At 40.1% G+C, this 123,670-nt stretch overlaps 48 non-coding genes across 48 annotated transcripts; 5 read left to right on the forward strand and 43 right to left on the reverse strand.

Annotated features, from left to right (window-relative positions):
- Positions 1–49,127: 49,127 nt before the first annotated feature.
- On the reverse strand, positions 49,128–49,200 carry trnav-uac (transfer RNA valine (anticodon UAC)). The gene has a single exon. It is a non-coding gene; the product is annotated as a tRNA-Val (tRNA).
- Positions 49,201–49,337: 137 nt separating this feature from the next.
- Positions 49,338–49,410, reverse strand: trnav-aac (transfer RNA valine (anticodon AAC)). Its single transcript has one exon. It is a non-coding gene; the product is annotated as a tRNA-Val (tRNA).
- Positions 49,411–49,500: 90 nt separating this feature from the next.
- On the reverse strand, positions 49,501–49,573 carry trnav-uac (transfer RNA valine (anticodon UAC)). The gene has a single exon. It is a non-coding gene; the product is annotated as a tRNA-Val (tRNA).
- A 137-nt stretch (positions 49,574–49,710) lies between these two features.
- On the reverse strand, positions 49,711–49,783 carry trnaa-ugc (transfer RNA alanine (anticodon UGC)). Its single transcript has one exon. It is a non-coding gene; the product is annotated as a tRNA-Ala (tRNA).
- A 950-nt stretch (positions 49,784–50,733) lies between these two features.
- On the reverse strand, positions 50,734–50,806 carry trnav-cac (transfer RNA valine (anticodon CAC)). The gene has a single exon. It is a non-coding gene; the product is annotated as a tRNA-Val (tRNA).
- Positions 50,807–51,270: 464 nt separating this feature from the next.
- On the reverse strand, positions 51,271–51,343 carry trnav-aac (transfer RNA valine (anticodon AAC)). The gene has a single exon. It is a non-coding gene; the product is annotated as a tRNA-Val (tRNA).
- A 300-nt stretch (positions 51,344–51,643) lies between these two features.
- trnav-cac (transfer RNA valine (anticodon CAC)) lies at positions 51,644–51,716 on the reverse strand. Its single transcript has one exon. It is a non-coding gene; the product is annotated as a tRNA-Val (tRNA).
- A 416-nt stretch (positions 51,717–52,132) lies between these two features.
- Positions 52,133–52,205, reverse strand: trnav-uac (transfer RNA valine (anticodon UAC)). The gene has a single exon. It is a non-coding gene; the product is annotated as a tRNA-Val (tRNA).
- A 625-nt stretch (positions 52,206–52,830) lies between these two features.
- Positions 52,831–52,903, reverse strand: trnav-uac (transfer RNA valine (anticodon UAC)). The gene has a single exon. It is a non-coding gene; the product is annotated as a tRNA-Val (tRNA).
- An 832-nt stretch (positions 52,904–53,735) lies between these two features.
- On the reverse strand, positions 53,736–53,808 carry trnav-uac (transfer RNA valine (anticodon UAC)). Its single transcript has one exon. It is a non-coding gene; the product is annotated as a tRNA-Val (tRNA).
- Positions 53,809–55,014: 1,206 nt separating this feature from the next.
- Positions 55,015–55,087, reverse strand: trnav-cac (transfer RNA valine (anticodon CAC)). The gene has a single exon. It is a non-coding gene; the product is annotated as a tRNA-Val (tRNA).
- Positions 55,088–55,714: 627 nt separating this feature from the next.
- Positions 55,715–55,787, reverse strand: trnav-uac (transfer RNA valine (anticodon UAC)). The gene has a single exon. It is a non-coding gene; the product is annotated as a tRNA-Val (tRNA).
- Positions 55,788–56,829: 1,042 nt separating this feature from the next.
- On the reverse strand, positions 56,830–56,902 carry trnav-aac (transfer RNA valine (anticodon AAC)). Its single transcript has one exon. It is a non-coding gene; the product is annotated as a tRNA-Val (tRNA).
- Positions 56,903–57,854: 952 nt separating this feature from the next.
- trnav-uac (transfer RNA valine (anticodon UAC)) lies at positions 57,855–57,927 on the reverse strand. Its single transcript has one exon. It is a non-coding gene; the product is annotated as a tRNA-Val (tRNA).
- Positions 57,928–58,971: 1,044 nt separating this feature from the next.
- trnav-aac (transfer RNA valine (anticodon AAC)) lies at positions 58,972–59,044 on the reverse strand. Its single transcript has one exon. It is a non-coding gene; the product is annotated as a tRNA-Val (tRNA).
- Positions 59,045–59,344: 300 nt separating this feature from the next.
- On the reverse strand, positions 59,345–59,417 carry trnav-cac (transfer RNA valine (anticodon CAC)). Its single transcript has one exon. It is a non-coding gene; the product is annotated as a tRNA-Val (tRNA).
- Positions 59,418–59,833: 416 nt separating this feature from the next.
- Positions 59,834–59,906, reverse strand: trnav-uac (transfer RNA valine (anticodon UAC)). Its single transcript has one exon. It is a non-coding gene; the product is annotated as a tRNA-Val (tRNA).
- Positions 59,907–60,531: 625 nt separating this feature from the next.
- trnav-uac (transfer RNA valine (anticodon UAC)) lies at positions 60,532–60,604 on the reverse strand. The gene has a single exon. It is a non-coding gene; the product is annotated as a tRNA-Val (tRNA).
- A 300-nt stretch (positions 60,605–60,904) lies between these two features.
- On the reverse strand, positions 60,905–60,977 carry trnav-uac (transfer RNA valine (anticodon UAC)). The gene has a single exon. It is a non-coding gene; the product is annotated as a tRNA-Val (tRNA).
- Positions 60,978–62,021: 1,044 nt separating this feature from the next.
- trnav-aac (transfer RNA valine (anticodon AAC)) lies at positions 62,022–62,094 on the reverse strand. The gene has a single exon. It is a non-coding gene; the product is annotated as a tRNA-Val (tRNA).
- A 300-nt stretch (positions 62,095–62,394) lies between these two features.
- On the reverse strand, positions 62,395–62,467 carry trnav-cac (transfer RNA valine (anticodon CAC)). Its single transcript has one exon. It is a non-coding gene; the product is annotated as a tRNA-Val (tRNA).
- A 253-nt stretch (positions 62,468–62,720) lies between these two features.
- Positions 62,721–62,793, reverse strand: trnav-uac (transfer RNA valine (anticodon UAC)). Its single transcript has one exon. It is a non-coding gene; the product is annotated as a tRNA-Val (tRNA).
- A 953-nt stretch (positions 62,794–63,746) lies between these two features.
- trnav-uac (transfer RNA valine (anticodon UAC)) lies at positions 63,747–63,819 on the reverse strand. The gene has a single exon. It is a non-coding gene; the product is annotated as a tRNA-Val (tRNA).
- Positions 63,820–64,863: 1,044 nt separating this feature from the next.
- On the reverse strand, positions 64,864–64,936 carry trnav-aac (transfer RNA valine (anticodon AAC)). Its single transcript has one exon. It is a non-coding gene; the product is annotated as a tRNA-Val (tRNA).
- A 626-nt stretch (positions 64,937–65,562) lies between these two features.
- Positions 65,563–65,635, reverse strand: trnav-uac (transfer RNA valine (anticodon UAC)). Its single transcript has one exon. It is a non-coding gene; the product is annotated as a tRNA-Val (tRNA).
- Positions 65,636–66,587: 952 nt separating this feature from the next.
- Positions 66,588–66,660, reverse strand: trnav-uac (transfer RNA valine (anticodon UAC)). Its single transcript has one exon. It is a non-coding gene; the product is annotated as a tRNA-Val (tRNA).
- Positions 66,661–67,704: 1,044 nt separating this feature from the next.
- On the reverse strand, positions 67,705–67,777 carry trnav-aac (transfer RNA valine (anticodon AAC)). Its single transcript has one exon. It is a non-coding gene; the product is annotated as a tRNA-Val (tRNA).
- Positions 67,778–68,403: 626 nt separating this feature from the next.
- On the reverse strand, positions 68,404–68,476 carry trnav-uac (transfer RNA valine (anticodon UAC)). Its single transcript has one exon. It is a non-coding gene; the product is annotated as a tRNA-Val (tRNA).
- A 952-nt stretch (positions 68,477–69,428) lies between these two features.
- trnav-uac (transfer RNA valine (anticodon UAC)) lies at positions 69,429–69,501 on the reverse strand. Its single transcript has one exon. It is a non-coding gene; the product is annotated as a tRNA-Val (tRNA).
- A 1,045-nt stretch (positions 69,502–70,546) lies between these two features.
- On the reverse strand, positions 70,547–70,619 carry trnav-aac (transfer RNA valine (anticodon AAC)). The gene has a single exon. It is a non-coding gene; the product is annotated as a tRNA-Val (tRNA).
- Positions 70,620–71,245: 626 nt separating this feature from the next.
- trnav-cac (transfer RNA valine (anticodon CAC)) lies at positions 71,246–71,318 on the reverse strand. The gene has a single exon. It is a non-coding gene; the product is annotated as a tRNA-Val (tRNA).
- A 252-nt stretch (positions 71,319–71,570) lies between these two features.
- trnav-uac (transfer RNA valine (anticodon UAC)) lies at positions 71,571–71,643 on the reverse strand. The gene has a single exon. It is a non-coding gene; the product is annotated as a tRNA-Val (tRNA).
- Positions 71,644–72,687: 1,044 nt separating this feature from the next.
- Positions 72,688–72,760, reverse strand: trnav-aac (transfer RNA valine (anticodon AAC)). Its single transcript has one exon. It is a non-coding gene; the product is annotated as a tRNA-Val (tRNA).
- Positions 72,761–73,386: 626 nt separating this feature from the next.
- On the reverse strand, positions 73,387–73,459 carry trnav-cac (transfer RNA valine (anticodon CAC)). Its single transcript has one exon. It is a non-coding gene; the product is annotated as a tRNA-Val (tRNA).
- A 252-nt stretch (positions 73,460–73,711) lies between these two features.
- Positions 73,712–73,784, reverse strand: trnav-uac (transfer RNA valine (anticodon UAC)). The gene has a single exon. It is a non-coding gene; the product is annotated as a tRNA-Val (tRNA).
- A 1,743-nt stretch (positions 73,785–75,527) lies between these two features.
- On the reverse strand, positions 75,528–75,600 carry trnav-uac (transfer RNA valine (anticodon UAC)). Its single transcript has one exon. It is a non-coding gene; the product is annotated as a tRNA-Val (tRNA).
- Positions 75,601–77,030: 1,430 nt separating this feature from the next.
- On the reverse strand, positions 77,031–77,103 carry trnav-aac (transfer RNA valine (anticodon AAC)). Its single transcript has one exon. It is a non-coding gene; the product is annotated as a tRNA-Val (tRNA).
- An 817-nt stretch (positions 77,104–77,920) lies between these two features.
- Positions 77,921–77,993, reverse strand: trnav-aac (transfer RNA valine (anticodon AAC)). Its single transcript has one exon. It is a non-coding gene; the product is annotated as a tRNA-Val (tRNA).
- Positions 77,994–78,619: 626 nt separating this feature from the next.
- trnav-cac (transfer RNA valine (anticodon CAC)) lies at positions 78,620–78,692 on the reverse strand. Its single transcript has one exon. It is a non-coding gene; the product is annotated as a tRNA-Val (tRNA).
- A 90-nt stretch (positions 78,693–78,782) lies between these two features.
- On the reverse strand, positions 78,783–78,855 carry trnav-uac (transfer RNA valine (anticodon UAC)). Its single transcript has one exon. It is a non-coding gene; the product is annotated as a tRNA-Val (tRNA).
- A 271-nt stretch (positions 78,856–79,126) lies between these two features.
- On the reverse strand, positions 79,127–79,199 carry trnav-uac (transfer RNA valine (anticodon UAC)). The gene has a single exon. It is a non-coding gene; the product is annotated as a tRNA-Val (tRNA).
- A 625-nt stretch (positions 79,200–79,824) lies between these two features.
- trnav-uac (transfer RNA valine (anticodon UAC)) lies at positions 79,825–79,897 on the reverse strand. The gene has a single exon. It is a non-coding gene; the product is annotated as a tRNA-Val (tRNA).
- A 137-nt stretch (positions 79,898–80,034) lies between these two features.
- trnav-aac (transfer RNA valine (anticodon AAC)) lies at positions 80,035–80,107 on the reverse strand. Its single transcript has one exon. It is a non-coding gene; the product is annotated as a tRNA-Val (tRNA).
- A 7,827-nt stretch (positions 80,108–87,934) lies between these two features.
- On the forward strand, positions 87,935–88,007 carry trnav-aac (transfer RNA valine (anticodon AAC)). The gene has a single exon. It is a non-coding gene; the product is annotated as a tRNA-Val (tRNA).
- A 672-nt stretch (positions 88,008–88,679) lies between these two features.
- Positions 88,680–88,752, forward strand: trnav-uac (transfer RNA valine (anticodon UAC)). Its single transcript has one exon. It is a non-coding gene; the product is annotated as a tRNA-Val (tRNA).
- Positions 88,753–88,842: 90 nt separating this feature from the next.
- On the forward strand, positions 88,843–88,915 carry trnav-aac (transfer RNA valine (anticodon AAC)). Its single transcript has one exon. It is a non-coding gene; the product is annotated as a tRNA-Val (tRNA).
- Positions 88,916–89,052: 137 nt separating this feature from the next.
- On the forward strand, positions 89,053–89,125 carry trnav-uac (transfer RNA valine (anticodon UAC)). The gene has a single exon. It is a non-coding gene; the product is annotated as a tRNA-Val (tRNA).
- A 998-nt stretch (positions 89,126–90,123) lies between these two features.
- On the forward strand, positions 90,124–90,196 carry trnav-aac (transfer RNA valine (anticodon AAC)). The gene has a single exon. It is a non-coding gene; the product is annotated as a tRNA-Val (tRNA).
- Positions 90,197–123,670: the final 33,474 nt, after the last annotated feature.

The raw sequence follows: 123,670 nt of genomic DNA on the forward strand, positions 1-123,670 counted from the left end.
ATATACAAAACATCACACCAATAAAAAACATGACCCAATAAATCCTTGATAGGCCCCTGTAATCACTGTCAAGAGAATGCTTCACTACACAGCAATTGTATGATAACACATGTATAACATATACTTGATCTTTTCATAAATTAAGGCAAAACAAAATAATATTTTAGATCAAGAAATGTATGCAGATGTTACAATTGTCACAGAAGCAGGCACACAAATAATCTTGATCGTGATGGTATATATTTATTATCAATCTAAGGAAAGGAAGCAGTGTGGGCAAGTCGGTGAACGTGCTGTGGGGGCCGAGAGCCGTGAGGTCCGTAGAAGAGTCCGTGGGACAGGTACAGAAGGTGTAGTTCAGGGAGGTTGGTGAAGATGGCGTGAAGGTCAATAGCTGTGAGGTCTTTGGAGTGATCCAAAGTGAAGGTGTAAGGTAAGTATGCGTAGTCGTGGTCCTAGGACAAAAACAAGAAATCGGAGATCAGGCACGATGAACAAGGCGTGAGATGGTACTTGACAGTGAACTGACTAAGACGATCCAACGATGTGGTCAAGCTCTGAGTGACTTAAATAGGTTTGTGATGGTTGATGAGCCACACCTGGCATTGCTTGACCCATTGGTGCTCTGGTGATAGGCGCATCCCCCAACTGTCCCTGGGCCTGACAGTGGAAAATAATGTAGCAAGTTAAATTCTTAGGATATGGGTAGGGAACCTATTGCTTGGGAGCCATATGTGTCTCTTTTGATAGGTGTATATGGCTCTCCGCTAACATGTGTCGTAAAATATGGAAACCGCTGGTGAGAGACCTAAGTCCCGACTGGACCAATGGGAGCATCACACCAGCATTGTGGCGCCAACACCTTTTTAATGTTAATTCTTCTTCATTAGACACTTCTGGATGCATGGTATCATCGATACTCATTGATTAGGCACAGTGAAAAGAAAACATCACAAAACAATTCAGACATTTTTTTTACTTTCAATGTGGTGAAATTATTAATAAATGCACACATTTTCATGTGTTTTTACTTTTAAATTCTGAGTATGCTCTCAAGGAATGTTGTTTGAAAATATGAATGGTTTATGGCTCTCTTTGTCAAAAAGGTTCCTGACACCTGTCTTAGTAGATCAACGTTTCTGCCTCATAATCCGGGCAAATACTGTTATAAATTTAGCTTCTACTTTTGATATTCATTCATTTATTTAACATTCTGCTTATCCAAAAAAAGTGTATTTGGCGTGCTAGAGCCTGTTTGCCAGCTTTGGGCAGTAGGCAGAGGACACTGATTTGGTTGCCAGTCAATTGCAGGGCAGAATGTGTGAAACAACCATTCACACTCACTTCTAGGACTAATTCAGTGTTCAATCAGCCTACCATCATGTTTTTAGGATGTGGGAGGGAACCAGAGTACTCATTGATAACCCACGCAGTTAGGGGAGAACATGTAAACTCCACACAGGAAAGTCACCAGGGATCAAACCCTCAATCTCAGAACTATGAGGTGAATGTGCTAACCACTCATCCATCGTGCCACCTTTTAATAGCTCCTCGCTTTAAATTTGTTGCCCACAAGTCAGTTTCGTTTGGGTTAATAGAGCAGCGGTTAGGTTGTCGAATGCTCAAAAGACCATTTTGGGAACATTTCTAAAAGTGCAATTTTTCAACAGTCCAAGAAATTGACAATATGTGCAAATAATGTTCAATTATTGGACAAAACAGTCTGGATGTAGTAGCACAGAATAACACAAATATATTTGGAAGTAAAACAGGGCTCCAGTATGCTGCACTTATGCTCAAAAGCTTTTCTTCTTCATCGTAAAACTCAACATCTTATATGTAGCCACATTTTTGTGTGAATTTTCTGGTAACATATTTACTCGCAAATAAGCCGCTTTTTTCAGACAAAAAAATGATGACTGGATCGAGGGTGCGGCCTCTATGCGCATAAAACACGAAATGCAAAAAAAAAAACTGCAAGTTGACCGCGCATGGCATGATGACGTCACAACAAAATGGCGCTCTTGCGTGCGCCATGACGTCATGACACAAGCAAATCCTGATTTGGTCATTTATTCGACCGGGGTTCGTTGATAGCGAGGATTCTCTAAGTGTCTGTGCCGTGTAAGTGTCTGCGCCCCATCTGCGTCGCAAAATTCATCCTTGGCTGGTTGATGTCACTAGATGACTAATGGCGCGATATTGTTGGCAACCACAGCTGAGTCACTACGGTAGAAAATAAAAAACCTGATTGACCGCCTCCGGTCAATCATGCTTACTATGTTACCTTTATTTCAAAATATAGAAAAGATAAACTGATAAAATGCTAAACAAAATTAATTTTGATAAATTAATTTTCTATGAATACATTTCAAGGCACATCCATCTTACCTAGGTTTAGAGCAGCCATTTTACCTAGGGCACTGACGTTCAACTAGTTAACTGACTGGCCAGATGTTAGTAGCCTTGATTTTGAAATAAAACAAAATTCCACTTTGATTTTTTTCGATGTATTTCTTGTTCATATGTGACCACTATTTGAGTAATATGAACCATCAAAAGAATTTAGATATTTTCTAATCAGAAGCAATATGGCTGCCACTTCTTAAACTTCTGGTAAGAAAATTGTAATTTCTGTAAATAGAATGAATCAGGCTCTCATCAAGATAGACTTATTTATTTTTTCAAATTGAATAATTAGATATTTTGCCCTTACAAAGAGAAACATATTGACTTCCTAATGATATTGACCCTGATAATGTGTTTTAGAGTCTTTCAGTATCTCATAAATACCTCTTGTGATGATTTTTCTAAAGATTTTCTCTTCAAATTAACAGTTAGGTTTAGGGTTATTATAAATTTGCTTGAAATGTAATCATTATATATATGTGCTTGCAATGAAGAACGCTTTGCTTATTTTGGATATTTAAAATAGCATATATGAACGCTTTGCTTATTAGGAATGTTAGATTCATTATTATTATAAATGTGTCATTGATACAAGGCATTTTAATACATCTCTTGCAAAAGAAGTGCTCGCTCCAAAGTTAACCAAAACACCTTTTGAGGTCACTTCTCCTTCACACCTGGACATCACGAGACTATGGTTAAACAACAAGATCTTGGGAACAGTGGATTTGTTTTGGGAAACGTGGCTTCTCAAGATGGTCCGCATCAACTGTCTTTCGGGAAGATTCGACAGACCTAGAATAGTTTTGAGAACAAATCTGAGACAAATTGTTATGAGACACTAAATAATATCTAGACTTCTGTTATGCATGTTGCTTAAATCTGATGAATATATTAGCAAAGGAGACACCGGGGTCTTGATCTGACCGGAGGCGCGTGTGGATGCATTCTCTTCTTGCAAGAATAAAAGGATATGATTTCAGATGCCTCCATTATTGAAAGTTGAACTTGGAAACACTTATTGGTGAATCTATCAGTAACATATTTATACTGCCTATTAAACCCATGAATTTGGAGTATACATGAGAAATTGTAAAATTCAAAAATGTTCAAGGTGCACGCAGGCGGCTTATATGCGAGTAAATACGGTATGTTTCCGGTTCCTCGAGGCCTAAGCTAAGTTGTGATGGGCTGGAGGCAAGTAAGAAAGTGTGCTGCACTCTGACAAATCCTTTGAACAATCTAAGTTAGGAACTAACTACATTCTCCATTTTATTTTGCCCCACATCCTAACAGTGGAAATGACATGCTTAGCTGATGTTAAAAAGAAATCTGGGTGGGTTTCCATAAGATACTGTACTTTGAGCATATAGCTCCTATTATCTATTATGTTTTACAAAATGTTCACAACTTCATGGACATTTTGAAGGTGTGCAATTGTTGCATTTGAAATACAAACATCTATCTTTGAATTAGGTGGGATGTGCGGAAACATTAATTATTGCACAATTCTAGCCAACATCTGTATTCTGGCTTGAAAAAAAAGGGGATTCTTCTCGCTGCACTGGGCAAAAATAGTCATTAGGTTGCCTCTAATTGGAATGGAGATTCACATGGCTGCTATGTTTGACCAACACTAGCTTTTTAAACAACAGTTCTAATTATTCAGCAGTTGTTTAGAGTAAAGTAATTTGCAGGTACTGATACGCATAAAACCTTTCACACAGCCAGCGATAAGTGTCTTGCTTTAATTAAACTCTTCTAAAAATTCCCTCGGGAATCTCCTGTACATGCAACCATAACAATGGTAAGGATCCATGGTCGACTGAGCATGCCAACACTGCAATAGCCTTGAATTGTAATTTTTGTTTATAAATTTAGTGGGTATATATTTATTAGAAATAATTCAAGTAGGTGAATGTGGTGTATCACCTCAGTGAGAATGGTGTCCACTTAATGAAATTCATTTAGTATACAGTACGAACATATAAAACAGGGGCCGTGAACCTTTTTGACAGAGAGAGCCATAAACAATTCATATTTTCTAATGTTATCTCTTGGGAGCCATTCTCAGATTTGAATGGTAAAAATACTTGAAAATGTGTGATTTTTTTGTGATTTCACCACTTTTAAAGTACAAAAAGTCTCTGAATTCTTTTGACAACAATTTCATGCTGTTACTAATAAATCAGTATCAGAGATATGATTGAAGAGGTGGTAGAAGTAGTGTCACAGTTTTCATATTTTACCTCACAGGTTAGTGGAGAGCCATATGCACCCATGGAAAGAGCCACATGTGGCTCCCGAGCCATAGGTTCCCTACCCCTGATATAAAAGAACCACTGTGTTGCTATTTCATTCAGACATAATGTTGGGTTTATTCTGTATTACTATTATACATATATGTGTAGTAATTCATTTCTTTGTTAAATCATTAAAAGTCTTTCTATTGTTCGACTCGAGGTCATAAACTGCCGCCTAGTCCACTCTCACATGGACTTCTCCAAGGATTGTTGACGCTACATCTCACCCAGTATCGGGCTGTGAGGGTTGTTGATCGGGCAAGGACTCGATATCTGCCATTTCCAGCAACGGAGCCCATAACAAAGATATTGTTTCTGCCACGTCCATAACACTCGTGACGCACTTCGGGCTTCTTTATGTAATTGTTATATGATTGTTAGGTCAATTGAAGGCGTGATTGTTTTTGTTTTAATGCCTTAAAGCTGTACGCAAAATACTGTTCGGGAGGGATACTTTGGAAGATCGCCTCCCTTAAGGTTACTTATCCGTGATCCAATCTATTTAATTAAATGTCAATAATTGAATAAGATGTCTGCCTGCAGTTATTACATAGGGTAATTATTAATGAACCTATCACATACTAAGTATATTAACCATAGTTCAGCCACTTTAACCATAGTTTGAGTGGAAAAGTGAAATAATTACATTCATTTTCTGAACTGCTTATCCTCAAAAGAGCCGCGGAAGGTGTTCAGGACTACAGGGTGGAGGACATTCCTGAGTTGGTGCCCAGCCAATCACAAGGCACAAGGAGATGGACAACCATTCACGGTCACACTCATTCTGTCAGGTTTGCCTTTAGACATTTCCTAATTCACGCACAGATAAAGAGGAAACAACATCTTTCTGGATTTTTACTTACAAGGAGAACGGCTGTTGAGACAGCTTCCCAAGTCCATTCCGACCTTACACACCTTTTTCGTTTATTAAATTTGAGGGCCCAGATTACAATGTACGTCTCAACTCTAAGGGGAGGGGTGGAAACACAAATTAAACGACTGAGTGTGCAGGTATGTTGAAATGTGTAGTCAAAATAGATGAAAACCAGGTGCCTGTGGTGGATGCAGTTGCAGTTCCAAGACCAGATTCCCAGCACTGCAATGCATTCTGGCTCCTCTTTGTTCTGTCCATTTCCAGCAGTCCAAGGAGTTTCGGCTTATCTTTGTTTAAGCAAAACAAGGTTTTTGGGAGCAGAGCTTTTACTTCGTTGCAAGCAACTGTATGATAATTCCATGTTCTGAATTACTTTATCTTCACTAAGTTCACAGGGGGTGCTGGAGCGTATCCCAGGTGACTTGGGGCCAGAGGCGGGGGACACACTGAATTGGTGGCCAGCCAATCGCATACAAACAGTCAGCCTAGCATGCATGTCTTTGTAATGTGCGAGGAAACCGAAGTACTCGGAGAAAACCCACACAGGCCAGGGGTGAACATGCAAACTCCACACATGTGGACCGACCTGGATGTGAACCCAGGTCCCCCAATGTAAGGCCGATGTGCTAACCCCGGGCCGACTTTGTATAATAATATTAAATAAAATCCATAGATACCTAGGAGCAATGTAGTCTTCAACCGACCTATCTTGCATGTTTTTGGGTAGTGGGAGGAAAATGCAGTATCCAGAGAAAACCTACGTAAAACTAGGAACGCTCTTTCAACTCGTTCATCGGGCTGCCCTGAAATAACTTTACTGTGCACAAATTAATTACTTTATAGAATGTTTCCGTGAAATGTTTTTAAGACTATTTTAATGGCCAAGAACCAACATTGAGTAAATCATTTTAGTTCCAAATTTCCATAAGTCCTAGTAAGTAAACATAAAACATATGCACTTACGCACACAAACACAGAGTTTAACAACTTATTATTTTGTTACACACATTGAGAAAAATTCAAGAAACTACTTGACGAAGTAGGGTCAAACATAATCGAATAAGGATTGCATCATAGAAGAACGGATGGACGGACGGATGGACGGACGGACGGATGGATAGTTATATGAAAGCGGGGAAGGACCTGAGAATCCCCACTGTGTGAGGCTTGTATGCTCTTCCTTGTAGCTAGAATATGCTACAACATGGATGATTGTTCCCATTGATTGTAAATACTGACCAAATTTGTATATAAAGAATCTTTATTTGATAGAATCCATAAGAAATTATGGGTTGAACTTGAAGGACAAAGCCTATCATCATTCTGAATATTTTTAAAAACAGAATAGGCTATGGGTTTCAGATTGACGTGGTTACAAAGATTTTAGGCCTCCCATATATACATAATCGGGGGATGATGTCCTTTTCTACTTAATTGGATCAGCAGTTGTGACTTTCACATTGACAGAAATAGCACGTGACAGCACAGAGCTTGGACTAACCTTCTTCGGTGCCCTCTGTGCATCCAGCGTTAAACATGGCGGATGAAAGAAAAGCTGACAAATGTCGCTCTTGTAATTGAGATTCATGGAGATCCATTCAGCCTTGACCTGAACAACAAAGAAATCCTCTGAAGTGCGGAGACACTTTTGTTACGTCCCCTCTCAGAAAGTTAACAGGAAATGTGGCACCACATATTTTTTCTTATTTTGCACATCCAAGATTTTCTGTCGACCCATTTTGTATATTAGTACATTCATAGAAGGGTTTGTAGAAAAGGTGAAATTAAGTGACATTTATTCAAGACTAATTGAAAACTGTTTATTTTTACTACCTGCCTCTCAATGAAGACAGATTATTACCAGATAAGGATTTCCATTACATTTTGTTAGAGCTCTTGAAATTGCTAGCCCATAAGTTCTTATATTTACGAATTGGACCGATATTTCTCCATAAATGCAATTCTCAAATCACAAGCAACATTTGAATTTAAATTTAAACCATGCACAAACTCAATTCTCACATATAAATCACTTACTTCTTCTCTTGTCTGTTTTTTTTAAATAATTTACAGTATACTTTCAAAATTATGAGAGATGAGTGCACCCACAACAAAAGAAATGCGACTTGTATTTTCATTGGTAAAGAAGGTTTCAGAGTCATCCCAGTGACAGTATGATTCATTATCTGCATACGGAGACGCTGTCTTTGATGTGTTGTCAGGACTGGTGCCTGGTGGGTTCAGTGGTAAAGAAACTTTCCCTGGGTTTCTTTGGGATTAAGATACTGTTACAACAGGGGGTGGGCATACAGCAGGACTGGAATGCCCAAGACTGGACAAGAGGGAGTTTTCGGATCAAGGTTTTATTGACCTGGCGGGAATTTCAGGAGAAACACAAAGTTCACTTTTTTTCTCCAAACTAGACAGGACAGAAAACTTTAATGAAGGTTTGTCATGGCTCAGTTTGTTTGGCAAGGTGACACACTGGCAAAGAACACTGATATAGGAAGTTACATACTGTATTTTCTCGCATATAAGGCGCTCTCGTATAAGCCACACCCTTAAAATTCCCTTTAAGGTTGGGCACTGTATGGACATTGCGAGGAAGACTGCAGCCAGTCCACACAGGCTGTGATAAGTGACTTTAGCATTTTAGATGAGGAGGATGCAAGCAGAGCAGAGGAGAGGACATAAGGGGTGGAGCCTGAAGAATGTAAAGAGTGGTTTTGCTTTCAGGAGGTGACCAGGCTTCGGGTAGACAAGAATGCTCCATCAAGATTGGAATAAGTACAACAACTAAGATGGTGGAGGTGGACATGACAGAATGACACAGGACAGGATAGGATAGTGTGTGGGTTCATAGCGTTCCTGTGCCCAAATATGGGGAGAGATCATCTCCGTAACATCCAGGAATGAGTGAGTGAACCCCTCGGGATCAGCATTATATTCTACTTATGGTGTTTTATGGCCCAAGAGCCTAAGCTTAAGAGAGTTATTCCCCCTGCCGACTTTCTTTGCCTGCATCTGAGAATGGCAGTAGTAGATTCTGTCAATACACTGTTTGTAAATAAATGTGTAACGTTGGACTTATATTTGTCGGTGTTCACTTGAGGTCTCAAACCAATTCTCAAAAGGGCAGCAGTGGGTACAGGTTTTACTTGAAATCGTACACCTTTTGAAAGTATAATCAGTTGATTGCAGTGAGGTGATACTTACTTTAGAAGACACCTCATTGGGTAAACTGTGAACACTGGATTGGTTTGAATAAAAACCAGGACTCACTGTGGCCCTTTGCAGAATTGGTTTGAGACCCCTGGTGAATAGTGGCTCTGGTTCTCCTTCCCCCATGTTTGTGTTTGCATGCTGGAATATCACACACACTGATTGTTTATAAATCAAAGCATGATGAAAAAAAAAACAAATTTGGAATCTTTAAAAAAAACTACATAAAAATTTAAGTTATAACAGTAGCAATTAGGCGAGTGAATATGGTCGTTAATAAAGTAAACATTTTAACTGTTGTGGCTGCGGGAGTACCAGTAGTTGACTAAGGACTAAGAAGGAATTAAGTAGCACAGTTTGTGAAAACAATTTAATAAGACAAATGCATTCATTAAAGGATGCAATAACTACTGGACCAGCGCCCTTTCAAGATACGCTGAAACTGAAGATCATGTTAAAGCTGTGATAAAAGCCTGCATGAAAAATGACCTTTTTTTTATCTTGTCCTTCAACAAAGGTGGACACTTTTGCAGCTGATTCCCTTATTTCTATCCCTTTTTATGTGTCTGTCCTCTTATGATCTAAGCTTCAAAGGGGAGCCTAGCTCCTACAGTAGAACTCCCCAGCCAACACATTTCTATAGTAGGCACTAGGCACTCTGGGTGCACCACTTATCTGCCTATCTTCTCCCAGATATATCGGTCCACTCAAGATTCAAAATGTGATTAATCCATTCAGACAAAAACTACCCATAACCATGAAGATCCTCCCATGAATACTCTTGGATAGGATTTTATCATTTAATTAGTGTTTAAAAATTGCTGATAGTGAGACTTGCTCAGAAATGTTTAATCAGATCTTTATGGGTTAGTAAGTGGATAAGTAATTAATCTATTTGAAATTCACATTAGCTTGAAAGGCTTCATAAAATACAAAAAAACCAAAGTTTTTGTTGATAGTGTCTCATTCTTCTTAGTTAATGTATAGATGTTGGCCTGTGAGGAAGGAAAGCATTGAGATGTGGTTGTCTTAAAATCATCTGACACATGGTCGTTTTATCATGGTATGCTAACTTGCATATACAGTATGATTACTCTTGATAAATCACCCTGCTTTATCTTTTCTATTCAAAAACTGCCAAATATGAGTTGCCAACCTCACATTATTGTTCATGTAGCAATAAGTCTTCATCAGATAGTCAACGACAAAAGTCATTTGTCTTCAAACAAATGATGATTATCGCTTTGGAAACAAACAACTTATCCTTTACAAAACAGAACAATCACAAAGGGGAAAATATATATTCATGGGTGTGCACTTAGGCTGTAACAATAGGCCTCTAAAAAAGTGAATTTGAATTAATATCACTTTCAGATTTTCACATGCTGATCCCACTTTAGCTCTCTTCCACATGTGCAGTCTACCGTGTAGTGAAAACTATCCCTCGCTCACTCACTGAGCGGAAGGGCTAATAGCAGTATTTGAAAATATGAAATAAACTGTATGAAGCTATATACAATGAAAATATTATTATGGTTGGCGTTGTGTTCAACTGGTACAATGCATCTTTTTAGGATGTGGGAGGAAACCGGAGTACTAGGAGAAAACCCACGCAGTCCCAGGGAGAATATGCAAACTCAACATAGGTGGACCATCCTGGATTTGATCCCGGGACCCCAGAGCTGTGAGGCCAACATGCAAACCACTCATCCGCCGGGACGCCATTTCATCGATATTAAACATTACATATTTTTATTACTAAATAATTTATGTGTAGTAGACATGCACCTGCTTATGGCAGGTGTGATACTGGTGTGTGCCCATAATGTACAATGATGATGTTGCTCACACTTGTACTCAGTGTGCTCAGAGAGGTTGTCTTTCTGCCCAGACTGTCAGGCCTCAGACCAGACTGGTGGCTGGTTGTGCCTGTCACCCAATCACAGGCCCAGCCCCTAACGAGTGGAGTAATGCCAGGTGCAAGCCATCAGCCATGAAGCAGTATTTAAGGCCACCAGGAACCTGACCATGCTGCTGGATCGTCTTATCAGTTCACTGTTAACCCTCTCACATTGCTTGCTTGTTGATCAACGACCCCTGTTTGCTCTCAGGATTTCAAACACGCCAAGCCCCCACAGACCAAAGAACGGAACAAGGATCAACGGAACAATATTTAATGGTTCAAGGACAACCTGAACAAGGACAACGGAACAATGACAACAGAACAAGGACAACGGAAGGGGGACAACGGAAGGGGGACAACGGAAGGGGGACAATGAAAGGGGGACAACGGAAGGGGGACAACGGAAGGGGGACAACGGAAGGGGGGCAACGGAAGGGGGGCAACGGAAGGGGGACAACGGAAGGGGGACAACGGAAGGGGGACAACGGAAGGGGGACAACGGAAGGGGGACAACGGAAGGGGGACAACGGAAGGGGGACAACGGAAGGGGGACAACGGAAGGGGGACAACGGAAGGGGGACAACGGAAGGGGGACAACGGAAGGGGGACAACGGAAGGGGGACAACGGAAGGCGGACAACGGAACGGGGGACAACAGAACGGGGGATCAACGGAACGGGGGATCAACGGAACGGGGGATCAACGGAACGGGGGATCAACGGAACGGGGGATCAACGGAACGGGGGATCAACGGAACGGGGGATCAACGGAACGGGGGATCAACGGAACGGGGGATCAACTGAACGGGGGATCAACTGAACGGGGGATCAACGGAACGGGGGATCAACGGAACGGGGGATCAACGGAACGGGGGATCAACGGAACGGGGGATCAACGGAACGGGGGATCAACGGAACGGGGGATCAACGGAACGGGGGATCAACGGAACGGGGGATCAACGGAACGGGGGATCAACGGAACGGGGGATCAACGGAACGGGGGATCAACGGAACGGGGGATCAACGGAACGGGGGATCAACGGAACGGGGGATCAACGGAACGGGGGATCAACGGAACGGGGATCAACGGAACGGGGATCAACGGAACGGGGGATCAACGGAACGGGGGATCAACGGAACGGGGGATCAACGGAACGGGGGATCAACGGAACGGGGGATCAACGGAACGGGGGATCAACGGAACGGGGGATCAACGGAACGGGGGATCAACGGAACGGGGGATCAACGGAACGGGGGATCAACGGAACGGGGGATCAACGGAACGGGGGATCAACGGAACGGGGGATCAACGGAACGGGGGATCAACGGAACGGGGGATCAACGGAACGGGGGATCAACGGAACGGGGGATCAACGGAACGGGGGATCAACGGAACGGGGGATCAACGGAACGGGGGATCAACGGAACGGGGGATCAACGGAACGGGGGATCAACGGAACGGGGATCAACGGAACGGGGGATCAACGGAACGGGGGATCAACGGAACGGGGGATCAACGGAGCGGGGGATCAACGGAGAGGGGGATCAACGGAACGGGGGATCAACGGAACGGGGGATCAACGGAGCGGGGGATCAACGGAGAGGGGGATCAACGGAACGGGGGATCAACGGAACGGGGGATCAACGGAACGGGGGATCAACGGAACGGGGGATCAACGGAACGGGGGATCAACGGAACGGGGGATCAACGGAACGGGGGATCAACGGAACGGGGGATCAACGGAACGGGGGATCAACGGAACGGGGGATCAACGGAACGGGGGATCAACGGAACGGGGGATCAACGGAACGGGGGATCAACGGAACGGGGGATCAACGGAACGGGGGATCAACGGAACGGGGGATCAACGGAACGGGGATCAACGGAACGGGGGATCAACGGAACGGGGGATCAACGGAACGGGGGATCAACGGAACGGGGGATCAACGGAACGGGGGATCAACGGAACGGGGGATCAACGGAACGGGGGATCAACGGAACGGGGGATCAACGGAACGGGGGATCAACGGAACGGGGGATCAACGGAACGGGGGATCAACGGAACGGGGGATCAACGGAACGGGGGATCAACGGAACGGGGGATCAACGGAACGGGGGATCAACGGAACGGGGGATCAACGGAACGGGGGATCAACGGAACGGGGGATCAACGGAACGGGGGATCAACGGAACGGGGGATCAACGGAACGGGGGATCAACGGAACGGGGGATCAACGGAACGGGGGATCAACGGAACGGGGGATCAACGGAACGGGGATCAACGGAACGGGGGATCAACGGAACGGGGGATCAACGGAACGGGGGATCAACGGAGCGGGGGATCAACGGAGAGGGGGATCAACGGAACGGGGGATCAACGGAACGGGGGATCAACGGAACGGGGGATCAACGGAACGGGGGATCAACGGAACGGGGGATCAACGGAACGGGGGATCAACGGAACGGGGGATCAACGGAACGGGGATCAACGGAACGGGGATCAACGGAACGGGGATCAACGGAACGGGGATCAACGGAACGGGGATCAACGGACCGGGGATCAACGGAACGGGGATCAACGGAACGAGGATCAACGGAACGAGGATCAACGGAACGAGGATCAACGGAACGAGGATCAACGGAACGAGTATCAACGGAACGAGGACCACGGACCACGGATCAACGGAACAAGGATCAACGGAACAAGGATCAACGGAACAAGGATCAACGGAACAAGGACAACGGACCACAGATCAACGGACAACGACCACACTTCCTACCCGGTACCCGCCACACCGACGCCACGGGAAAGACAACTTTCCTACACAGCCAACGACCACACTTCCTACCCGGTACCCGCCACACTGACGCCACGGGAAAGACAACCTTCCTACACAGCCAACTACCCACCACTGCTATCCCCACATGTGCTCGCCAGCCTCGTGGACAAGCCGAATAGAGATTTGGAAAAGAACTAAGCTTTGGGGTCCGCACCCTCCATCACAACACAGACAAACAAAAATTTGAGGGAATAATGTTGCTGACAGTGGCTGGTGAGAATAAAACGAGGAAACGGGCGGCCGGTAAACATAATCAGAGTCGGAGTCCAGGAGACCAGTTCATTTTTTAAACCCCAGATGATTGGCAATCCCAAACATGCATTTTTTGGCTAGCTTCTTAAAACCGTCCAAGCAAATCCATGCTTGTATACTCTGTATTGCTCACCTACAGTGGACCAAGTAAATATTTAGTCAACCCCCAATTGTGCAAGTTCTCTTACTAGAAAAGATTAGAGAGGCCTGTACTTTTCAACATGGGTAAACCTCAACCATGAGCGACATAATGTGGAAAAAAAACGAGAAGATAACATTGTTTGATTTTGAAAGAGTGCATTCAGCCAAAAGCAACTTCTCTGTCCGTGCCGCTCATACTTGGAACTCAATACCAATCAACATACGTGAACTCCCGTCTCTGAACATCTTTGCCAATAATCTTAAAGCCTGTTTGTTAGACAGACAAAATTGCGATCACAACACTTTCTAAAACTATGCTATGAGTGTGCATGTTTGTCTAGTATTTGTCATTGTCTTTCTTCAACCTACACAAGGGAATAAAGATGGGAATTGGGTCTCAGCTAAAAGCTTACTCACATATTTACCTTTATATCTTACATAAAATGAATATAAATATGTTCATTAATATGTGCTGTCACTCATTAAATAAATTAAACCCGCCTAGTGCCCGAAGTCAGCAGGGATAGGCTGCAACTCCCCCCGTGACCCTAGTGAGAATAATGCGGCATAGAAAATTAATGATTGAATAAGGAAGTTCCTGTGATGTGGTGCATATGTTATATAAAGGAGAGGTTATTGTTTCCAGATTTCTGTTGACCTCAATTCAATGTTAGAAAATAATTTAAAATTATATATATTTAAAAGAATGGCATTGCACATCAACTGTGAAGGAGCTGGATCAGTTGTTACTGGGAATGAGGAGTTCACTTATTGTGGGGAACAGAATTTATGTATTTGATGACCCAGAATTTTTGTAGTTTGAGAAATGGATTGAATAAACTGCATTAAGAGCATTCTTGTATTAATTAAGGAGGCCAAAGTATACTTGGTGATGACCCATCAGACCAATTAACTTGCAATTTGGAACCTGTGCAACATTTTATCTGGTGGACTTCAGTGCTAAACCAGGGATTACAGTTTTTTAGTATTGACTTTTTTATTGTTCATTTTAAAGGGGGTAAGCAGATTGAGACAGTAAAGTTATATACAATGGGGCAAATAATTATTTAGTCAACCACAATTTTTTGCAAGTTCTCCTACTTGAAAAGATTAGAGAAGCCTGTAATTGTCAGCATGGGTAATCCTCAACCATGAGAGAGAGAATGTAGAGAAAAAAAAAACTGAAAATCACGTTTTTAAAGAATTCATGTCCAAATTAGAGTGCAAAATAAGTATTTGGTCACCGAAAAACAAGCAAGATATCTGGTTGTGAAAAAAGTTTAACTTCTTCTAACGAGGTCTTATGACGTCACCAACCCGTTACCTGCATTATTAGCATCTTTTTTTAACTCATTATCGGTATAAAAGACAGTTGTCCACAATGTCAGTCTCTCACACTCCAAACTCCACTATAGCCAAGACCAAAGAGCTGTCAATGGATACCAGAGAGAAAATTCTAGTCACCAGGCTGGGGAGACTGAATCTGAAGAGTGAACAATTATTAGAATATGGAAGACATACGATAGCACTGATAATCTCTGTTCATCTGGGGCTCCATGCAAGATTTCACCCCGTAGCGCCAAAATGAAATAAAAAATGGTGAGCATAAATCCCTGAACCACTGAGCCAGTACACATCCACTCCCGTCTGGGGTTTGCTAGAGAGCATTTCGATGATCGAGAAGAGGACTGGGAGAATGTCTTATGATTAGATGAATCCAAAATATAACTTTTTGTTAGAAACACAGGGGCTTGTGTTTGGAGGAGAAAGAATACTGAATTCCATCCAAGAAACACCATACCCTCTGTGAACCATGGGGGTGTAAACATCATGCTTTCGGTCGTTTTTTCTACAGAGGGACCAGGACGACTGATATGTGTAAAGGAAAGAAGGAATGGGGCCATGCATTGAGAGATTTACAGTGAAAATCTCCTTCCATCAGCATGGACATTGAAGATGAGACGTGGATGGGTCTTTTAGCATGACAATGATCCCAAACGCAGCCAGGGCAACAAAGGTGGGCCTGCATAAGAGGCATTTCAAGGTCCCAGAGTGGCTTAGCCAGTCTCCAGATCTCAACGCCATAGAACAGGGGTGGCCAACCAGTCAGAGACCAAGAGCCACATTTTTTACTGTGTTACGGCAAAGAGCCACATCACACACATACCTTTGCTCAGCCAGGTTTATTGTAAATGTCACACACCAGCATAGTAATGGCATAAATTGACTCCTACAGTAATAACAGCACAGGCCAGTCATTATCAACAATGAACATTGTGTGCACTGTCTCACACAGACAAACTCTCAGTTCAACCAAGTCCACAAACAAAAATATAATAATTTACAATAGCGTTTTTCTTTTACTATGCATGTTACTTAGTGGGACTTCTGTCATAAAATCAGAGCCTATTTTTGCACAACATTCGCTCCTTGTGAGCTGTCATTTATTATGAATGGCTTTTAACTAGCGCGCCCACCACGTGGGTGTACACCTTGCTCTCCTATTGGCTGCTCCCGCCTGAGCACTCTCGCCTTGGTCTGCCCCGCAGGGGGTGTGGCTTTTTTCAGCCGACGCTCGATCTTTGGGATACTTTTTGTGTGCGCGACGCCGTTCATTGTCGCTTCTGGTTCACGGGAGCTCTCCCACTCTGTTAAAAACGTTTACTCAAATGACCTTGCTCCTACTGGGAAACTTTGAGGTACTTTCATCCCAAGCACATGCGCATTGGACGAAAATACCGTATTGAACTCAAGCGAAGCGCACACGCAAATAAAACACAAATACAAACTTTGATATGGACGTAAGAGCCGCATGAAACCGGGCAAAGAGCCGCATGCGGCTCGCGAGCCGCGGGTTGGCCACCCCTGCCATAGAAAATCTGTAGAGGGAGTTGAAAGTCCGTATTGCCCAACGACAGCCCCAAAACATCACTGCTCTAGAGGAGATCTGCATGGAGGAATGGGCCAAAATACCAGCAACAGTGTGTGAAATGCTTGTGAAGAGATATAGAAAACGTTTGGCTTCCATTATTGCCAACAAAAGGTACAAAACAAAGTATTGAGATGAACTTTTGGTATTGACCAAATACTTATCTTACACCATAATTTGCAAATAAATTCTTTAAAAATCAAACAATTTAATTTTCTCTTTTTTTTCCACATTCTCTCTCTCATGGTTGAGGTTTACCTATGTTGACAATTACAGGCCTTTTCAAATAAAATAACTTGCACCATTGGTGGTTGACTAAATACTAATTTGCCCTACTGTACACACAACAGGCAAAGCTACTATGTTGCTGTGATTAAATAAAATTTCAAATTAATGAGTGAAGAAAAACCAATTTGTCCTCTTTGATCCGAGTAGATAAGCTTTGTATAGCTCCACATAATGAAAACACTAACCACCATTTGTCAGGAAAGATATTGAATTTTGATTAAATGCTTTCTGTGTGCCTTAAAATTCAACGAATGCTAGCTGACATTGAAAGGAGTTGGCCTACCAAGCATTCAATGGGTTTACAAAAGCGGGATGCCAATAAAATAATTGGTTTGTTAGCATGAAAGGCGAACGAATGGGAAGAGAAGAAAGACGTTGTTGCTTTTGTTCATCGACCATGCTGAGCATGAGCTTTACATACCAATGTGCTAGTCAACGGCAATCTATTTACATTTCAGCTATGCTGGAGACACGATTGCAGCAAATTTCGAAAAAAAATGAAATAAAGACAGATGAAAATTAAAGAAAAAACAATAAAAAGAAAAAAAACAATTTTGTTTGACAGTGCATAGAATATTAATACACTGTGAACTTTAAAGGGCATCATGTAAACAGTATGGATCTTTGTAGACAGAAAGAAAAATTTACTTGCCAGACAGGAGTGCAGATATTCCTCATATTTTTACGAAATGCCATCTACTAATAAAGGTGACCATGTGGTGAAGCAATACGAATGTATTGTATTATACCGTCCATAATGTACAGCGACCGGTCAAAATCTTTAATCACATTTTCATAGTTAACAAACGATTAATAGCAAATCTTCTTCCGTACTTACTATACTACATATATTTTGAATTACATGTGGAAACTTGATAAAAAATCTGAAGCTTTTCACCTTACTGAGTTTTGAAGTTTGCTAATTTAATAAAGAGTGTTTAAATGACTTGATTGTTAATCGCTTTTTATTCCCATACTTCATTTAACACTATAATGCCCAAAATCCACAAAATCTTTTGATAACATATTATAATTATATTTAAACTCTGAGCTTTTGTACCTAAAAATAACACTAATCATATCATGTGATAGATAAGTCTATGTTTGTTCATTCATTCATTCATCTTCCATACCTCCCACGATCAAAGGGTTGCAGACGTTGCTGGAGCTTAACACAACTGTCTTCGGGGGAAAGGCAGACTATACCCAAGACTGGTCACCAGTCAGTCGTAGGGCACAGCGGGTCAGACAACTACTCACACTGCCACCGATTGGGAATCAAACCCAGACTACCCACACCAAAGTCCGGCGGAGGAACCACTGCACCATTGGGTGGCCTCAGTTTATATCAGGGAGAAAATATCATACTGTTATGAATGTCTCATCTCATCTCTCATCTAATTTTCTGAATTGCTCATCAGGGTCACGGGGGTGTTGGAGCCAACCAGCTGTCTCTGGGCCACAGGCTAAAATTCACAAAAATCTTCACCTGTCACTTTTCTTTGCAAAAAATAATTATTAAATCTGTTCAAACTCGCAAAATAAAATCAAATGGTTAAGGCATCTTTATTTGATAGGTTGCACTATGGCTACCACCGTACAGTACTTGTGTGAAATTTTGAAATCCAACAACTTTTGGTGTCATTTCGAACAATCAGATTTTGCAGCAGGGGCTTAGCCCCGCCCTGTGGAAAATTCTCAATGCATTTTGTGGACTACATAAGAGATATATGTAAGATTTAAAATAAATGTTCAGATCAAATTGGTTAATGTGTTTGGCGCAATACATCTGTATGGAATAAGTTTTTCTCAAACCTTGTCTGTTCATGTAATAAAATATTTCACATTTGTTCATTGTCATTCCCCTGATACAGATAAACTTTGGGATTTTTTGGGCCATGTACATGCACACCAGTAATGAACCTTTTGCTATTTTATACACGTGCAAAGCTTGACATTTCACTGTGTCACCTACGACCACAACAGAAAAATTAAATCCCAAATGTGCATAGTTTTGAACTCTCGTCAAGTCTGTGAAATCATGCGGAAGGACTATCTGGTCTAAATATCCAACAGCTTCTTTAAATGGCAAATCATTATAAAGAAAGTGCTAGATGGAGTAGGTGGTACTATGAAACTGTGGTGGGGAATTGTACCTTCCCATTTCATTGCACATAACTATAGCCTTTTTTTACATAATGCTTTTTTGCACCTAAATTAATGTCATCACTTATATTGGCCTTAGACTGGGTCCAGATATTCATGACCTGTGTGTTGAGAACAGAATGATCCATTGTCTTGATTTATGTTGACCCCAGAGACATTCTTTAAGACATATTTTTGACAATTTGGATGGATATTAACTTGCTTGGACTGAAGGAAGGGAAAGACTGGTGGTGATTTTTACACTTCACTATCCATGCTTTCATTCTTGTGTAATGCCTGTTAATGTCTCCAGAGAATCAATAAACCTCTTTCATTTTCGGAGACATCACTGAATATGAGTTCTGGTTTTGAAAATCAAAAATCAATAATTCTTTGAAGATCACGTTTATGTGAAATTTAACAACAATTAAAATGAAAAAGTTGAATATTTCTTCAAATCTCTGTATATGTGTGGAAAACATAGATAGACCCTGGGTCAAGTTAAAATAGAACAGCTTCTATTCATTAATTTGTTTTCTGTACCTATTATACAGCCTAACCTGCAAGCTTCTGGGATGTCGGAGGAAACCAAAGTACCTGGAGAAAACCCAGCACCCTAAAATACAATGGTGCCTTTAGTTACAAAATAATTGGTTCCAGATGTGATGTTGTAACTTGGACTTTTCTTAAATAAAGGCACATATTACATTGAATTGGCATGATAAATTCCGTGAACTAATTGGCATGATTAATTCCGTGAACTGTAATACTACCCCTAAACCTTTTTTTTAATTACAATTTTGCACCATATATGTAATTTGAATTGAATGAGATTTAAAACGTTCACCAAGAAGCGCACAAACAACAACAGAGTAGTCCAGGTGAGATCAGCTGAGCGGAGTGGACTTGTGCCCTCTGAAGTCCAGAATGAGTTCCATGGTTTTGGAGACATTCAGAGCCAATTTGTTGAGAGCGCACCACTTGTTGAGTCCAAGGACTCAACAACAAACAAACCAACACATAGATAATCAATGTAGTGATGATAACTAAATAATCAACACATAAGTAATAGATAAATAAGTACTTTTATGAATGATCTGTAAGAAAAATTAACTTATAATAATTTAGTTTGAGCCATATTCAAATTCGCTCACTATGAGTCAACCATGATCAAATGATCGCACTTGCCCTTATTTTGCGATGATAAACCTTATAAACGCATAATGGCACCTATTTACCCAATGCAAGACAGACAATGTATAATAAAAACAAAGATAACGGTGAAATAAGGTATTTTATTGACCAAATAAACAACAATTATTTCCCACTTGCACTAAATGTATTGTTGCTCATTATAAGTAACAGTGCAGGATTTCGCAGACATAATCTGGTCTACAGATGGTTTGACTCTGTAACAGAAACTGTAACAAGTTAGTTTAATTTGCAACAAAGATGTCACACTATCAGCTACCATTGTCTTCCTAATTTATTCTCGCGAATAAATACTATCATTGTTAGCATTAGATTGGGGAAGGCAAGGAAGAACTTTGTAAAACTCTTTGATCAATGAAAAGAGTTAGAGAAATGGTCATCAGCCAAACCCTAACCCTAACCCATTCAAATATATTTTTTAAAAAATCCAACGGATGCCTGCCGCACGACCTAGGAACGTTTCAGTCAGCCAAGATTCAAACCAAATGTGAGAGGATGCTGATTGTCTAACACCCACCAGGAGTTCTCCGATGCCGATTGGCTTTTTCCTCTTGGCATTTCTGCAGCCTTTGTCATGGCGCCTAAATGCTCTATCCCTTCGTGCATCAAATGAACTGAACAAAAAGCAAAAAATGCTAACAATTTATAAAAAAAGTAGCCCTTGTTGGACATGTTGAAAGCAGGAAATAGTTTCACGACCGTAGCTTGAAAATATGGACTTAATGAATCTACCATTCGCTACATCAAAAAGGAAGAGTATCATCTGTAAAACGGCCTCAATATCATTCTCAAAGGATGCCAGAAGGGTCATAAACACACAAAATAAGACCATCGTCAGAATAGAAAATGCACTTACTTTCTGGATCCAAGATTGCAGGCAAAAGAATATTAGCCTGGATGCAAATGTAATATGAGGTAACGCTATATCTTTTCACGATGTTATGGTGCCTGAAGGTGGTAATGGGGACAAAGAAGGCGACGAACACGTTCCCCAGCCTGGTACCTCAAGCCAGACTAACCCTGGACTACCTCATACAATTTTTGTTGCCAAATGGAGTTGGTTCGAGGAATTCAAGCAGGGATTCGGCCTTCATAGCGTGTCGGTATATGGCAAGGTGGCCTCTGCAAATGAAGGAGCAGTGAGGGGTTACGTTGAGGATGTGTTCTCTGAAATCATTGAGGAAAATGGCTATCTCCCGGAACAAATCTTCAACATGGATGAAATTGGCCTCTTTTGAAGAGAATGCCATCCCAAACATTTCTTTTCAAGGACTAAAGAAGCCAGGGTTCAAGTCACACAAAGATCGATTGACTCTCCTCATGTGTGGGAAGGCCGCAGGATTCATGCTCAAGCCTGGCCTTATTTACAAGTCACAGAATCCTCGAGCATTTAAAAAATGGACAAAAGCTTGCTGCCAGTGTACAGTGTCATTCATCATCATATTCATCTCATCGTACTGCACAGGTATTTTCATCACCATATTAAAATCAATAACATAACATAAAATGTTGAAAGATGAAAGTCACATGAATGTCTCACGCATATGTGGGCTTCTCAATAAAATGAAAATAAAACCACCAGAAGCCACTCTTGCTAGTAGTAGTTGCTACTAGGACTCAGCACTGAAGGAAATAATAATATATATTATTTTTTTAAAGTTCATTATAATGAGAGAATCCACGCTGAAACTCATAACCAGAGGCCAGTCTCGCTACGAGGACTCAGCACTGAAGTTAAAAAAAAATGTTTTTTGTATTTTTATTTATGTAGGTTCACTTTTCGCCGGGGTGTCCCGCCCCCCATTACCCGAGATAATCGAGGTATTACTGCAGTGTGTGTATGCGGAAACGAGGCACATGTGCATATCATGCTTGAAGCAACCAGTGACTACGACATATCTTTTAGAAAATACAAATTTCCCGCAAAGACTTATACGACATACACAATTTGAAACACTCAAAAACGTATAAAATACGGGGGAACCGTATAAATTGACAGATATGCTATTAGATCATCGGTTTGTGTAGGCTTGTCACAGTATAACCAGGGTATATGGCCATGGTGTTTGCATTATAAACAATTGTTCCTGTGTTTTGGTAGTCGTAAAAACTGTTCAAAGAGAAACAAACATAGTAAAACCTTTCCTGACCTGTGTCCAAACATCCTGCTTCACATCTGCTTATACTTCAGAGAGAAATGTTATATTTTGAGATATCTGCCCTAACAGACGTTTACGTTAAAACCCACTGGTGTCTATTTTATTTACAAACCGTTTCTGAATCTGGCAGTTGTCTGGGAGCCGCGGTATCATAAAAGTCTCCCCCAAGGTTGACCGAATTGATCAAACTAGCTAACGACATTGGATGTTCCTTTGGAACTGAAACCCACCCACTCATATTTAAATTCATGCCGACTTCTGCTTACTGGAAAACGAGCTTACAAAAGGGAGTTAGATGAGGAGAGGTGGTCTTTTCAAGGACTTCTCTGTCCTATTGTTGTCTGTCTATAATTTCACACAACCCTTCCAAACAAAATTAAGAACACTAAAAGTAGTCAACATTAAAATTAGAAGCATAAGTAATAGTCAACATTGATAAGTGGTACAACAGGGATAAGTGGTACAAAGTGACAAACATTTCTATGAATTTGAAAGTCTCCACTCCCACCACACATTTGGCGTTGACATACAGGCGGGGCAAAGCGGCCTTCTTCCTTAGGAAGTCCAGAAGCAGAGTAGTGGACTCAGCACACAGCCTTGGGGCGGATGAGGGGTTGCGACCCAGCTTCATGTGCTGGGGTCAGTTGAAAAGCCCCTGGTTTGCCAACTTGGGGATAAGAATGTCCAGTCATATGGTGTTTAAAGGCTGGGCTGTAATCAATGAAGGGCAATCTGACGTAGCTCCCCTTTTTCTCTAGGTGGGTCAATGCAGCGTGGAGTGCGGTGTTTATTGCAACTTCAGTGGATCTATTCAGCCGATTTGCAAACTGATGCGGGTCACAGATGAGGGGAAGACATGCTTTATGTGTTTCAGTACAAATTTTTCAAAGCACTGGGATTTTATGTATCTATACAGAAAAGGAGAAAACAAGTAAATTATTCATTAAGACAGCACAATGAATAAGAAATGCAAAGATATTTTCCAATTGCAGGAATTGCAAGTGGCAGTGAAATAAGGATACACATTCATGTCAACCGACAATGTAACAACTTAAAAATTAGCCAGTCGCCGTGGGCTAGGTATTGTCTGCCTACAGCACGCCAACTAGTTCCGGCATCGTGGAGTTGCAGCTTCTTTTTAGCTAAGGAGAGGCCAGTGAGGTTTCGGGAGATGGCAAATTGGGAAGTGCAACGACAATATAGTATGATCCATCACCACTTCGCCGCTTCAACATTCATGGCTTGTATACAGCACAGATTTTATATAAAGTATAAAAAAAGGTATAAAAATATCCAAAAAATCACATTGAAATCGTAACCAAAAGATGGGAGATTAAAAATGGCTGAAATCAGGGCCCGCTGCTTCTTTGACACCGAATTGGGTGACATTTGGCCAAAAAACAGGAATTTCCCCGCCCAAGCAGAATGAATCATTGTTTTGTCGAATAATCATGACCAGAGCCAACGCCACTTGCCGTTGTGGAACAGGGACTTATGCTGAAAAGCCGAGCCACATCCTTGTGGCGCAGGCTCGCCTGAGATACAGCAGCGTTGCACCACCTGTAAAGAGTGAATGTTTTTTGGAAGAGGATTCCTTCCGGGACATTCTTTTTAAAAGATGAACTTAAACTGCCAGGGTTCACACGGATTGCGTGTGTGGGGATGCTGCTCGCTTGTTCATGGTAAAGCCAACCTCAATCAACAAGTTTGAGCATCCTCATGCTTTAAATGAACAAGAAAGAAGTCTTGCTGCCTGTCTACTGGATGAGCAACTAGAAATCCAGTGGCGGGCCATGCCTTTCAAAACTAGGCCTTCAGTAGTGCTGTGTGAATCAATCCAACCCCCAATAAGTATGTTATGGCTATAAAACCTTTAATGCAGCAACAGCTGCGAAATATATAGAAAGGAATCAATAATAATCTAAAAAAATGAAATATTAATCAGGAAAATAGACATATTTTACTTCACCGTCATAACACTGTGACAACGTTACCCAGACATTAATTTTCCAACAAAAATTGAATGATAAGACCTGCAATGTCATCAGCTCACTTCCCCCTGGTAACATATTCAAATCTGACGAACCCCTCCTTGAAACTTTTGCTCATGACATATCGCTGAACCAGTGCAAGTTATCCTGCATTACACACGTCTGTCGTCTCATCCACCACTACAGAGACAAACAGTACTTTTTAAAATTTCCCTTCTGATCTCTTCCTCCATCACTTCAGCAATAGCAGTGATCAGGTCATTTTGTATTTTGCCCGATGTGCCACTGAACACATTATTAGTGGACAAGTGGTAATGTAAATCCGTGTTTCTATCAACAATGAGAGAAAGAAATTCCACATATATTCGTTCGTTTGGGGATGCCCCGCTTTCATCGTGTCCCTGAAATTAAAGTTCCTGCTTGCCCCCAAAAAATGACATAGTCTATCAAACTTTTTAAGATTTCACAATTTTTTTACCTTTTCGTTGTGGCGCTCTGTTTCCCTGTGCACTTGGTCGCTGAACTGTCAAACAAGTCAAATTTGCAAAACCAGTGTTGCTCCAAACAGCATGTCGATCGGTGGCAAATAACAACGAAACAGTTTGTGGAGGCGTTTGTGGAGGCGTTTGAGGAGGCGTTCGTGATCCAGGATTTCTGAGAAATCCTGGATCACGAACGCCTCCTCAAACAGTTTCATCGTGAATACGAAGATATACCTCGCTGAAAGGAAGCTCCCCTTCAAGGAGTCGGACCAAAACTCCCATTAACCTGTTTTTGGGAGATTTATATCAAGCAGAGAGGATGGATTTATTTTCACTGTGGGTACAATATTTAAAGCATTCTCAATTTTTCGAAATACCTATTTGAACAGCACCTCTATTTGAACGGCACCACTATTTGAACGCCACATCCAATTGAACGGCACCTCTAATTGAACTGCACCCTCTAATTGAACGGCACTTCTAATTGAACTGCACCCTCTAATTCAGGGGTGTCCAAACTTTTTGCAAAGAGGGCCAGATTTGGTAAGGTGAAAATGTTTGCGGGCCGACTTTTAGCCTGACATTCTTTGAACCATTAACATTAAATGCAAACTAACTTTTTGGGATTTGTTTTAATTACAAATGGCATACTTTTACTTTTACATTTTTTTTTTACATTTAGGTTTTACCGAAATCACAAACCACAAAAAATTAAGAAAACTATCAAGGATATCTAAGTTCATGTGAAACATCACATATTATTCACTATTATATGCTCACTGTAGGAACAGTGCTGAAAACAAAACAATGCTCACTGCATATTCAAACTGTGATTTTGACCATCACAAAAAAAATAATGAACTGAGATTTAAGAATTTATTCAACTCAGAGGACTTAACAAATATCTTGCCTGCACTAATGTGAAGGGTGATACTGGGATCTTGACTGCAGTATGTATGTAGTCCAGGTCTTCATCGCACGCTAACGAGAAAAAGTCAAACTCAGTTCCTTTTGCCTCTAACTGTCTCTTAATATCTAATGAAACGTCTTCAATTCTCCGTGCCACAGTATTACGAGCCAGGCAAATATTGGCAAACTCTTGCTTCTTCGCGGGACAAATTTTCTCAACCATTTTCATTACACAGTCTTTAATAAATTCACCGTCACTGAAAGGTTTGCAGTGCTTTGCAATTAGCGTTGCCACTTCGTAGCTTGCCTTTGTGGCATTTTCATTTGACTCACGGGCTCTTGTGAAAAAGCTTTGCTGTGCCGTTAGAACAGCTTCCAGTTGCTTCACTTTTTCACCGCGTTCGTTACCAGTTAGCTTGTCGTAGCTAGCATGTTTCGTCTGGTAGTGCCTCTTAATGTTGAATTCCTTGAAAACAGCCACAGTCTCTTGGCAAATTAGGCAGACACAGTTGTTTCGTATTTCAGTGAAAAAATACTCAAATTTCCACTTCTCCTGGATGCGGCGGCCCTCCCGGTCAACTTTCCTTTTTTTGTTTACATGTTAGAAATGGGCTGGGCTGAAACAATGACGCAAGGGTCACGGCGGCCAGAGTGCGGCCACAGGGCTACTGCCATCTTCTGGTGAAGTGAAAAATAGTTTTTTGTACACATTTATTTTATACTGTGGTCAACAGTGCTGGCGGGCCGTGTATTATTGATTTCATGATAGAGGCCGTGGGCCGGTCAAAATTTGTCCTCGGGCCTTATTTGGCCCGCGGGCCGGACTTTGGACATGCCTGCTCTAATTGAACGGCACCTCTAATTGAACGCCACTTCGGGAAAAATATGAAAAATACAGCGGCATGCCGGTGATATAGAGGTTTTTCTCAACCTGAGAAGGTGGTCAGATGGCAAGTGCCTTCTTGCCTGGGATTTATACTGTTGTCACAGTAGCGATGCCACCAAGAAACAATTGAAGAAGCTCCATATTGATGTGGCCGCGGTTCCAGGAGGGTACACCAAATTTACACTGAGGTCTATTAGAACGCCCAATTCAAAGCCATAGTCCGACAGTTCTACTAGAACTGGATGTTACATGGCGGGAAGAACTACACCAAATTCGGAAACATGCGAGCACCAACTGCACTCGCCTGCTCAAAGGATTGCCAGACCCTTTGTTTCACGTCAGACGGTCCAATTCAGACTGATTTGCACCCTCTAATTGAACTGTACCTCTATTTGAAAGTTAGTAAGCTAGAATGGCATGCTGTTCAAATAGAGGTTTTACGGTATATACATTATATTCATACATTAGTCTTTTCATATGTTTTTACCTAATATTTAATAAATACAATCATGATAATTGTACTTGTGTACTTGTATTTTTGTATAGGCGTGAAAACATGTACAGTCGTCCCTCGAGATACGAGCTTTATGCATTCCGGGACTGAGCTCATATGTCGATTTTTTCGTAACTCAAACAAACGTTTCCCATAGAAATAAACTAAAAACAAATCAGTAGAGACTTTTTGCACGGCAACAGACTTGTAACATAACATAAACCAATTTAAATCAACTTGGATTACGATGCAGACACCCTCAAAAATAAGTTTAATCTTACCTTGCACTAAACCTAAACCTAATTCTAATATTGTTTTACATTTTTATACCTTGGCTCTATTTGCACACCTCCACCCTGACTTTCAGATGCAAACTATGGAGGGCTGTTTGCTTTTGTCTTCCAATTAAAATATTCCGAAAGTGATGCACACAAATGTCTTCATAATAGGATTACGCACGACCACTCTCCAATAAAGGGATAAAAAAACACTGAGAAAATCCATTGCCCAGTGCCCGTAGAGACATTACACGGAGGAATTGCGAACAGAGAGACATTGAATCAGGGAGTTGCGACCAGAAAGACTGTGCCCATGATGTTCTTATGAGCAGCCTCTCGCGTCCATTGTATGCTCATATATCAAAATTTGTCTCGTATCACAAGATAAAAATTTGCTCAAAATTTTACTAGTGTCTCAAATAGCTCATATGAAATTGTTCCAATGTCGGGGCACTCGTATGTTGAGGTATTACTGCAGTATGGTTGTAATAATTGGGGTGCTCCTGCATCATGTTTTTTTGATTATCGCGGTCATGTTTGGATTACATTATGCATGAAAAACAAGGGGTTTATTGTCCATTGGATAGATCAAGTCTATTTCTATTACATGGCATGTTTGATGGTCAGTAACTTGGACTGTTTTTCGGTGCTTGGGTCAAGATGGTCCCCTTCGAGGCATTCGTAAACTGAATATTTTGTATGTCGAAGCAGAGGTATCACAGAACATTGTGATATTTTTGTAGCAAATAATATCTTTTTTATACTGATGGAGGATAATCGAGGCTCTACTCAGGTCACTGGACGGGCCCTCATAATACCTACGATAATACTACTAGTCCTGTTGTTGAATAGCAGCTTTTAATTCAAAGTCATGAGCAGAGCAAAATGCCATTGTTCCATCCTTGCATGAATGCTGATTGACAAGGCTTTTATACTACTACCAATTGACTTTGCTAAAAGACAAGGTTTCACCAAAATTTGAATGCATCTACAAAATATTCATTTCTCCACTTATTATCATTCAGCAGCTGCTTTTAAGCCCTCCCAACACTCCGTGGATTTAAACTCAATCATATCCCCACTTTCACAGGCCCGCAGACATTGCGATGCATTTGTATGAGTTAGCATTTAGAGCGCTGATAATGATGCAGTGTGAAATTAAAGCATGTCTTCAGTCCACTGAAGAGCGTATGGTTTTCTGTCACTATCAATGCAAAGCCATACCTCTTCATACTAGAGTAAGAATTCATGGAGTATAAATAAATTCAAATAATGTTTTTTATTTTAAACTACTCCCGGTATTTTTATTTTTAAAATGAAAGATTGTTGATGTTTGAGCAATAAGATACTACATTAAGATGTTTAAATAATATAATTACTATATTTGTCTGTTTCGTCTATCATGTGCTGGCAAGTGAATTTCCCTTATAGGGAATGTAAAGTGAATTATTCAATTCTATAATTCAACCATTGTTTTAAATTACAGTAATAAAAAAGGAAAAAAGTAGCAAAAATATTATTTAATAGTTTCTTAACATTATTACATAGTATGTAAGTTTGCCAATTCTGTAATTCAACTATTGCGTAAAATTAAAGGATGCAAAATATTTTAGAAAACACAGAAAAAAAGTTTCTTAACATTAATTTATATGTATAACTTTGTCATCACAAAGTAGTGACAAAAATGTTAGTGTGCTAAATATTTTTAGATCATTCAAATGAAATATAAGAGTCACATTTTACTTACTGACCATTATAGTTTGTCACTGAACAAGTAAAAATTTCACAATACCTTTTTAATTTTTTTGTGGGATCTATTCTATACAAAATATTGTCTGGATGATCAATATGCTCTCTACTGTATTTGAAAACAAAATACTGCAACATCTTATATACAGCCATATTTAGTCAGGCCAAATTTGCACTTCGCAATCATACCTTGAGAGAATACGATCATTAAGCACATTTATGGAAATGAGGGTTTTGCAAAAGAAAAAAAGTGCATTATGGGATGTGCGACAGCATAATGAGGCATGTAAGGTCACCAGAAATGATGGAACAGCACTTCTGTTTCTTCCCCCCTCCATGGGACAATAGTGCACCACCTGGTTCATAATCACTGCTCATAGTGCTGAAAGACTGAGACCTGACAATATACAAAATGTATATAAAATGCAAAGTAAATACCGCAAAGTTCTCAGGAGACAGAGCCATAGTGGCGTTCTTCCCCTTTTTATATGCGGTACACACTGCCGTGCTCATTTGTTGTAATTGACTGTAATGGTTTAGTTTCCAAGGAGACCAACATTCTCATCCATAGATAACTTTATAAATAAATAAAATCCATATTTTTTTCAGTGAGGTCTCCATTATATATATATATATATATATATATATATATACATATATATATATATATATATATATATATATATATATATATATATATATATATATATATATATATATATATATATGTATATATATATATATATGTATATATATATATATATATATATATATATATATATATATATATATATATATATATATATATATATATATATATATATATATATATATATATATATATATATATATATATATATATATATATATATATATATATATATATATATATATATATATATATATATATATATATATATATATATATATATATATAGTTATACAATTGTTTTCGTATCTCAAGATAATTATTTCCTCAAATTTTTACTCGTATCTTAAATGGCTCGGGGCACTCATGTGTCGAGGTACCACTGTACTTTGCATTCTTCTTCTGTCTTCTGGTTGGTGCAGAAAAGGAAGCAGCACCCCTCCTCCATTGTTCGCTGCCATTTTCACCACCATTTTCACCAAAATTTTCATTGCCATTTTCACCGCAATTTTCACCACCATTTTCACCGCCATTTTCACTACCCTTTTCACCGCCATTGTTCGCTGCCATTTTCACCGCCATTTTCACCGCCATTTTCACCGCCATTTTCATCTGTCTTCTGGTTGCGAACTTTTTAAAGAAATGGCAAAGAAGTGAATTTGCGATAAGTGAATTCACGATAATCGACGGAAGACTGGACCCAGTTGGAAAAAAGAGAAAAGGTGTGATTGCAGTATTTTGGGAGAAATTAAATTAGCGCAAAAATAGGTTTTTAGAAGTGGATTGCATCTCCCAACTCCACCACCACTCTTCACAGATGGCAAAGGGTCACTTTATGTATGTTGCATTGTGTTGTTGTTTTGTCAAATCGTCAAAATAAAAATTACATAAACTTGGATTTTTTTATGATTATTTCTAGTCGGCCCAGCGGTGTGAATGGTTACCACAGTTCTGGTGTCCTGGGTTCAAATCCAGGTTGGTCCACCTATGTGAAGTTTGTATCTTCTACCTGAGCCTGTGTGGGATTTCTCTGGGTACCGCGGTTTTCACACACATTCCATCAAAATGCATGGTTGGCTGATTGGACACTCTAAATTTTCCCGAGGTATGAGTTTCTGCGTGAATGGTTGTCTGTGTCCTCGTACCCTGCGATCGTCTGGCCAACAATTCAGGGTGTCCCTGCCTCTGGCCCGAAGTCACCTAGGATAGGCTCCAACACCGCTCATGACCTTAATGAGGATAGAGCGGTTCAGAATGAATGAATGAATAAATGAATGAGATTCCTTTGATTTCATCAAAGCAATAAAACACAATTCATTAATATAATAATGAAATTAAACTTGAAGCGGCATAATTCAACAGAGCAGTCACGTGGTGTGTCGTTCTCTACAAAATGGACTGCAGAGAAAATGAACATTTAATCATGAATATCATGCTTTGTGTGTAGCCAAATTAGTCATTTTGATAGTAGGCTAATGTAAACACATAGACCATGTGTTGCCTTCCTTACAGGTGTTTGCGACTCCAGACATTTTTTGTCCAATATGGCTCCTTTAACATTTTGGGTTTCCAATCAACACAACAATATATTTGCTTTTGCAGCTCGCTCCAACTACAGCTTGGTAGCTCTCATAGTTAGCGCAGTGAAAGTGGCGGACACACCTTTTTCCGGCCGCAGTGGGTGTAGACTTTCATTCCAACCCATAAAGAGGACACATTTTCACCAATCGGGTGTCCTACAAGTACAATAGATGGATTGCACTCTCATCGGTCAACGTATCTGTGCTGGATCGATTGGAACAAAAACATTCACCAACAGCGGCCCTCGAGGACCGGTTTTCCCATCCCTGCCCTCAGAGGAGTGAACTTCTACACCACCACGGGTCTCTTTTCTGGTATTCATCATAACAGTATTTTCTTTTGATATTTTCTTCTTTTTGAAAAGCATTTCAACGCTGATCTCCTTAACAACCTTACTACAATTTAAATCAGCAAGTGTTACATGTGTTATGTAATCGCACACTGTGCTTGTTAGAAAGACAATCTGGTGTTTTGTGATCCAATCAGGGATTCTCTTAGAGTAGAGCATTTTCAATTGCTGTATGTATGGACCAGATTAAACAGCATCCCCTGTTTTGCTTGTTAAACACATCAGTCATATGTACACAAAAATGTTCAAAACATTCATAATATATTTGTTTTGTTTGACTGATTACAGTACAATCTGCTCTTCCCTTGAATTTCAATCTCAACCTCATTTAATTCATTAACTCACCTTAAGAGTTCACTGTCATCACGAGCCAAAACATTGGGCACATTGTAGGAGGAAAAGAGTACCCAAACATTCCCAAGCAGTGCTCTATACTCTTTCTGTACCTCGTGTATGATTGTAGTAGGTGTTGCAAACCTCAAATGCACTTATTTGCATCAATTTGCAGTTTCATAACAGTTTCTACAGCTTTCTTTCATTCATTTGTTTTCTTAACCCTTTTATCCTCACAGGTCGCTGGGGTTGCTGGAGCCTATCCGAGGTGACTTTCGCCCATGAGGACACCCTGAATCCGTGGCCAGCCAATCGCAGGCCACGAGGGGACAGACAACCATTGACTCTCACACTCATATCTAGGGGTAATTTAAAGTGTGGAATGTGTGAGTACCAGAGGAAACACACACGCCCCGAGAAAACATATTCCGCACAGATGGACCGACCTGGATGAACTGTGAGGCGGACGCATTAACCACTCAATCACAGGGCCGCTACAAATGTTTTAATATCTTCGAATACCCAAGTACAATAAACCAATATGGTCAACATGGTCCCATCCAAAGAATTTTAATTTACTATATCAATAGTTGGACTGCATCATTCCACTCCTGGTAAAACACAGGATGATTTCCCATCATTTCCTAATTCCACTGTAAACTATGTTGTAAACTTGCTTATGAGTCACAACCTGCATTTTTAGTGGAAAAATATTGTGCCAGTGGATTATTATAAAGTGACAAATGGATATAATTTTGTTTCAGAAATACATCTCCCCAGCATGGGATGGGTCTTTTCACATTCCTGACAACTCTCCTGTCCTGTTCCAAAACTTCTGTAGAGTCTGCTTCGAACACCTTGCCCACTTCCTGTCTTCAGACAGCCACTTATACATGCCTCAGCCTGATCAAATTTGTTTGCTAATGTTTATTGCCACAACAAAGCTGCCAAATGGAAAAAAATCATATTTTCCTAGAGAATTTTCCTATTTTGTGACCCTTTTTCCTGGTCTGATTTACCAGCGATGTGACCAAAAATAAAACTTAATATTATCTAGTTTTTTAATGCTTTGCAATTTTTTTTTAAAAACTTTGAAAGGCGTATCTTTGTTTTTAAGCGGAATGCACTAAGTTGTCGTACGTTTAAACTGCATTAATTAGCTGATGAGAATAAACATGTTTAATTTAAAAGGAAATGAGCACGCTACTTAACTTTCAAAATAATTGAACATTTTGAAAACATGCAAATGCAAAACTTATTAAGAAAATGCGTATTTAGTAGGTTGGTGTATTAAATTATGGAAGATTTATGATATTTGGCAACTCTGCCACAAGCCTCTAGCTTAGTGCAATTTATGATTACTTCAATCCCTTCAAAATTCAGGTTACTATTAATATTAGTTTTATTTAGCCATTTCTTAATGTACTTCGCTGACCCTAGAAAAATTTGCTTTCATTAACACTCAGTCTCTGTTTTCAAATTACTTTTTTGTCAATTTGTTTCCAATTTTATGTGAAGAAATAAAAACCAACAAAGATGATGAGGTAAAAAAACGGATGCACAAAGAACTCACTGCACACCCAGCCAAAAAGGAACCATGCCAAGTAATATTAAAAAAAAACCCAACTAACACAATAATCAGCTTCATCAACACCAAAATGTCCACATCGTAAACATTAGTGTTACAGATATTACAATCAGAGATGTCGGAGAGAAAAATGTGTCCTGCAAAAGTTTGGTCGATTCTGCACATGGTTTACCTAATCTAGGTGCACAGCACGCATGTACTGTACAGTCAAACTACCATATAATTGACAATGTGGATATAGGCATTGTAAAGTCTTATTTCAATTAGCTAGCAAGTTCTCTGTTATGTATTAATGGCTAATCAATGGCTCTCCAGTGCCGTGTGCAAAAGATTAGGTTCCATTCTCACAGGACAAAATGGATCAAATCTATCAGAAGACTTTTAGCATTGTAGAAAGATTAATTCATGCTTGTTACATTTAGCGCTCAATAACTTGTTAAAATACATCTTGTTTCAGGTTTCTATCAACTGAATGGATGATAGCCTGACGCCTTAAACATATGAGAGCAAAGATTCAATCCAAGGGAATATTTTGATTTAGAGAGGACAGTGCTTAAATCAGCAATCCAGAAAGTTTTTCTACTGCACGCCTATGGTCAAATGTCTTGAGATTTTTCACAATTCAGTAGAATAAGAAAGAGTCTCATAACCTTTGACCAAGTCTGTCTGTCTATCTATTAACTTCAGGTAATGTATACCTGTGAAAGTAAAATTGAATTATTTGACTATGTAGACTAGTTAGCACATTGGCCTCACAAGTCTGAGATTGAGGTTTCAATCCCAGATTCGGGTATTCCAATGTGGCATTTGCCTTGTTCTTCCTGGGCGTGTGTGGGTTTTCTCCAGGATTCCTCGGTTTTCGTCCAACATTCCAAAAACATGTAAGCTGGTTGAACACTCTACATTTTGTCCAGGTATGAGTGTGACCATTAACGATTGTCCATCTCCTAGTGCCCTGCGATTGACTGGCCACCAATGCGTCCCCCGCGACCCTTGTGAGGATAAGAGGTTTTGAAAATGAATACATTTAATATACCAGAACACTACTATAATATTTTCATAATTGAATCCCCAATCACCAATCCAGGACAACACAATGTGGATCGCTATCAAATGCTCAAGATGTTTGATATCAGCTAAATGTAAATGTAAACAAATTAAAAATTCTAGGGCTGAGTTACCCTTTTTGTGGAATTTGTGTATTCAGCAATTCTCAAACATTCCTCATACATGCAGCAGTTTTTCCGCAGTACGTATAATATGAAAAAAAGCATTAGCGATTTTAATGATATATAAATATCTAAAAATGTATGCCATTAACCCCCTTTTACTAGTAAAATAGGAGTGTTTCAGACAAATCTTGCTATTCCTTTTTTAAATTTTATTTCACGACTAGTCTGGTGTTGTTGATGTTGAGGTAGTGTGACTGAGCGATGAGTTGTTTTAGTTCACCTAAATTAAAAATCTTCCCAATGATTTACACTACTCTGTTATAGTGGCACACTCTTGTCTAAATTCATCAGAAAATAAGAGTTCCTATAATTTTTTTCATAATTTTATATAGATATATTATATGTTAGGGCCTCTGCCCCTACCAACTGATAACTGCCTTATGTGTAACAGGTGAAGGGAGTCTCTAATTACGGAGCCTATTATGGGTGAAGTGGCCACAGCTGAATGCAATCTTCATCAGCCAGCTTTAAAAGCAGAGTGGACGCACCATCGTTCGCCCAATAAACTCATTTTTTACTCATGTCAGTTGTATCTCGTCCTCTATGTTCCTGATCCCACGGCTCATTAAGTTTTGCTTCCTTTTTCCACGACCTGATTTGCATGCTCCCTGTGAAGCAACTCTTATATATTATGTCATCGGCTTCCCCACAAGCCAGACGATTCAATCAACCTTTCAAACCCTCTTTGTTCCTCATGGGAACTCTCACTTTTCCCTTCCATTCTGCATTGGGATCTCCTCCCTCTGAAATTCCTAACATCATATATTAGATGTATTTCAACATATTGATGAGGCAATTGTTAATGATATTGTGTGACATTGTACAAACAAGTACACAATTCCTATCATTCGATTGATTTCTTATTATTCTAACCAATCAGTTTTTGCGTGTTCTAAATTCTCATTTGTGTGCAAAAACGTGTTAGTGCTCAGCCATTTTCAGCTTTGCCTCAGTTACAACGAGACGGGTAGGAACTATATGGTTCTACCTGGTGAGTCACACCTATGCAGGTTCCTGGTTACTCTAAGTCATGAACTATACTATCCTGACTCATTACACAAAACAAAACCTAGTCCCCTTTTCTGTGGATCAGGAATCATGGTACCCTGACTTATGCAAAACAAAACCAGGTCCCTTCTTTCACTGGGTCATCAACAATAACATTCTCAGAGGTGTTAATTTTAGTGTGATTGTTTTCACAGGTCTAGTGACACTTGTGAGGATCAGCGGTACAGAAAAATAAATGAATGTATATGGACTGGTACTGTGTGCCAACCAGTCCAAAAGGTACCTTGCACCTTCAGCTGGTATGGTCTCCATCTCACCAGTAGTACCCTCAATTAGAATATCTTCTTTAGAAAATTAATAAACGGTACTTTCTGAAATATTCAGACATCTGTTTAGATGGTCGGAAAGAGAGCAAAAGAGGGTATTTTTTCATTTCCTCCCCTATATTGTTAGTCTGGAGTTAGGCAGTGTTTTGTGTAATAACAAAGCCCCAGGATGTCTTTACTTAAATAGACCCTCCAGGGCTCATGTGTAGAACAGTAGTGCTGTAGCCCGGAGGGTGGTTTTAAAAGCATCTCTTTTTCGCAAATTGGCATCATCCATATTGGCCACGCCAAAGTGTTTCTACTGCTGTTGCCATCACCGTGATAACACTTATTGAACCTGATATGCTCTTTCTTGTCCTTGGTACAAAAAATCCAATGGTTAATCTCATTTTATCCCAAATCATTTTCTGAACCGCTTTATCCTCATTACGGGCGTGAGGCGGGGAACACCCAGAATTGGTGGCCAGCCGATCACAGGGCACAAGGCATGACTGGACGTTTGGTCGCTGGTCTTTTGGTCGCTGGTTTTTTGGTCGCCGGTATTTTGGTCTCCGTTGGTCGCCGCTCTTTTGGTCGCTGTAAGGGTTGGAGTTAGGGTTAAGGTGTAATATCTAAGTACATTTGACAACCCTAACCCTAACGGCGACCAACGGGGACCAAAAGAGCGGCGACCAAAAGACCATCGACAAAACGTCCGAGCACCGGCACAAGGAGACAGACAACCATGCACGCTCACACCCATACCTAGGAACAACTTGGGGTGTCCAATCAGCGTACCATGTATGTTTTTGTAATGTATGAGGAAACCGGAGTACCCGGAGGGAACCCATGCAGAACATGCTAACTCCACAAAGATGTATGTGACCTGGATTTGAATCTGGGACACACTAACCACTCGCCCCACCGAGCCGCCCCTGACAGTGGGTAGAAGAACTCAATTAAAAGTTCAAAACGTTGACTGCCACATATGTTATTTGACTTCATGAGAATAACATGCACATAATCTCAGATTGAAAAACTAAAAAAAACATCTTGACAAAGTATGAATTCATAAAGGATGCTAACAAAAAGAGAAAAAACGTTGTTGTCATTCTGCACATAAAGCTTATCTCCAATGTTTTGGAGCAGAGTGTGGCGGCTATTGATAAAAACCTTTGTCCACTGCCAGAATTAAACAAAATGAATGAATGCACACTGGCGGGCATTAATGTATATTTCAACATATTGATCAAGGAATTGTTATTGATGATGTACAGAAATTCTGCCTATTTAAAGGTGCTTTCAATTCAATAAATCATTGAAAAATTGTGAGCAAGCCCGGCCACTGAGTGGTTAGCATGTTGGCCTCACAATGGGGTTCCTGGGTTCAAATCCTGGTCGGTCCATCCGTGTGGAGTTTGCAGGTTCTCCCCCTCTTCTCTGGGTACTGTGGTTTCCCCCCACAATCCAAAGTAAAAAATGTGTGACCCGGGACAGAGCTGCCCGGGTCGCTCATTTTTTGGGGGGAATATTAAATTGTAAATTTAAATTTGTATTTTTCTAATGGCTGAAGACATCCATTCATTCTCCAAGGAATTAAAATGTAACTGTTGTTCATCCAGCCCACACATTACTGGCAAGCATTGTAGAAAGTTCCTGAATGAATGATCTTTGGACTAATATTGGGTTATCACGCTATAATATATTTATTTTTGTTTGTTAGTTGGTTTTTATGGCAAACAAACCAGGGAATTGAATGAAGTGTATGTATCACACAGAAATCTTTTTTTTCCTGCGAAGTCTACAAACAAATAACAAATAAAGACAGATCTTTGCTCCTTGATTGTTTTAATGGACTTCATCCCTGCATCATCATCAAAGTTCCTTCAAACTTGTCGTTGTTGTGCAGGTGTTCCTATTTTGTAGTTTGTCAGAGCGCTGTGAATCATTATTCTTTTAAGGTGGAGTAAACAAAGCAAAGTGGCGGTGAGAACTCTGCGGATCCGCTTGGTGTGGGCAAGGATGTCCTTTTGAATCAGGTTAGCTGTCAGGGATTTTGCATAGTTGCTAATTGAAATCCTCACATATTTGCTTTAAATGACAGGTCACACTTATTTTGCCTTTACTGTAAAAGTGTCATATATTGAAGGACCCTTCTGGTGCCGTGCTAATTCTGACAATCGGCAACATCATACGGACATGTTATCTCGTGTGCATCACATGGTGTTAGAGAAACATGTTTAAACTTTAGGTTTGCGACATTTTTGTGAGACAATTTAGAGCACCATTTATCGTTTCTGTACATAATGACCTCACAGAAAAGTGACACGTGATAAAACATTGAAGAAGCAACAGCAGTTCACCGTGCTCAAGATGGTGTGGCCTGTGCAAGCAGCGGCCAGAGGCTCTCTCTACTTGTGTAATCTTTTCATGTGTTTTGTGTATCTTGTCCCAAGTGTATTGTCAAAATCGGACTTTAAATTCAGCTTCAACGATTTTGATTTATTAAACCTCAGTGGAATAAGGTTTCTAGCGACTTTAAACTGGGAACATAACACACCGGTGGAGATCGCAACACTACAAGCGCCCAGTCACAGGACCTCAACCTCTAGTATATCCCGCACCAAGTTCGGGAAGAAGCTCCACCCCAATCATTGTGGATATAGTAGATGTGAGATGTGTGCTCCGTGCAGTCAACCCCAGGAAGGCCACAAGACTAGATGGAATACCAGGCAAAGTACTTAAGGCCTGTGCTGACCAACTAACCAGTCTTCACAGACATTTTCAACCTTGCACTAGAATAAGTCTCTGTATGAAATCAGCTACCATCATATCAGTACCCGAGAAGTCACAATTTGGGCGACTACCGCCCAGTAACTCTTACCGAAATCATAACTAACTGCTTTGAAAAATTGGTACTGGAACACATCAGAGCCTGTCTTCCCCTCATTCACAACCCGCATCAGTATATATATATATATATATATATATATATATATATATATATATATATATATATATATATATATATATATATATATATATATATATATATATATATATATATATATATATATATATATATATATATATATATATATATAAACTTACTTATTACCTATCTATTTATGTCTAGAATGCCTTTCCTATTTTCTGCATCCTCACCCTCTTGCTACTGTGACAACAAAATTTCCCAAATACGGGATGACTAAAGTTATCCAATCCAATCTAGAAACAATTTCGATAAACAGCTAGTTCATGATTCATTCATGTTCTGAACCGCTTTAGTACACTTGGGTCACAGGTGGTCTGAAGCCTATCCCAGTCCAGAGGCGGGGAACACAGCCGATCACCGGTTAGGAGAAAGACAACCATTCACACACAAGTGTCCAATCAGCCAGCCTACCAAGGATGATTTTGGAATGTGGGAGGAAACCAGAGTATCCAGAGAAAACCCAGTAGCGGAGCACGTTCACTCCACACAGGTGGACCAACCTGGATTTGGACCCAGGACTTCAGAGCTGTAAGGCTGACGTGCTACCCCCTCAGGCCGCCGGGCCGCTCTCTAGTTCATCACATCTCATAATTACTTTTTCTTTTTAAAATATGTTATTATTTATAAACTTTATCATAATACAGAATCCACAGACTCAGAGCAAATCTAATTTCTTGAACATTAATCAACTGGGATGTGTCATAAATTCAAGTCCTTGTAGGTTCTGACCTTCCTGTGGGAGTTTACATTTTCTCCATGGGTTTGTGATGGTTTTCTCCAGATTCCTTTGTTGAACAGTGTTTTTGTCAGCGAGTATGTGGCAGCTTTCCCAGCTTCATTACATTATGGCCTTTTATCTTGAAAAAAGTTCCTAAAAATGTCAAAATTCATGCTGAAACTCGCAAGCGGAAGACAGAAGATGGAAAATGGCGGATATCAGAGCACTGCTGCTTGTTGGGTGCTCAATTGGGCTGCAATCAGCGAGATGCACAATGTCTCGCCATTCCCTGTTTTGTTGTGAGTGAATTTTGCATCGCACACTTCACCTCTGGAGTAAGACCATATTTTTGAGTCGCCATTGAAAATGCCTCTTAAATATTGATGTTCCTTTATATGCTCAAGGCGTAGCACGGCGTTGCGACATAAATGAATCTACACAGTGACATTCGTTTGTACATAATTCAGCTGGTCGGAACCATGTTAATATTAATGGGTTCCGCCATGCGACCAAGAGCGAGACACTGGAAGTGAACACTGTTCCCCTCTGGAAAAGCATGCATGTTGTGGCGAAAATATATTCTAGTGATGTCCACCATCATTGTGAAGAGGTCCAAGATATCAACACAGTGCATTGGGCTACTCAGAAGGAGACTAGTGACAAGTTGGTCCGAGCCATTGAATTAGGCAATTGTCTTGACAGTGTCAAGACAAAATCAACAGCAACATTTGTACAAAAAGAGGGCTTGGACTAAAGCACCAATAACCTGTTTTTTAAGGTTTAATAACAGAGTAAGAAATAACCAATGGTTATGATGTTTAATAGTACTAAAATTAGACGGATTTCACAAAGGAGCGAAAGAGGGGTACAGAAAAAAAGATTTTTTGCACGGCAATGCGCTCGTAACATAACGTAAACAAATTTAAATGAACTTGGATTACGACACAGACACTCAAAAATAAATTTAATCTAACCTTACACTAAATTTAATCCAAATTTCAGAAAGTTTAAGATGTTGTGGCAGCCATACTGCTTCTAAAGTAAAATTATCTCAATTCTTTCGATGGTTCGTATTACTCCAATGGCTGTCACTTTCGAACAAGAAATAAAATGAAAAAAAATCAAAGTGGAATTTTATTTTATTTCAAAATCAAGGTTACTCATCTGGCCAATCAGAGTATGTTTAACTAGGTTTAGGTGAGCACCCCAGGTAAGATGGCCGGGGCCCGACCTATATGCAAGATGGCCACGCCCCGAGTGAACAGTGATGGGACCGTGAGTTCTTTCACGTTTCATGCAAGATTGGTATTTTTTTTCTTTAATTTCATTCGTAGATTTCGAAATAAATTTTGTTTAGCATTTTATCTGTTTATCTTTTCTCTATTTTGAAATAATCGACCATATTGGCTGCATTGTCTTGACGTCATCGTGTCATGGCGTCGTCATCTTGCAGTTTCGTGCAGGTCGAGTTTTTTATGTCATCAGTCATCATTTTTCGTCCGACAAAAGTGGCGGGTATTATATGCGAGTAAATCCGTGAATCCTCCTCAGCACGTTAGTGGAAAAAGGGGGCGGTTGTGCCAAAATTAGCGGACTTTCTTATTCTAAGACTGGTATAAATAACGCATCATGAGTTGAAAAAGGTAACAAGATGCATTAATGGTTTGCAAGTCATGTCTTGGGCGTCGAGGTGATAACAATTTTAGTATTGGTCCATATAAAGGGCGCACTAGATTATAAGGTGCCTATTTTGGAGAAAATTTAAGACTTTTAAATGTGCCTTATAGTCGTGAAAATACGGTACAGGTATCTCTCTTCGGCTATTTTCTTTGTGGGAAATGGAAGACAGGGAAGTTTTAGTGTGAATAATGATATTTTTCTGAACTTTTTTTTATACTAAATATAAAAAAAATGTGATCTACTGAAGCCGCGATTGTTGAAGCCGCAAAGTGGTGAAGGATGGCAGTATTACATTTTCATTTTTTGTTCTGGTCACCATTTTTTAGGACCTGTAAGACAGCTGCAGATAAATTGTCTCCGTATTAACATCAAACAAGGATCAGGTCTTCTGACTTTATATCTCCATTTTGCGAATAACATTATGAGGTTTGAAGATTGGGAAAGGAAAAGTTTTCTGAGTATTCCTATAATTTATCAATACCTACCACTTACTTGGTCTTCTATATGCACAAGTTCAGTTATGTGTTGAAACAAATCTACCACATATTGGCTAAGGGTCTAATGATGGATCGATGTGGATACACCGGTTAACTGAGCAACAAAGCAGTCATATTGATCGGAAAAAAAACACCATCATTTTCCCCACGCCTTTTGTTTAGAAAAAATGTGTTTAGTTTAACATTCTGCAATGTTTCAGAGGAAAAAATTAAGAAAAAATATTTCGTATTCTTATTTCTTTGATTGAAATTGGACATTGTTAAATATGCACGTTGTATCAAATAATCAAGGGCCCTGAATCGAATCAGGTAAATTGGTAAACAGAGTATTTATGTCCAAAGAATTATTATTGATATTAAGTCTTCATGGAGTTTCTGAATCATTATTTTGACCGCTTTTTTAGTGGAAATGGTTCATCTAAAACGAACATTACATTGACTTTATGAATGAGCAATTTAATGATAGAAAAAACCTTTAGTAGATGGGAGTGGGAGTTTCTATTTCACTTACTCTCCCAAGGATTATCCCAGCCAACTTTGATCAGTAGGCAGATGACATTCTGAATTGTTTGGCATCCAATTCACCAGAACAATGAAACGAGAGAGAATGAAAACTCCCCACCAGAAGGGTGGAAGGCACCAGGAATTCAAACCTCAATCCTAGAACTGTCATGTGCATGTGACACCCAAGATTGTTAGTGTATCCTCTCCTTCCTCCTGAGACCTGCCTCATCTCAGGCAGGTGTGGGGAGTTTTGCCTTACCGCGGTCAAACGGGTTGAGCGGCCGGCTGAAAACTATGGTTGTTCATCAGACACCTGCATAAGCTTAAAGGACACACCACCTCATCTTCCGATTAACTTAGCTTCATACCCTGACCTTGCTTCAACCTTGACCTTTTGTGCCTCTGCCTCGGTGTCTAGGGGCTGCACTTCCACACCTGTTTTCATCGAATCTTTTGCCCCGTATGTTGGTACCTTTGTCTGAACTTCTTCCATGGAATTCCTGGCTGCCGACCTCTTCGTCTCTTTGCAACAACCTACCCACTTTGCCAAATCCTAGCACAGTTCATCTCCTCTATCTGAATAAAAAACTTGTGGTCCTGTCACTGATGTCGGATCCACTGTCTGTATTGGAAACCCCCTAACTCCACGATCCTATAAAGAATAATACTGTTGGAATTATGATATTTATGGATTGAGTGACGGTGTTGTTTTATTGTTATTCTCTGCCTTCTCTATAAACACAGCATTGCCCTCAATATGGGTCAGTCAGGCTACAGTCAGTACGGCCTTACATGCACTTTGCATCATTCTGGCAATTTACAAATCAGATAATATTCTACTCACAGTCACCACAGAACCAGGTGACAACCAGACAAATGTTCCCTCGAAAAGTGTCACCTATGTGAATCATTAAGATTTCCACCCCATTAACATCAAGCTAATTTGCAATGTAAACTGCCTGGTTACACGTGAATCCCAATTTCCCAGGATTGGCTCTTGATTCTGGCCAATTCTGTCCTTCAGTCTTTACAACGTACTTGTCCTAGAATGGGGAGCCACTTAGCAACAGCGGCTACAAAATATAAACTGAGATTTATAACACCCTACTTTACAGGCACAACAAGAAGGTAGCATGCTTTGAATCATATTTTGACAAGGTCCGTCATTAAAATGATATTATGTCAATTGTTCATGCGGGTGTGAGTAAATGGATGATTATTTCCATTTAAAGCATTTAATGATTACACTCGTTGAATGTGTTGTAAAAATAGTTGGCTTGGTCTGTCCAAAATACACACTTGACCAATCGGGATATTTTACAAAGCAGCTTGTATTGTAAGTCAGGTTTGCTGTGTTCTGCAAAGGCTAGAGACCATAAATGTCACTGTAAACTCGGAGAGGAGATTTTAAGATGGATAGGCTCAACCATGTGTTGTTCACTGTGGATAGCAGCAGAGTGAATAGAAGAGGCAGAAAACATATACACTAACCCCTCGTTTTTATGCGGATAAAGAAGACCAGACATGGCCCCGATAATCAAAAAACACAAACTATTATTACTACATACCATACTACATGTTTTTTGGCTTATACGAAAATACAGGTACACAATTACAAATATCAAGAAGTGTATTTATTAAATATCACAGTTACAGGCATATGAAAAGAATATAATGTATTAATATCAAAATAATCTATATATGTATATATATGTATATTTATATATGTATATATGTATATATATATATATATATATATATATATATATATATATATATATATATATATATCTATATATATATATATATCTATATATATATATATATATATATATATATATATATATATATATATATATATATATATATATATATATATATATATATATATATATATATATATATATATATATGAATACTTATTAAATAATTCCAAATTGTCTGTTAGCCTTCCTTTCATTGCTTTTCCCCCTGTTTGCACTGCCTCCAGATGTGTGTTTTCACATTCCACCAATCACATTTCAGCCATTACTTGTTGCCAGGGTCAGAAATCTGCCTCAAGGCCTTCACAATCAGTTCTGCAGGCTCTGCTGTATTAAACAAGCATCGATAATGTTACGATCCCGTCGCGTAGTGCGACGCGATTGGGGGGGAAGGTGAACCCAGGTGCGGAGTCGCCGAAGCAAATGGAAAAGGGGAGGCAGATATGTTGCTCTTGTGGCTTGGTTTCATAAATGGGAAAAACATAACATAAACAACTTAGCTTGATCACTTACTACTACAGAAAAGAAACATGCAGCGTGGCGTGGCGTGGCGTCAAGTGAACGGCATGACAACGTGGAAACACAGGGAATGAAACCAGACCATCCGACAAACATTCAACAAAAACCATAATGCTTAAATAGCCAAAAAAACCTAATCACCAAATTAGCCACGGCTGATAACAATCATGGCATCATGCCAGGAGGGGCAATCAAGCCACTCCTGACAGATAAGACTGTTGCTTTAACCAATCAGAATTCTATTTGTTGACACCACAATGCCTTCTTGCAGGCATAGGGATACATCATTGCCATTTCGCAGGCGGAGGGACATGGCATCGCTTTCACCAACTATGAATGGCTAGAAGGCGGACCAAAGCTAAAGTGAGCCAGCCAGAGCTCGCAAACTCCACCCACAATGGCAGACAGATGAAAACAAATGAATCTGGTTGCTCACAAAGCTATTTTCCAGACAGGACTTTTCCAGAAAAGATAAACATCATTAAGAATGGGCGGTCAACTCCAAAGCTAGCAAGCCTGTCACAGCCGGGAAAAGGGTGTGTCCGCCACTTTCAGTGCACTAACTTTTAGAGCTACCAAGCTGTATGTGGAGCAATCTGCACGAGCAAATATTAGTGTGTTGATTTAAAGCCATTTTCAAGGCGGACTATGCCAGAAATATGACAGTATAGGCTCGACCTTCATCATTAACTTCGATGGCGATAGAAAAGTAGGAAGGAAGGAGGATGGATATTGTGTACAGTTAAAAAGGATTATTGGTGAGTAAAACATGGCTATATTCCTAAATAATATTTCAATTGTGGGCCCGGTTCGGGTATCTAAAAGCTTCAGTGTTTGTATTTAATCACTAAATACGGCTAGGAAGTGGATTTTACCACATTATAGTGCAATTTTTGAGTTTCTCCATTGACGTCCATCACAGTCTTTTCCCGGGGAAATCACCCCTCCTGGTATGGTTGTAATGTCTGAAAAGCTCCAGTATTTGTATTTAATCAATAAATGATTCAACGAAGTGGATTTTACCCCATTTTTTTGTGCATTGATTATTTTTTGTGTCGCAGCTGTAGCTGCAGTTGAGGTTTTATAGCGATAAAAGTTTTTGAGGGATGGATTGATTCGTTGTAGGCCCTGCGAGAAAATGCATGGACCGCCACTGGATTTTACCCATTTTTGTGCATTGATTTATTGATTATTTTTCATGTCGCAGATGTGGCTGCAGTAGAGGTTTTATAGCCATAAAATAGTTTTTGCTAAAGGCGTCACTAGGAAATGCGCAGACTGCCTCTGCAACAGCTGTGTTGCACTGGCGAAGAATAGGTGGTAGAACATTTAAACATAGAGCGAAAATATTTGTTTATTTGTGATAATGTTTCAATGTGTTCCTTTCTGTCTCCACGTGGTTTCATGAAACATTTCTCTAATAAATATAAATAAGGGTTAATATATAGTTTTCTTGAAAACCTATGACTTCACAGTAAACTAAATTTCAATACTAAACCAAAAAAATGTGTATCCACTGCCAAGAGGACACTATTTAGATTGGTTGAGTTCTTTGTAGGCAAAGGATGTTTTGTCATTATGATTTCAAATTCATCTCATCTCTTCTCATTTTCCGAACCGCTTATTTCTCATTAGGGTCGCAGAGCGTGCTGTGGTATATCCTCGCTGACTTCGGGCCAGTGGCTGGGGACACCCTGAATCGGTGGCCAGCTGATCGCAGGGCACAAGAAGATGGACAACCATTCACTCACAAACTCATTCCTTGGGACATTTAGAATGTCCAATCAGCCTACCATGCATGTCTTTAGAATGTGGGGGGAAACCAGAGTACCCGAAGAACACCAACAAAGCCCGGGGGGATTTCGCAAATTCCAAACAGGTGGCTGAATTTGAATCCAGGACCCCCCACTGTGAGGATGGGACACTAACTAACTGATTAGGACCTGGTGGTGAGTAGGCTACAATGGCGGGAGAGAATGCTTGCAATTGCGTTAATTAACTTTGGTGACAGACCCATTCTTTTCCCAACCCAGTGTACAACTTGAACCACAAATCAAATTACAAACGGAATCATGTTTCCACCCAGTTTCAAACAGGGAACCTTGCGCATGAGAGGCGAATGCGATAACCACTACACTATGGAAACTGCATGTTCAATCAAGATTTGGTAGCAAGGCCAACCACGTCCCTGCACAGTGTACTGCTTGAGGAACAATTGAACTGTCCAAGCAAAATCGGTTTCAACCCGGTTCCGGACTGGGGACCTTTCGCATGTAAGCCGAATGTGATAACCACTACACTATGGAAACAGCTTGTTAAATTTGGTAGCAGGCCCAAAGGAATCTTTAAACAATTGTGTCAATTAATTTTGGTGACAGCCCCATTCATTCCCCAACCCAGTGTACAGCTTGAACTACAAATAAAAGAACAAATGGTATCATGTTCCCACTAGTTTCGAACAGGGGACCTTTCACGTGTTAGGGGAATGTGATAACCACTACATGGAAACTTAATGTTTACTCAGAAATTGGTAGCAGGACCAAACAAATCCCTACACAATGTAGTGCTTGAGGAAAATTCAACCATCCAAGCAAAATCTGTTTCCACACTGTTTTGAACTGGCGACCTTTCGCATGTGAGGTGAACGTGATAACCTGAAAACTGCTTGTTCAATTAATATTTGGTAGCAGGCCCTAGAGAATCTTGTAACATTTGTGTCAATTAACTTTGGTAACAGACCCATCCAATTCCCAACCCAGTGTACTGCTTGAAATACAAATCAAATGACAAAAGGTATCATGTTCCCACCCAATTTCGAAACAGGGGACCTTTCACGTGTTAGGGGAATGTGATAACCACTACACCATGGAAACTTAATGTTTAGTCAGAAATTGGTAGCAGGACCAAACAAATCCCTACACAATGTAGTGCTTGAGGAAAATTCAACCATCCAAGCAAAATCTGTTTCCACACAGTTTTGAACTGACGACCTTTCGCATGTGAGGTGAACGTGATAACCTGAAAACTGCTTGTTCAATTAATATTTGGTAGCAGGCCCTAGAGAATCTTGTAACATTTGTGTCAATTAACTTTGGTAACAGACCCATCCAATTCCCAACCCAGTGTACTGCTTGAAATACAAATCAAATAACAAAAGGTATCATGTTCCCACCCAATTTCGAAACAGGAGACCTTTCGAGTGTTAGGCGAATGTGATTACCACTACACATTGGAAACTGCTTGTTCAATCAAAAATTGGTAGCAGGACCAACCAAATCCATACACAGTATGCAGCTTGAAGAACAATTGAACTATCCAAGTAAGATCTGTTTCCACCCAGTTTCAAACTGGGGACCTTTGGAAACTGCGTGTCTAATCAAAAATTGGTAGCAGGACCAACCATACCTCTACACAGTATGCTGCTTGAGGAACAATTGAACTATCCAAGCAAGATCTGTTTTCACCCAGTTTCAAACTGGGGACCTTTCGTGTGTAACGCAAATGTGATAGCCAACACACCATGAAAACTGCTTGGCCATCATAATTTCGGAGCAGGACCAACCAAATCCCGACACAGTGTACTCTTTGAGGAACAATTCAGCCATCCAAGCAAACTTTGTTTCCACACAGTTTAGAACTGAGGACTTTTCGCGTGTGAGGCGAACGTGATAACGACTACACTATGGAAACTGCTTGACAATTCTGTATATGGTAGCAGCACCAACCAAATCCCTACACAGTCTACTCTTTGAGGAACAATTCAACCATCCAAGCAAAATCTGTTTCCACCCAGTTTCGAAAAGGGGACCAGTCGTACGCCAGGCGACTGTGACAACCATTACACCATGGAAACTGCTTGGCTGTCGTAATTAGGGAGCAGGACCGACAAAATTCCTACAAAAAGTACTGCTTGAGGAACAATTCAACCATCCAAGCAAAATCAGTTCCCACCCAATCTCGAACTGGGGACCGTTCACGTGTAAGGCGAATGTGATAACCACTACACTATGGAAACTGCTTGTTCAATCAAAATGTGGTAGCAGGCCCTAGAGAATCTTGTAACAATTGCGTCAATGAAGTTTGGATACAGACCCATTCATTTCCCATCCCAGTGTACAGCTTGAACTACAAATCAAATTACAAAACATATCATGTTTCCACCCAGTTTCGAACAGGGGACCTTTCGCGTGTTAGGCGAATGTGATAACCAATACACCATGGAAACTGCTTCTTCAATCAAGGATTGGTAGCAGGACCAACCAAATCCCTACACAGTGTACTGCTTGAGGAACAATTCAACCGTCCAAGCAAAATCTGTTTCCACCCAGTCTCGAACTGGGGACCTTTCGCGTGTAAGGCGAATGTGATAACCACTACACTATGGAAACTGCTTGTTCAATCAAAATGTGGTAGCAGGCCCTAGAGAATCTTGTAACAATTGCGTCAATTAAGTTTGAAAACAGACCCATTCATTTCCCATACCAGTGTACAGCTTGAACTACAAATCAAATTACAAAAGGTATCATGCTTCCACCCAGTCTTGAACTGGGGACCTTTCGCGTGCAAGGCGAATGTGATAACCACTACACTATAGAAACTGCTTGTTCAATCATTAATTGGTCGCAGGCCCTAGAGAAGCTTGTAACATTTGTGTCAATTAACTTTGGTAACAGACCCATTCAATTCCCAACCCAGTGTACAGCTTGAAATACAAATCAAATAACAAAAGGTATCACGTTTCCACCCAATTTCGAAACAGGGGACCTTTCGAGTGTTAGGCGAATGTGATTACCACTACACATTGGAAACTGCTTGTTCAATCAAAAATTGGTAGCAGGACCAACCAAATCCCTACAAAGTATGCTGCTTGAGGAACAATTGAACTATCCAAGCAAGATCTGTTTCCACCCAGTTTCAAACTGGGGACCTTTCGTGTGTAACGCAAATGTGATAGCCAATACACAATGGAAACTGCTTGGCCATCATAATTTGGGAGCAGGACCAAACAAAATTTGTTTCCACACAGTTTCGAACTGAGGACCTTTCACGTGTGAGGCGAACGTGATAACCAATAGACTATGGAAACTGCTTGTCGATTCTCTTTATGGTAGCAGCACCAACCAAATCCCTACACAGTCTACTCTTTGAGGAACAATTCAACCATCCAAGCAAAATCTGTTTCCACCCAGTTTCGAAAAGGGGACCAGTCGTACGCCAGGCGACTGTGACAACCACTACACCATGGAAACTGCTTAGCCGTTATCATTTGGGAGCAGGCCCTAGAGAATCTTGTAACAATTGCGTCAATTAATTTTGGATACAGACCCATTCATTTCCCATCCCAGTGTACAGCTTGAACTACAAATCAAATTACAGAAGGTATCATGTTTCCACCCAGTTTCGAACAGGAGACCTTTCGCGTTAAAGGCGAATGTGATAACCACTACACCATGGAAACTGCTTCTTCAATCAAGGATTGGTAGCAGGACCAACCAAATCCCTACACAGTGTACTGCTTGGGGAACAATTAAACCGTCCAAGCAAAATTTGTTTCCACCCAGTCTCGAACTGGGGACCTTTCGCGTGTGACGCGAATGTGATAACCACTACACTATGGAAACTGCTCGTTCAACCAAAAATTTGGTAGCAGGCCCTAGAGAATCTTGTAACATTTGTGTCAATTAACTTTGGTAACAGACCCATTCAATTCCCAACCCAGTGTACAGCTTGAAATACAAATCAAATAACAAAAGGTATCATGTTTCCACCCAATTTCGAAACAGGGGACCTTTCGAGTGTTAGGCGAATGTGATTACCACTACACATTGGAAACTGCTTGTTCAATCAAAAATTGGTAGCAGGACCAACCAAATCCCTACACAGTAAGCTGCTTGAGGAACAATTGAACTATCCAAGCAAGATCTGTTTCCACCCAGTTTCAAACTGGGGACCTTTCGTGTTTAACGCAAATGTGATAGCCAATACACAATGGAAACTGCTTGGCCATCATAATTTGGGAGCAGGACCAACCAAATCCCGACACAGTGTACTCTTTGAGGAACAATTCAGCCATCCAAGCAAAATTTGTTTCCACCCAGTTTCGAACTGGGGACCTTTCGCGTGTTAGGCGAATGTGATAACCACTACACTATAGAAACTGCTTGTTCAATCAGCAATTGGTAGCAGGCCCTAGAGAATCTTGTAACATTTGTGTCTATCAACTTTGGTAACAGACCCATTCAATTCCCAACCCAGTGTACAGCATGAACTGCAAATCAAATAACAAAAGGTATCATGTTTCCACCCAATTTCGAACAGGGGACCTTTCGTGTGTTAGCCGAATGTGATAACCACTACACCATGGAAACTGCTTGTTCAATCAAAAATTGGTAGCAGGACCAACCATACCTCTACACAGTGTAGTGCTTGAGTAACAATTCAACCATCCAAGCAAAGTTTGTTTCCACACAGTTTCGAACTGAGGACCTTTCACGTGTGAGGCGAACGTGATAACCACTACACTATGGAAACTGCTGGCCGATTCTTTTTATGGTAGCAGCACCAACCTAATCCCTACACAGTCTACTCTTTGAGGAACAATTCAACCATCCAAGCAAAATATGTTTCCACCCAGTTTCGAAAAGGGGACCAGTCGTGCGCCAGGCAACTGTGATAACCACTACACTATGGAACCTGCTGGCCAATTCTTTTTATGGTAGCAGCACCAACCTAATCCCTACACAGTCTACTCTTTGAGGAAAAATTCAACCATCCAAGCAAAATCTGTTTCCACCCAGTTTCGAAAAAACGACCTGTCGTGCGCCAGGCGACTGTGATAACCACTACACCATGGAAACTGCTTCTTCAATCAAGGATTGGTAGCAGGACCAACCAAGTCCCTACACAGTGTACTGCTTGAGGAACAATTCAACCTTCCAAGCAAAATTTGTTTCCACCCAGTCTCGAACTGGGGACCTTTCGCGTGTAAGGCGAATGTGATAACCACTACACTATGGAAACTGCTTGTTCAAACAAAATTTGGTAGCAGGCCCTAGAGAATCTTGTAACAATTGCGTCAATTAAGTTTGGATACAGACCCATTCATTTCCCATCCCAGTTTACATCTTGAACTACAAATCAAATTACAAAAGGTATCATATTCCCACCCAATTTCGAACAGGGGACCTTTCGCATGTTAGGCGAATGTGATAACAACTACACCATGGAAACTGCTTGTTCAATCAAAAATTGGTAGCAGGACCAACCATACCTCTACACAGTGTAGTGCTTGAGTAACAATTCAACCATCAAAGCAAAACCTGTTTCCACACAGTTTCGAACTGAGGACCTTTCACGTGTGAGGCGACCGTGATAACCACTACACTTTGGAAACTGCTTGTTGATAATCTATATGGTAGCAGCACCAACTAAATCCCTACACAGTCTACTCTTTGAGGAACAATTCAACCATCCAAGCAAAATCTGTTTCCACCCAGTTTCGAAAAGGGGACCAGTCGAACGCCAGGCGACTGTGACAACCACTACACCATGGAAACTGCTTGGCCGTCATATTTTGGGACTAGGACCAACAAAATTCCTACAAAGTGTACTGCTTGAAGAACAATTCAACCATCCAAGCAAAATTTGTTTCAACCCAGTCGCGAACTGGGGACCTTTCGCGTGTAAGGCGAATGTGATAACCACTACACTATGGAAACAGCTTGTTCAACCAAAATTTGGTAGCAGGCCCTAGAGAATCTTGTAACAATTGCGCAATTAAGTTTGGATACAGACCCATTCATTTCCCATCCCAGTTTACATCTTGAACTACAAATCAAATTACAAAAGGTGTCATATTCCCACCCAATTTCAAACAAGGGACCTGTCGCATGTTAGGCGAATGTGATAACCACTACACCATGGAAACTGCTTCTTCAATCAAGGATTGGTAGCAGGACCAACCAAATCCCTACACAGTGTACTGCTTGAGGAACAATTCAACCGTCCAAGCACAATTTGTTTCCACCCAGTCTCGAACTGCGGACCTTTCACGTGTAAGGCGAATGTGATAACCACTACACTATGGTAACTGTTTGTTCAATCAAAATTTGGTAGCAGGCCCTAGAGAATCTTGTAACAATTGCTTCAATTAAGTTTGGATGCAGACCCATTCAATTCCCATACCAGTGTACAGCTTGAACTACAAATCAAATTCCAAATGTATCATGTTTCCACCCAGTTTCGAACAGTGGGCTTTTGTGTGTTAGGGGAATGTGATAACCACTACACTTTGGAAACTGCTTGTTGATACTCTATATGGTAGCAGCACCAACTAAATCCCTACACAGTCTACTCTTTGAGGAACAATTCAACCATCCAAGCAAAATCTGTTTCCACCCAGTTTCGAAAAGGGGACCAGTCGTACGCCAGGCGACTGTGACAACCACTACACCATGGAAACTGCTTGGCCGTCATATTTTGGGACTAGGACCAACAAAATTCCTACAAAGTGTACTGCTTGAAGAACAATTCAACCATCCAAGCAAAATTTGTTTCAACCCAGTCGCGAACTGGGGACCTTTCGCGTGTAAGGCGAATGTGATAACCACTACACTATGGAAACTGCTTGTTCAACCAAAATTTGGTAGCAGGCCCTAGAGAATCTTGTAACAATTGCGCAATTAAGTTTGGATACAGACCCATTCATTTCCCATCCCAGTTTACATCTTGAACTACAAATCAAATTACAAAAGGTGTCATATTCCCACCCAATTTCAAACAAGGGACCTGTCGCATGTTAGGCGAATGTGATAACCACTACACCATGGAAACTGCTTCTTCAATCAAGGATTGGTAGCAGGACCAACCAAATCCCTACACAGTGTACTGCTTGAGGAACAATTCAACCGTCCGAGCACAATTTGTTTCCACCCAGTCTCGAACTGCGGACCTTTCACGTGTAAGGCGAATGTGATAACCACTACACTATGGTAACTGTTTGTTCAATCAGAATTTGGTAGCAGGCCCTAGAGAATCTTGTAACAATTGCTTCAATTAAGTTTGGATGCAGACCCATTCAATTCCCATACCAGTGTACAGCTTGAACTACAAATCAAATTCCAAATGTATCATGTTTCCACCCAGTTTCGAACAGTGGGCTTTTGTGTGTTAGGCGAATGTGATAACCACTACACTAAAGAAACTGCTTGTTCAATCAGTATTTGGTAGCAGGCCCTAGAGAATCTTGTAACATTTGTGTCTATCAACTTTGGTAACAGACCCATTCAATTCCCAACCCAGTGTACAGCATGAACTGCAAATCAAATAACAAAAGGTATCATGTTTCCACCCAATTTCGAACAGGGGACCTTTCGTGTGTTAGCCGAATGTGATAACCACTACACCATGGAAACTGCTTGTTCAATCAAAAATTGGTAGTTGGACCAACCATACCTCTACACAGTGTAGTGCTTGAGTAACAATTCAACCATCCAAGCAAAATTTGTTTCCATACAGTTTCGAACTGAGGACCTTTAACGTGTGAGGCGAACGTGATAACCACTACACTATGGAAACTGCTGGCCCATTCCATTTATGGTAGCAGCACCAACCTAATCCCTACACAGTCTACTCTTTGAGGAACAATTCAACCATCCAAGCAAAATCTGTTTCCACCCAGTTTCGAAAAGGGGACCAGTCGTGCGCCAGGCGACTGTGATAACCACTACACCATGGAAACTGCTTCTTCAGTCAAGGATTGGTAGCAGGACCAACCAAGTCCCTACACAGTGTACTGCTTGAGGAACAATTCAACCTTCCAAGCAAAATTTGTTTCCACCCAGTCTCGAACTGGGGACCTTTCGCATGTGAGGCGAATGTGATAACCACTACACTATGGAAACTGGTTGTTCAATCAAAACTTGGTAGCAGGCCCTAGAGAATCTTGTAACAATTGCGTCAATTAAGTTTGGATACAGACCCATTCATTTCCCATCCCAGTTTACATCTTGAACTACAAATCAAATTACAAAAGGTATCATATTCCCACCCAATTTCAAACAGGGGACCTTTCGCATGTTAGGCGAATGTGATAACAACTACACCATGGAAACTGCTTGTTCAATCAAAAATTGGTAGCAGGACCAACCATACCTCTACACAGTGTAGTGCTTGAGTAACAATTCAACCATCAAAGCAAAACCTGTTTCCACACAGTTTCGAACTGAGGACCTTTCACGTGTGAGGCGACCGTGATAACCACTACACTATGGAAACTGCTTGTTGATACTCTCTATATGGTAGCAGCACCAACTAAATCCCTACACAGTCTACTCTTTGAGGAACAATTCAACCATCCAAGCAAAATCTGTTTCCACCCAGTTTCGAAAAGGGGACCAGTCGTAAGCCAGGCGACTGTGACAACCACTACACCATGGAAACTGCTTGGCCGTCATATTTTTGGACTAGGACCAACAAAATTCCTACAAAGTGTACTGCTTGAAGAACAATTCAACCATCCAAGCAAAATTTGTTTCCACCCAGTCTCGAACTGGGGACCTTTCGCGTGTAAGGCGAATGTGATAACCACTACACTATGTAAACTGCTTGTTCAACCAAAATTTGGTAGCAGGCCCTAGAGAATCTTGTAACAATTGCGTCAATTAAGTTTGGATACAGACCCATTCATTTCCCATCCCAGTTTACATCTTGAACTACAAATCAAATTACAAAAGGTATCATATTCCCACCCAATTTCAAACAGGGGACCTTTCGCATGTTAGGCGAATGTGATAACCACTGCACCATGGAAGCCGCTTCTTCAATCAAGGATTGGTAGCAGGACCAACCAAATCTCACACAGTGTACTTCTCGAGGAACAATTCAACCGTCCGAGCACAATTTGTTTCCACCCAGTCTTGAACTGCGGACCTTTCACGTGTAAGGCCAATGTGATAACCACTACACTATGGTAACGGCTTGTTCAATCAAAGTTGGTAGCAGGCCCTAGAGAATCTTGTAACAATTGCGTCAATTAAGTTTGGATGCAGACCCATTCAATTCCCATACCAGTGTACAGCTTTAACTACAAATCAAATTCCAAATGTATCATGTTTCCACCCAGTTTCGAACAGTGGGCTTTTGTGTGTTAGGCGAATGTGATAACCCCTACACTATGAAAACTGCTTGTTCAATATATATTTGGTAGCAGGCCCTAGAGAAGCTTGTAACATTTGTGTCAATTAACTTTGGTAACAGACCCATTCAATTCCCAACCCAATGTACAGCTTGAAATACAAATCAAATAACAAAAGGTATCATGTTTCCACCCAATTTCGAAACAGGGGACCTTTCGAGTGTTAGGCGAATGTGATTACCACTACTCATTGGAAACTGCTTGTTCAATCAAAAATTGGTAGCAGGACCAACCAAATCCCTACACAGTAAGCTGCTTGAGGAACAATTGAACTATCCAAGCAAGATCTGTTTCCACCCAGTTTCAAACTGGGGACCTTTCGTGTGTAACGCAAATGTGATAGCCAATACACAATGGAAACTGCTTGGCCATCATAATTTGGGAGCAGGACCAACCAAATCCCGACACAGTGTACTCTTTGAGGAACAATTCAGCCATCCAAGCAAAATTTGTTTCCACCCAGTTTAGAACTGGGGACCTTTCGCGTGTTAGGCGAATGTGATAACCACTACACTATAGAAACTGCTTGTTCAATCAGTATTTGGTAGCAGGCCCTAGAGAATCTTGTAACATTTGTGTCTATCAACTTTGGTAACAGACCCATTCAATTCCCAACCCAGTGTACAGCATGAACTGCAAATCAAATAACAAAAGGTATCATGTTTCCACCCAATTTCGAACAGGGGACCTTTCGTGTGTTAGCCGAATGTGATAACCACTACACCATGGAAACTGCTTGTTCAATCAAAAATTGGTAGTAGGACCAACCATACCTCTACACAGTGTAGTGCTTGAGTAACAATTCAACCATCCAAGCAAAATTTGTTTCCATACAGTTTCGAACTGGGGACCTTTAACGTGTGAGGCGAACGTGATAACCACTACACTATTTTAAACTGCTGGCCGATCGCATTTATGGTAGCAGCACCAACCTAATCCCTACACAGTCTACTCTTTGAGGAACAATTCAACCATCCAAGCAAAATCTGTTTCCACCCAGTTTCGAAAAGGGGACCAGTCGTGCGCCAGGCGACTGTGATAACCACTACACCATGGAAACTGCTTCTTCAATCAAGGATTGGTAGCAGGACCAACCAAGTCCCTACACAGTGTACTGCTTGAGGAACAATTCAACCTTCCAAGCAAAACTTGTTTCCTCACAGTTTCAAACTGAGGACCTTTCACGTGTGAGGCGAACGTGATAACCACTACACTATGGAAACTGCTTGCCGATACTCAATATGGTAGTAGCACCAACCAAATTCCTACACAGTCTACTCTTTGAGGAACAATTCAACCATCCAAGCAAAATCTGTTTCCACCCAGTTTCGAAAAGGGGACCAGTCATACGCCAGGCGACTGTGACAACCACTACACCATGGAAACTACTTGGCCGTCATATTTTGGGACTAGGACCAACAAAATTCCTACAAAGTGTACTGCTTGAAGAACAATTCAACCATCCAAGCAAAATTTGTTTCCACCCAGTCTCGAACTGGGGACCTTTCGCGTGTAAGGCGAATGTGATAACCACCACACTATGGAAACTGCCTGTTCAACCAAAATTTGGTAGCAGGCCCTAGAGAATCTTGTAACAATTGCGTCAATTAAGTTTGGATACAGACCCATTCATTTCCCATCCCAGTTTACATCTTGAACTACAAATCAAATTACAAAAGGTATCATATTCCCACCCAATTTCAAACAGGGGACCTTTCGCATGTTAGGCGAATGTGATAACCACTTCACCATGGAAGCTGCTTCTTCAATCTAGGGTTGATAGCAGGACCAACCAAATCCCTACACAGTGTACTGCTTGAGGAACAATTCAACCGTCCGAGCACAATTTGTTTCCACCCAGTCTCGAACTGCGGACCTTTCACGTGTAAGGCGAATGTGATAACCACTACACTACGGTAACTGCTTGTTCAATCAAAATTTGGTAGCAGGCCCTAGAGAATCTTGTAACAATTGCGTCAATTAAGTTTGGATGCAGACCCATTCAATTCCCATACCAGTGTACAGCTTGAACTACAAATCAAATTCCAAATGTATCATGTTTCCACCCAGTTTCGAACAGTGGGCTTTTGTGTGTTAGGCGAATGTGATAACCCCTACACTATGAAAACTGCTTGTTCAATATATATTTGGTAGCAGGCCCTAGAGAAGCTTGTAACATTTGTGTCAATTAACTTTGGTAACAGACCCATTCAATTCCCAACCCAATGTACAGCTTGAAATACAAATCAAATAACAAAAGGTATCATGTTTCCACCCAATTTCAAAACAGGGGACCTTTCGAGTGTTAGGCGAATGTGATTACCACTACACGTTGGAAACTGCTTGTTCAATCAAAAATTGGTAGCAGGACCAACCAAATCCCTACACAGTAAGCTGCTTGAGGAACAATTGAACTATCCAAGCAAGATCTGTTTCCACCCAGTTTCAAACTGGGGACCTTTCGTGTGTAACGCAAATGTGATAGCCAATACACAATGGAAACTGCTTGGCCATCATAATTTGGGAGCAGGACCAACCAAATCCCGACACAGTGTACTCTTTGAGGAACAATTCAGCCATCCAAGCAAAACTTGTTTCCACCCAGTTTCAAACTGGGGACCTTTCGCGTGTTAGGCAAATGTGATAACCACTACACTATAGAAACTGCTTGTTCAATCAGTATTTGGTAGCAGGCCCTAGAGAATCTTGTAACATTTGTGTCTATCAACTTTGGTAACAGACCCATTCAATTCCCAACCCAGTGTACAGCATGAACTGCAAATCAAATAACAAAAGGTATCATGTTTCCACCCAATTTCGAACAGGGGACCTTTCGTGTGTTAGCCGAATGTGATAACCACTACACCATGGAAACTGCTTGTTCAATCAAAAATTGGTAGCAGGACCAACCATACCTCTACACAGTGTAGTGCTTGAGTAACAATTCAACCATCCAAGCAAAGTTTGTTTCCACACAGTTTCGAACTGAGGACCTTTCACGTGTGAGGCGAACGTGATAACCACTACACTATGGAAACTGCTGGCTGATTCTTTTTATGGTAGCAGCACCAACCTAATCCCTACACAGTCTACTCTTTGAGGAACAATTCAACCATCCAAGCAAAATCTGTTTCCACCCAGTTTCGAAAAGGGGACCAGTCGTGCGCCAGGCAACTGTGATAACCACTACACTATGGAAACTGCTGGCCAATTCTTTTTATGGTAGCAGCACCAACCTAATCCCTACACAGTCTACTCTTTGAGGAAAAATTCAACCATCCAAGCAAAATCTGTTTCCACCCAGTTTCGAAAAGTGGACCTGTCGTGCGCCAGGCGACTGTGATAACCACTACACCATGGAAACTGCTTCTGCAATCAAGGATTGGTAGCAGGACCAACCAAGTCCCTACACAGTGTACTGCTTGAGGAACAATTCAACCTTCCAAGCAAAATTTGTTTCCACCCAGTCTCGAACTGGGGACCTTTTGCGTGTAAGGCGAATGTGATAACCACTACACTATGGAAACTGCTTGTTCAAACGAAATTTGGTAGCAGGCCCTAGAGAATCTTGTAACAATTGCGTCAATTAAGTTTGGATACAGACCCATTCATTTCCCATCCCAGTTTACATCTTGAACTACAAATCAAATTACAAAAGGTATCATATTCCCACCCAATTTCGAACAGGGGACCTTTCGCATGTTAGGCGAATGTGATAACAACTACACCATGGAAACTGCTTGTTCAATCAAAAATTGGTAGCAGGACCAACCATACCTCTACACAGTGTAGTGCTTGAGTAACAATTCAACCATCAAAGCAAAACCTGTTTCCACACAGATTCGAACTGAGGACCTTTCACGTGTGAGGCGACCGTGATAACCACTACACTTTGGAAACTGCTTGTTGATACTCTATATGGTAGCAGCACCAACTAAATCCCTACACAGTCTACTCTTTGAGGAACAATTCAACCATCCAAGCAAAATCTGTTTCCACCCAGTTTCGAAAAGGGGACCAGTCGTACGCCAGGCGACTGTGACAACCACTACACCGTGGAAACTGCTTGGCCGTCATATTTTGGGACTAGGACCAACAAAATTCCTACAAAGTGTACTGCTTGAAGAACAATTCAACCATCCAAGCAAAATTTGTTTCCACCCAGTCTCGAACTGGGGACCTTTCGCGTGTAAGGCGAATGTGATAACCACTACACTATGGAAACTGCTTATTCAACCAAAATTTGGTAGCAGGCCCTAGAGAATCTTGTAACAATTGCGTCAATTAAGTTTGGATACAGACCCATTCATTTCCCATCCCAGTTTACATCTTGAACTACAAATCAAATTACAAAAGGTATCATATTCCCACCCAATTTCAAACAGGGGACCTTTCGCATGTTAGGCGAATGTGATAACCACTTCACCATGGAAACTGCTTCTTCAATCAAGGATTGGTAGCAGGACCAACCAAATCCCTACACAGTGTACTGCTTGAAGAACAATTCAACCATCCAAGCAAAATTTGTTTCCACCCAGTCTCGAACTGGGGACCTTTCGCGTGTAAGGCGAATGTGATAACCACCACACTATGGAAACTGCCTGTTCAACCAAAATTTGGTAGCAGGCCCTAGAGAATCTTGTAACAATTGCGTCAATTAAGTTTGGATACAGACCCATTCATTTCCCATCCCAGTTTACATCTTGAACTACAAATCAAATTACAAAAGGTATCATATTCCCACCCAATTTCAAACAGGGGACCTTTCGCATGTTAGGCAAATGTGATAACCACTACACCATGGAAGCTGCTTCTTCAATCAAGGATTGATAGCAGGACCAACCAATTCCCTACACAGTGTACTGCTTGAGGAACAATTCAACCGTCCGAGCACAATTTGTTTCCACCCAGTCTCGAACTGCGGACCTTTCACGTGTAAGGCGAATGTGATAACCACTACACTATGGTAACTGCTTGTTCAATCAAAATTTGGTAGCAGGCCCTAGAGAATCTTGTAACAATTGCGTCAATTAAGTTTGGATGCAGACCCATACAATTCCCATACCAGTGTACAGCTTGAACTACAAATCAAATTCCAAATGTATCATGTTTCCACCCAGTTTCGAACAGTGGGCTTTTGTGTGTTAGGCGAATGTGATAACCCCTACACTATGAAAACTGCTTGTTCAATATATATTTGGTAGCAGGCCCTAGAGAAGCTTGTAACATTTGTGTCAATTAACTTTGGTAACAGACCCATTCAATTCCCAACCCAATGTACAGCTTGAAATACAAATCAAATAACAAAAGGTATCATGTTTCCACCCAATTTCGAAACAGGGGACCTTTCGAGTGTTAGGCGAATGTGATTACCACTACACATTGGAAACTGCTTGTTCAATCAAAAATTGGTAGCAGGACCAACCAAATCCCTACACAGTAAGCTGCTTGAGGAACAATTGAACTATCCAAGCAAGATCTGTTTCCACCCAGTTTCAAACTGGGGACCTTTCGTGTGTAACGCAAATGTGATAGCCAATACACAATGGAAACTGCTTGGCCATCATAATTTGGGAGCAGGACCAACCAAATCCCGACACAGTGTACTCTTTGAGGAACAATTCAGCCATCCAAGCAAAATTTGTTTCCACCCAGTTTCGAACTGGGGACCTTTCGCGTGTTAGGCAAATGTGATAACCACTACACTATAGAAACTGCTTGTTCAATCAGTATTTGGTAGCAGGCCCTAGAGAATCTTGTAACATTTGTGTCTATCAACTTTGGTAACAGACCCATTCAATTCCCAACCCAGTGTACAGCATGAACTGCAAATCAAATAACAAAAGGTATCATGTTTCCACCCAATTTCGAAAAGGGGACCTTTCGTGTGTTAGCCGAATGTGATAACCACTACACCATGGAAACTGCTTGTTCAATCAAAAATTGGTAGCAGGACCAACCATACCTCTACACAGTGTAGTGCTTGAGTAACAATTCAACCATCCAAGCAAAATTTGTTTCCACACAGTTTCGAACTGAGGACCTTTCACGCGTGAGGCGAGCGTGATAACCACTACACTATGGAAACTGCTGGCCAATTCTTTTTATGGTAGCAGCACCAACCTAATCCCTACACAGTCTACTCTTTGAGGAACAATTCAACCATCCAAGCAAAATCTGTTTCCACCCAGTTTCGAAAAGGGGACCAGTCGTGCGCCAGGCAACTGTGATAACCACTACACCATGGAAACTGCTTCTTCAACCAAGGATTGGTAGCAGGACCAACCAAGTCCCTACACAGTGTACTGCTTGAGGAACAATTCAACCTTCCAAGCAAAATTTGTTTCCACCCAGTCTCGAACTGGGGACCTTTCGCGTGTAAGGCGAACGTGATAACCACTACACTATGGAAACTGCTTGTTCAACGAAAACTTGGTAGCAGGCCCTAGAGAATCTTGTAACAATTGCGTCAATTAAGTTTGGATACAGACCCATTCATTTCCCGTCCCAGTTTACATCTTGAACTACAAATCAAATTACAAAAGGTATCATATTCCCACCCAATTTCGAACAGGGGACCTTTCGCATGTTAGGCGAATGTGATAACAACTACACCATGGAAACTGCTTGTTCAATCAAAAATTGGTAGCAGGACCAACCATACCTCTACGCAGTGTAGTGCTTGAGTAACAATTCAACCATCAAAGCAAAACCTGTTTCCACACAGTTTCGAACTGAGGACCTTTCACGTGTGAGGCGACCGTGATAACCACTACACTATGGAAACTGCTTGTTGATACTCTCTATATGGTAGCAGCACCAACTAAATCCCTACACAGTCTACTCTTTGAGGAACAATTCAACCATCCAAGCAAAATCTGTTTCCACCCAGTTTCGAAAAGGGGACCAGTCGTGCGCCAGGCGACTGTGATAACCACTACACCATGGAAACTGCTTCTTCAATCAAGGATTGGTAGCAGGACCAACCAAGTCCCTACACAGTGTACTGCTTGAGGAACAATTCAACCTTCCAAGCAAAACTTGTTTCCTCACAGTTTCAAACTGAGGACCTTTCACGTGTGAGGCGAACGTGATAACCACTACACTATGGAAACTGCTTGCCGATACTCAATATGGTAGTAGCACCAACCAAATCCCTACACAGTCTACTCTTTGAGGAACAATTCAACCATCCAAGCAAAATCTGTTTCCACCCAGTTTCGAAAAGGGGACCAGTCATACGCCAGGCGACTCTGACAACCACTACACCATGGAAACTACTTGGCCGTCATATTTTGGGACTAGGACCAACAAAATTCCTACAAAGTGTACTGCTTGAAGAACAATTCAACCATCCAAGCAAAATTTGTTTCCACCCAGTCTCGAACTGGGGACCTTTCGCGTGTAAGGCGAATGTGATAACCACCACACTATGGAAACTGCCTGTTCAACCAAAAGTTGGTAGCAGGCCCTAGAGAATCTTGTAACAATTGCGTCAATTAAGTTTGGATACAGACCCATTCATTTCCCATCCCAGTTTACATCTTGAACTACAAATCAAATTACAAAAGGTATCATATTCCCACCCAATTTCAAACAGGGGACCTTTCGCATGTTAGGCGAATGTGATAACCACTACACCATGGAAGCTGCTTCTTCAATCAAGGATTGATAGCAGGACCAACCAAATCCCTACACAGTGTACTGCCTGAGGAACAATTCAACCGTCCGAGCACAATTTGTTTCCACCCAGTCTCGAACTGCGGACCTTTCACGTGTAAGGCGAATGTGATAACCACTACACTACGGTAACTGCTTGTTCAATCAAAATTTGGTAGCAGGCCCTAGAGAATCTTGTAACACTTGCGTCAATTAAGTTTGGATGCAGACCCATTCAATTCCCATACCAGTGTACAGCTTGAACTACAAATCAAATTCCAAATGTATCATGTTTCCACCCAGTTTCGAGCAGTGGGCTTTTGTGTGTTAGGCGAATGTGATAACCCCTACACTATGAAAACTGCTTGTTCAATATATATTTGGTAGCAGGCCCTAGAGAAGCTTGTAACATTTGTGTCAATTAACTTTGGTAACAGACCCATTCAATTCCCAACCCAATGTACAGCTTGAAATACAAATCAAATAACAAAAGGTATCATGTTTCCACCCAATTTCGAAACAGGGGACCTTTCGAGTGTTAGGCGAATGTGATTACCACTACACATTGGAAACTGCTTGTTCAATCAAAAATTGGTAGCAGGACCAACCAAATCCCTACACAGTAAGCTGCTTGAGGAACAATTGAACTATCCAAGCAAGATCTGTTTCCACCCAGGTTCAAACTGGGGACCTTTCGTGTGTAACGCAAATGTGATAGCCAATACACAATGGAAACTGCTTGGCCATCATAATTTGGGAGCAGGACCAACCAAATCCCGACACAGTGTACTCTTTGAGGAACAATTCAGCCATCCAAGCAAAATTTGTTTCCACCCAGTTTCGAACTGGGGACCTTTCGCGTGTTAGGCGAATGTGATAACCACTACACTATAGAAACTGCTTGTTCAATCAGTATTTGGTAGCAGGCCCTAGAGAATCTTGTAACATTTGTGTCTATCAACTTTGGTAACAGACCCATTCAATTCCCAACCCGGTGTACAGCATGAACTGCAAATCAAATAACAAAAGGTATCATGTTTCCACCCAATTTCGAACAGGGGACCTTTCGTGTGTTAGCCGAATGTGATAACAACTACACCATGGAAACTGCTTGTTCAATCAAAAATTGGTAGCAGGACCAACCATACCTCTACACAGTGTAGTGCTTGAGTAACAATTCAACCATCCAAGCAAAATTTGTTTCCACAGAGTTTCAAACTGAGGACCTTTCACGTGTGAGGCAAACGTGATAACCACTACACTATGGAAACTGCTGGCCAATTCTTTTTATGGTAGCAGCACCAACCTAATCCCTACACAGTCTACTCTTTGAGGAAAAATTCAACCATCCAAGCAAAATCTGTTTCCACCCAGTTTCGAAAAGTGGACCTGTCGTGCGCCAGGCGACTGTGATAACCACTACACCATGGAAACTGCTTCTTCAATCAAGGATTGGTAGCAGGACCAACCAAGTCCCTACACAGTGTACTGCTTGAGGAACAATTCAACCTTCCAAGCAAAATTTGTTTCCACCCAGTCTCGAACTGGGGACCTTTCTCGTGTAAGGCGAATGTGATAACCACTACACTATGGAAACTGCTTGTTCAATCAAAATTTGGTAGCAGGCCCTAGAGAATCTTGTAACAATTGCGTCAATTAAGTTTGGATACAGACCCATTCATTTCCCATCCCAGTTTACATCTTGAACTACAAATCAAATTACAAAAGGTATCATATTCCCACCCAATTTCGAACAGGGGACCTTTCGCATGTTAGGCGAATGTGATAACCACTACACCATGGAAACTGCTTGTTCAATCAAAAATTGGTAGTAGGACCAACCATACCTCTACACAGTGTAGTGCTTGAGTAACAATTCAACCATCCAAGCAAAATTTGTTTCCATACAGTTTCAAACTGAGGACCTTTAACGTGTGAGGCGAACGTGATAACCACTACACTATTTTAAACTGCTGGCCGATCCCATTTATGGTAGCAGCACCAACCTAATCCCTACACAGTCTACTCTTTGAGGAACAATTCAACCATCCAAGCAAAATCTGTTTCCACCCAGTTTCGAAAAGGGGACCAGTCGTGCGCCAGGCGACTGTGATAACCACTACACCATGGAAACTGCTTCTTCAATCAAGGATTGGTAGCAGGACCAACCAAGTCCCTACACAGTGTACTGCTTGAGGAACAATTCAACCTTCCAAGCAAAACTTGTTTCCTCACAGTTTCAAACTGAGGACCTTTCACGTGTGAGGCGAACGTGATAACCACTACACTATGGAAACTGCTTGCCGATACTCAATATGGTAGTAGCACCAACCAAATCCCTACACAGTCTACTCTTTGAGGAACAATTCAACCATCCAAGCAAAATCTGTTTCCACCCAGTTTCGAAAAGGGGACCAGTCATACGCCAGGCGACTGTGACAACCACTACACCATGGAAACTACTTGGCCGTCATATTTTGGGACTAGGACCAACAAAATTCCTACAAAGTGTACTGCTTGAAGAACAATTCAACCATCCAAGCAAAATTTGTTTCCACCCAGTCTCGAACTGGGGACCTTTCGCGTGTAAGGCGAATGTGATAACCACCACACTATGGAAACTGCCTGTTCAACCAAAATTTGGTAGCAGGCCCTAGAGAATCTTGTAACAATTGCGTCAATTAAGTTTGGATACAGACCCATTCATTTCCCATCCCAGTTTACATCTTGAACTACAAATCAAATTACAAAAGGTATCATATTCCCACCCAATTTCAAACAGGGGACCTTTCGCATGTTAGGCGAATGTGATAACCACTACACCATGGAAGCTGCTTCTTCAATCAAGGATTGATAGCAGGACCTACCAAATCCCTACACAGTGTACTGCCTGAGGAACAATTCAACCGTCCGAGCACAATTTGTTTCCACCCAGTCTCGAACTGCGGACCTTTCACGTGTAAGGCGAATGTGATAACCACTACACTACGGTAACTGCTTGTTCAATCAAAATTTGGTAGCAGGCCCTAGAGAATCTTGTAACACTTGCGTCAATTAAGTTTGGATGCAGACCCATTCAATTCCCATACCAGTGTACAGCTTGAACTACAAATCAAATTCCAAATGTATCATGTTTCCACCCAGTTTCGAGCAGTGGGCTTTTGTGTGTTAGGCGAATGTGATAACCCCTACACTATGAAAACTGCTTGTTCAATATATATTTGGTAGCAGGCCCTAGAGAAGCTTGTAACATTTGTGTCAATTAACTTTGGTAACAGACCCATTCAATTCCCAACCCAATGTACAGCTTGAAATACAAATCAAATAACAAAAGGTATCATGTTTCCACCCAATTTCGAAACAGGGGACCTTTCGAGTGTTAGGCGAATGTGATTACCACTACACATTGGAAACTGCTTGTTCAATCAAAAATTGGTAGCAGGACCAACCAAATCCCTACACAGTAAGCTGCTTGAGGAACAATTGAACTATCCAAGCAAGATCTGTTTCCACCCAGGTTCAAACTGGGGACCTTTCGTGTGTAACGCAAATGTGATAGCCAATACACAATGGAAACTGCTTGGCCATCATAATTTGGGAGCAGGACCAACCAAATCCCGACACAGTGTACTCTTTGAGGAACAATTCAGCCATCCAAGCAAAATTTGTTTCCACCCAGTTTCAAACTGGGGACCTTTCGCGTGTTAGGCGAATGTGATAACCACTACACTATAGAAACTGCTTGTTCAATCAGTATTTGGTAGCAGGCCCTAGAGAATCTTGTAACATTTGTGTCTATCAACTTTGGTAACAGACCCATTCAATTCCCAACCCGGTGTACAGCATGAACTGCAAATCAAATAACAAAAGGTATCATGTTTCCACCCAATTTCGAACAGGGGACCTTTCGTGTGTTAGCCGAATGTGATAACAACTACACCATGGAAACTGCTTGTTCAATCAAAAATTGGTAGCAGGACCAACCATACCTCTACACAGTGTAGTGCTTGAGTAACAATTCAACCATCCAAGCAAAATTTGTTTCCACAGAGTTTCAAACTGAGGACCTTTCACGTGTGAGGCAAACGTGATAACCACTACACTATGGAAACTGCTGGCCAATTCTTTTTATGGTAGCAGCACCAACCTAATCCCTACACAGTCTACTCTTTGAGGAAAAATTCAACCATCCAAGCAAAATCTGTTTCCACCCAGTTTCGAAAAGTGGACCTGTCGTGCGCCAGGCGACTGTGATAACCACTACACCATGGAAACTGCTTCTTCAATCAAGGATTGGTAGCAGGACCAACCAAGTCCCTACACAGTGTACTGCTTGAGGAACAATTCAACCTTCCAAGCAAAATTTGTTTCCACCCAGTCTCGAACTGGGGACCTTTCTCGTGTAAGGCGAATGTGATAACCACTACACTATGGAAACTGCTTGTTCAATCAAAATTTGGTAGCAGGCCCTAGAGAATCTTGTAACAATTGCGTCAATTAAGTTTGGATACAGACCCATTCATTTCCCATCCCAGTTTACATCTTGAACTACAAATCAAATTACAAAAGGTATCATATTCCCACCCAATTTCGAACAGGGGACCTTTCGCATGTTAGGCGAATGTGATAACCACTACACCATGGAAACTGCTTGTTCAATCAAAAATTGGTAGTAGGACCAACCATACCTCTACACAGTGTAGTGCTTGAGTAACAATTCAACCATCCAAGCAAAATTTGTTTCCATACAGTTTCAAACTGAGGACCTTTAACGTGTGAGGCGAACGTGATAACCACTACACTATTTTAAACTGCTGGCCGATCCCATTTATGGTAGCAGCACCAACCTAATCCCTACACAGTCTACTCTTTGAGGAACAATTCAACCATCCAAGCAAAATCTGTTTCCACCCAGTTTCGAAAAGGGGACCAGTCGTGCGCCAGGCGACTGTGATAACCACTACACCATGGAAACTGCTTCTTCAATCAAGGATTGGTAGCAGGACCAACCAAGTCCCTACACAGTGTACTGCTTGAGGAACAATTCAACCTTCCAAGCAAAACTTGTTTCCTCACAGTTTCAAACTGAGGACCTTTCACGTGTGAGGCGAACGTGATAACCACTACACTATGGAAACTGCTTGCCGATACTCAATATGGTAGTAGCACCAACCAAATCCCTACACAGTCTACTCTTTGAGGAACAATTCAACCATCCAAGCAAAATCTGTTTCCACCCAGTTTCGAAAAGGGGACCAGTCATACGCCAGGCGACTGTGACAACCACTACACCATGGAAACTACTTGGCCGTCATATTTTGGGACTAGGACCAACAAAATTCCTACAAAGTGTACTGCTTGAAGAACAATTCAACCATCCAAGCAAAATTTGTTTCCACCCAGTCTCGAACTGGGGACCTTTCGCGTGTAAGGCGAATGTGATAACCACCACACTATGGAAACTGCCTGTTCAACCAAAATTTGGTAGCAGGCCCTAGAGAATCTTGTAACAATTGCGTCAATTAAGTTTGGATACAGACCCATTCATTTCCCATCCCAGTTTACATCTTGAACTACAAATCAAATTACAAAAGGTATCATATTCCCACCCAATTTCAAACAGGGGACCTTTCGCATGTTAGGCGAATGTGATAACCACTACACCATGGAAGCTGCTTCTTCAATCAAGGATTGATAGCAGGACCTACCAAATCCCTACACAGTGTACTGCTTGAGGAACAATTCAACCATCCGAGCATAATTTGTTTCCACCCAGTCTCGAACTGCGGACCTTTCACGTGTAAGGCGAATGTGATAACCACTACACTACGGTAACTGCTTGTTCAATCAAAATTTGGTAGCAGGCCCTAGAGAATCTTGTAACAATTGCGTCAATTAAGTTTGGATGCAGACCCATTCAATTCCCATACCAGTGTACAGCTTGAACTACAAATCAAATTCCAAATGTATCAATTTTTCCACCCAGTTTCGAACAGTGGGCTTTTGTGTGTTAGGCGAATGTGATAACCCCTACACTATGAAAACTGCTTGTTCAATATATATTTGGTAGCAGGCCCTAGAGAAGCTTGTAACATTTGTGTCAATTAACTTTGGTAACAGACCCATTCAATTCCCAACCCAATGTACAGCTTGAAATACAAATCAAATAACAAAAGGTATCATGTTTCCACCCAATTTCGAAACAGGGGACCTTTCGAGTGTTAGGCGAATGTGATTACCACTACTCATTGGAAACTGCTTGTTCAATCAAAAATTGGTAGCAGGACCAACCAAATCCCTACACAGTAAGCTGCTTGAGGAACAATTGAACTATCCAAGCAAGATCTGTTTCCACCCAGTTTCAAACTGGGGACCTTTCGTGTGTAACGCAAATGTGATAGCCAATACACAATGGAAACTGCTTGGCCATCATAATTTGGGAGCAGGACCAACCAAATCCCGACACAGTGTACTCTTTGAGGAACAATTCAGCCATCCAAGCAAAATTTGTTTCCACCCAGTTTCGAACTGGGGACCTTTCGCGTGTTAGGCGAATGTGATAACCACTACACTATAGAAACTGCTTGTTCGATCTGTATTTGGTAGCAGGCCCTAGAGAATCTTGTAACATTTGTGTCTATCAACTTTGGTAACAGACCCATTCAATTCCCAACCCAGTGTACAGCATGAACTGCAAATCAAATAACAAAAGGTATCATGTTTCCACCCAATTTCGAACAGGGGACCTTTCGTGTGTTAGCCGAATGTGATAACCACTACACCATGGAAACTGCTTGTTCAATCAAAAATTGGTAGTAGGACCAACCATACCTCTACACAGTGTAGTGCTTGAGTAACAATTCAACCATCCAAGCAAAATTTGTTTCCATACAGTTTCGAACTGAGGACCTTTAACATGTGAGGCGAACGTGATAACCACTACATTATGGAAACTGCTGGCCGATCCCATTTATGGTAGCAGCACCAACCTAATCCCTACACAGTCTACTCTTTGAGGAACAATTCAACCATCCAAGCAAAATCTGTTTCCACCCAGTTTCGAAAAGGGGACCAGTCGTGCGCCAGGCGACTGTGATAACCACTATGCCATGGAAACTGCTTCTTCAATCAAGGATTGGTAGCAGGACCAACCAAGTCCCTACACAGTGTACTGCTTGAGGAACAATTCAACCTTCCAAGCAAAACTTGTTTCCTCACAGTTTCGAACTGAGGACCTTTCACGTGTGAGGCGAACGTGATAACCACTACACTATGGAAACTGCTTGCCGATACTCAATATGGTAGTAGCACCAACCAAATCCCTACACAGTCTACTCTTTGAGGAACAATTCAACCATCCAAGCAAAATCTGTTTCCACCCAGTTTCGAAAAGGGGACCAGTCATACGCCAGGCGACTGTGACAACCACTACACCATGGAAACTACTTGGCCGTCATATTTTGGGACTAGGACCAACAAAATTCCTACAAAGTGTACTGCTTGAAGAACAATTCAACCATCCAAGCAAAATTTGTTTCCACCCAGTCTCGAACTGGGGACCTTTCGCGTGTAAGGCGAATGTGATAACCACCACACTATGGAAACTGCCTGTTCAACCAAAATTTGGTAGCAGGCCCTAGAGAATCTTGTAACAATTGCGTCAATTAAGTTTGGATACAGACCCATTCATTTCCCATCCCAGTTTACATCTTGAACTACAAATCAAATTACAAAAGGTATCATATTCCCACCCAATTTCAAACAGGGGACCTTTCGCATGTTAGGCGAATGTGATAACCACTACACCATGGAAGCTGCTTCTTTAATCAAGGATTGATAGCAGGACCAACCAAATCCCTACACAGTGTACTGCTTGAGGAACAATTCAACCGTCCGAGCACAATTTGTTTCCACCCAGTCTCGAACTGCGGACCTTTCACGTGTAAGGCGAATGTGATAACCACTACACTATGGCAACTGCTTGTTCAATCAAAATTTGGTAGCAGGCCCTAGAGAATCTTGTAACAATTGCGTCAATTAAGTTTGGATGCAGACCCATTCAATTCCCATACCAGTGTACAGCTTGAACTACAAATCAAATTCCAAATGTATCATGTTTCCACCCAGTTTCGAACAGTGGGCTTTTGTGTGTTAGGCGAATGTGATAACCCCTACACTATGAAAACTGCTTGTTCAATATATATTTGGTAGCAGGCCCTAGAGAAGCTTGTAACATTTGTGTCAATTAACTTTGGTAACAGACCCATTCAATTCCCAACCCAATGTACAGCTTGAAATACAAATCAAATAACAAAAGGTATCATGTTTCCACCCAATTTCGAAACAGGGGACCTTTCGAGTGTTAGGCGAATGTGATTACCACTACACATTGGAAACTGCTTGTTCAATCAAAAATTGGTAGCAGGACCAACCAAATCCCTACACAGTAAGCTGCTTGAGGAACAATTGGACTATCCAAGCAAGATCTGTTTCCACCCAGTTTCAAACTGGGGACCTTTCGTGTGTAACGCAAATGTGATAGCCAATACACAATGGAAACTGCTTGGCCATCATAATTTGGGAGCAGGACCAACCAAATCCCGACACAGTGTACTCTTTGAGGAACAATTCAGCCATCCAAGCAAAATTTGTTTCCACCCAGTTTCGAACTGGGGACCTTTCGCGTGTTAGGCGAATGTGATAACCACTACACTATAGAAACTGCTTGTTCAATCAGTATTTGGTAGCAGGCCCTAGAGAATCTTGTAACATTTGTGTCTATCAACTTTGGTAACAGACCCATTCAATTCCCAACCCAGTGTACAGCATGAACTGCAAATCAAATAACAAAAGGTATCATGTTTCCACCCAATTTTGAACACGGGACCTTTCGTGTGTTAGCCGAATGTGATAACCACTACACCATGGAAACTGCTTGTTCAATCAAAAATTGGTAGTAGGACCAACCATACCTCTACACAGTGTAGTGCTTGAGTAACAATTCAACCATCCAAGCAAAATTTGTTTCCATACAGTTTCGAACTGAGGACCTTTAACATGTGAGGCGAACGTGATAACCACTACATTATGGAAACTGCTGGCCGATCCCACTTATGGTAGCAGCACCAACCTAATCCCTACACAGTCTACTCTTTGAGGAACAATTCAACCATCCAAGCAAAATCTGTTTCCACCCAGTTTCGAAAAGGGGACCAGTCGTGCGCCAGGCGACTGTGATAACCACTATGCCATGGAAACTGCTTCTTCAATCAAGGATTGGTAGCAGGACCAACCAAGTCCCTACACAGTGTACTGCTTGAGGAACAATTCAACCTTCCAAGCAAAACTTGTTTCCTCACAGTTTCGAACTGAGGACCTTTCACGTGTGAGGCGAACGTGATAACCACTACACTATGGAAACTGCTTGCCGATACTCAATATGGTAGTAGCACCAACCAAATCCCTACACAGTCTACTCTTTGAGGAACAATTCAACCATCCAAGCAAAATCTGTTTCCACCCAGTTTCGAAAAGGGGACCAGTCATACGCCAGGCGACTGTGACAACCACTACACCATGGAAACTACTTGGCCGTCATATTTTGGGACTAGGACCAACAAAATTCCTACAAAGTGTACTGCTTGAAGAACAATTCAACCATCCAAGCAAAATTTGTTTCCACCCAGTCTCGAACTGGGGACCTTTCGCGTGTAAGGCGAATGTGATAACCACCACACTATGGAAACTGCCTGTTCAACCAAAATTTGGTAGCAGGCCCTAGAGAATCTTGTAACAATTGCGTCAATTAAGTTTGGATACAGACCCGTTCATTTCCCATCCCAGTTTACATCTTGAACTACAAATCAAATTACAAAAGGTATCATATTCCCACCCAATTTCAAACAGGGGACCTTTCGCATGTTAGGCGAATGTGATAACCACTACACCATGGAAGCTGCTTCTTTAATCAAGGATTGATAGCAGGACCAACCAAATCCCTACACAGTGTACTGCTTGAGGAACAATTCAACCGTCCGAGCACAATTTGTTTCCACCCAGTCTCGAACTGCGGACCTTTCACGTGTAAGGCGAATGTGATAACCACTACACTATGGCAACTGCTTGTTCAATCAAAATTTGGTAGCAGGCCCTAGAGAATCTTGTAACAATTGCGTCAATTAAGTTTGGATGCAGACCCATTCAATTCCCATACCAGTGTACAGCTTGAACTACAAATCAAATTCCAAATGTATCATGTTTCCACCCAGTTTCGAACAGTGGGCTTTTGTGTGTTAGGCGAATGTGATAACCCCTACACTATGAAAACTGCTTGTTCAATATATATTTGGTAGCAGGCCCTAGAGAAGCTTGTAACATTTGTGTCAAGTAACTTTGGTAACAGACCCATTCAATTCCCAACCCAATGTACAGCTTGAAATACAAATCAAATAACAAAAGGTATCATGTTTCCACCCAATTTCGAAACAGGGGACCTTTCGAGTGTTAGGCGAATGTGATTACCACTACACATTGGAAACTGCTTGTTCAATCAAAAATTGGTAGCAGGACCAACCAAATCCCTACACAGTAAGCTGCTTGAGGAACAATTGGACTATCCAAGCAAGATCTGTTTCCACCCAGTTTCAAACTGGGGACCTTTCGTGTGTAACGCAAATGTGATAGCCAATACACAATGGAAACTGCTTGGCCATCATAATTTGGGAGCAGGACCAACCAAATCCCGACACAGTGTACTCTTTGAGGAACAATTCAGCCATCCAAGCAAAATTTGTTTCCACCCAGTTCCGAACTGGGGACCTTTCACGTGTTAGGCAAATGTGATAAGCACTACACTATAGAAACTGCTTGTTCAATCAGTATTTGGTAGCAGGCCCTAGAGAATCTTGTAACATTTGTGTCTATCAACTTTGGTAACAGACCCATTCAATTCCCAACCCAGTGTACAGCATGAACTGCAAATCAAATAACAAAAGGTATCATGTTTCCACCCAATTTCGAACAGGGGACCTTTCGTGTGTTAGCCGAATGTGATAACCACTACACCATGGAAACTGCTTGTTCAATCAAAAATTGGTAGCAGGACCAACCATACCTCTACACAGTGTAGTGCTTGAGTAACAATTCAACCATCCAAGCAAAATTTGTTTCCACACAATTTCGAACTGAGGACCTTTCACGTGTGAGGCGAATGTGATAACCACTACACTATGGAAACTGCTGGCCGATTCTTTTTATGGTAGCAGCACCAACCTAATCCCTACACAGTCTACTCTTTGAGGAACAATTCAACCATCCAAGCAAAATCTGTTTCCACCCAGTTTCGAAAAGGGGACCAGTCGTGCCCCAGGCAACTGTGATAACCACTACACCATGGAAACTGCTTCTTCAATCAAGGATTGGTAGCAGGACCAACCAAGTCCCTACACAGTGTACTGCTTGAGGAACAATTCAACCTTCCAAGCAAAATTTGTTTCCACCCAGTCTCGAACTGGGGACCTTTCGCGTGTAAGGCGAATGTGATAACCACTACACGATGGAAACTGCTTGTTCAATCAAAACTTGGTAGCAGGCCCTAGAGCAGGGGTGGCCAACCAGTCAGAGACCAAGAGCCACATTTTTTAACGTGTTACCGCAAAGAGCCACATTTTTTACTGTGTTACCGCAAAGAGCCACATCACACAGATTTATTGTAAATGTCACACACCAGCATAGTAATGACATAAATTGACTCCTACAGTACTAACAGCACAGGCCAGTCATTATCAACAATGAACATTGTGTGCACTGTCTCACACAGACAAACTCTCAGTTCAACCAAGTCCACAAACAAAAATATAATAATTTACAATAGCGTTTTTCTTTTTCTATGCATGTTACTTAGTGGGACTTCTGTCATAAAATCAGAGCCTATTTTTGCGCAATGTTCGCTCCTTGTGAGCTGTCATTTATTATGAATGGCTTTTAACTAGCGCGCCCACCACGTGGGTGTACCTCGCTCTCCTATTGGCTGCTCCCGGCTGAGCACTCTCGCCTTGGTCTGCCTCGCAGGGGGTGTGGCTTTTTCAGCCGACGCTCGATCTTTGGGATACTTTTTGTGTGCGCGACGCTGTTCATTGTCGCTTCTGGTTCACGGGAGCTCTCCCACTCTGTTAAAAAACGTTTACTCAAATGACCTTGCTCCTACTGGGAAACTTTGAGGTATTTTCCTCCCAAGCACATGCGCATTGGACGAAAATACCGTATTGAACTCAAGCGAAGCGTACACGCAAATAAAAATAAAACACAAATACAAACTTTGATATGGACGTAAGAGCCACATGAAACCGGGCAAAGAGCCGCATGCGGCTCGCGAGCCGCGGGTTGGCCACCCCTGCCCTAGAGAATCTTGTAACAATTGCGTCAATTAAGTTTGGATACAGACCCATTCATTTCCCTTCCCAGTTTACATCTTGAACTACAAATCAAATTACAAAAGGTATCATATTCCCACCCAATTTCGAACAGGGGACCTTTCGCATGTTAGGCGAATGTGATAACAACTACACCATGGAAACTGCTTGTTCAATCAAAAATTGGTAGCAGGACCAACCATACCTCTACACAGTGTAGTGCTTGAGTAACAATTCAACCATCAAAGCAAAACCTGTTTCCACACAGTTTCGAACTGAGGACCTTTCACGAGTGAGGCGACCGTGATAACCACTACACTTTGGAAACTGCTTGTTGATACTCTCTATATGGTAGCAGCACCAACTAAATCCCTACACAGTCTACTCTTTGAGGAACTATTCAACCATCCAAGCAAAATCTGTTTCCACCCAGTTTCGAAAAGGGGACCAGTCGTAAGCCAGGCGACTGTGACAACCACTACACCATGGAAACTGCTTGGCCGTCATATTTTGGGACTAGGACCAACAAAATTCCTACAAAGTGTACTGCTTGAAGAACAATTCAACCATCCAAGCAAAATTTGTTTCCACCCAGTCTCGAACTGGGGACCTTTCACATGTTAGGCGAATGTGATAACCACTGCACCATGGAAGCCGCTTCTTCAATCAAGGATTGATAGCAGGACCAACCAAATCCCTACACAGTGTACTGCTTGAGGAACAATTCAACTGTCCGAGCACAATTTGTTTCCACCCAGTCTCGAACTGCGGACCTTTCACGTGTAAGGCGAATGTGATAACCACTACACTATGGTAACTGCTTGTTCAATCAAAATTTGGTAGCAGGCCCTAGAGAATCTTGTAACAATTGCGTCAATTAAGTTTGGATGCAGACCCATTCAATTCCCATACCAGTGTACAGCTTGAACTACAAATCAAATTCCAAATGTATCATGTTTCCACCCAGTTTCGAACAGTGGGCTTTTGTGTGTTAGGCGAATGTGATAACCCCTACACTATGAAAACTGCTTGTTCAATATATATTTGGTAGCAGGCCCTAGAGAAGCTTGTAACATTTGAACAGACCCATTCAATTCCCAACCCAATGTACAGCTTGAAATACAAATCAAATAACAAAAGGTATCATGTTTCCACCCAATTTCGAAACAGGGGACCTTTCGAGTGTTAGGCGAATGTGATTACCACTACACATTGGAAACTGCTTGTTCAATCAAAAATTGGTAGCAGGACCAACCAAATCCCTACACAGTAAGCTGCTTGAGGAACAATTGAACTATCCAAGCAAGATCTGTTTCCACCCAGTTTCAAACTGGGGACCTTTCGTGTGTAACGCAAATGTGATAGCCAATACACAATGGAAACTGCTTGGCCATCATAATTTGGGAGCAGGACCAACCAAATCCCGACACAGTGTACTCTTTGAGGAACAATTCAGCCATCCAAGCAAAATTTGTTTCCATCCAGTTTCGAACTGGGGACCTTTCGCGTGTTAGGCGAATGTGATAACCACTACACTATAGAAACTGCTTGTTCAATCAGTATTTGGTAGCAGGCCCTAGAGAATCTTGTAACATTTGTGTCTATCAACTTTGGTAACAGACCCATTCAATTCCCAACCCAGTGTACAGCATGAACTGCAAATCAAATAACAAAAGGTATCATGTTTCCACCCAATTTCGAACAGGAGACCTTTCGTGTGTTAGCCGAATGTGATAACCACTACACCATGGAAACTGCTTGTTCAATCAAAAATTGGTAGTAGGACCAACCATACCTCTACACAGTGTAGTGCTTGAGTAACAATTCAACCATCCAAGCAAAATTTGTTTCCATACAGTATCGAACTGAGGACCTTTAACGTGTGAGGCGAACGTGATAACCACTACACTATGGAAACTGCTGGCCGATCCCATTTATGGTAGCAGCACCAACCTAATCCCTACACAGTCTACTCTTTGAGGAACAATTCAACCATCCAAGCAAAATCTGTTTCCACCCAGTTTCGAAAAGGGGACCAGTCGTGCGCCAGGCGACTGTGATAACCACTACACCATGGAAACTGCTTCTTCAATCAAGGATTGGTAGCAGGACCAACCAAGTCCCTACACAGTGTACTGCTTGAGGAACAATTCAACCTTCCAAGCAAAACTTGTTTCCTCACAGTTTCGAACTGAGGACCTTTCACGTGTGAGGCGAACGTGATAACCACTACACTATGGAAACTGCTTGCCGATACTCTATATGGTAGTAGCACCAACCAAATCCCTACACAGTCTACTCTTTGAGGAACAATTCAACCATCCAAGCAAAATTTGTTTCCACCCAGTCTGGAACTGGGGACCTTTCGCGTGTAAGGCGAATGTGATAACCACCACACTATGGAAACTGCCTGTTCAACCAAAATTTGGTAGCAGGCCCTAGAGAATCTTGTAATTCCAACTAAATCCCTACACAGTCTACTCTTTGAGGAACAATTCAACCATCCAAGCAAAATCTGTTTCCACCCAGTTTCGAAAAGGGGACCAGTCGTACGCCAGGCGATTGTGAAAACCACTACACCATGGAAACTGCTTGGCCGTCACATTTTGGGAGCAGGACCAACAAAATTCCTACAAAGTGTACTGCTTGAAGAACAATTCAACCATCCAAGCAAAATTTGTTTCCACCCAGTCTCGTACTGGGGACCTTTCACGTGTAAGGTGAATGTGATAACCACTACACTATGGAAACTGCTAGTTCAATCCAGATTTGGTAGCAGGCCCTAGAGAATCTTGTAACAATTGCGTCAATTAAGTTTGGATACAGACCCATTCATTTCCCATCCCAGTTTACATCTTGAACTACAAATCAAATTACAAAAGGTATCATACTCCCACCCAATTTCGAACAGGGGACCTTTCGCATGTTAGGCGAATGTGATAACAACTACACCATGGAAACTGCTTGTTCAATCAAAAATTGGTAGCAGGACCAACCATACCTCTACACAGTGTAGTGCTTGAGTAACAATTCAACCATCAAAGCAAAACCTGTTTCCACACAGTTTCGAACTAAGGACCTTTCACGCGTGAGGCGACCATGATAACCACTACACTATGGAAACTGCTTGTTGATACTCTATATGGTAGCAGCACCAACTAAATCCCTACACAGTCTACTCTTTGAGGAACAATTCAACCATCCAAGCAAAATCTGTTTCCACCCAGTTTCGAAAAGGGGACCAGTCGTACGCCAGGCGATTGTGAAAACCACTACACCATGGAAACTGCTTGGCCGTCACATTTTGGGAGCAGGACCAACAAAATTCCTACAAAGTGTACTGCTTGAAGAACAATTCAACCATCCAAGCAAAATTTGTTTCCACCCAGTCTCGAACTGGGGACCTTTCACGTGTAAGGTGAATGTGATAACCACTACACTATGGAAACTGCTAGTTCAATCCAGATTTGGTAGCAGGCCCTAGAGAATCTTGTAACAATTGCGTCAATTAAGTTTGGTAACAGACCCATTCAATTCCCAACCCGGTGTACAGCATGAACTGCAAATCAAATAACAAAAGGTATCATGTTTCCACCCAATTTCGAACAGGGGACCTTTCGCGTGTTAGGCGAATGTGATAACCACTACACCATGGAAACTGCTTGTTCTATAAAAAAATGGTAGCAAAACCAGCCAAATCCCAACACAATGTCGTGCTTGAGGAACAATTCAACCATCCAAGCAAAATTTGTTTCCACACAGTTTCAAACTGGGGACCTTTCGCGTGTGAGACAAATGTGATAACCACTACACTATGGAAAAAACACCACTACAGCCCCATGCTCTCTGAACTTCGTAACCCAACTAACAATTGTTGATTTTGGTGGAAAGTTGCGACAATGGAAACATTTTCGAAACTCAATCTGTACACTCTGGTATGATTTTGTCGCAAAATAGATCTCCAGGGAGAATATCTTCTGCTGATTTGTCCAAGACATTTTGGGGGCAACTATAGCTGAAAACGATCATCCATAGGTTCACCTTTTCACGTCCTGCAACAGAAAAGACATTCGTTAAAAAAGGGATTTTTTAACGAATAAAATATGGGTACGCATATTTTTGGTCACCCTGTACATACAGCAACATCTACAGAATCTTGAACTGCATCCATGCTGATTGGGCACCACGTCCACAATCTTAGACTTTTAAGTGCGCCTTATGTGAGTAAATATGTGCCTTGTTGCATTTGTATGATTTTATTGCTTATTAGGGAGAATTGCAATCATTAATTAGGGGAGCAATTCGCCCAGGTTGACAGGTATGGGAGATCGACTGGCAGATAGATGCACCGGTCCTTTGTGTTGAGGAATGAGCTGATTTGAAAAGGGAAGCTCCATATTTACCAGTCGATCTATGTTCCTACTAGTGTAGTCTTTGAAAACTTTAGGCATACGGCATTTCGGCCTGGTGGCGCGAGTGGTTAGTGTGCCAGTCTCACAGCTCTGGGGTCTAGAGTTCAAATTTGTGTCACCTCTACATGTTCTCTTGGGACCTGTGGATCCCTCCCACATTCCAAAACCATGCATGACAAGCTGATTGGACACTCTGAATTGCCCCCAAGTATTAGTGTGAGTGTGAAAGATTGTCCGTCTCCTTGTGCCCCGCGACCGTCTTGCACCGATTCAGGGTGTATCCCGCCTCTGGGCCGGAGTCACCTGGGATAGGCTCCAGCACCCCCCTCCAGCGCAGCAAAGATAAAGCGGTTCAGAAAATCAGATGAGATGTCATTTTTGTGTTTCAGGAAGGTCCCGCTCTTCCTCAATGTTGTGTGTAAAATCTTCAAGTATGACAAAGAGTATTTTCCTCCATGTTTGACAGGGTCACCCAATGGTGGGGTAGCAGCCGCCTTTATAGCCGTCTGCTCATGCATGCATCACTATTATGACAAATGTCCCTCACAATGAGAGCATGCAGGTCATATATTACCAGACTGGATCACTGTGACATGCCTCCCTACCTTTGCTGTTCATGGCAGAATTCCACTAGAGGTTATTTTTTTTCAAATGCAGCAAAACAAAGCCCAAGGAAAAAATAATTTTAGTATCAGTGTATGCCAAGTGGCTTTCAGTAATTAGATTACACACATGCACATTTCGCAAATATGACTAAAACCAAACTACATTACATCCTAAAATTTGAATTCTTACCTTTGTGGTGTGGCCCCAGTGGACATGAGCTTAGACTGATTGGACACTCTAAATTGCCCGTTGTTATGAGTATAAGTGTGAATGGTTATGTGTCTCCTCGTGCTCTGCTGTTGGCTGGCCACCATTTCAGGGTGTCCCATGCCTTGTGCCCTGGTGGGATCGGCTCCGGCCCTCTCCGTGATCCATGTAAGGATTAGTGGTTCGGGAAATGAATGCATCAATGAACTTCTGTGGTATGAATAGCATCAAAAGGAAACACCAAAATACATTTCCTGGAAAGTTGTATATTTCTTTGTTTTAATCATTTAGTCTCCATCTCGTTCAGAACAAGAATTGTGAAGCTGTCAATTTTCTTTTTACGGACAGACAGATAAATTAGCAAACACACAGACATCAACAACATTAAGTGTTTTTTTAATTATTATTTTTGCTTTAACACATAATTTTATAACATATTGGAAAGCATTTATATAGGTAGAGAATGCAATTTTAGGAAAAGATTGTTGGACATTGTTATTCCTGGTGGGTGTGTTTATTGTAGTGAAATACAATCAGGTTGTATTTTTACCACCAAAAAAAACAACTAGTAATCTTGCTACCACTTTGAGCATTTTATGACTTCTGGCAGAAAAGAAATGTGAAGAAAAAGTGCCATGTGTGTGTGCAAGTGTCAATATACATTTGGAAATGTTGGATGGAAAAAAAAACAAGCAGTCAATTATCAGCATCAAGATGCCAGATTGACCGCTGCAATAACACAACGCTACAGTGCTCTGTCAAAGCCAGACACCTTTAAAAGTGACTTTCCCAAGGATGCTTGAGGGATAAAGTGCAAATAAATAGGTTACCCTTTCTAGAGTAGGTACACACAACCTGTCATGTCTTATCGATTATGCTAAAGGACCAATCTTCAGGGCATTTTTTACGTAAACTATTGCAAAACATCTGTGTACTAATATATTGCTAGCTGAATGCAATGATTTTACTCGTTAATATATATATATATATTAAGGGGTGATTATGAGGTGCCGTTGGGGACATGATTCAGGATTACCGTTCACAAAGTTATTTTTGCTTTTATATACAAGTATTTATATATATATATATATATATATATATATATATATATATATATATATATATATATATATATATATATATATATATATATATATATATATATATATATATATATATATATATATATATATATATATATATATATATATATATATATATATATATATATATATATATATATATATATATATATATATATATATATATATATATATATATATATATATATATATATATATATATATATATATATATATATATATATATATATATATATATATATATATATATATATATATATATATATATATATATATATATATATATATATATATATATATATATATATAAATATATATATAAATATATATATATATATATATATATATATATATATATATATATATATATATATATATATATATATATATATATATATATATATATATATATATATATATATATATATATATATATATATATATATATATATATATATATATATATATATATATATATATATATATATATATATATAAATATATATGATCTTGAAGTCTAGCACTGTCGTGAATTAAAAGCAACGAGAGGATTTGACAATACTGTTCAGAGGTTTTCAGTATACTGTGCGGGAGTGTTTGATTACAATGTGCAAGTACATTTGACATACTGTGCAAGAGCGTTTCACTCGTATGTATATAAGCAAAATGCATTTCACTATTCTGTGTGAGAACTTTTTAATATATTGTGTGGCATTTGAATATACTTTGCGGGAGTGTTGACTATTAGTACAAGCGAAACACACTTCATTATAATGTGTGTTCGAGTATGCCTGTGAGCATTTGACTAGTGACTGGACATTTCGTCGAACGGACGCTTCGTCGCCGGAGGACAGTTCGTCGACGGACAATTTGTCGCCGGACTCAAACGATTGCTTTTAAAATAAAAGGCAATAATTAAAATTATTTAATTAAAAAAATATTTCAAAAAAGACAAAGGAAATTCACATTCTTCGTCCTCTTCCTTATTTTTTGGTTTGGTATTCCCATAGATATTGTGTATACAGACTAGATTTCCGATGCGTGTTGTGAGGCATCATCGGACTCGCGAACGATTAAAAAAAGATAAAAGGCAATAAATGAATTTATTTTATTAAAAATGTTATTAAATGGAAGACTTCTTGTTTTTTTGCGAACCATCAGTTCGACAAACCGTCAGTTCGACGAACCGTCAGTTCGACGAACCGTCGGTTCGACGAACCGTCGGTTCGACGAACCGTCGGTTCGTCGAACCGACGGTTCGTCGAACCGACGGTTCGACGAACCGTCGGTTCGACGAACCGTCGGTTCGACGAACCGTCGGTTCGACGAACCGTCAGTTCGACGAACCGTCCGTTTGACGAACCGTCTGTTCGATGAACCATCCGGGGACGAAGCGTCGGGCGACAAGTTGTACGTTGACGAAATGTTCAGGTACCAGTGTATATATACGTATATATTTATATAAAAGCAATTAGTATTTTACTAAACTGTTTGAATGGTAATCCTTAATTATTTCCCCAACGGCACCTCATAAACACTCCTTAATTTATATGTGAATTATGTGAATGGAGATAGAGCGTTTACCATTAAAGCTACCTTATATTTGATTCTCTAACGGCCTCCCCTTTAGATAAAATTATTTTTCAACATGCTGAAAAAGTGGAGTGGGAAAGGTTCTTGGCTGAAGTGAACATGTATATATGTAAACATACATCTTGAAGTTTGTTTTCAACAACATGAATTGGGTGAGTTAATGTACCTAATGCCACTTCCAGCAAATGTCAACATGGTGGTACGAAGTCACATTCACCATTATGGACCACAACATATTGAGAGTAATTTTACAGTCTTCTTGAGTAACCGCATCCTCCCTTCATATTTTCAGCAGGTGCAAAGAAATTCAGCACCTGAATTAAAAGAAAAACATTAATAGGAAAAGCCTGAAAGGCTGGAAGCATTTTTTAATTCCCACCTTTATAGAATATATCGCATTTTCACATGGAGGGGCAGTCACCTGTCCATCTCCCTCTCTAGGCCAGATGAAAACATTATGAGATTTTTGTTAAAAAGACTGTTTTTCTTTATTTTTTTACCATTTGAATAGGAACTTAATTTTTAGCTTTATAAAGGGAGTTGTGATCGGGAAACAGGCTCCCATTAGACCAATTGAAGATGATTCTAAATGATGTTCTGACTCTGCAACTGCGAGCCTTTTTTCTTTACAATTCCCTTCCCTTTTCATGTTGCAGAGGAAAGTACAAGCTTCCTATTCTTCTTTTTTTCTTGAGGGGTGAGGTGTGGCAGATCACCATAATCTCTTGACGCCTCTCTGATTGCAGCTTCATCTGGGTCGTCTGAATAGCGCCCGGCAATGGTGACTCATCATCGCGTGCAGCCAATGCAGAGAATTTAATTAGTAGAAGCACTGGAGCAATTGTGAAAGTTTCCTGCATATACCGATAAAAGGATTGGAATTAGTTTTTCAAAAGAAAACTCAGCTATGTTTAGGGTATCGCTTGCTCTGATTTGATGTAAGCCTGAAAGGAGACATTTTAGGACCCAGGTTACACCAAGTATTATTGCTAAATGTGTTGACGCTACTTGTGTATTGCTGTTTTACCCAAAATTGTAGAGCTGCAGTATTATTTTTGCATGTTATAATTAGAAGCCGCCTCATGGAGTAGACTGAAAAGGTTCACTCGCCTGACTTTGGTGCGGGCAGGCGCAGGCTGATTCCCGCTGGTGGCGAAATTATTGTGAGTACGGATAGTCATTTGTCTCTCTGCATGCATTATGGCTGGCTGGCAACCAGTCCAGGGTGTCGTCTGTTTTTTCGCCCGAAGTGAGATGGGTTAGGCTCCAACAATCCCCACAACCATATCGAGGATGTGAAAATCTTATATGAAAATTGCAAGCGGAAGCTACTCCCCTGTCTTCTAATTGCCGCCAGGAAAATGGTTGAAGATAGAGGACTTGGCACTGAAGAATAAAATCCAAAAATAGAGCTGTCTGAGTGGCCAAGACTTGTTTGAGGGTGGATTATTATCAGAAATACAAGCCTTGTGTAACCTTACCCCATGGCACATATATAAAAAATAACCCTTGGTCAGTGAATTGGACGGCAGAGAGCATTACCGTTTGCGTTAAGCAGAAGGTAGTTACCTAATTTTTCTGTAAATTTGGTGCTAATACGTCAAATTGCTTGGGAGATTTCGAAGATATTAGCTGCTAATAACAGTAATAAATTAATAATTGATAAATGGAGAGGGTTGTTGACTAAGAAGTACCCGTTAAACAGAAGGTGCTAATAACAAAAATAAATAAATCTATAATCAATAAAATGTGAGTTAGGATTAGGGTTGTGTGTGTGTGTGTGTGTAAATTAAGATTATTTCGCTATGATTGTCCAAATTGTGCAACGTAGAGAGTTGAAATTTTTTCTGGTGACCAGGAACGGCTGTCGGATCGAATTTCTTCACCTAATCCATGTGTGTAAACTCAATCTTTTATTTGTTAAACAACCATTTTTCATAAGATATTTTTTAATAGCTCAACAATTGTCTTTTGGTTCTAAACAAGCAGGTGGGTCGGACAGATCACTCCGCTCGGCTCGGAAAGCTGCCGTAATCCAATACAATCGGAGATACAAAATCAAACACCAAAATGCAAATCCATTAGTTTGTTTTGAAATTACCACGGTAGAGTTGTGTTCAGCCTGTCAACCTACCTATACTCTGCTGGCCTCTCATTTCGACGGCAGTTTGTCGTCAGATTTTTGGGGATTTGTTCTTCGAGTGAAGTCATATCAAATTTGTTCTTTGTTTAAAATAATTGGTGCAGAAATGAGGAGGAAGTGGCCCCTGTTATCCATTGAAAAAAATACTGAAAATGTTAAATATTTTTGGGAAGTGGCACGTGACTGACTGATTTTGCATGGAAATAAGGCTGTTATCCATTTACCATCGATACAATATTGAAACAGAGAATTAAAAGCATGGACATGGAGGGACTGTTTCTCCTTTGGATAGAGGAGGAAAACATTGGAGCAGATAGATTAATTCATTCATTCATCTTCCATACCGCGTATCTTGTAAAGGTTGCTGGAACCTGTCCCAGATGACTTTGGGTGAAAGGCTGACACCTTAGACTGGTCACTAGTCAGCCGTTAGGGGACACAGAGGTACAGATAACCATTTGCACTCACAATTGTACCCTCACTAGCGGAAATCGAGCCTGGCCGCAACAAAGTCAAGCAAGTGGACCTCTACACCATGAGGTGGCACATTGCAAATACAGTGATGTGTATTCATCATATTATGCTGTTTTTTTCAATTTGTGTGACTTCTCGTTGTGAGTACATATTGATTTCACCTGTTGTTATCCGCCCCTGGTGTCTCGCCTTATCTGTTGCGTCTCATGTCTCCCACCTTATTTTGATTGTCTCGTCAACAACTGTCTATACATTTAAACCTTTGATCATTGTCTGCCCTTTCTCAGATTTTCTGTTTATATTTCCCCAGTTCCAGTCAAAGTCTTTCTTCATGCGATTAATCTCTTCCTCTGATTATGGGTTAGGGTTAAAAACATTTCTTTTTAGTGAATAATTTCAATGAGTCAATCATTTTCTGAACCGCTTATACATATATAATATACACGAATAAATATATAAATAGATTAGCATGTTGCTGATATATATATATATATATATATATATATATATATATATATATATATATATATATATATATATATATATATATATATATATGGTCTAGAAAAAACGGCACGGTAAAGAAACAAAAATTAAATAAATTTGAACCCTTGAAGAAGATTCTCAAACATAATTATTAACCTCATAATACAAACTACATCTTACAATCACGCATACTTCTTTTTGACCACGATCATACTCATACTTGACATATACTGGACTGTGTAAAAAGACAACTAAGTGCAATTTTAGTGGTTATCACATTCGGCTAACACACGAAAGGTCCCCTGTTCGAAATTGGGTGGAAACATGATACCTTTTGTTATTTGATTTGTAGTTCAATCTGTACACTGGGTTGGGAATTGAATGGGTCCGTTACCAAAGTTCATAGACACATATGTTACAAGATTCTCTAGGGCCTGCTACCAAATAATGATTGAACAAGCAGTTTCTATAGTGTAGTGGTTATCACGTTCGCCTAACACGCGAAAGGTCCCCAGTTCGAAACTGGGTGGAAACAAGTTTTGCTTGGATGGCTGAATTGTTCCTCAAAGAGTACACTGTGTCTGGATTTGGTTGGTCCTGCTCCCAAATTATGATGGCCAAGCAGTTTCCATTGTGTATTGGCTATCACATTTGCGTTACACACGAAAGGTCCCCAGTTTGAAACTGGGTGGAAACAGATCTTGCTTGGATAGTTCAATTGTTCCTCAAGCAGCATACTGTGTAGGGATTTGGTTGGTCCTGCTACCAATTTTTGATTGAACAAGCAGTGTCTAATGTGTAGTGGTAATCACATTCGCCTAACACTCGAAAGGTCCCCTGTTTCGAAATTGGGTGGAAACATGATACCTTTTGTTATTTGATTTGTATTTCAAGCTGTACACTGGGTTGGGAATTGAATGGGTCTGTTATTAAAGTTAATTGACACAAATGTTACAAGCTTCTCTAGGGCCTGCTACCAAATATTTATTGAACAAGCAGTTTTCATAGTGTAGGGGTTGTCACATTCGCCTCACACACAAAAGCCCACTGTTCGAAACTGGGTGGAAACATGATACCTTTTGTAATTTGATTTGTAGTTCAAGCTGTACACTGGGATGGGAAATGAATGGGTCTGTATCCAAACTTAATTGACGCAATTGTTACAAGATTCTCTAGGGCCTGCTACCACGTCTTGATTGAACAAGCAGTTTCCATAGTGTAGTGGTTATCACATTCGCCTTACATGCGAAAGGTCCCCAGTTCGAGACTGGGTGGAATCAGATTTTGCTTGGACGGTTGAATTGTTCCTCAAGCAGTACACTGTGTAGGGATTTGGTTGGTCCTGCTACCAATCCTTGATTGAAGAAGCAGTTTCCATGGTGTAGTGGTTATCACATTCGCCTAACACGCGAAAGGTCCCCTGTTCGAAACTGGGTGGAAACATGATATGTTTTGTAATTTGATTTGTAGTTCAAGCTGTACACTGGGATGGGAAATGAATGGGTCTGTATCCAAACTTAATTGACGCAATTGTTACAAGATTCTCTAGGGCCAGCTACCACATTTTGATTGAACAAGCAGTTTCCATAGTGTAGTGGTTATCACATTCGCCTTACACGCGAAAGGTCCCCAGTTCGAGACTGGGTGGAAACAGATTTTGCTTGGACGGTTGAATTGTTCCTCAAGCAGTACACTGTGTAGGGATTTGGTTGGTCCTGCTACCAATCCTTGATTGAAGAAGCAGTTTCCATGGTGTAGTGGTTATCACGTTCGCCCAACACGCGAAAGGTCCCCTTTACGAAACTGGGTGGAGACATGATACCTTTTGTAATTTGATTTGTAGTTCAAGCTTTACACTGGGATGGGAAATGAATGGGTCTGTATCCAAACTTAATTGACGCAATTGTTACAAGATTCTCTAGAGCCTGCTACCAAATTTTGAATGAACAAGCAGTTTCCATAGTGTAGTGGTTATCACATTCGCCTTACACGTGAAAGGTCCCCAGTTTGAGATTGGGTGGGAACTGATTTTGCTTGGATGGTTGAATTATTCCTCAAGCAGTACACTTTGTAGGAATTTTGTTGGTCCTGCTCCCTAATTACGACAGCCAAGCAGTTTCCATGGTGTAATGGTTGTCACAGTCGCCTGGCGTACGACTGGTCCCCTTTTCGAAACTGGGTGGAAACAGATTTTGCTTGGATGGTTGAATTGTTCCTCAAAGAGTAGACTGTGTAGGGATTTGGTTGGTGCTGCTACCATATACAGAATTGTCAAGCAGTTTCCATAGTGTAGTGTTTATCACGTTCGCCTCACATGCGAAAAGTCCTCAGTTCTAAACTGTGTGGAAACAAATTTTGCTTGGATGGTTGAATTGTTACTCAAGCACTACACTGTGTAGGGGTATGGTTGGTCCTGCTACCAATTTTTGATTAAACAAGCAGGTTCCATGGTGTAGTGGTTATCACATTCGGCTAACACACGAAAGGTCCCCTGTTCGAAATTGGGTGGAAACATGATACCTTTTGTTATTTTATTTGTAGTTCAAGCTGTACACTGGGTTGAGAATTGAATGGGTCTGTTACCAAAGTTAAAAGACACAAATGTTACAAGATTCTCTAGGGCCTGCTACCAAATACTGATTGAACAAGCAGTTTCTATAGTGTAGTGGCTTTCACATTCGCCTAACACGCGGAAGGTCCCCAGTTCGATACTGGGTGGAAACAAATTTTGCTTGGATGGCTGAATTGTTCCTCAAAGAGTACACTGTGTCGGGATTTGGTTGGTCCTGCTCCCAAATTATGATGGCCAAGCAGTTTTCATGGTGTGTTGGCTATCACATTTGCGTTACACACGAAAGGTCCCCAGTTTGAAACTGGGTGAAAACAGATCTTGCTTGGATAGTTCAATTGTTCCTCAAGCAGCATACTGTGTAGAGGTATGGTTGGTCCTGCTACCAATTTTTGATTAGACACGCAGTTTCCATGGTGTAGTGTTTATCACATTCGGCTAACACACGAAAGGTCCCCTGTTCGAAATTGGGTGGAAACATGATACCTTTTGTTATTTGATTTGTAGTTCAAGCTGTACACTGGGTTGGGAATTGAATGGGTCTGTTACCAAAGTTAAAACACACAAATGTTACAAGATTCTCTAGGGCCTGCTACCAAATAATGATTGAACATGCAGTTTCTATAGTGTAGTGGTTATCACAATCGCCTAACACACGAAAGGTCCCCATTTTGAAACTGGGTGGAAACAGATCTTACTTGGATAGTTCAATTGTTCCTCAAGCTGCATACTGTGTATGGATTTGGTTGGTCCTGCTACCAATTTTTGATTGAACAAGCAGTTTCCAATGTGTAGTGGTAATCACATTCGCCTAACACTCGAAAGGTCCCCTGTTTCGAAATTGGGTGGGAACATGATACCTTTTGTCATTTGATTTGTATTTCAAGCAGTACACTGGGTTGGGAATTGGATGGGTCTGTTACCAAAGTTAATTGACACAAATGTTACAAGATTCTCTAGGGCCTGCTACCAAATATTAATTGAACAAGCAGTTTTCAGGTTATCACGTTCACCTCACATGCGAAAGGTCGCCAGTTCAAAACAGTGTGGAAACAGATTTTGCTTGGATGGTTGAATTTTCCTCAAGCACTACATTGTGTAGGGATTTGTTTGGTCCTGCTACCAATTTCTGAGTAAACATTAAGTTTCCATGTAGTGGTTATCACATTCCCCTAACACGTGAAAGGTCCCCTGTTCGAAACTAGTGGGAACATGATACCATTTGTTCTTTTATTTGTAGTTCAAGCTGTACACTGGGTTGGGGAATGAATGGGGCTGTCACCAAAATTAATTGACACAATTGTTTAAAGATTCCTTTGGGCCTGCTACCAAATTTAACAAGCTGTTTCCATAGTGTAGTGGTTATCACATTCGGCTTACATGCGAAAGGTCCCCAGTCCGGAACCGGGTTGAAACCGATTTTGCTTGGACAGTTCAATTGTTCCTCAAGCAGTACACTGTGCAGGGACGTGGTTGGCCTTGCTACCAAATCTTGATTGAACATGCAGTTTCCATAGTGTAGTGGTTATCGCATTCGCCTCTCATGCGCAAGGTTCCCTGTTTGAAACTGGGTGGAAACATGATTCCGTTTGTAATTTGATTTGTGGTTCAAGTTGTACACTGGGTTGGGAAAAGAATGGGTCTGTCACCAAAGTTAATTAACGCAATTGCAAGCATTCTCTCCCGCCATTGTAGCCTACTCACCACCAGGTCCTAATCAGTTAGTTAGTGTCCCATCCTCACAGTGGGGGGTCCTGGATTCAAATTCAGCCACCTGTTTGGAATTTGCGAAATCCCCCCGGGCTTTGTTGGTGTTCTTCGGGTACTCTGGTTTCCCCCCACATTCTAAAGACATGCATGGTAGGCTGATTGGACATTCTAAATGTCCCAAGGAATGAGTTTGTGAGTGAATGGTTGTCCATCTTCTTGTGCCCTGCGATCAGCTGGCCACCGATTCAGGGTGTCCCCAGCCACTGGCCCGAAGTCAGCGAGGATATACCACAGCACGCTCTGCGACCCTAATGAGAAATAAGCGGTTCGGAAAATGAGAAGAGATGACATGAATTTGAAATCATAATGACAAAACATCCTTTGCCTACAAAGAACTCAACCAATCTAAATAGTGTCCTCTTGGCAGTGGATACACATTTTTTTGGTTTAGTATTGAAATTTAGTTTACTGTGAAGTCATAGGTTTTCAAGAAAACTATATATTAACCCTTATTTATATTTATTAGAGAAATGTTTCATGAAACCACGTGGAGACAGAAAGGAACACATTGAAACATTATCACAAATAAACAAATATTTTCGCTCTATGTTTAAATGTTCTACCACCTATTCTTCGCCAGTGCAACACAGCTGTTGCAGAGGCAGTCTGCGCATTTCCTAGTGACGCCTTTAGCAAAAACTATTTTATGGCTATAAAACCTCTACTGCAGCCACATCTGCGACATGAAAAATAATCAATAAATCAATGCACAAAAATGGGTAAAATCCAGTGGCGGTCCATGCATTTTCTCGCAGGGCCTACAACGAATCAATCCATCCCTCAAAAACTTTTATCGCTATAAAACCTCAACTGCAGCTACAGCTGCGACACAAAAAATAATCAATGCACAAAAAAATGGGGTAAAATCCACTTCGTTGAATCATTTATTGATTAAATACAAATACTGGAGCTTTTCAGACATTACAACCATACCAGGAGGGGTGATTTCCCCGGGAAAAGACTGTGATGGACGTCAATGGAGGGAGAAACTCAAAAATTGCACTAAAATGTGGTAAAATCCACTTCCTAGCCGTATTTAGTGATTAAATACAAACACTGAAGCTTTTAGATACCCGAACCGGGCCCACAATTGAAATATTATTTAGGAATATAGCCATGTTTTACTCACCAATAATCCTTTTTAACTGTACACAATATCCATCCTCCTTCCTTCCTACTTTTCTATCGCCATCGAAGTTAATGATGAAGGTCGAGCCTATACTGTCATATTTCTGGCATAGTCCGCCTTGAAAATGGCTTTAAATCAACACACTAATATATTTGCTCGTGCAGATTGCTCCACATACAGCTTGGTAGCTCTAAAAGTTAGTGCACTGAAAGTGGCGGACACACCCTTTTCCCGGCTGTGACAGGCTTGCTAGCTTTGGAGTTGACCGCCCATTCTTAATGATGTTTATCTTTTCTGGAAAAGTCCTGTCTGGAAAATAGCTTTGTGAGCAACCAGATTCATTTGTTTTCATCTGTCTGCCATTGTGGGTGGAGTTTGCGAGCTCTGGCTGGCTCACTTTAGCTTTGGTCCGCTCTAGCCATTCATAGTTGGTGAAAGCGATGCCATGTCCCTCCGCCTGCGAAATGGCAATGACGTATCCCTATGCCTGCAAGAAGGCATTGTGGTGTCAACAAATAGAATTCTGATTGGTTAAAGCAAGTCTTATCTGTCAGGAGTGGCTTGATTGCCCCTCCTGGCATGATGCCATGATTGTTATCAGCCGTGGCTAATTTGGTGATTAGGTTTTTTTGGCTATTTACGCATTATGGTTTTTGTTGAATGTTTGTCGGATGGTCTGGTTTCATTCCCTGTGTTTCCACGTTGTCATGCCGTTCTCTTGACGCCACGCCACGCTGCATGTTTCTTTTCTGTAGTAGTAAGTGATCAAGCTAAGTTGTTTATGTTATGTTTTTCCCATTTATTAAACCAAGCCACAAGAGCAACATATCTGCCTCCCCTTTTCCATTTGCTTCGGCGACTCCGCACCTGGGTTCACCTTCCCCCCCAATCGCGTCGCACTACGCGACGGGATCGTAACATTATCGATGCTTGTTTAATACAGCAGAGCCTGCAGAACTGATTGTGAAGGCCTTGAGGCAGATTTCTGACCCAGGCAACAAGTAATGGCTGAAATGTGATTGGTGGAATGTGAAAACACACATCTGGAGGCAGTGCAAACAGGGGGAAAAGCAATGAAAGGAAGGCTAACAGACAATTTGGAATTATTTAATAAGTATTCATATATATATATATATATATATATATATATATATATATATATATATATATATATATATATATATATATATATATATATATATATATATATATATATATATATATATATATATATATATATATATATATATATATATATATATATATATATATATATATATATATATATATATATATATATATATATATATATATATATATATATATATATATATATATATATATATATATATATATATATATATATATATATATATATATGTATATATATATATATATATATATATATATATATATATATATATATATATATATATATATATATATATATATATATATATATATATATATATATATATATATATATATATATATATATATATATATATATATATATATATATATATATATATATATGGTCTAGAAAAAACGGCACGGTAAAGAAACAAAAATTAAATAAATTTGAACCTTTGAACAAGATTCTCAAACTTAATTATTAACCTCATAATACAAACTACATCTTACAATCACGCATACTTCTTTTTGACCACGATCATACTCATACTTGACACATACTGGACTGTGTAAAAAGACAACTAAGTGCAATTTTCTCTGGTCATTGATAAGACATAGTTTATCCAGGATAATAGATATATTTTCTAGACAATATTTCAATGTAAAATGTTTATGCTTGAACCAGTATTTGTTTAAATTGGGAACCAGTCTCTTGATCATTTATTTTACTTGGATTCTGAAAAAGAACCCAGTCCATCTAATAAATCAAGCCCATCCTAGCAGTCTTCTTTTTCCTCTTTCCCAGTCTTTTAAGAACAGCTTTTAGCTGAAATGGAATTGCTATAGTAAATTAATAATAAAACATTATTAATCTTCGTGTATCTTCAATTATTCATTTGTTTATTTCTTATTCCAGGGATGACTATGGGGAGTTGAAGTAAATATACATCTCGAAAGTGACTTAGAGTCCGCATAATGACGTCACTGCCAGAGAAACATTCATAGCAGAACTTCAGTTGCACATATTTATTTATTTATTTTTCATTTCACTGCAATGCATTCAATCTCCATTAGTGTTTGAAATCTCTGACAGATGGACTGTTATTTAGTGCACTTCCCATGATAAATAAAACAAGAGTCTTGTAAATCTCTGTAAACTAAAAAGAGGTCACAAATATCTTTTGAAATGCACTTATTGTAGTTTCTTCTGTAAAAAAAACAATACACGTGAGAAGAAAACTGTTCCCGTAATTAATTGAAGGACTACAGCATTTTTTAAGGCCAAAGTCCAACAGTTCTACGAGAACTGGATGTTACACAGCAAGAGGAAGGACATACACTGAATTTTGGAACACATGCACCAACAATGGAAGTTTATTTAAAATGGATTGTCGATGCTTGAGATCATCTGACGAAGGATCTAATGATCAAGTCATTCAAGGGATGCGGACTGACAAACACTCTCGACGGCTCGAAGGATTGCGAGATCCATTGTTTCAGGTAAGAGGGCCGGATTGAAACTGGTTTGCAACTTCTCCAGCATGCAGGAGAAAATGCTGGCAACGATGAATGTAAACTCACTCAGACACTCGACGCTAAAGCGGAAGGTGACGTGAATGACGAGGACAGCTACTACAGCGAGTGACTTGATTTTCCCCAATGAATATGTAATTAATTACCAGAAATAGCCTTGTATTTGTGCCTTTTGTTAAATAAATATGTATGTTTTCTGGTTTCTCTTTTCATCCATAAAATGTACCGCATCTTCTCAAAATTCTGACCAGCTAGCACCCTCTAATTAAATGGCACCTCTAATTGAAAAACACTACGGGGGAAATGTTGAAAGATGGAACACGGCAGGATGACTAAAGTTACCACTGCGCAAAAACTACACCATATCCTAAAAGTTCTTTTTTTTTAAATCACTCGTTAAGTTTTTTTACTCATCTTCATCAGATGGTGGGAAATGATTAATTTTTATTTACTAGTTATTTTGTATGTGAAAAATTTATTTGAGATGCGAGTAAATTGACTCACGAGCTCGGTCACGGAACGCATTAAGCTCGTATCTCAAGGTATTGCTGTATATGTCATTTGGATGCCAACTCAGAACTAAATTCAAGGCAACCCCTCTCCTCCCCTTCATCATATTGTGGCCAGTTTGTGATGTAAGGAATATTGTGACATTCCTAATATATAAAATTATTTGTATACAGTCCTTCTGTCAGCACTTGTTCAATTTAGCAAAAACAATCTTAGGTTATTATGTTACCTTCGACTCATGTTTGCATGAGCAACCAAGGTCATGCCTATTTTGGGAAACAATAAATGAGGCTCAGTGTGATTTTTTTAAATGTGCACCGACTAATTTGATCAGGTGGGGATGAAACCTGGGAATGCCGGTGAATATTTTGCTGTAGCTAAAAATTCAAACATACAGAAATGGTTGAGCCAGCACCTGCTGTTTTCCTTCTTTTTTTTTTTTTTACCCGTTCATAATGGTAATCGATTACCTCATGGACCTAATGAGGGTAACTGATCTCAATGAGCAAAAACACAGGATGATTAATTTAGCACAATTAAAAATGAATGGATGTAATGTAACGAGTAAGAGGGCTCAGCATGTCAAAAGAAATATGACTAAATAATTCAAATGGAAAGGAAAAATGTGTGGCTGATAATGAGGTGACTCTGATTGGAGGACACGACTGCAGACCAAGCGGTACCACTAAAGGGGGGTGGGTTTGTTGATTGCTTTGTGTGTGTCGCACATTAGATCCAAAAGCATCCCAAAGTATGTGTACTGTACAGCACATTTTTACCATTTTTGAAATTGCATGCAATGTATTTACTTCAGATATTGAAACATCCTGCAAACTGCTGGTGTGAGCGTTTTTTTTTTTCACGAGGCATTAAAAAGATGCTCACGTATGGCAAAAGTATGAAAAAAGTGTTTTGTTTTTTTCTTCAGAGGTCTGTGGAACTAACTTTGCTGAGCATTTCTTTAGCGGCTGTCGTTTTAACAAAGCAAAGCGTCGTCCCTCCAGAGAATTCTGTTGTTAAACTTTAATTCATAACTAATAAATAATTTAACGTGAACCTGTTCCTTCACAGCAATTGTCGCCCGCCCCCATTTAGTCTTCATCTGCTTATTCAACTTCCCATAATGTGGTTTCTTTTCTTGTGAAAGCTGCAATTGCAATAATACAGAATAGTTGAATGAATAGTAAAATTAATACTCAAATATATTTCATACAAAGATCAGAGAGAAGCATAAATGGATATTGCAGAATTAAACAAAGAGCTAAGTTTGATGAACAAAACCTTGTGGTGTAGAGGTTAAATCGCATGAGATAGGTTTTATATATATATATATATATATATATATATATATATATATATATATATATATATATATATATATATATATATATATATATATATATATATATATATATATATATATATATATATATATATATATATATATATATATATATATATATATATATATATATATATATATATATATATATATATATATATATATATATATATATATATATATATATATATATATATATATATATATATATATATATATATATATATATATATATATATATATATATATATATACACAAACACCTCTACGTCATACCTCTACTTACGAATGCCTCTGGGTACAAAATTTTAAGGTTCCGAAAGCTTTACATATGCAAATGAGCCCCTTGAGATACCTTACAAAAACCACCCAAATAGTAGATGTATTTCCTTATCAGTTATTTGATGATTTGATGCATTAGTTTTCACTTTAGAACCTTGCTATCCTCTCCTGAGCTCTCATTGGCTGTCTCACAACAACGACTATCCATGTTTCAAGATTCTCTCTTACATAACTGTCAACCTCTATGAATTGTTCCCCTTTTAAATTATTGGAATTCCCCTTATTAAGCGATTAATTAACGTAAACATGCAACATGACACAATGTAATTAGCTTACTTTTTCAGAGAAGGAACAATAATGATAACTCTTTCCTTTTCAAAAGTAACTTGAACAACTCTGGCTGTGATGCATTCACATTGTAGTTGCACACTTCTTGCATGGGAATGCTATTAATAGGGATTGGAAGCCAACACAGGTTTTGTGCCCTGTGAATGACTTGGGCAATCGACTCTCCCTTTTGTCTAAAGTTAGATGGAATATGCTTTAGCTTCCTGGTATTCTAAGCAGGTGGGAGCGAGAAAAAAGGAAGAGAAGGATGCTTTTCATAGGACGCATCTCTCTAAAAAATAAAATCCTGGGTATTTTCTAATTATTTTGTGACTTTTTTGTCCTCCCAAAATAGACCCCATCGCCGAAAAAAGCTTTAAAAACATCAACCTCTGTCCTAGTGAATAACACCGGAGCGCACAGGCTTGTCGTCACGCAAAGGCACAGAAAGCCAATTATGGCAAATCCTGCTATCTGCATGCAGAGCAGGGTGAGTGTGTTCAATAGTTGTTGATGAAGATCTCCGTGGGTGGTGACAATGCTTGATGACATTTGAATGAACGTTGCAGTTGAAACAAAACTAGAAATAAAAATGGGTTGAGTTTATGAAGTCTTCGGAGAACACAGGAGGATAAGGTAGATCTGACAAACTTCCACCATTCATATGATATCTATCCAGGGTGTCAATATATAGTGGTTAATAAGTGGCCATTTCAAGAACAGTTTTTTTCTTTCCCTCTACCTTGATCAATAATTCCTGACTCAACAAGAGAAGCTTAATGTGTTTAAGTGTTAATGGAATTACGTGTGTGCAGACAACAACAAGAAACGACTTCATTGGCACCAGTTTTGTAATGCACCGTGGCCTGAAAATATTTGGTGTAAACCCAGGGTGCCCAATCTATTCATGCAAATGTTCGACCGGAGGTCGTTGATAGGCAGGATTCTGTAAGTGTCTGCGCCCTGTCTGCACATCATAAATTCATGATTGGCTGGTCACTAGATGACGTCACTAGATGACGAATGTCGCAAGATTGTCAGCACCCCCTGCTGCGTCACTACAGTATCACATCGACGATCAACAGACCTCTTACTTTGCTAGGACTCTGTAAGTGTCTGCGCCCCGTCTGCGTCGTAAAATTCATGAATGGTTCTTTCAATTGGTTTATTTTTAGTGGTTTATTGTTCTTTTTAGGAATTTGGAATTTAGAATCTTACTCAATCACAGGTCTACAAAAATATATTTTTAGTATTGCAGATTTACAGAAAAATAGTTATAAAAATATTTGTCTACGTAATTCTGCGCGATGTTCTCATTAAAAAAGCATACAATGAAAGTAGTCATACAAAAAAAAAAACCTGATCGACCGCCTCCGGTCAATTGTGCTTACTATGTCACCTTTATATGATTTAATTGTGGACCAACAGGATTATGCCAATGAAGTTTGACTGACCAAGGGCAAGTCATATAATACAAATATTAATATACTACATATCAGTTTCCTGCGACTTTTATCAGGAATCACCTCAGTGAAGAGCAGCTTATGTATCTTAGATTGTGCAATATTTTAGAATTTACATGACTTTTTATATTTTGATATTACTTATTAAAGTTTTTACTGGGAAAACACACTTTGTGGAGTAGCACCACTAATTTGGTTATACGCAGCTGGGTATAATGACAATAAAGGCTTTTGATTTTATTTGAAGTATAAGAAATATTGTTCCATTGAAAGAGCCCCCAGAAAATTTGGTAATGTGAGGGGTTGAATTGGATGGAAAAACATTTTTCACACCGTCATTCAAATCCAAATTAATTTTATATTTGTAATAGCTTTAACACGTTTGTGGTGTTGGGGTTTAATAAAATCAATTAACATTAACAAAAACAACAATGACAAGGTGTCATCACACTTGCCGAGGGATTTATCAACACCAAAAACACTTTATGGCATTCATTAGCAAGTGTCCTTCTCAATCTACATAGCCTTTTAAATGAATTTATTTCATAAATCCTCCACTTCAATAGTCAACATCATAGCTACCTAGAAAAAGGTAAAAAAAGTGTTAATATCACAATAGATGTAGGGTTTATTGCGTCGGCCTCACAGTTCTGAGATGTTTGCATGTTTTCCCCAGGCTTATGTGGGTTTTCTCCGGGTACTCCAGTTTCTTCCTACATCCCAAAAGCATGCACGGTGGGTAGGTATGGGTGTGAGCGTGAATGGTTGTCCATCTCCTTGTCCCCTACGATTGGCTGGCCCCTCTAGCTGGTACCCAAAGCTAACTCGGATAGGCTGTAGCACCTGCCGCGACCCATGTGAAGATAAGCGGTTCACAAAATTAATGAATGAACAAGACCTAAAAGCAGCTTATCTTTAAGCGAAAACGTGTTGAATAAAAAACATAAAATTCACCTCAACCCAAGAGCATGCCTTCAGGGTAAGATATCACACTTTAATCTCCAAATGATTCCTCTGGTGGTTTCCCAGGCATACATCATTTAAATATCAATGTAATACCTCTCTAATTGGTATGATAAAAATCCTGAAAAATTCTAAGGGTTGCAAATCTTATCCTTGAGGATGTTGACTTGATGGAGGTATTGCTTTGACCATTGACTCTGGTGACCTTTGGGAAACTTAGATCAGACATTTGAATATTTAGGGGACTTAGTATGAAATAAAAAAACGTATCGGTCTTGTAAGGTCAAATTGAAATCAATAAATTGTTTGGTTCGGCAGAAGTAATTATTACAACCCTCACAAATTTGAATACATAAAGTAAAATGTGCTACGCCTCTGTAGGCGGCAAACGGAGCAAACTAACTCTTCTAATAGGTTGTGAGTGGCGTCCATTTGTGTGACTCTTAATAGTCTTTTTTTATCTCGTAATTTTTCAGTGGTTCAAATTACATCACATGTTGTCTAGTGCAATGGGGGTTCCAGGAAATGTTCATATCAAAGGCATTATGGTATTATTGGTCCTTGTAAAAATGGAAAACTGACTGAATATACAATGTATACAATGGTAGGGCCGGACCAGAAGGACGGCACTGGTCCTTGGCTTTTAAACCCGCTTAAGAGAAAAACTAAGAAATAAAACTCAGACCAAAAACGATAATTTATACATTCAAAGCTAATTTGTTTTCATCTTGAGCCTATTTTTTCAGAACTTACTTTCAAAAAGATTTTACATGACTAAAAGAAAAATCATTAAAATTACCTTACAGCATGTTTAGTGAAGAATTGTTGGAAACCTATTGAGCAAAAACATTTTCATTAGTTTCAAAGTTGTGAGGGAAGAATATACAACTATATTGCAATACACTATACCATTAAAATACAATAAGGCTCCATCCTGTACATTTTCTTCTATTCAGATTTTATACATGTATTCCACAAAGCGTGTTTTTAGTGAACATTCTGCTCCACCACAGTACTCAATCCTAATGTTGGTCATGATGGTGATACTAAGATGATACTTCTTGAAGTGGTACTTGGAGTGAAATGTTCAAGCACCACTGGTGCGAAATATTTCCCTGGTGGCTTTTCCCAACACAAAAACCAGGAGTGAAAATAAATGGGATGGATACATGGGATGGGAAAAATAATAGGGGAGAAATTAATATATTCTTACCTTGGTTATGTCAGTTTTAAGTCATTTTTGATGGATTACACAGCTCCACCTAAATAATATTCAATTAGGAAATCACCCACCAGCCGAATGCATCTAAAGCACAGCTTCTGATTTTTATTTTTGTGTTAAGCCCCCACCTAAAGAAGAATTAATTGTTTTACTTTCTTTGGAAAACCCCATGTGTTGATGAGTGCAATATCTTTTTGTGACAACATATTTCATGCATATTCATGCTGTCTGCTGCCAACCTTTTTTTCATCACAATAAATCTTATCGCCGCGTTTGCGTTGTCAAAAGGGCTGCAGCTATTAATCACATAATAGAGAAAACATTGGGCAAATGTAAAGACTGTTGTTAACAACACTGATAAATTTGGATGGATAAAAATTAAATAAATTACAAGTTGGTGTAATAAGGCTACAACAGGGAGAAAAATGGCTTGTCGTGTCAGTGCCAGGATTTTATTGGCGTGTCAATGCAAATTGTCAATTATTCTTCTAGCATTTGCTTGCGTTGAAAGAATTTCAGTTTGCATTTTTCCTCTGTCAACACATGTCATGCATAATTGAACTATTGGAATCAGAATACACTTTTAAAAGGGAGTTTTGATTTATTTAATAAAGGGACAGTACATATTTATGAACATATACATATTCAGCTCGGTTCGCCTGTGTGGAGTTTGCATGTTCTCACCGGGTACTCCGGTTTCCTCTCACATTCCAAAAACATGCATGGTAGGCTGATAGGAGATTCTAAATTGTCCCTAGATATGAGTGTGAGCGTGAATGGTTGTTTGTCTACTTGTGCTCTTGGCTAGCCACCAGTTCAGGTGTCCCCCACCTCTGAACCGAAGTCAGCTGGGAAAGGCTCCAGCACCCCTATGACCATAGTGAGGAGAAGGTGTTTGTGAAAATAAGATGAGATATATGTAAATATTTAAGATTCTAGCCGAAGACTAATTTCCATCTTTAGTCCCAAATTGAAGAATTAAAGATAAAATCAATAAAGCATAGAAACGATGAGACATTCATACACACACACACGCACAATGGTAGCACAGTTCTAGCAAAGTTGTGATCACCATTTTATCTAATAGCCAGGCTTTAAGATGATTGGCGTAGAGGTTGAGAGACGGGCGTCTGTATGGTAATTGGTATTGAGTTCCAGCTTTTTGAGGCAAAAAAAGGTGCTTTGGCTAAATTCACTCTTTCTGAAGGGAATTAAACAGTCACCTCTAGAGCCAGCTCCTTTTGATCTGTTGGATTTTTTTTTACATTTTTTACAATTGTTATAGTGGGGTTGGAGCTTAGTGATGAAAGTTATTGTAAACTAAGGTGGCATCAGCATATTTAACAATATTGTCCCAGTCAGGCCTTTGTGTGTGTGTTTTTTTTAAATATTTGACACTGAAATTTTATTTTAGAGAAAAGATAAATGGATGAAACGCTTAACAAATTTTCTTATGAAATTCAATTGGGTGACAATTTTGGGGATTTCCGGAGTTTAGGGAGGTTGTCCGAAGTCCTGGAGTTTGCGTTGAATTTCTGGGTAAGACCCTGAAATTCCGCAGCAGTTGACAGACTTGTATGACAATACAGTCAGTTGGATTCGCTTTAAAGGAATCTGGTGCCATCAAGGGTTGTGAATGGGTACAATGTCAAGACCCAGATTTTAAGACGATCGACACTTTTCCAGTCTTCTTTAAATGCAAAAAACATCATCTTCTAATCGGGCCAATATGGTATTTGTATTCATGTTAGTGAACATATATAGTATGTAAATATGTAAGATTGCAGTTGAGGGCTAATTTCCATCTTTTTTCCCTGGTATAGGTTGACGATAAACAATGAAACACACTAGACACATAAACACAGTTTTAGACAACGCTGTGGTCGCAATTTTGTTTGTCTAACAACCAGGCTTAAAGATGATTGAGGAAGATGTTCAAAGACGGAGGTTGTCAATTGATATTGAGTTCCGGGTATGTGCAGCATGGATATTGGTGCTTTGGCTGAATGCTGGAGCATAACCCAGCTGTCTTCGGTAGAAAGCCCGACTACATCCTAAACTGGTCGCCAGCCAGCTGTAAAGCACACAGATAGACAGACAACCACTCACACTTCCACCGAGGGGGGAATCGAATCCAGACTGCCCGCACCAAAGTCAGGCGGAATAACCACTGCAGCATCGGTGGCTGTTTTAGTCTTATGTTACACTGAATTTAAACCTTCTTGTGCAACTACCGATGCAAAGATATTAATGTAATCCACCACAACTTTTGAGGTGGGACATCCTGCTTCTCCATGCCTCAGAACCAAGTGTTCGTTTTTTTTTAAATTATCAAACTTGCTATAACTCACTTTGAAGGGTTCAGCTGGTGTTTAAGAGTGCCCCTTTTCAGATGCTTGCTTTTCTTTTAAATTTGTGTAAATTCCACTGGCATTTTTGCATATTATCGATTGAGTCACGCTATCTACCGCTATCTGTTCATCTTTTATCCATATTAAAAGAAGGCTCTCCATATTGTCATGACTTTCACTACGCAGCCTGAAAATTATGGTTAGTCATTTAAATGTTTGATATCCTTCCACTTAAGGATGGCAAATAAGTATTTAGTTAACCACCAATTGTTAAAGTTATCCTACTTGAAAAGATTAGAGAGGCCTATAATTTTCAACATGGGTAAACCTCAATCAAGAGAGACGGAATGGGAAAAAAACCAGAACATCACATTGTTTGATTTTTGAAGAATTTATTTGCAAATCATGGTGGAACATATGTATTTGGTCAACATCAAAAGTTCACCTTAATACTTTGTTATGCAACCTTTATTGTCAATAAGGGAGGCAAAACTTTTTCTATAACTCTACACAAGCTTTTCACACACTTTTTTTCCTGGTATTTTGGCCCATTCCTCCATTCAGATCTCCTTTAGAGCAGTGATGCTTTGGGGCTGTCGTTGGGCAACACGAACTTTTAACTCACTCCATAGATTTTCAATGGGGTATATATCCTTTGTTGCCCTGGCTGGGCGTTTGGGGTCATTGTCATGCGGAAAGACCCAGCCACGTCTCATCTTCGATGTCCTTGCTGATGGAAGGAGATTTTCACTCAGAATCTCTCGAGACAAGACCCCATTCTTTCCTTTGCACAGACAGTCGTCCAGGTTCCTTTGCAGAAAAACAGCCCCAAAGCATAATGTATCCACTTCCATGCTTCACAGTGGGTATGGTGTTCATCAGATGCAAATCAGTATTTTTTCTACTTGCACAATTGGTCGTTGACTAAATACTTATTTGCCCCACTGTATTGTCAAAGTGATCCTCTCGTATTGGCAAGCCAGCTCAGTCATGCGTACACCACTCTCATGTTTTTCGATTAATTTGTATTTAATAGCGATTATCTTCATATGCTTTTTCTTCTCACAACCCTTCATTGCACCGGCTTGCGTTGTAACCATTGTTTTTCCCTTAATTCTGCATTGACTAATGCAAAAAATGTGCATTTCTGACTAGGCCTGGAAAATTAACCTAGGTACAAGACCCGCTTTGCACTCCAACATTGTATTCACCCAGGCAGTTGCTTCCTAGTCACGTCTACAGCTGTCGCTTCTTTTCCCTGATTGGCTTTGTCATCAGATGTTTGTGAAGTGGTTAGACACTTGAGGCTTGCAAAACGGTACTGCATGATGAATAAATTAATCAAAAAGGACCGTCCTGCTTACAAAGATATAAAACTTGATGCTTATATTGAAGAATACCAGGAAGCATCTTCATTGGTGTAGAATGGTTATGACTTTTAAGTTTCGGTAATAGACTTCACGTCTGTGTTCATCCTTGTTTCCCTAAACAATTAAGAACATTTCATTACTGCCAAGTCGATAGGAATATCTTTTCTCTCTCAGTGAGGCATCAAAATGCCACCAAGGTCGTCGCCAGCCTGCTGCTTGTAAATTGTGCATCTGCTTTATCGCCCCTACGAGAGGGAGATGGCTACATATTTATAAGAACAGGGGCCCTCCAGATGAAAGCAGCCGCTGTGGGCGCCGTTTCCAATCACTCCCTTGGGACGCCATTACTGTAAACAAGCGTGTTGAGAGAGGTGAGGGGGGTGTTTGGCATTGGTGGCAGGGCTTCATGAAATATTCTTTGTCTGCATTGCTGTGATAAAGGGCTCATTTTTCACATTTTGTTTCTCTGAGGTGAATCGTTGCTTGTTTTGGCTACGTTGCACTGCCGCATATCCCCCTCAGCATTTTCTTTTTTTAAACATACACAATCACACACATGCACAATAATCTAATAGCCACTATTAGCATGCTGCATGTGCAGATTCACTGACTCGTATTTATCTTTTTGTTAAAACATATCACACTCCTTTCATCTCACTTTTATTCCCCTGATTTTCTCTGTAATGCTCCCACTTTGATCTTGCTTTTATGTTTTGTTTTTTAATTTATAATTAGCTACAACAAAACCTCCGCTTTATTGTTTAAAACGGTACCTCCACCAATGAGCTTATGTTTTAATCACCAAATTCTTTATAATTACGAAGATTATGGAGAACAAATCATGGATGGGCCTTGGAACAATCACCATTGGTTTAACAAGTGCATTTAGCATCTACTACCAACCCACATTTACTGACTGGAATCATATCTATACTCAGTTAGGTGTATTTTTTCTTAAGGTTTTATTTGGGTAACAGTGAAAATGTATACTGTGAATTACTGTATTTGTACAGCTTAGCAGCATGGCTGTGGACAGGTGGGTCTAGTTTAATAAAGAAAGTTGTCACAGTCAATGTTTTTGTTTGTTTGAGGGGCATTTCTTTTGGACTTGATGTTTGTTTATTTTTGTATTTATCAGGGGAATTAAATGCAGAACAAATGAAAAGGAGCTGTCTGGTACAGTTATTTCCACACCTATCCATTCTTTCTATTGTATGTTACATTAACTACATTTGATGATTCTAGATTATTTCTAATGAATTTGCGATAAATTGAATTTAATTGTATTCATCGTGTTTTTTATCTGTCCAGTTGAGAGTCAAAAGCGATTCCTAGGTAGGTTTTTTGAATTCTTGGACTACATTTATTGTTTTTTCTTGGACAAAAACGTTGGGCTCACTGTTATTCGTCGCTCTTTTGGGGAATTGTTGTCACAATACACATTTCTTAATTACTTCGTGTAGCTTGCCCCGCCTCTGAGAATATTTAAGGCATATTCAAATTCAGATATTTCGCAGAAGCAGACATGAATACATTTTGTCAAATTGAAGTCAACTTCCCCTGAAGTTGAAATGCTATTTTGTGTAAGTCTGGCACTATAACTTCAAACCTTGAAATGATCAATACTTTTAAGAAAAAAAATTTGCAAGAAACATACATAACCTGACAGAATGTATGTATTGGTGTTGAGCCCCTCTCTTTTAGCAGAATATGAAGACAGATTCCACACTTAAGAGCTTGGTTTATTTTAGCAGTTAGTTTGAAAGCTCACGACTGAGGCCTACAGGACTTGTGTAAAACCACTACTGGTAGCAATAGACCGCCAAGCTGTATTCATAATGAATATCTTGGCTTAAGCATTTGTTTTCCCTCAAAAGGAAAAAGCATCTAACTACATTATGTTTAAGAACACCAAAGCCAGTGTATGATACCATGTAGCGCCTACATTTCACCATTAACAGTTTACTATTTAATGCAGCACAACTGATATGTATTTAAATTAAAAATCACTGCTGGTGTTCTATATATTAATTGAATTACAATTTGGTTAATTGCAATTCTTCTTGATGTGGAGATGTTATGTCCCTGTCACCCTTGATGAAGAATGTCCGACAAATAAAGTCCCGACTGATTGCTCTGCTGATTGATGACACCATGTCCTTATTAAGGTTGTTGTCTTGATTGATTACTGTTTATCTTCATTAAGGTATTAATTAAATATACCTGCACACTCCTAATATCGCAATGGCTGACTCTGATAAAAGATGCAGTTTTTTTTTCATTCTCTTCGGGATGCTCTCTATTTCTTTCGCAGCCTGCTTTATTGGAAGCATGCTTACCGCTGCTGTTTGCTGCTTTTTATGAGGAGTGCGGTGTTGTTTAGTTTGCACAGAAATATCAGTTGCACAGATTTAGTGATATTAGATAGAAAAAACACCCTCCAGACTACAAGTGGTCCATGGAAATTTTGGGGGATAGCTCATGAGAAGCATTCCCACTGGTCATGTTATGTTGTGAATTCTTAAAATATTTTTGGATGATGCTGTGTTGAAAGTCAAACCCTTGCATGCCGCTGCGACATTTTCCCTCCTTCCTCAATAAAATTGATAGATGTGGAGGTCATTTATCATAACGTGACTGGCTAATGCTATCAGCATGCTGGCAGCAGCTTTTAATCATCCGCTTATGGATGAAGAAAGTGCTATATTATCCAATCTCAATCCATATCCTGCCGAGCATGAAATGTTATTAAAAAGTTGCAAAGCGCCTCGATTGCAGGGTGACTTTTTCCAACTCGAGGGGCGCGCTTGATTTTGCTCTTTTGTGGCAAATATAAGAGGAATATTGTGTCCTCCCGGCGCAAACTCCAATAAGCTCCCGAATCAATGGGGCCGCAGAGCTCATATATCATATTGTATCATATCATATGGCTCACAAAGCTTTGCAGCACACAATGTGTTGTAAGAATTTTAACTCACTGAGTGGAAAGGGCAATCCCGAATGAAATCGTGTAAATTGCTGTATATTTTGTATAAATTTTCATTTGGGTGCAGCTTTATCTCAGAAAAATGAAATACAAGCATTCTATTCTATTTATTAATCAGAGAAATGAAAGCTATGGTAGTTGCCTTTTCATGCTGCAGAAAGTTAAAATTAGTGATGCAAAAATTTAACACAGTCGGCTCGGTGGGGCCAGTGGTTTGCGCGTCACAGCTATGAGACCCTGGGTTCAATGTGCCATGTGTGGAGTTTGTGTGGGTTTCCTCCGGGTACTCCTGTTTCCTCCCACATTCCAAAAACATGCATGGTAGGCTGATTGGACACTCTAATTGCTCCTAGGTATGTGTGTTAGTGTACATGGCTGCCTGTGTCCTCGTTCCCTGCGATCAGGTTGTCTCCAGCCTCTGGGCTGGAGTCAGCTGGCTTAGGCTAGTGCACCCCCTGCCAGCTTAATGGGATAAAGCGGTTCAGAAAATCAAAAGAGTGATGAGAAGAAATCAATTCATGATATTAAACTATGACAGTTTTAACTCATTCAACACCAGTTTATATTTGAGCGGCCAGTCCCATATTGCCAATAATCTTAGAGCATTTTGACAAATATATTTTCAAGTTTCACGGAATATTGTTGATGATGTATGAAATATATAACAGTAATTTACCAAATGGAAGACTCTTTTCCTTCACAAGGAAAAATGACCACCCTTTTCAAACATTTTGTAGAGAGCAGTCAGTTGTCATGCCACCGTTTATGTATGTACAGATATGCATAGATTGTGTTTTTTGCATATTTACCAAATACAAAAGTTAAAGATTAGCAAATCAATTTTAGTATGACACAGAGGCAACCAAAAGCAGTTTCTAATTGATGATTTTATATACCAAGGAAGAAAAAAATTACAAACTTGTCAGGCCATCAGTGAAAAAGTAATTGCCCCCTGTACCTAAGAATGGGTTGTGCCACCTTTGGCAGCATAACTGAAATCAAACATTTATGATAATTGGTCATGGCTCTTTCACAACGCTTTGGAGGAATGCTAGAGGGTTTTATAGCATGAACAGCCCGTTTCAGATCACACCACAGCATTTTTATACGATTTTAATCCAAACTTTGACTTGGCGACTCAAAAACCTTAACTTTTTTGTGAGCTTTGGATAATTATCAGGCTGCATGCTCCAAGAGCGCTCGAGTTGTTGACCAGGTACTTGCTGGTAGATAGAAGAATTAAATATATATATATATATATATATATATATATATATATATATATATATATATATATATATATATATATATATATATATATATATATATATATATATATATATATATATATATATATATATATATATATATATATATATATATATATATATATATATATATATATATATATATATATATATATATATATATATATATATATATATATATATATATATATATATATATATATATATATATATATATATATATATATATATATATATATAATGTATTTAGGGCAATATACTGCAATAATTTTCTCCCACATTTCTACACATACACATACATATACATCAAGGGTCAAGTATTAATTTTATAGTAATCTGGTATGTACATTATTCTATGACCTGAAGCAATAATTTTAATGACTTTTCATTTGAGTGATGCATATCTCTTCAGAGACTTGAAAGGAATAATAAAGGAAAGATACATGAAAAACACAGAGCCCTCTAATGCTCGTTTTCTAAAATTATGTAGGATTTTTTTTTAATTGAGGATAAGTGATATGGATTATGAATGAATGAAATCTCCCCTTTTAGGAAAGATTTTCCCAGCCTAAAGTAATACTATAATAGTACCAGACTTTTCTCATTCTAGTGACCTTGAAAAAAAGCATTGCAGACTTTATGTGCAGCGTGAGGCGAAGCCAATCTTAGGTGGCACTCGACAATATTCCCTCACATAGCGGACAGGGCCCCGTGTCCATAAATCACTCCCATGACAGATGCTTGAACTGGGAAAAAGCGATGAACTTAACTGTGACTTACACTCCCCTATATTTCTAGTCTATTTAAATCAGAACTGGCCAAAGTTTGACCATTTGCTAAACATGCACAAATATAGGCTACTAAGTATATATATATATATATATATATATATATATATATATATATATATATATATATATATATATATATATATATATATATATATATATATATATATATATATATATATTAAAACGTTTGTGCGTTCCTGCATTATAATTCATTTTATGGTGTTTATATTTTAAATGTGAAGACGGCTTCTATTGCCCTTTTTTTCCGTAGCAGGGTCGAATTCAGCTGAATAAAAAAAAATTAAAAAAAACACCTCCAGCAGAGAGAGGATGGATGTTTTTTTTCAGTTTTCATATATCACTAACCAACATATTGTACATGTTAATCATTAGATTATTTTAAACATTTTTGTTAAAAAAATAAAAAATAAATACAAAATTGCGAAGAAATGTATTGTGGATTCAGAATTACATTTTCTTGCATTTCGCTTTCAGCGGAAAACCTTTGGAGATTTCAGTGATCCATCACTATAAAATGTAGACTCATGCTTATTTGCATTGGTCAGGTTTATATTAGATGCTGCTAATAACTCTTTCAAAATCAGGCTATTGGCAGACTTACCCCAGTTATGCTGGGCCATGTAAACACATTCAAAAACCCAGATATCCTCATGTTTCAGATTATACAGCCTGATTACTCCGACTTTATTTAAGCCGAATATCTGGTCATGCAAATCCGCTATCGGGTCTTTTGAAAGGAGGGTTCTATGCATGCTCCATTAGCAAAGCATCCATGTCTCTTCAGAAATACTTTTTGCTGTCTGATACATGCCAAAAAAACACTGCAGACCCTTTTAGAAAGAGAAGGATAGTGATTAAGGTTCCACAGGGTGCTCGGACGTTTGGTCGCCGATCATTTGGTTGCCGGTCTTTTGGTCACCGATCTTTTGGTCGCCTGTCAAATGGTAAAAGAGAGTTTACTGTTGAAGCCAGCTCTTAAATTTATATTCATGAGAGAGAGTTTAATATCTAATAGAGAGAGTTGAATATCGAAGAGAGAGTTTAATATCTAAGAGAGAGAGTTTAATATCTAATAGAGAGAGTTTAATATCTAAGAGAGAGTTTAATATCTAAGAGAGATAGTTTAATATCTAAGAGAGAGAGAGTTTAATATCTAAGAGAGAGAGTTTAATATTTAAGAGAGAGAATTTAATATCTAAGAGAGAGAGTTTAATATCTAAGAGAGAGAGAGTTTAATATCTAAGAGAGACAGTTTAATATCTAAGAGAGAGAGAGAGTTTAATATCTAAGAGTTAGAGTTTAATATCTACGAAAGAGAGTTTAATTTTTAAGTACATTTGACCGGCGACTTAAAGACCGGCGACCAAACGTCCGGTCACACCCCTGTTTCATCCCCATTGCAAAATAACATGCATTATAGGCAGATTGAACACTAAGTTGCCCCTAGGTATGAGACTGAGAGTGAATGGATGTCCATCTCTTCGTGCCTCTGACTCCAAGTCAGCTGGGTTTGGCCCTAGTGAAGATAAAGCTGTTCATAAAATGAAATGAAATGAGATGAAGAAATACGACAATTGATATACAACTCTGTATGTTGGCATCTGCCAAGGTTTAGTTCCAAATGTGTAAATATTAGTATTATTGACATTGATCTGAATATTGTCTGCATAAAAATGTAGGCAACAATGAATTTTCTTTAGTCTCGAAAACACTTTAATGAATCCCTGCTTCATCAGTAACAAATGTCAATGATCCTTGAACTCTCACAGATGTTTGATACCCCTTAATGAGTAAGCATTGGCGCCGCTGTTACACCGTGCTCAAACTCCTGAGCAAAAATGTGAGCCTGTTGGGAAATGATTATCATGGGTGTATCCTTTTTCATATGAAGATTGGTTATTTTCCCTGAGAAATGGGAAGCCAGAACACATGCACACACACGCAGCATATGTGTGAAGTAGCAGGTATAATCGAGGAAATCAGTGCACTGCTTACTATCCAGGGTACCAATATTGAAGGGGTGTTTTTGTATTATCACCTCTTTATAATTTTTTGGGGACATTATACACTGAAGAGAAATACATATTTCTTAAAATCAAGTGTATTGTTTCATTTCTTTCAAATACTAATGTGTATATATGTGTAAGTTTTTAGCTATGTTGTGATTTGAAGACAGGATGTCTGTGGAATTCATGATCATTTGTGGAGTGTGTAGGTGAAACAGGTCTTACATGACTAATGCAGTTACCTACTTATGCAGTTGGGCCCAAAAGGGGATGGAATGGTTGCTCTGTTTCCGGCTTTTGAGATGAGCAAGGGAAGATCCCATATTTTGTTCTGAACTCATTTCCTTGGAACAGGGCATGACTTGAGTTAAACCTACTTGTTCATTTGCATGTACAGTAATCTCCTCAAATATCCCGGCTTCAGTACATCGCATTTTTTTAATGGGGGAAATGCTTTTGCTACTTAATTTTTTTCTTTAAGTTCATAAAAATGTGAACATCCATGCTTAAACTGGCAAGCGGAAGCCACTTCCCTGTCCTCCGCTTGCTACTAGGACATGATTTATTTTTTATTTATTTTGTTTTTTTAAACTTTATTTGAGTCATTAAAACCTACCACCATGAAATCAGCCATTCCCGTTTATTCCTACATTCCCACGAATGGGTCTAACTTCCCCCGGTCGCGCCACGATGTTAGGGCGCGACGTCACGGCGCGACCGTAACAATCGTGGTAATGTCTGGTCTACATTAACCACGATAATCAACGGATTACTGTAGTCTTAAAAGTGGACTTTTCTTGTGAGCATGGTCATCCCCTTCCAACCCGGAATCCCCTGGAGGGTGGACGACGAGAGGGCCCAGAGTGGTCTGTATTTTCTAAATGTTCTGTCTCTGTGTTTAAATCTGTGTTATTGGTGTATGTTCTGTTTTCACTTTGTCTTTGTTATGATTGTGGGTGCAGGCGAGGGTTGGGCTTAGGTCTTTTCCAAAATATTTATTTGGCTAGTCACGTGGCAGGCAAACACTGGCGGGTTCTGAGTAGGTTGCGTGGTTGTTGTCGGTTGTCTTTGTTCTGAAATATTGGTCCGTTGTCCTTTCTCCGTAATCTTGGTCTCGTTGATCCTTGTTCCGTTCCTTGGTTTGTGGGGCTTGGCGTGGTCGAAATCCTGAGTACAAACAGAGGTCGTTGATCTACAAGTGACTGGCTTAATTTGAGAAACGTGGAAGGTTGGGTGGATGCGGAGGGACGGCGGAAGCTTGAGGCGCACAGCGTAGGGGTTGATTATCCGTTTCATCCTGTAGGCCCCATGAAGCGGGGAGACAGCTTCCGGGACTCCGTCTTCAGGGGAAGATAGGCGGGTGGACAGCCGTACCTCCTGACCCACAACGTAGGTCGGTGCTGGGGCACGACGGCGGTTGGCCTGCTTTTCTGCGGGCAATCCCCGGGTGGAAGGTCAAACGTGAGGTGTGGGCCCATTACAATATCTTTCACCGCATTGGTGTGGGAACAAACAAATCCTTTAGCGTACCTCTGCTAGGGTCCGGCACCAGATCCTGGGCCCTCAACACCTCAGCCTCCAACCCCATTCCCCATACTGGCCACTATGCAGGAGGGGGGAAGGATTGTCGGTGGCTCCTTCTCCGAGTCCGGGGACTGAAAAACGCGGGACAGGGCATCCGACTTCCCGTTCCGGGAACCCGGTATATGTGTGGAATCAAACCTACTAAAAACATAGTCCACCTGGCCTGGCGGGGTTCAACCTCCGGGCCGACCTGAAGTACTCCAGGTTCTTATGATCCGTCAGAACCAAGAATGGTAGGCTAGCCCCTTCCAGGTGGTCTCTCCATTCCTCCAAAGCCAACTTTACTGCGAGCAGTTCCCTGTCCCCAATGCACTAATTGCGTTCGGCTGGGGACTACCTTTGGGAAAAGAAAGCGCAGGGGTATACTTTCCCATCCGGCTGCATGCGCTGGGAGAGGACAGCACAGGCCCCCACCTCCGAGTCGTCAACCTCAACCTGGAACTGCAACTTGGGATCAGGGTGGGAGAGGACGGGAGCGGTGGTAAAACGGAAATTCAGGTCACAAAACGCTGCCTCCGCTGCGTCCGACCAACAGAAAGGATTTCATAGATGTTAGCGCAATGAGGGGGGCGGCGACACGGCTATAGTAGTTTCTTATGAAGCGTCTATAGAAGTTCGCGAACCCCAAAAACCGTTGTAGCTCCCATCTCCCCTTTGGCCTTGGCCACTGAGTCACACCTTACTCCACCTTACTGGTATCCATACGCATCTCCCCGGCGGCCACCAGAAAGTGGTCGAGACGTGAATTTTTGTTTGTTTGTTTGTTTGTTTGAAGAACAGTTGTAGATATTCTATATAAGGGGGGCGCTTCAATGTACAGTGAACCCTCGCTACTTCGCGTTCCACTTATCGCTGCCTGCAGAGCTTCGCGGATTTTTTTCAGGAAAAAAAAAATTAAAGATATTAAATTTAAATTCTAAATTACATCGTCCTACAGGGTGTGGAAACAAAATATTCAATTAGAATTAGTAATTTCATCATTTTATAAATTTTAAAACACAAAAAATGCACGTATGCGCAAAGCATCATGGGGGATCACGGCCGCGTCACTTCTGCATCACGGGCATAAACGCAAGCTGATTGGCCAGCTGAATGTACGCGACTCCCCATTGGCCCATTCACCACGGATGCCCTTTCTCAGTCCACGCCTATCTCGTGCTATACAGTACGCTTGTCGCCAAGTTAAGCGTAAAAGTTTTGTGAAGCCCTTCGTGATGCCTCCCAAACACTCTCCATGCACTGGTTATTTGGATCCATGATTGTAGGGCGAAGCAAATCAGCCTGGACGGAAATTTAATCCGAAGTAAGGCTAAATCTTTGTTTGATGCCATGGTGCATGCGAGTGGTGACGTCACCTCTGCAGACGGAGCAGCAGCGAGGCGTTATGTTGAGGTTTCCGGGAATGATAGAAGAAAAGGGCTATGCCCCGGAGAAAGTCTTTAATTTGGATGAAACAGGACTCTACTGGAAGAGGATGCCGTCCCGAACATTTCTTTTCAAGGACGAACTTCAGAAGACAGGTTTCAAAGCCCACAAGGATCGAGTGACTCTGCTATGATGTTTTTGAATTTCCGAGTTTTCTTTATAAAAGTTTACATTTATTACATTTGCAGTTTTTTACTCTCTCTCTCTCTCTCTCTCTCTCTCTATATATATATATATATATATATATATATATATATATATATATATATATATATATATATATATATATATATATATATATATATATATATATATATATATATATATATATATATATATATATATATATATATATATATATATATATATATATATATATATATATCTATATATACTATATACCAGGGGTGGCCAACCCGCGGCTCGCGAGCCGCATGCGGCTCTTTGCCCGGTTTCATGCGGCTCTTACGTCCATATCAAAGTTTGTATTTGTGTTTTATTTTTATTTGCGTGCGCTTCGCTTGAGTTCAATACGGTATTTTCGTCCAATGCGCATGTGCTCGGGATGAAAATACCTCAAAGTTTCCCAGTAGGAGCAAGGTCATTTAAGTAAACGTTTTTAACAGAGTGGGAGAGCTCCCGTGAACCAGAAGCGACAATGAACAGCGTCGCGCACACAAAAAGTATCCCAAAGATCGAGCGTCGGCTGAAAAAGCCACACCCCCTGCGAGGCAGACCAAAGCGAGAGTGCTCAGCCGGGAGCAGCCAATAGGAGAGTGAGGCGTACACCACGTGGTGGGCGCGCTACTTAAAAGCCATTCATAATAAATGACAGCTCACAAGGAGCGAATGTTGCGCAAAAATAGGCTCTGATTTTATGCCAGAAGTCCCACTAAGTAACATGCATAGCAAAAGAAAAACGCTATTGTAAATTATTATATTTTTGTTTGTGGACTTGGTTGAACTGAGAGTTTGTCTGTGTGAGACAGTGCACACAATGTTCATTGTTGATAATGACTGGCCTGTGCTGTTAGTGCTGTAGGAGTCAATTTATGTCATTACTATGCTGGTGTGTGACATTTACAATAAATCTGGCTGAGCAAAGGTATGTGTATGATGTGGCTCTTTGCGGTAACACAGTAAAAAATGTGGCTCTTTGCGGTACCACAGTAAAAAATGTGGCTCTTGGTCTCTGACTGGTTGGCCACCCCTGCTATATACTATATATATACTATATACTATATTTGATTTGTTTGTATGCACCAACATAACACATGCATTCTAATGTGGAATAAAACACCTGAATGAACAGCATATTAGCCTGGTGGTGGTTTTGGTCACGTTTTTTTTTTTTTTTTTTTAATGGCGCCCGGCTACTTCGCGGTTTCGCCCTTCTGCGGGGGTGTCCCGGTCCCCATTAACCGCTATAAGCGAGGGTTCACTGTAATGTAATAATGGAAACAATATTAAATCTCTTTTGGACTAGCAGAAGAAAATGAATAGATTCTAAGAAAAGACGGATGGCCTTGTAATTCGAGATTTTTTTTACCTCAGATTTTGATATATACCGTATTTTCGACACAATTGGCGCACTGCATTAAAGGGCACACCTTCAATGAATGACACATTTCAAAATATTTTCCATATATAATGTGCATCGCATTATAAGGCGCACCGCATTATAGGGATCTACAGTAGAGGCTGGGGTTACGTTATGCATCCACTAGATGACTAGAAAACAGTCAGATTATTATTTTCTATGAGGTAAAGTAACCATGTTTTCGGATTAGTGTTTTACCAACAGCAAGGTATAACATTTATAACACAGAGTTTAGATATTTATTATTCTCCATTCAGTAAAGACGTAAAACACATTCTGATGCTTTTATGATGCATTAAACGCATTGCAATCACAATAAAGTAACACTCGTAGTAGTGCAACGCAATAACAATAACCTTAAGAACTCAAATAATAACTCAATTTTGTTCACGCGGGTGAACCATGCGTGCTCTCATGCGCACAATGAGGCCCTTTAAGATTCAATTGTTGATGTCCATTTTTCCAATATGACCAACCTTGTTCAACTGTAAACACAAAAGAAACACGTAAAGCTCACTTTATCAGTTTATTACCCATCTATGAATCCCTCTAATTCTTCGTCTTCAGTGTCTAAATAGAACAGCTAGACGAATGCAGCAGCCTCCATCTCATTAAAGTTGCCATTAATCGAGTTTGTGTCGTTTTGGTTGTCTGGTAGCTAAGTGAAAATTCCGGCCTTCCTGAAAGCTCGATCCACAGTTGAAACTGATATATCAGCCAAGGCATTTATGATCGGTAGATAGTGGCGTATGTCGTCCGGCGCTGACTTCTACGGGGGGAAATTAACTCGGTGGCTGCTTGCCGTAGTTGCGAGACTTGTTGCGACTCAATATTGATTCATATATTATATGTAGTTCACAGTCTTTGAATGCTCTGTTGCCAATCTAGCGGCTGGAGTTCATTTGTCAATCCACCGGCAATCACAGCGAGCACCGAATTAGTTTGCTCGCCGTCATGCCCGGTGGATTGACAAAAGAACAATTTATCCCATTATGCAACATGCATGGGGGGAAATGTAGTTGCCTGCTGCTTACCTTAGCTGCGAGACCATTTGTGGATCCATATTGGTCAATATATAAGGCGTATCGGCTTATAAGGCGCATATTCAGCTTTTGAAAGAAATGAAGGGTTTTAGGTGTGCCTTATAGTGCGTAAAATATGTTGTTTCCTCATCCAATGTGAAAGAATACATGTAGCTGTCGCTGTAGTATTTCATAACACATTTGGACATCATTAACTCCAGTATGTGTCTTCTGAGACAGTGGTCCTCAACCCCCGGTCTGTGAGCCACCTAGTGCCGAATGAATATTAAGGTTTTCAAAATTATCCTAATAAAAATAATGATGCATAATTGCTGTTATGCTTGAGACTTTTTTTAACCAACGTGGCCATGGTTCTTGAACTTACCCCACCCCCACACAATTTTGTCTTACGTTGTTGCTCTTCCCATTAGCCGGTGCACGAGAAAATAAGAAAGAGTTTTACCGGTCTCCAGTCAGAAAAAGTTTGGGGACTGCTGCTCTGAGATACTTACCATTTTATTAAGCCACCTGATTTTGTTTGCTACTTTAGGTTTTAGCCTTGTATGTGCACTCGGTGAGGGTTGAGTTTAATTTTGTTTTATGTTTAATGATCTAGGCATGTTTTTTACCCTTTAAAGCAAGGGTTTGGAAAAGTTTTTTTTTTTTTTGCTAAAGAAAGCTCTGCTTTGAGTCTAGTCTGATGTGTCACTGATGTGATAATTTCTACTTGACCACATAATAAATTGAATGACAGGCATGCTGTCCTCCTGCCTTGTAATGAACTAAAAAGTGCCTGTTCAACCAGAAACCTTGTGGGTTTGACTGGGCCACCTGGCAAGCCACTTCTAACCTGCTAGCCATAAGTTCGTTACCACTATATACTTTCATGTAGTACTTATGCAATAAGCATTCATAAGATTGCTTTTACTCATCCTCTTCCTGAGCAATAGATGAACAGTTGCAGAGCCGCGTTTGGTTTAAAATAATGATTTATTTTTGGCTTTCTTAGTGCTTATCAAATTTCATTTTGTCTCATGGTAACTGCAAATATGGAAATGCAGAACATGTCCTCAACATCCTCCCCTTAGGATTTGATTTGACTAGATAAGTCAAATGATGATAAAAGTAAGAATACAGTAGTAACATTGTAATATCTTGGGTTCCCAATGTTCTGACTGACTTTACATTATATCAGATATGTGGTAAAATTCAACAATTTTAAGGCAATTTTACGGGTACGGCTTAAAAGCGGAGGAGAATATGTACAGTATAGTATTAAAGTGAAGCAACATATTTCCATAATCCGATACATATTTTCATAACAGTGTTACATAGTTCAATTCCAACACCATAACATTTTTAATTTACCTGTTTTGAACAAATCTTGAAAACAACTGTGGCAGCTTCATGCGACATCTTTTCTCCAAAATTCTTGAGTGCTTATTTACTGGTGCGTTCATCTTGTTAGTTTCCCTGGTAGTGTTCCTTGCCTTTAGGCTTCATGTTAACCCACGTGTCTTTTCACTTTCTTTCTCTAATTCTGCACTTTTTCTTTTTGCCTCATTTGTTCCTCTGTTTAGTTTTCACATGCCTGTTCGCCAGTTATTCCCTCTTCTAAGTTGGTGTTTGAAAAAACTTTTATCAGTCTCATTGCCAACAAACTCTCACACAAACTGAAACAATGTGAAACAATTGTTACTTTTATTGAACATTTTCCTCACTATTGCTCATCAGTGACGCATGCTCTTTTCTAAGATATATTTCATTGGTTTCACTTGATTTAAAAGCTCAAATGTTAAGCGAACATTGTTAATGTAGTATTTCTTCATAACTTAAATCATATTATCGATTTGACCAAAAATAATGATGAACTAATGTTTATTTTTACATTTTGTATGTTCACATTTGTTCAAATTACAACCTTTAAATGATACTTATGTACATAAAGTCAAGGTCGCTGGGTACTGGAGCCTATTTCAACTGACTTTGGGCAGAAGATGGACTACACCTTAGTGCAGGGGTGCTCAATACGTCGATCCTGATCTACCAGTCAATCACCAAGGCACTATTGGTAGCTCACATGAAAGTAGGGTTGATCCATTTATTGATGAAATATATTTAATCAATTTTGATAAGACGATTGGCACACAGCAAACTGGTACATCCAAGGACGATTACTACACGCACACACTAACAAATATCGGACTGTGCGCTCCAACAAAATCAGGGTGTGTCCTTTTAGATGTGTCGGTAGAGTCACAATTGGGCAATCGAAAATCAGTCTTAACTTGAAGGGTAAAAAATGTATTCTGCAATTTATCAGGGTGTTATGTTGCCCATTTATCGTACTGATTCAAAATCCAACTGTAGTTATCTTTAATAAAAATCATAATCTGACATAGGCTTTGTCATCATCATTGACTTGACAAAAGCCCAATTGTCATCATTCCTCGCTGCATATGACAAAATTGGTAAAATAGTAAATAACGAACAACACCAAAATGGAGAGCATTGACCATCTTGGAAATCCTGTTTTTTTTTACGTGTGTTGTTGGTGGATATAAACAATTGGTGCCAGCACTTCCACTGCTGTCCACTAGTTGGTAGCACCAAGTCGCCTTGCAATCTGCTGGAATACATGAACAACGGAGTGTGCTGCTATGCACAAGGGTGCTGTTTCCCAGCTCAAGTCATTTATCTAATTATACGACATACATTTATTCAATAAGTGGAAAGTAATGTCCGTGCAAAAATAGTTATTCTAACACACTTAAGTTATTTTTGTTTTGACCTGTATTTTTTATGTACTTTTTAAATAACTGTTCATTTTTTCTTCCCATTATAGCAGGTTTGGACTGCTTTGCACCACAAACTGAGAAAATGCTTTAATATGGGCGATATGTTATCTGATGAGTCAGAATACACGTTTGCTGCCTGGCTTTAATGAAAGGATTTTAGACTAATCAACGCTTAGATGACTGACAATTTGGGGTTGCGTTATCAGGAAGCTACTATTAAAAAAAACAGTAAAAAAATATGTCGCCAATAAATAATTATGAGTTCCCTGGAAAATATGTTTTTTTTTTCCCAAGTACGGGAGTGTATCTAAGAGAGGCGCTAGTCATGAACTACATTGACACTCGAGCTGTTTAGAAACTTGTTCTCCTTATAAGGACCCTTGTCTTGACTCTCATTCCTTCATCACATACTCTGACACAATCAGATCTTCAATCTCAACACTTTTGCTGCTCATGGGTATCTGGTGATGAAGAGTGTATGCCTGTGTGCGTGGGTGCTTGTGTGAGTTAGCGTGTGTGTATGTGTGTCTCTTAAGGGAAACTTTGCTAAAGGTTCTTCAATTGGTAATGTAGAGCCTGGAGCAGTGACTCGAGCAAAATAGTGAATGTTCTAAAAGTTTCTTTGAAGATCACGAAAGTCAGTCTCCCGCAGTTGATGACACAAATATAAGCCACAAGAGAGGCGGGACTTCCGGCTAAAAATGTCATGCGTTATTCACGTAACTCTGTTACACTACACCTTGAGAGTTGTATCTATGACTTTGTCTTTTTGTCAAATAAATTCACATATCAGCAAGCATTCGCCACTTGCTGAATACAGGTGTTTATTCCAGATGTGGACATTCCCTGTGGCTTTTTGACGGCATCTATCAAATACACACTGTGGCATATAGCCTACAACTATGTTATATGGATTTAGGCAATGTATTTTACCAGAACATGGTGAATGAATGAATGGAATGAAATGAGGGTTTTGTGGTTCAATATCTCCTAGTTCTTCAGGTAAAGACAAATATATAAGTTTTACCAATTCCAAGACAATGCAATCATTTGTGGTGGTCATGGCACTTACTCATTTTAAAAAAATCTGCCACAATTCAAATAAAATCAAGTGCCTTTGATTGATTGATTTCAAAATTATGGTCACATCTAATACAATCAGTTACATTTAAAGCAACAAAACTACAAACTAGAAAAGAAATATTTACATTTTTTTATCCCAGGTGTGACCTGTCTTTGTGATTGCCTAATAACTTCACTCGTCATCAACCACCCCTGCTGTATTTCCTACGTCTCTGCCTGTCGCGTGACCGAGGTGTTACTGATTGTCTCATTAACAACCCATGTCCACCCATTTAAACCCTGTGTATTTGTAAGTCCTAGATGGAACATATTGTGTACGCATGAGTTTCCTTGTGCTTTCACGATGCCCTGTTTTCCTCGTTTCCTAACATCCTCGTTGTCAGGTTTGATTTGGTTCTTTGCTATTTTTTGAGAACCTTGTCTCGGCGGTTATAGTTTTTCTAGTGCAATCATACTCCCTGTCTCCAACTGCTTTCCGGGGTATGTGTCCTCCCCCGCTTTACACTCATAGATCTTGACAGAACGATCCGGGAAGCTATGGACCCAGCGGGAAGCCATCTCTATGAGCACTGACGACAGCTTGGGCATCACCCACCTGCTGATAGGTCTCCTCCCTGCCCACTCATGCTATCCTCCCAACGCTTTCCATGAGAACATTAGGTTCAAATTCCATCGCCCTCCATTGATCGACACTTTTTCCTTGAGTTGTATTCGAACTTTTCAGATTGTGAGGATGGTCCGAAACTGGTTAACCTGCTGTACTTGGACTTAGATAGTGATTACTTGGCCCGGTTTTGTTTGTGACACTCTCCCTCAGAGAATTATTCCCCAGTCATTTTTCCAAGGACTGATTACCTCTTTGAACATCTTAAGTGGACCTCTGCATGGTGGCCGGCAGGGGAGCTCAGGAAGGGATTTTCACCAGCGCTTGCTGAAAACAGGGAGTCATTTTTTTTCTTTCTTTATTTTCAGGGGCCACGGCGGGAAGACCCTCCCCGAGTCATCGAGTAGGGCGACAGTCATGCCGCACACGGAGGCAAGCACCGCAGCGAGGGAGCCTCAAATTTACAATCATTTACAGTGGAAGCCATCTTGAGATGTATTGCCACCCGCTGGACAAATTTCTAAATAAAAGTACGTAGTACAATGTGCTCCTGTCATTTTTATTCAATATTCTTATATATGTACACATACACACGCTCTTGCTAAGTGAAAAAAAACACTAGAAAACTTACTGAAATACAGACTTAGAGAACAATACCTGAAAATGCTATTGAACACACTTACTTCTAGTGATGTGTGCCACTATTAAACATTATTTTAATTATTTCTAGTGATGTATGCCAATAAGAACAGTATTCTAATTTCCCATTATTTTAGGAGATGTTCAAATTGATTTTCTGAGAATCTTAATTAAAAGATTAATTTCAATGTTTTCTATGCTGGTGTGAATTTTCTGGAGTAGGATTCCTGGATCTACAATTTCATTACAACTACTTTTCATACTGTTTTGCGTGTGTATGGCCGTGTATAAATGCCATTGTTATTCAAAATGAATGTTTTTATCTGTAACGGGCCTTATGTGGCCCGCGGGCCAAAGTTGAAAAACATGTAAACACACATGACCGGGTGTGGTGCGAACGCGTCGG

The sequence above is a fragment of the Stigmatopora nigra genome, chromosome 11, assembly GCF_051989575.1.
Source record: "Stigmatopora nigra isolate UIUO_SnigA chromosome 11, RoL_Snig_1.1, whole genome shotgun sequence".
NCBI lineage: Eukaryota > Metazoa > Chordata > Actinopteri > Syngnathiformes > Syngnathidae > Stigmatopora > Stigmatopora nigra.